The following is a 139804-nucleotide window of genomic DNA, read 5'->3' as shown; positions in this document are numbered from 1 at the left end:
TTAATAGGACCAGGCTGATAACTGTAGTCACAATAGGATCTGCATTGCATCTTTCTGAAAGCCAGTATATTTTCCCTGATATTTGGTGCTCAGAACTAGGCACAGTGCAGCAGATAGGACTGTGATAGGGTTAGGGTTACTGAAAATTATCATCCTTCACTTTGAATAAAGGACAATATTTAATAGCACTATCATCCAACTTTTTTGTACTTGTTTACTTCCTATCTCAGATCTTAAAAGAATGGAGTGACATTTAAATCCAACCAATTTCTTTATTCATTCATGGGGTATGAACGTGGACTAGCAGTTGTTTCTCATTCCTAGCTGTCCTTGAGAAGGTTGTGGTGATCCTTCTAGAAAGTTCTGATAACCCATGTTGTGAAGTTGGGTAGAGTAATTGTAGATTGGAGGGCAGAAAGTTAGAATTTGGTATTTGTAAAATTGTACAATTGTAAAATGTTGGGGGGGAGGGGGGTGCGCAGAAGCATCATGTGTCCCCTTTAAAAGATGGTGTTTTCTGTGCTTAGAGATTTAAAATGCAAGTACATCGAGAGCCCAAATTGAAACATTTGTATTGAAAGGCCATACAGTTAGCAGGCCAAGCAGCTGTTTGTACCACGTCAACAGGCTTCTGAATTCAGCCAATCAATGTGAACTGGGCACTTTGATGCCAAAAACCTAATAAATTTAAATCTGATGATTTTGACAACATAGGACCAATCCTGTTCACTGGTGGAGTTAGATAAATAAGTTGTTACTTTTGATCTTAAAGTGAGTGTCAGGGATTTATTTTATTTTATTTAACCACTTGAAATTGCAGAAAAACAGGTTGCACCACTTTTCAGACTCTTTTTACAGATTATAAGGTGAGGTGCTTGTCTTTGGGTATTTCACTTTTAGTTCTCAAAGTTTTGAATAAATGAAGTCACCCAACCTCTAGTGTTCTCTGAGGGATGGAATTTTGAAAATTGATAACTTTCAGACAGAGGAAATTTCTCCTTATCTCGTTTTATATGGGAGACCTCTTAATCTGAAAATTTTGACCCCTGGTTTTCGAATCCCTCGCAAGGGGAAACATATCTCTTTGCATTAACTCTGTCAATTCCCTGAAAATGTTACATGTTTCAATAAGATCACCAGTTCTTGTTTTAAACATCTTGATGAAGGGCTTTTGCCTAGTAAAACTGAAATCAATGAGTATCGGGGGCAAACTTTCCACTGGTTGGAGTCACCCTTCAGGCTCTCTGTCCCTCAGGCACACTTCTCTCCACCCTTCAGGTTCTCTGCCTGTATTCCTGATGAAGGGCTTTTGCCTGAAACATTGATTTTAATGCTCCTCGGATACTGCCTGAACTGCTGTGCTTTTTTCCAGCACCACTCTGATCTAGACTCTTAAACTACAATCACTTAGTCCCAAAATGGCTAACTCTTTCTTCATAAGACAATCCCTTCATCTCAGTAATTAACCTAGTGCATCTTCTCTGAACTACTTCCACAGCAAGTATGTCCCAACTTATAAAAATAAATCAAATAAAAACTGAAAGAACTGTGGATTCTGTAAATCAGAAACAAAAATAGAAGTTGCTGGAAAAGCTCAGCAGGCATGGCAGCTTCTGTAGAGAGAAAGGTTCTGAGGAAAGATCTTTCGACCTGAAATGTTAACTCTGATTTCTTTCCACAGATGCTGCCAGACCTGCTGAGCATCTCCAGAAATTTCTATTTTTGTCAAAGAAATCAAAACTGTGTGCAGTATTCTACAATTGGTCTCACAAGCACTTTGGGTAGATAAAACAAAATGTTCCTACTTTTATACTCCATTCCCTTTGAAATAAACAACATTCCATTTGCCCTGCTAAGTACTTTTTGTACCTACACATTAACTCCATATGATTCATGTACAAGGATGCACAGATTCCTTTGTATTGCAGCATTCCATAGTCTTGCTTTATTTAAATAATATTTTGCTTTTCTATTTTTGCAACAAAAATAGGAGGTAACCTCAAATTTATCTATGGTAATTAAACCTACTGGCCAAATCATCTACACAATTAACCTATCTGTAAAAACATTGGGAGCCTTACTTTTGCCAAGTTCAAACTTTCTAATAAATTCAGCTGATACAGCTTTCAACTTCTTTCTCCATATCCAAATATGAACACTGTCTTCCAAACATAATGTAAGCTGACCTCTGGGTGTGGACAATACCAGATTCTTTTAAGGTTTAAACAGAACAGCTCTAGGGTTGATGGAGACAATAAATGCTCTTTGCACTTTGTATTTAAGAGCTGGTTTCTTATAGGTTCAAGCAGTAGGCGATGAAGGAGATCATAATTTCCAACTGTTTGCCTCTATTCTGTGGCTACATTCAGTGGAGAGAGAGCACAAGGTGTCCAATACTTTCACTGCTTTTTGGGGGCACTGCAGGGGGCAGAGTGCCTTATTTCCCCTTCTAACTCTATTTTGATTTAGTCCCTTGCCTCTCTATATACCTCTCCCACATCCTTGGTGATATTGCATTTCCCTTTCTGCACTTTGTACGTAAATTGATTAATTGGCAGCGTGGGTGATTTAGTGGTGGTGGATAATAGATTAAAAGTACCTTGGGTGATTCGGTAGTGGGAAAAAAAGACATCCAGTTGTGTATAATAACACTTCTGGATATGAGAACAAGAGAAGAGTTGAGTTCTTATTGTCAGTGTCTGTATGCCTTTGGAGAGGGAGAATGTGGTGTCAACTGGTACCCTTGAAGCTTTTCAGGACAAATGGGCACTGCAGGGGCTGTGGTGCATTACCCCTCCACAATTTTGCTTTAGTTTCTCTTGGTTTTCCCCTTTTGGCTTTTGGTTATCATTACAGCACCCCTGTTGGGCAGTTTTTGTTTTTCTTATGTTGATTTATTTTTACAAAAATGAGCTGAGACCTTTCTTTGTGGAGGGGAAAAGTTGGCTTCAGGACGAGGATAGGATCCAAAAGGAAATTGCAAACATTAAGGTGTATATTAAAGTATAGGCTTACAATAAAGCCTTTGTAAATCTCGGGAGGTCTTTTGCTGCTTCATTCAACATATGGACATTAAGATTTAAAACAAGCAAGCATTGGAGTGGAGAAGGGATTGATAGTTATTTTGCCATTGTACTTTTTTTAAAATCCACACGTGGTTCATGGGTGACACTGGCTGACCCACATTCACTGCTGCCCCTAGTTGCCATTGAGAAGATGGTGGTGAGCTGCCTTTTTGAACTGCTGACATCCACGTGCTGTAGCTAGACCCACAATGCCCTTTGGAAGGGAATTCCATGATTTTGACCAAGCGCCACTGAAGGTATGGTTCTATATTTCCCAGACAGGGATGGTGAGTGGCTTGGAGAGGAATTGAAGGTGGTGGTAATCCCATATATCTGCTGCGCTTGTCCTTCAAGATGGGAGGGGTCATGGGTTTGGAAGGTGCTGTCTAAAGAGACTTGGTGAATTTCTGCTGTGCATCTTATAGATGCTACACACAGTTACTACTGACTGTCGGTGGTGGAGGAAGTGGAATTTTGTGGATATGATACCCACAGACTGCTTTGTTCTGGATAGTGTCAAGCTTCTTGAGTGTTGTTGGAGTTGCACTCATCCAGGCAAGTGTGAATAATTCCATCACAGTCCTGATTTATGCCTTGTAGATGGTGGACAGAGTTTGAGGAAGCAGGAGGTGTAATACTCACCACTGTATTCCTAGCCTCTGACCTGTTTTTGTAGCCATTGTGTTTATGTAGCGAAGCCAGTTGAGTTTCTGATCAATGGTAACCCTCAGAATGTTAACAATAATGGTAACACCATTGAAAGTCAAGGAGCGGTGATTAGATTGTCTCTTATTGCCTTGCATTTGTGTGATGCAGATGTTACTTGCCAATTGTCAACCCAAACCTGGATACTGTTGCATTTGAACACGGGCTGCTTCAGTATCTGAGGAGTTGCGAATGGTGCTGAACATTTTACGATATTTCATCATCAGTGAAAATCCCCCTTTTGAATATTAAGATGAAGGGAACATCATTGATGAAGCAATTGAAAATGGGTAGGACTAAGATGTTACCCTGAGGAACTCCTGCAGAGATGTCCTGGAGCTGAGATGATTAACCTCCAACAACCACAACCATCTGCCTACGTGACAGGTATGGTTCCAACCAGTGAACAATTTACCCCTAATTCCAATTTTGGAGTGCTTTTTGATGTCACACTTGGTCAAATGCAACCTGGATGCCAAGGGCTGTCACTCTGACCTCATGGAATTCACCTCTTTTGTCCATGTTTGAACATAGATTGTAATGAGGTCAGGAGCTGAGTGGCAGAACTAAAACTGTGAGTGAGCAGGTTTTATTGCTGAGTAGGTGCTTCTGGATTGCACTGTTTGCACTTTCCATTGCTTTACTGATGTTCAAGAGTAAATTGATTGGATGGTAATTGGCTGGATTGGATTTGTCCTGCTTTTTGTGTACACAACATACCTGGGCAATTTTCCACATTGTCAGGTAGATGCCAGTGTTTTAACAGTACTGAAACGGCTTGGTCAGGGGAGTGGCAAGTTCTGGAGCACAAAAGATCAGTACTATTGCTGGAATACTGTCAGGTCCTTTAGCCTTTGAAGTATTCGCTGCCTCTAACTTTTTCTTGACATCACATGGAGTGAATCAAATTGGTTGAAGACTGGTATCTGTGATGCTGGGCAGAAATGGAGGAGCCTGAGATGGATCATTTACTAGGCACTTCTGTTTTAAGATTGCTGTGAATGCTTCAGCCTTATCTTTTGTACTGATGAGCTGGGCTCTTTCTTCATTGAGGATGGGGATATGCGTCGAATCTCCTCCTGTGTGTTGTTAAATTGTCCGCCAGCATTCAAGACTGAATGGGACAGGACTGCAGAGTTCAGGTTTGGTCTGTTAGTTGTGGGATTGCTTAGCTCTGTCTGTCATTTGCTGCTTATACTGTTTGGCATGCAGGTTATCCTGTTTGGAAGCTTCACCAGGTTGACCCTTCATTTTTACGTCTGTCTGATGCTGCTCCTGGCATGCCCTCCTGCACTCTCCATTGACCCAGTGGGATTCATCCCCAGGTTGAATGGTAATGGTTGAGTGTGGGATATGCCAGGCCATGAGGTTACATATTGTGCTGGATTACAATTCTGCTGCTCTTGATGGCCAACATGCTTTATGGATGCAGAGTTTTGAGTTGTTAGCTCTGTTTGAATCTGTCCTATTTAGCACGGTGATAGTGCCACACAACACGATGGAGGGTATTCTCAGTATGAGGTCAAGTGTGTTTTTCTCTTTTATTGGTTCCCTCACCAACTGCTGCAGATCCAGTCTAGCAGCTATTTCCTTTAGGACCCGACCAGTTCGATCAGTAGTGCTGCTGTTGAGCCACTCTTGGTGGTGAATATTGAAATCCCACATTCAGAGTACATTTTGTGTCCGTGCCAACCTCAATGCTTCCTCCAAGTGTTTTTCATCATGGAGGAGTACTGATTCATCAGCCAAGGGAGGATAGTGCGTGGTAATCAGCAGGAGGTTTTCTTGTCCATATTTAACCAGAAGACATGAGACTTCCTGGGGTCAGGCATCAATGTTGAGGAATCTTAAGACAACTCCCTCCTGGTTGTATACCACTGTCCTGCCTCTTCTGCTGGGTCTGTCCTGCCAGTGGGACAGGACATATCCAGAGATGGTGATGATGGTATATGGGACATTGTCTGTCAAGTATGACTTCATAAGTATCACTATGTCATGTTGTTGTTTGACTGTTTCAGATGATTGCCTGTGTGGAGTTTCAAATTCTCCCCATTTCTGTGTTGGTTTTCTAGGACTGCTCCGGTTTCCTCACAAAGTGAGGATGTGCAGGTTAGGCGAATTGGCCATGCTAAATTGCCCGTAGTGTTCAGGGTGCTAGGTGCATTAGTCAAGGGAAATGTAGAGTAATAGCATAGGGGAATGGGTGTAGGTGGAATACTCTTCGGAGAGTCGCTGTGGACTTGTTGGGTCTAACTGCTTGTTTTTACCATGTAGGGATTCTATGATATTGGTTCCAGGACATCTCTGAAGGAGTTCCTCAGGGTAGGCCAACCATCTTCAGCTGCTTCATCAATGATCTTTCCAACATCATAAGGTCAGAAGTGGGGATGTTCATCAACGATTTCATGATTTTCAGTACCATTCGCAACTTCTCAAATACTGAAGCATCAAATGCAACTAAATCAGGACATTATCTAGGCTTGGGCTGACAAGTGGCAAGTAACATTCGCACCACAGGCATGCCATACTATGACCATCACCGATAAGAGATACTCAATGGTGTTACCATCATTAATTCCCCCATTATTAACATCCTGGGAGTTATCATTGACCGGAAGCTCAACTGGACTCACCGCATAAACACAATGGCTACAAGAGCAGGCCAGAGGTTAGGAATACCGTGGTGAGTAACTCACCTCCCAAAGCCTGTCCACCATCTACAAGGTACACGTCAGGAATGTGTTGGAATACACCCCATTTACCTAGATGGGTGCAGCTCTAACAGCACTCAAGAAATTTGACACCATCCAGGACAATGATTTTCATTACATCCACAGGCATCCAGTCCCTCCACCACCTACACTCAATAGCAGCAGTGTAAAGCATCTACAAAAAATTCACCAAAGATCCTCACACAGCACCTTCCAAACCCATGACCACTCTCCATCTCAGAAAAGGGAAGCAGACACATGGGGACACCACTACCATTAACTTCACCTCCAAGCCACTCACCATCCTGATTTGGAAATATAATGCCATTTCTTCACTGTTGCTGGGTCAAAATTCTAGAATTCCCTCCATAAGGGCATTGTGGGTCAACCCAAAGCAGGTGGATTGGAGCGGTTCAAGAAGGCAGCTCACCACCACCTTCTGAAGGGCAAGTAGGGACAAGAAATAAATGTTGGGCAGAAGATGGAACCTTTATCCCTCAATGAATATTTTTTTAAAAACTACACCCCTGGTATAGTCGAACCAAAATCTTATATAATTGCATCAAAGTGTCCGCAGTCCTGTATTCTAAGGCAGTCATGTAATTTGCCTTCCTGGGCCTCTTACGTTTCCTGTTGCAAGTCTTGACACTAAGATTTGAGCACAAAGTTCCAAGCTGACACTCCGTTGCAGAAACGAGGGAGCACTGCAGTGTTGGATGTGGTTTATTTCAGTTGTGATGTTAATCTGTTTGCTTGGGTGGACAAGATCCCACGAGCCTATTTTGATGAAAAGGAAAGGAGTTAACCCCATTCTTATGGCCACTGTGTACTCCCATCAACATCACCATAAAGGAGATTATCTGGTCTTTACCACATTGCTGTTTGTAGGGGTTTGCTGATCATATGTTCACTGCCATGTTTCTGACACATGACAACAATGACTACTTCAAAACGGGACATGGCTGGCTGTAAAGCCCTTTGAGATTTCCAGTGCTTTTGAAAAATGCAGTATAAATACAGACCTTTTTCATTTTAATGGCTTGTTGTCCTACACGAATATCCAAGTACTCCTGAATGCCAGCGTTCCTCAACAAAATGTTCTGCCTGAGTAGCAAACCTTGAAATATTACCCGTTGGTCCCTCATCTGACCCATTGAAATCATTGAAGATAGTTCCTCCAAAGGTGCAGTGCTCCTTTAGCCCTGCATGATTGTATCAGCTAAATCTTTATATTCAGCACAATGTGTTGTGCCAGTTCCCTATTTGATGTATGTGTGTGTGTGTGTGTGTGGACAGAACACATTGACCAGATGTGGCAGAAGTTGCAGCAGGAAAGGGGCCAGGTTGGGCTTGATGAAAGTGATATTGAGCTTGATTTGCACTGATGGTGCTATCCTTGTCGTACAAGATTGCTTGCAGATGGTTTTGCAACACATCAGCAACTGCAAGGTTTGTGAAGGTTTGTAGCTCAGGTTGAGGTTTAGGGTGTAGGTTTGCTCATTGAGCTGTAGGTTTGATATCCAGGCGTTTCATTACCTGGCTAGGTAACATCATCAGTGGTGACCTCCAAGTGAAGCGAAGCTGTTGTCTCCTGCTTTCTATTTATATCTTTCTCCTGGATGGGGTTCCTGGGGTTTGTGGTGATGTCATTTCCTGTTCGTTTTCTGAGGGGTTGATAGATGGTATCTAGATCTATGTGCTTGTTTATGGCGTTGTGGTTGGATGCCAGGCCTCTAGGAATTCTCTGGCATGTCTTTGCTTAGCCTGTCCCAGGATAGATGTGTTGTCCCAGTTGAAATGGTGGTTTTTTCATCCGTGTGTAGGGCTATGAGGGAGAGGGGATCGTGTCTTTTTGTGGCTAGCTGGTGTTCATGTATCCTGGTGGCTAACTTTCTTCTTGTTTGTCCTACGTAGTGTTTGTGGCAGTCCTTGCATGGAATTTTGTAGATGACGTTGGTTTTTATCCATGGGTTGTACTGGGTCTTTTAAGTTTGTTAGTTTTTGTTTGAGAGTGTTGGTGAGTTTGTGTGCTACTAGGATTCCGAGGGGTCTTAGTAGTCTGGCTGTCATTTCTGAAACTTCTTTGATGTATGGTAAGGTGGTTAGGGTTTCTGGCTGTGTTTGGTTTGCTTGTTGTGATTTGTTCTTGAGGAATCTGCGGACTGTATTTTTTGAGTATCTGTTCTTCTTGAATACGTTGTATAGGTGGTTCTCCTCTGTTTTCTGAAGTTAGTCTGTGCTGCAGTGTGTGGTGGCTCGTTGGAATAGTGTTCTGATACAACTTAACAAGGAGGAAGAAACTGACAACGAACTCGCATTTTTGGATGTCACAGTCGAAAGAAAGGACAAGGGAGAATTACAAACCTGCGTATACAGAAAACCGACAAACACTGACCAAATACTCAACTACACCAGCAATCATCCCAACACATACAAATGAAGCTGTATCAGAACACTATTCCAATGAGCCACCACACACTGCAGCACAGGCTAACTTCGGAAAACAGAGGAGAACCACCTATATGGCACATTCAAGAAGAACAGATACTCAAAAAACACAGTGCACAGATTCCTCAAGAACAAACCACGACAAGCAGACCAAACACAGCCAGAAACCCTAACCACCTTACCATATATCAAAGAAGTTTCAGAAATGACAGGCAGACTACTGAGACTCCTCAGAATCCTAGTAGCACACAAACCCCCCAACACTCTCAAACAAAAACTAACAAACTTAAAAGACCCAGTACAACCAATGGACAAAACCAACGTCATCTATAAAACTCCATGCAAGGACTGCCACAAACACTACGTAGGACAAACAGGAAGAAAGTTAGCCACCAGGATACATGAACACCAGCTAGCCACAAAAAGACACGATCCCCTCTCCCTCATAGCCCTACACACGGATGAAAAAAACCACCATTTTGACTGGGACAACACAACACGACAGGCTAAGCAAAGACATGCCAGAGAATTCCTAGAGGCCTGGCACTCCAACCACAACGCCATAAACAAACACAGATCTAGATGCCATCTATCAACCCCTCAGAAAACGAACAGGAAATGACATCACCACAAACCCCAGGAACCCCATCCAGGAGAAAGCAGGAGACAACAGCTTCGCTTCACTTGGAGGTTGCCACTGATGATGTTACCTAGCCAGGTAATGAAACGTCTGGATATCAAACCTACAGCTCAGCGAGCAAATCTACACCGTAAACATCAGCAACTCTTCTGACCCAGAGCTTGTGGTACCCCTTTCCCATGGTTATTTTTGGGCCAAGGCTGATGGATATGGTAATGGCAGAAGGTGAGGGAGACATCAATAAAAGAGAAGACAGTTCAGCTCTTGCAGGTTGTTCCATCATTTAGTTTGGTTGTGGTATATCTGTTCCATTGTTCTAAATAACAATCTATGTAGAGACCATGTCTTTTTATTTCCTTTATTTTTGTACAATGGACTAAAGAAGGAATATCCTACTTTAAACCAAGGAGACTGTATAAAGAAGAATCAAGTTCACTAATGTACATTGTGAGTAATGTACAATGTTGCCTTTTCCTGAGACATTGAGAATAGAAACAGACAGAACGGAACCGACGGGTGCTACATTAATGGAAATTGCTTGACAATATTTTGATAAGCTCCTGATCAGGTAACCATGGCTTGTATAGGGCCAATGCAGCTGAAGCATCTAGACTAGAAAGAGAAGGCATCAAAAACCTCTTGTGTGTCTCTTCCTCTGCAGTGTCTTCAGTAACAGCTAGCTGTCTTCCTCTCACATTTCTCTGCAAATGCCCCATTGAAGGAGGAATAAAATGCCTTCAGAAACTCTAAAAATTCTCAACCAGTGAACAAAAGACTAAACATCAGCGTTCAAATAATCTTGTGTCAACATCAAAGAAACATCAGGAAGTGTAAGAAAAAGAACAAATTGAATCCCGTGATCCAGCACGGTGCTATCAAACTGTGATTTTTCATTTGTCCCACCCTTAATATTTATGTCTTGTCATTCTTTGTATGTTTGTCTGTTTGTGAAGGATGTAATTTAAAATGAGTTTAAATTGTAGAGGTGTAAGTTACAAATTTTATGTCATTGGTTAAAAACAATCTGTAATAAATAGATGCTTGTTTGATCAGTATGGAACCCCTGGTGTGCATTATCTTTGACCATGTATTGGAGCAAATTGGAGACTTTGTAAAGTTTGACAATTTTTTTTTTACAAACATTTGAACAAAAAGTCTATGGGGTGCAGGTTTATAGTTCCTTGAGAGTTTATAGTTTCAGCTAGGCAGGATAGTGAAGAAGGCATTTGGTACACTTACCTTTCATGGTCAGTGCGAAGTGTATAGGATTTGGGAGGTCATGTTGTGGCTGTACAGAACAATGGTTAGGCCACTTTTGGATTACTGAATTCAATTCTGGTCTTCCTAGCTATAGGAAAGATGTTGTGAAACTTGAAAGGGTTCAGAAAAGATTTACAAGGATGTTGCCAGGGCTGGAGGGTTTGAACCATAGGCAGAGGCTGTTTTCCTTGGGGCATCAGAGACTGATGGGTGACCTTATAGAGGTTATAAAATCATGAAGGGTATGGATTGGATGAATAGTCAAGGTCTTTTCCCCAGGGTTGGGGAGTCCAAAACTAGGGGGCATAAGTTTACGTTGAGAGGGGAAAGATTTAAAAGGGTCCTAAGGGGCAACTTTTTTTATGCAGAGGGTGATCTGTGTATGGAATGAGCTGTCAGAGGAGGTGGTAGAGGCTGGTACAATTACAACGTTTAAAAGGCATCTGGATGGGTACATGAATAGGAAGGGTTTAGAGGGATATGGGCCAAGTGTTGGCAAATGAGACTAGATTAGTTTAGGATATTTAGTCAGCATGGATGAGTTGGACCAAGGAGTCTGTTTCTGTGCTGTACATCTCTATGACTATGATATTATTTGCAACTATCCACGTGTTTGAGCTAGGCTGTTAGAATCTCATTTCTCTCTGATGTAGGACTGGCTCTCTTCCTTGAAGGTGGGTCTTGCAGTTCAGAGTGGATCTCCTCCTGAATCTTCTTGGGTTGCTGCACATTCTTCTGTCATGATTCTTGCTGCAAATCTTCACTGAGCAGGTGGCTTCCAGGTCTGTATTTTTATCCTCCCGACATGGGCCTTTCTGAATGTTCTCTGGCCTTTAGCCAATGGGGTCATGAGCTGGATTTAAAGTGGCTATGGGGGTCACATCAAAACACTTTACTGTTGTCATGCCAGCAAGGTTTAAAGTGCATGTCCTCAGGAACTGCCTGGAAGTCAAGCTGCCTGGAAGATCGAAACTTCTCCAATATACAACCCTCAGGCTGGTTGCAACTGGTTTCCCTGAACTTTTATGACCTCTTTTACTTTTGTTTCTGCGATTCTCTGTAGCTGATAGCTGTTGGCTGCTGTTTAATTTAGTTTGGCCAGTTTTCTGTCAGGCTTGATTTCTTCCATTTGGGTCAATTTAGAAAGTTCAACTTTGGGCCTGTCATCACCTGAACACAAGTAGTTAAGGACAAACTGAAATATTTAGATTTCAGAATGCTTTAAATAATGTCCCACACAAGAGGTTTGTTTACAAAAGTGAAGGACATAGGATTGGGATTAATGTACTATTGGTTTATAGAGCAGTACGACAATGTGGGTTCAATTCCCATCACCAGTTTGTGGTTACTATGAAGGACTCTCCTTCTCAATCTTTTCCTTCGTATGAGGTCTGGTGGCCCTCAGGTTAAATCTCCACCAGTCGCTTCTCTCTCTAATGAGAGAGTACCACTCTGGTAAGGCTGTGGCAACACAACAAAAAAAAAGTGTGGTATCACAAGGATCAGCATATGGGTCTCAGTTCTTCATAAACTATATAAATTATTTGGATGTGGGAACTACACGTAACATTTCTAAATTTGCAGACTGGACAATACTAGTTGGAAGTAGGAGTTTTGAGAAGGCTTTCAAAGGGATTTTCAGAGGTTAAGCAAGCAAGTCAGGGCAGGACTTATACACTTAATGGTAAGGTCCTCGGGAGTGTTGCTGAACAACGAGACTTTCAAAGTGGAGTCACAGCTAGATTGGATAGTGAGAAGGTGTTTGGTACGCTTGCCTTTATTGGTCGGTGCATTGAGTATAGGACTTGGGAGGTGGTGTTGCGTCTGTACAGGACATTGATTAGGCCAATATTGGAACACCGTGTGAAATTCTGGTTTCCCTGCTGCAGAAGTATGTTGTGAAACTTGAAAGGGTTCAGAAAAGATTTAGAAGTATGTTGCCAGGCTTCGCAATTTTGAGCAATAGGGAGTGGCTAAATAGACTGGGGCTGTTTTCCCTGGAGCGTCAGAGGCTGATGGGTGACTTTATAGAGGTTAATAAAATTGTGAGGGGCATAGAGAGGGTAAATAGGTAAGCTGTTTTCCCTAGGATGGGGAATCTCTAACTAGAGGGTGTAGGTTTAAGGTGAGAGGGGAAAGATATAAAAAGAACCTAAGGGGCAACCCTTACATGTGATGCGTGTATGGAATGAGCTGCCAGAGGAAGTGGTGGAGGCTAGTACAATTACATTTAAAAGCCACCTGGATGGGTAAATGAATAGGAAGAGGAATTTGGGTCAAATGCTGGGAAATAGGATGAGACTTATTTCGGATTTCTGGTCGGCATGGAGAGTTGGACTGAAGGATCTGTTTCTGTGCTGTAAAGCTCCATGGCTCTGTGACTCTAAGTGGGCAAAAAAATTGTCAGATGGAATACAATGTGGATAAATGTGAAATTATACTCTTTGCTCAGAGAAACATAAATATAAGAGTGTTTCTTAGATTGTTTTTAGAGGTCTACAGCATGGAGACAGGCCCTTTTGCCTAAATTGCTTATGACACCAGTGAGAAACGGTGAGAGGCTGGGTGTCATTAAATTTGAAAGGGACTTAGGTGTCCTAGTTCATAAGCCACTTGACATGTAACATGCAGGTACAGCAAGCAATTAAGAAGACAAGTGGTTTGTTGATTTTTACTATAAGAGGAGCTGAACTTAAAGCAAAGATATCCTGCTGCAGTTGTATAGAGCCTTAATGAGACCATGCTTGGAATATTTGTGTGCAGTCTTGGTCTCTTAAGATGTGCTTGGCATTGAGGGATTGCAACTAATACATTGATTAAATAAATTCCTGGGATGGATGGATTATCCTATGAATGGAAAGGATTTAGAAGTATATGGGCTCGATTCTGGCAAATGGAACTAGATTAATTTAGGATTTCTGGTTGGCATGGACTGGTTTGACTGAGTGGTCTGTTTTCATGCTGGACAGCTCTATTACTCTATAAGAAAGATTGAATAGACTGGGTTATTTTCTAGAGTTTACAAGAATGATAGGTGACCTCATTCAAACAGACAAAATCTTTATAGGGATCGACTGGGCAGACGTGCGAAGGATGCTTCCCTTGGCTTAGGGGAGTCCAGAACCAGGAGACATCATCTCAGAATAAGGGACAGGCCATTGAGGACTGAAATGAGGAGGTACTTCTTCACTCAGAGATTAGTGAATCTTTAGAATATTTTGCCCCAGAGGTCTGTGGAGGCTTAGTCATTGAATATGTTGAAGAGTGGATTTGATAGCTTTCTAAGTATTAAGATATCAAAGGGTATGAAACATTTGGGGCGGCACAGTGGCACAGTGGTTAGCACTGCTGCTTCACAGCGCCAGAGACCTGGGTTCAATTCCCGCCTTGGGCAACTATCTGTGTGGAGTTTGCACATTCTCCCCATGTCTACGTGGGTTTCCTCCGGGTGCTCCGGTTTCCTCCCACAGTCCAAAAATGCGCAGATTATGTGAATTGGCCATGCTAAATTGCCTGTAGCGTTAGGTGTAGGGGAATGGGTCTGGGTGGGTTGCTCTTCGGAGGGTCGATGTGGACTTGTTGGGCCAAAGGGCCTGTTTCCACACTGTAAGTAATCTAAATTGCAGCAAGAAAATGGTGTGAATGTAGAAGATTAGCCATGGTCTCGCTGAGTGGGTTCAAAGCACCAAATAACCTACTCCTGCTCTTGTTCCTATGTTCTGCTGTGTTGAAATTTTTACTCAAATACTCACCTGGGCCTATGGATTGCTAGTCCAGCAACATTATATTTTTTGTCCTAACCAATTTTACTCTTCCATTACAACTAATAAAGAAACATGAAGGCAATGCTAATATAAAATTGGATAGTTAAATTTTATGATGCATTGGATTTGAAACATCAGCTCTTTTTCTCTCCCCGGATGCTGCCAGACCTGATGAGTTTCTCAAGGAACATCATTTCTTTTTCAGTTTTATGAGGTAGTCTAAGTCTTCCAGCTAACTAAACAAAATACTTGGATTACATAAAATGGCTTAAACTGCACTTTACATCTCGTAACTATTTTAAAATGAAGTGCCTGTCAATTTGTCTCGTTTTCAACTTTCACAATTGCAAACATCAGTTGTCATTTAAGTTGCCATTGTTTTGGGGCATGTGTCAGGTTTTCTTAAAAGGAAAGTATTGCAGATGCTGGAGTTCCAAATGGAAGACTAAAAATGCTGAAGGAATGTCTGTCAGCACCTATGGAAAGAAAAATAGATATAATGTTTCCAGTCTAATATGACTCTTCCCTCAAGAGTCTGTGGGTTTGTGCTGAGATATCTTTGAATGCAGATCTCATGAGATAGGGAATTTGTAAAGGATAAGATAACAGATAACCTATATCAGGTTTCAAACTATAAAATAAGATTGCATTGGAAGCAGCTAACATATCTTGAGATTGAGGAAATAGACCCGAATGTTTTACAAGACTTAACAAAGCCTATAGAATTGGCAAAGGGGTTAAAGGTGGCATTACGTCTCATTGAGGTAGTGAGCTGGAAGTCAAACTTCACCATTCCCAAAGTTGTCACAAAAGTTAAAGATTTTATATAAGTATGCAATTTACCAATTTACCTTTACTGACTCAGGTTACAGAAAGGCATGGACCAGATTTCTATACCTAACAAGACTGGCTACTTATCACAAGTAATCAGACTTTAGCTATCGGTGAACAATTATGAACCATTGCATATGTTTGTATATTGCAAATTACATTGTTACACTGTAACTAACCTTGTTACTGAAGAAATTGTATGAAGGTACCTTACTACCTAAGATGGTGCTGTTAGTGGCAACTTATTACTTTTCACTGTATTCATTTGAATACATGTGACAATAAAACTAATTCAATCCAATTCAATATATAATTTTACAAGTTAATACTGTAACTCCTCTTATAAACCCACCCCCCTTACACACAAACACTGATAGGAAAAGTTACATGGGTGTTACGGATGGAAGGAAAACCAGAAAGCAATTCAGTAATCTCTAAGCACAGGATCTGCTGAGCTTATTCTTGTGCTGATTAGAATGCTACCTCTCAGTCATCCTTCTCTGGGTATTTTCACTGGGTTGCAGGGTGAAGCAAGGACTGTTTTATATTTCTAAAAGTTATCTAACTTATTAATTAAAAGTTTGGGCTGAAGAAAACAATAAGCTGAATTTCTTCAGGTTTAAAGTAGCCTTAATTACCAAGATCAGACAGTTCCTAAGCTGGTGGAAACCTGAAGGCTTCTCTGTATCTTGTTCACAGCACTAAGTTGTTCAGCTACCTGAGAACCAATCATATAGTTGTTGGCAGGCAGTTCTTTTTCTTCAATAACTGGGCATTAGTTCACAGTCCAATCAACTACTTGTTGCCAACCAAAGCTCAATTTTTACAGAACCCTTCAGCTCCAGCCCATCTGCAAACCACATGTCAATGACTGTTGGAACCAGCAGCTGTATAAACAGTATTCATAATGAGTTTCAGATTGCTTGCTTTAAAAATGTGCAACAATCCTGCATAAATTCTGGGCTTTTAAACAGTACTTTTCTCATTGGACTCCACTATTGAAAATATAGAAAAAGCAGCTTTTATCCCTGGACCTTTGGAGACTGAGGGGTGACCTAAAAGAGGTTTATAAAATCATGAGAGGCATAGATAGTAAGATGAATAGCCAAGGTCTTTTTCCCAGGATGGGGAGTGCAAAACTAGAGTTCATTAGTTTAAGGTGAGAAAGGAAAAAATTAAAAAGAACCTGAGGGGTACTTTTTCATGCAGAGAGTGGTGTGTGTGTGGAATGAGCTGCCCAAAGAAGTGATGGAGGTGGTTACAATTACAACATTAAAAAGGCATCTGGATAGGCAGATGAAGAGGAAGGCCAAACACTGACAAATGGGCTTGAGTTCTGAGGAAGGGTCATTGGATCCAAAATGTTAACTCTGATTTCTCTCCACAGATGCTACCAGACCTGCTGAGCTTTTCCAGCAATTTCTGTTTTTGTTTACTGGCAAATGGGACTAGGTCAGATTGGGATGTCTGGTCAACCCTTTGAGTTGACCATAGGGTCATTTCCCATGCTACATTACTCTATGACTCTACAGTCTTTGCAATGGAATTTTCTGCTCAGTCTAGAAAGGCAGAGATAATTAAACTATTAGCATAGTATTTGGGATTGGTGCATAAAAAAGGCCAGGCACTTCAAACAGTTGTGATTGAGTTACGGTTAAAACTAGCATCTTGAAATAGAAATGGAAAGAGTATTGGAATTGAGAAAAGATGAAGATGGAGGTGAAAAGACTTGAGATTTAAGAGAATGATAAAGTGACAATTTGAATTGCAAAGCGTGTATTGTTCAATTATCCTGCAGAATGAGTCCCCAACTCTGATCTGAAGAAGAATCATATTGAACTCAAAACATTAATTGTTTCTCTCTCCACAGATGCTACCAGAGCTCCTGAGTTTCTCCAGCACTTACTATTTTTATTATTTCATAAAAACATAGAATTTTAGAAAATTGGAAAAGGAGTAAAGCTATTTGGCCCTGCAAGCCTGCTCCATCATTTGTACCCCTTTAATGTAGTTACCATGGGGTCCTACCAGATCATAGGGCTATTCTCTCATTACAGAGAGATGACTGATGGTGTTTTAACTTGATGGTCACCACACCCCAAGTGAGGGGAGAAGTTGAGAAGGAGAGTCCTTCTTGTAATTTTAGCTGATGTGGAAATTGAACTCATGCTGTTGGTATCACAAACCATTTGCACTAACTGGCCTTCTTTGCCATCCAATATGATTATGGCTGATCATCCAACTCAGTACCATTTTTCTGCTATTTCCCTGTACTCTTTGATCCCTTTAACCTGAAGAACTATATCTAACTCATTCTTGAAAACATTCAATGTTTAGACCTTAAGCACTTTCTGTGGCAGAGAATTCCATTGACTCAGCACTCTCTAGGTGAAGCCATTTCTGCTCATCTCATTTGTAAATGACCTATCCCATTATGAAAGCATAAAATTACAAAGGAATATTCAACTAGAAGAAGTTGAAACTACTGTAGTAGAATAATGCAGAAGTTATACTGAAGTTATATCAAAACCCTGGTTTGACCACACTTGGAAAGCTGTGAATAGATATAGGCACCACACCTTAGGATGGTTTTATTAACCTTGGAGGAAGTACAGGTTGTTCTGCTATAACACGCATTTCGTTAATGTGAATTTGCCGTAATGCGATTGACAAATTAGGGACACAGTTTCTAAAGTGCAAACTCTATAAAGTGTGTTGACTGTAATGCGATTACATTGCCAACACTTTAAGAGCTGTTTCTAAAGCATGATTCTTCTATAATGCAAGGTTGCACAAGAACACAACCATCACGTCATAGAAGAACTACTTGTACAACATAGATTTCTAAGCATATCTGTCTTTCAGTAGTTATGATGAGAGATTACACTAATTAGACATGTTTTTTCTAGAATTTAGAAGGTCAAGGGATGATCTGATTGAAGTCTTCAAGATATTTACAGGAAAAGACACGGTAGATCAAGATAAACTATTTCAAATGGTTGGGGATTCTCAAGGGGCATTGTCTGAGAATTAGGGCCAGACCATTCAGAAGAGATGTTAGGAAGCACTTCTACACGCAAAGGGTGGTAGATGTGAAACTGTCTTCCACAACAGTAGTAGATACTGGATCAGTCGTTAATTTTAAATCTGAGGTAAATTCTTTTTGTGAAGCGAAGGTATTAAGGAATATGGGCCAATGGCAGGAATAGAGCTAAGCTCCAGATCAGCCATAATCTCAATGAATAGTGGAACAAACTCGAGGGGCTGAATGGCCCACTCCTGTTCCTTTGTTCCCATGTCCTTGGAGTATGACCCTTTATTCTGGACTCCCCAGTTATTGGAAATATATTATTAAGTTTACCCTGTCTATTCCTATCAGCATTTTCTAGGTTTCTATGAGATGTTCCCTCATTCTTCTAAACTCCAGTCAATATAGTCTTATCTGATCCAATTCTCTTCATACATCAGTGGTCCCATCTGAGGAATCATTCTGGAACATCTTTGTCACACTCCCTCCATAACCAAAACATTCTTCTATAGATAAGGAGATGAAAACTGTACACAATACTTCAGGTATGATCTCACCAAGGCCTCTACAATTGCAGCAAACCACCTTGGCTCCTGTACTTGAATCTTCTCACATTTGTCTGCATTGTTCTTTATCTGCCATTTGTCTCTTCACTGCCTGCCGCCCCTGCATGCTTACTCTGAGCAACTGGTGTACAAAGATACCTAGGTCTCATTGCACCTTCTCTCTCCAAATTTATTGCCATTCAGATAAGAAACTGCCTTCTTGCTTTTCTACCAAGTGGATAGCCTCACATTTATCCACATTATACTTCATCTATGATACATTTTCCCGTTCACACAACTTGTTCAAATCACACTGAAGCATCTCTGCACCTTCCTCACATCTCCCAACCAGCGTTATGTGGTCTGCAAAGTTAGAGATAATATGTATTATTCCATCATCTAAATCAGTTATATTGCTTATTGCTGGGGTCCAAGCATTGACCCCTGCAGTACCCCACTGGTCAGTGGCCATTCATAAAAAGACTTGTTTATTCCAACACTTTGTTTTCTATCTGACAATCAGTTCTCTATTCATATTAGTTCGCTACCCCAAACTCATATGCTCAGCTCTTTGTGGGACTTTATCAAAAGCCTCCTGAAAGTCCAAGTAAGTTATATTCACTGGTTTATTCTTATCTATTTTACTTGAAATACTTTGGTAAAATGATTTTCCATTTGCAGATGTATGCTTTTGTCTGATCCTGTCACTGTTTGCCAAGTACTCTGCTATTAAATCTTTCATAACAAACTTGCACTTGGAAAACAGTAACAGGATCAGACTGTTTTTATTGTCTAAGGATCTTAATGAATTTATACAGTGCATCTCGTAGATGGCACACACTGTTGCTGCTGAGCATTGATGGTGGAGGGAGTGGATATTTGTGGATGTGGTGCTAATCAAGCCAACTGCTTTGTATATTTATGTTGTAATATTTAAATTACTTGCTTAAAAATCACACAACACAAGGTTATAGTCCAACAGGTTTATTTGGAAGCACTGGCTTTCGGAGTGCTGCTCCTTTGTCAGGTGGTTGTGGAGTACAAGATCGTAAGACACAGAATTTATAGCAAAGGTTTACAGTGCGATGTAACTGAAATTATATATTGAAAAAGATCTGGATTGTTTGTTAAGTCTCTCATCTTTTAGAATGGGCATGTTGGTTTCAGTTCTTTCATATGTAAATCTCAACTTTTTAAAAAGTTACATTCTGTCGGCCCAGATAATGTACTGAAGGTGTGAGCTTCCCTGTCAGAGACTGTCTGTGCCACAATGGATTTACAGAATCTTACATGGTTTCATGCAGTGTTTGAGCAAAGTAAGATGTAATTCTGCAAGTACAAATTCACCCCACAAACTTATATGTATATGTGTGTGTGTGTGTGTTGGGGGGGGGGGGGTTTGAGTGCCTGTGAGACTTACAAAGGGTATAAGTCTGTGAGAGTGTTCCAACGCAGACTTTGGGGTGGGAACAATGGAAAGTGGCTGAGCAGAGGCTGACAGCCAAGTTTGGTAGCCATGAGAATGGCCTCAACCAGGACCTTGGATACATGTCATACTACAGTTGACCCCATTGCACTATATACACACACACACACACAGCCACACACACAGACACTCCTACACATACACACTCCTACAGACACACACTCACACAGACCCTCAATCATATATATGCTCACAGATACACTCCCACACTCGACTACTCGCAGACAACCACCTGATGAAGGAGCAGCGCTCCAAAGGCTAGTGCTTCCAAATAAACATGTTGGACTATAACCTGGTGTTGTGTGATTTTTAACTTTGTCCACCCCAGTCCAACATCGGCATCTCCACATCATAAGTTACTTAACTGTTAATGGAGGTGCAACACCTAGGCAAGTAGTGAGCATGCACTCCTGCCTTGCAGATGGTAGCAGGGTCATTAATGAGAACCCGGGGTCCGGAGCTGCTTACAATTGACGGAGTATGGGTCACGCATTCTCACTTCTGATTGGTCAGATTAAACCTCGGCCTGGTGACATTGTGGAGGCTGATTGGCTAACTTCGACTCTCTAATACGGGATGCAGTGGCTGATTGGTTGCGGTATAATGGAACGATGTCCGAGGAGCCGGAGCCTGGCTGGACTTTAGGCCCGGGGTTCGGCTCGCTGACCCGGGGTAGGGGAGAGAGGCGGTACCGGGTACCGGGCACCGGGTACCGGGCACCAGGCACGGAACCCGGCCGGGAGACCCTGTACCGTCTCCAAGGGAACAGCCAGGCAACGTCACCCAGACGGATAGCCAATCAAGGACTGGTGCTGTGTCGAGCGGGCTGTGATTGGCGAAGGGAAATTCAAAATTCAACCGTTAAACGGCGAAGGTTCTGAGCGAGGGAGCGGGAAAGGCTGAGAGAGACGGACAAGTGTGTGTAGAGAAAGAAAGAAAGAAAGAAAACAAACCGGATAGATACAGACAGACAGACAGACAGACAGACGAGAAGAGAGAGAAAAGGAAGGAAAGAAAGAAAGAAAGAGGTGGATAAGTTTATGAGAAATAGACAGGTACAGAGATAGACACAGATCCGGAGCCATGGCGGACTCGCCGGTGACCTGGAGTTACGATGCACCAACTCACATCGATTTCAACAACTTTCAGGAGCAGGATGATCCGGCCGCGGACCGCTGGTTCGGTAGGAACCGGGGCAGGGGGGAACGGGGACGGGACGGTGAATCCCCTCGCCGATCCCGATTACTCTTCATCCCTACCCGCGGCCTGATCGCTGTGCCCCCTTCCCCCATCCCCAATCCAGTCACCCATTTTTACCCGATCACTGCCCCTCCCTCCCGGGAATCTTTACACCCCTCTCCCACCACCCCCCCCCCCCCCAAACTGGGGAATCTCCTCCATCCCCCCCCCCCAAAAAAAAACTGGGAATCTCTTCCTTTCTCTCCCCTCTCCTTTTGATTGCTTCCCTCTCTCTCTTCCCCCCCGCCCCCCGTTGATTTGAGGGGTGCAGGCAACACTCGCCCATATCCTTTGTCCACCCGGCCCAATTTAAATTCCCTTCCCGCCTCTTCTTTCTTCACCCCCCCCCCCACCATCCCAAACACTACCCCCCCCCCCACCATCCCAAACACTCCCCCCCCCCCCCCCCACCATCCCAAACACCCCCCATCCCAAACACTCCCCCCCCCCCCCACCATCCCAAACACTCCCCCCCCCCCCCACCATACCAAACACTCCCCCCCCACCATACCAAACACTCCCCCCCCCCCCACCATCCCAAACACTCCCCCCCCCCCCCCCCCACCATCCCAAACACTCCCCCCCCCCCCCCCCCACCCCAAACACTCCCCCCCCCCCCACCCCAAACACTCCCCCCCCCCCCCACCATCCCAAACACTCCCCTCCCCCCCCACCCCAAACACTCCCCCCCCCCCCCCACCATCCCAAACACTCCCCCCATCCCAAACACTCCCCCCCCCCCCCATCCCAAACACTCCCCCCCACCACCATCCCAAACACACTCCCCCCCCCCCCACCACCACCATCCCAAACACTCCCCCCCACCACCATCCCAAACACACTCCCCCCCCCCCCACCACCACCATCCCAAACACTCCCCCCCCATCCCAAACACTCCCCCCCCATCCCAAACACTCCCCCCCATCCCAAACACTCCCCCCCATCCCAAACACTCCCCCCCCCATCCCAAACACTCCCCCCCCATCCCAAACACTCCCCCCCCATCCCAAACACTCCCCCCCATCCCAAACACTCCCCCCCACCACCATCCCAAACACTCCCCCCCACCACCATCCCAAACACACTCTCCCCCCCCACCACCACCATCCCAAACACTCCCCCCCCATCCCAAACACTCCCCCCCCATCCCAAACACTCCCCCCCATCCCAAACACACCCCCCATCCCAAACACCCCCCTCCCCCCCCATCCCAAACACCCCCCTCCCCCCCATCCCAAACACCCCCCTCCCCCCCATCCCAAACACTCCCCTCCCCCCCACCATCCCAAACACTCCCCCCCCCATCCCAAACACTCCCCCCCCCCCATCCCAAACACTCCCCCCCCCCCATCCCAAACACTCCCCCCCCCCATCCCAAACACTCCCCCCCCCATCCCAAACACTCCCCCCCCCCATCCCAAACACTCCCCCCCCCCCCATCCCAAACACTCCCCCCCCCCCATCCCAAACACTCCCCCCCACCACCATCCCAAACACACCCCCCCCACCATCCCAAACACACTCCCCCCCCCCCCACCACCATCCCAAACACTCCCCCCCCATCCCAAACACACTCCCCCCCCATCCCAAACACTCCCCCCCATCCCAAACACTCCCCCCCCATCCCAAACACTCCCCCCCCCATCCCAAACACTCCCCCCCCATCCCAAACACTCCCCCCCCCCATCCCAAACACTCCCCCCCCCCATCCCAAACACTCCCCTCCCCCCCATCCCAAACACTCCCCTCCCCCCCATCCCAAACACTCCCCTCCCCCCCCATCCCAAACACTCCCCCCCATCCCCCATCCCAAACACTCCCCCCCATCCCCCATCCCAAACACTCCCCCCTCCCCCCCATCCCAAACACTCCCCCCTCCCCCCCATCCCAAACACTCCCCCCTCCCCCCCATCCCAAACACTCCCCCCTCCCCCCCATCCCAAACACTCCCCCCTCCCCCCCATCCCAAACACTCCCCCCTCCCCCCCATCCCAAACACTCCCCCCTCCCCCCATCCCAAACACTCCCCTCCCCCCATCCCAAACACCCCCCCATCCCAAACACCCCCCCCCCCCCCCATCCCAAACACCCCCCCCCCCCCCCATCCCAAACACTCCCCCCCCCCCCACCATCCCAAACACACTCACCCCCCCAACCATCCCACACACTCACCCCCCCCACCATCCCACACACTCACCCCCCCCCCCCGCCACCACCATCCCACACACTCTTTTCCCCCCCTCCCCACCATCACACTCACCCCCCCACCCCCCCAGGCATTAACCACTCAAAGATTAACCCTCAAACCCGCTGCTCTTTTTCTGTTCTCCCGTCTCCCCCTTCAGACCCGAATATCTCCTCCACCAGCCTCCCAGACACACACATGCAAACAGTCACCCTCCGCCCTTGGAGCCACTCAGTGCTGTTCCCGGGGTGATTCTCGACGTGTCAGTGCTGCCTCTGCAAGGTTACCGATGGAAATATTCAGAGGATACGGGTCTCTTTGGCACAAGTTTTGTTCTTCACTGAAATCATCTGCCTCCATGGCATTTCCTTTTTATTTTGCTTGAAGGATCTCTATCTGTGACAATTTGTTGACCAAGAGCCTATCGTATTTTTAAGAGATTTTTAAGTCTCGGTATTTTTGTTCCGTTTTAAAAAAAAAACTTTTTTCTCTCTTTGCTCCAAGTGATTATTGTTGGTTATGGTCAGTTCTGGATACTCTTCCGTCCCTACCCCACCCTCTCCTTCGAATCCTTTCAACAAGTGGCGACGTAACCATCTTCATGACTTGATCGAAAAATCGCTCTATATCTAAGTGCAATACTCCAGATAGACTTTTCCAGCTATAGAGGTTTGAATAGTTTCCGTTGGACAAGGAATCACAATTACTATGAACGATCTTCCTTTTAACTGTGCAGACTTGACACACCCCTCCTCAGCCTCTTTTATTTTGAAGAATGTCCCCATTTCTGTATTCAAATTCTTTAGGTAATAGTTAAGGTTCTGTTAATCTCTAAACTTTTTTTGATTTTAAATTTTGAGGTCCATTCAATGTTGATCTGGCTCTTTGTGTACGTTGTGTTCCTCGTTGAGTATTTCCCTCATGTACTCTGTATAACATGCTTTGCGTGCTGGACAAGCAGATCAAAACCTTTTACTATACTTAGACCCATGTGACATTAACAAAATTTTTTTTAAAGGGCATAACTTCAGATTCATTTTGGCTGCGTATTTTTTCAGTTGAGCTATTAGTATCTGCGACTGCTGCCCAAATCTTGGCTGCTGCTTCTGTTTTTGGTAGGGTAGTTCTTGATGTGGTTTCCAGCCTCTCGAGTTTTCAGCTGTGTCTATCCGTTATTTTTTTTCTTCTCGGGATTTGGCGTTCTCTTGGTCCTAAAGGATGTTGAGAATTTGTTTACATTGTCGTACAAGATTTACACTCGAGGTATTTTCAGGGCACACAGAGACACTGCCTGCTGCCCTTATTTGTTTTGAGCATTGACTTGAAAGGACTTGTTCAATGCAGGAATTGCAGAAAAGATGGACTCCTTTAAAAAAAAAGTTATTGTATTTTCTCCTCTTTATATTAGATCAGCAAATTGAGCAAGTTGGGATGACAAAGAGCCCTGTCCCTTTGGGAGTTCCTGTCATCCATAATCAGGCTTCAACGAAAACTTCAAATGAGCTTTCTTCTGAAACAACAAATGAATCAAGCTCTGTATTGGATGAACACAATGAAGGTAATGCATCTGCATGTAAGAATTTAATTTTCTTTTAGTAACACAAGTTTATGCAAAATTAACTATCCTTGTGGCAAATCTGCTTGCACTGACTTGTACCTTGCATGAGAGGTGAGATGTTTTGCACACATGAGGTGATTAAAATAGTTAAGGAGGTGATATTGGATGTGCTCTGCACCTGAAGTTGATGGGCGCCATGACTGCATGAAGTTGAGCTCTGAAGTCATCTAGACTCGAAATGTTAGCTTGCTTTCTCTCCATGGATGCTGCCTGGCCTGATGTGCTCTCTAGCACTCTGTTCTTGACTCAATCTATGAACAACAAGAAAATTATGGTGGTGCAGAGAATTGGAGAATTGCAATTATTATACTGTTCATAAAAGCTGTGGAGATGAGCACATGATCAGGTCCTGGCCACTTTGAAGGTGTAGTGGGAATGGTTCACAAACTTTTAGAAGCTATCATAATAACAAGATGATTGAGTGTGGGCGCAGTTGTTGAAGCACAGGATGTTAGTATTCTGAGAGCAGTTTCAAGGCCAGATTGGCAGAGATGAATTGTAATCCATAGTGAAATATAATGAAGTATGTCTTTAACATCTGGGGAAGATTTGCTGAGAAATCAATAAGATTGCTCTTGATTGTGTTTGCTATCGTGGGTGTGCTGTTTGTCTGTTTACTGTATAATATGAGAGAAATAAGCTTTTGTTTTATAATTGATTGTATAGTAGAATCAGTTGTTTGTTCAAATCCTGTAGCTTTATTCTGTTAAATCCCCATGATTTCTGCTTAAAGTTTGATTTTTACAGCATGGAGAAAGGTCTTCAGCTCATCGTGTCCTTGCAAGTAATCAAGTATTTGGTTAGGCCATTTTTGGAATTTTTGTGTGCAATTCTGGTCTCCCTCCAATAGAAGGGATGTTGTGAAACTTGAAAGGGTTCAGAAAAAAATTTATATGAATGTTGCCAGAGTTGGAGGGTTTGAGCTATAGGGAGAGGCTGAATAGGCTGGTGATCATTTCCCTAGAGTATTGGAGGCTGATGGGTGACCTATTATAGAGGTTTATAAAAATAATGATGGGCATGGATAGGGTACATTGATAAGGTCTTTTTCCTGGAATGGGGTAGCTCAAAACTACCCCATCCCAGGAAAGAGGGCATAGGTTTAAGGTGAGAGCGGAAAGATTTAAGGGGAACACTTTACGCAGAGGGTGGTTCATGTATAAAATGAATTGCCAGAGGAAGTGGTTGACGCTGGTGCAATTACAATACTTAGAAGGCACCTGGATGGATATACGAATAGGAAGGGGGATTTGGGCCAAATTCTGGGAAATAGCCTAAATAAATCTAGTTCGCATGGATGAATTGGATTGAAGGGTGTGTTTCTGTCTTGTACATCTCTTTGACTATATCTTTAATAGCAATGATATATCCTCAAGTGTCAATCAGTGCCCTCATCTCATCTGCCTTATTTTCAGAACTCCTTATGGCAAAATAAATGCTATCCAGAGTTTTCAAGCTCCCTTTGTCTTTTCTGCCTGCCAGGCTGACTGTCCTCTGCAGCTGTCCATGCATCACTCACTGCACCTCCGTGGATTACCCCATTATCCTTCTAAGCGACACTTGCTGTCTCAGACGCACCATTGTGGTTCAAGTACAACCTGTCAGACTTGTCCAAGTCTCACCTTCCCTCGGAATTAACCAAATGACCTTGAAACTGCTGCACCAACACTTCAGCCACAGAGTTATCTGGTTTATCTATCATTTCTTATACTCCAAATTCTAGTAGAATCTCTCCCCTCTTTCTGCCTACGTTGTTGATATCGACTTGAGCCATGACCTTTTGACTGTGCACCCTCTCCCTTTAGAATGTACTGTAGCTTTTCAATAACATCCTTGTCTTCGTCTGTCAGCTTCTTCTTTCCTCTTTTCTCTCACCTATCTAAAGTTGACCTCTGACTTGTCCTTTAGAGGAAATCTAAGAGCACATCTTTGGACTGTGGGAGGAAACTGGTGTACCCTGAGGAAACCCACCCAGACATGGGGCGGCACAGTGGTTAGCACTGCTGCCTCGCAGCGCCAGAGACCCGGGTTCAATTCCCGCCTCAGGCGACTGACTGTGTGGAGTTTGCACATTCTCCCTGTGTCTGTGTGGGTTTCCTCCGGGTGCTCCGGTTTCCTCCCACAGTCCAAAGATGTGCGGGACAGGTGAATTGGCCATACTAAATTGCCCGTAGTGTTAGGTAAGGGGTAAATGTAGGGGTATGGGTGTGTTGCGCTTCGGCGGGTCGGTGTGGACTTGTTGGGCCAAAGGGCCTGTTTCCACACTGTAAGTAATCTAATCTAATGTATAAACTGCACGCAGACAGTTGGCCAGGGCTGCAATTGCAGCCAGGTCCCTGATGCTGGAAAGCAGCAGTGCTAACCATTGAGCCACAGTGCCTCACTGGAAGTTGCTTCAGAAGATCTTGGGTGGAGGCAGTGTACAGACAGGAATCTTTCACTTCATCAAATTGACCTGACTAAAAAGAGGGATTGGGTTGGATAAACGGATTTAGGAGAGATTGACAAACCACTCGCAAATAACATCACAAAAAGCAGCCCTCCTTTAGATTGCTCCTTTGCTATATGGTGGGGAGTCCAGGAGTAGGAGAGAGTGCAGCAGGGAGAACCTTGGAATCTGGCGTAAATGTATTGGTTCTGGGTGATCAGTAAGCTATTTGCAGTCACAAAGCACATATCTTTCTCCAGAGCGAGTATTTAGTTTGGGAAATTTTGGAAGCCGTGTTGGAACTCAGTGCAAAGTGGAGAAAATGATTATTGCTATTTTTTTGAATTCGTAGTTCATGAGGGGCATGGATAGGGTAAATAGACAAAGTCTTTTCCCTGGGATCAGGCAGTCTAGAACTAGAGGGCTTAGGTTTAGGGTGAGAGGGGAAAGATAGAAAAGAGACCTAAGGGGCAACTTTTTTCACGCAGAGGGTGGTACGTGTATGGAATGAGCTGCCAGAGGAAATGGTGGAGGCTGGTACAATTGCAACATTTAAGAGGCATTTGGATGGGTATATGAATAGGAAGGGTTTGGAGGGATATGGGCTGGGTGCTGGCAGGTGGGACTAGATTGGGTTGAGATATCTGGTCAGTGTGGATGGGTTGGACTGAAGGGTCTGTTTCCATGCTATACATCTCTTTGACTTTATAACTGGATATTTTGAAGCCCAGGTCAAGGGTCCAGAGAAAAGTGACATCACAAATAAAATGCAATCAAGGCATACCGAGTGTTGTACTTAAATACAGGTAGTATACAAAACCAGGTAAATGAGCTTGTGGTGCCGATTGAAATTGGCAGGTATGATGTTGTAGGTATCACAGATATGGCTGTAATGGAGTCAAAGCTGGGAACTAAATATACAAGGACGTGTTCCAATGAAAGGACGTGCAGAGGGGCAGGGTTGTCTTGTTAGTAAAAAATGAAATTAACTCAATAGCAAGAAGTGATATAGAGTTGAAAGTTGTAGAATCTCTGTGGATGAAGTTGAGGAACTGCAAAACAATAAAGACCCTGACTGCGTGCATGATGGCTCAGTGGTTAACAATGGTGCTTCGCAGCACCAGGGACCAAGGTTCGATTCTAGTCTTTGGTGATTGTGGAATTTGCAGATTCTCCTCTTGTCTTGGGTGGTTCCAGTGGGTTCTCGGTTTTCCTCCTCCAGTCCAAAGATGGGTGGATCACTATGTCCAGTGATGTACAGACTAGGTGGGTTAGCCATGCAAAATGCATCGTTATGGGGATAGATAGGTGAGGTTGGTCTGAGTGGGATGCTCTTCAGACGGTCGATGCAGACTTGATTGGCTGAATGGCCTCTTTGCACATTCTAGGGATTGAGTTATGTACAGACCCCCTAGCAGTAGTCAGGATGTGGGGAGGAAAATAAATCTGGAGAAAGCAAGTGCATTTAAGAAAGGCACTTACAATAATCATGGGAGTTTCAATATCCAGGTCAACTGGGAAAATCAGGTTGATAGTAAATCTCAAGGTATAGAATTCATGGAATAGATGAGAGATCTCTTTTTTTTTTAAGCAGCTTGTGATAGAACTGACGAGGACATAGGCATGTCTGAATTTGGTGGTGTGTAATGGAGCAGACTTGATTCGGGAGCTTAAGGTGAAGGAACACCTAGAGGGCAGTATGAAGCGGAGAAACTGGAATCTGATGTAATGGTATTACAATTTAGTAAAAGTAATTACAATGACATGAGGAAGACCTGTTCAAAGTTGATTGGCAGGGGAGCCTTGCAGGGAAGATGGTCTTAGTGAGTTTTGAGAAGATGGTAGAGGAACAAAGGTAGGAATTTCTGGGGGTGGTTTGGGAGATACAGCAAAGATTCATTCCAAGGAAACTCCACAAACAGGGAAATAACACTTCAAAACGAGCTTGCTAAATTCCTTGTTATTCAGGCTTGTTTATTTCTTCCTGTAGAAGATACCGCTAATAGACCTCCGCATAATCTGGTTACTACCTTGGAAGCATGGAAAGATAACCCCAACAAGAGTGTTCCTAACAAAGTAGTGCCACTGAGGAGGTAAGGAATAGATCTGTCCAAATGTATGACTGCTCCGTATTACAGCCTGTGGCTTGTGGGGGGAGAAAAAATTCCCAGTTTTTGAGTTGGTTACTGATTAGCTGTGCTAATTTATTGTACAAAGTTAAGGCTGGCAATGGACAGCTGTAAGTGCTTTTGTTCAATGAGTGACTAATAGTCATCATTATACAATATGAAACAGAGCCTTTGGTCCAACTCATCCAAACTGATTTTCCTAAAGTGAACTAGTCCCACGTGCCTGCATTTGGCCCATTTTGCTCTCAACCTTTCTTATTCATGTGTTTGTCCAAATTTCTTTTAAATGTTGTAATTGTACTCTCCTCTACCACTTCCTCTGGCTGGTTGTACCATATATGCACCACCCTCTGTGTGGACCCTTTTTTAAAATCTTTTCCCCCTTCATCTTAAACCTGTGCTCTGTAGCTTTGGACGCCCCCCCATCCCCTCCCGTTCACATTTTCCATGCTGCTTATGATTTTAAACCATTTATAAGATTACTGCTCAACCTCCTACACTCCAGGGAAAGCAGTTCTGTGCTCTCCTTCGAACTCAAACACTCCATCTCAGTGACATCCTTGCAGATCTTTTCTACACTGGTTCCAGTTTAATAATATCTTTCCTATAGCAGGATGACCAGAATTGTATGCAGTATTCCAAAAGTGGCCTCAACAATTTGCTATACAGCTACAATGTGATGTCCCAACTCCTATACTCAATATTACGGCCAATGAAGACAAGTGTGCCAAATTCTGTCCTTATCACCCTGTCTACCTGTGATACCACTTTCAAGAAACTATGGACCTGTACGCTTAGTCTCTTTGTTTGACAGCACTCCCCAGGGCTCTACCATTAACTGTAAGCCCTGTCCTTGTTTGTCTTGCCAAAATGCAATACCTCATATTTATCTAAATTAAACTCCATCTGTCACTTCTCAGCCCATTGGCCCAGCTGTTCAAAATCTAATTTGTATTCATGGACTTTACTATCTGTAATGCTGTCAGTTTTTGAATGTCAGTTTTAACTTGCTGTCGACTAAAGTGGTAGACATCAACAATGAACGTCAGTGTACCTTCACACGCTTTCACACTTGGACTCCAGTTGTTCCAGGAGTTGATGTACCGCTTTTGGAGGACTATTATAGGTAGACAATGAATACATGCTTTGCTACTGATGGTCAACAATAAGTCATAGTCATAGAGCAGTACAGTGTGGAAACAGATCAACTTGTCCATGCTGACCAGATATCCCCATCTGCCAGTATTTGGTCCATATTTCTCTCAACCCTTCCTATGCATATATCCATTCAGATAACCTTCTAAATGTAATTGTACCAGCCTCCACCATTTCCTCTGGCAGCTCATTCCATTGTGATAGTGACCACAATTCTGTTATGTTTACTTTAGCAGTAAAAAAGGATCGGTATAAACTGCAGGGCAAGGATTATTGCTGGAGGAAAGGCAATTACGATGCGATTAGGCAAGATTTAGGATGCATTAGAGGGAGAAGGAAACTGCAGACCTGGGCACATTTGAAATGTGGAACTTATTCATGGAACAGCTACTGCGTGACCTTGATAAGTATGTACCTGTCAGACAGAGAGGAAGTGGTTGAGCAAGGGAGCCGTCGTTTACTTAAAAAAGCTAAATCTCTTTTTTTTTTTCAAGAGAAATAAGGTTTATGAGTCGTGAAGGCTCAGTTTAGGCACTTGAGGGTTACAAATTTAGCCAGGAACGATGTAAAGAAGAGCCAGGAGGGGACATGAGGAGAAGTTGTTGGCAGATAGGATCAAAGAAAACCCTAAAGCTTTGTATAGGTATATCAGGAATAAAAGAATGGCCCAAATCTTTCTCTAGTCAATCAAGGACCATAGTGGGAAGTTGTGCATGAAATCAAGGAGATAGGGGAAGAGCTATATGAATTATTTTTTCTTTTTTCCTGTGAATACTGACCATATTGTTGAGGACAATACTGAGATACAGGCTACTAGACTAGATGGGATTGAAGTTCACAAGGAGGAGGTGTTATCTATTTTCACACTTTCTAGAATTGCTAAGTCCCTTGGGCTGGATGGGATTTATCCTAGGATTCCCTGGGAAGCCTGGGATGAGATTGCAGAGCCTTTGGCTTTTATCTTTTTGTCGTTGTCTACAAGAATAGTTCCAGAAGACTGGAGGATAGCAAATGTTGTCTCCTTGTTCAAGAAAAGGAGTAGACACTAGTAATTATAGACTAGTGACCTTGCTTTGGTTGTGGATAAAATGTTGCATAAGGTTAGAAGAGATAGGATTTATAATTATCTAGAGGAATAATTTGATTAGAGATAGTCAACACAATTTTGTGAAGGGTATGTTGTGTCTCACGAACCTTTGTTGAGTTCTTTTGAGATGGTGACCTAAGCAAGTAGATGAGCGTAAAGCGGTTGATGTAGTGTATATAAATTTCATTAAGATATTTGATAAGGTTCCCCATGGTAGGTTATTGCACGAAATATGGAGGCATAGGATTGAGGATGATTTAGCAGTCTGGATTATAAATTGTCTAGCTGAAAGAAGACAGAAGGTGGTAGTTGATGGGAAATGTTCATCCTGGAGTTCAGTTACTAATGGTGTGCCACAAGGATCTGTTTTGTGTCCACTGTTGTTTGTCACTTTTATGAATGGCCTGGATGAGGGCATTGTAGGATGGGTTAGTAAATTTGCAGATGACATTGTTTGGTGCAGTCGTGGACAGTGCTAAGAGAAGTTACAGGTTCCAGAGGGACATATAGTTGTAGAACGGGTCTGAGAGGTGGCAAATGGAGTTTAATCTGGAAATGTGTGAGGTGTTTCACTTTGGAAGGAGTAATAGGAATAAAAAGTACTGGGATAATAAGATTCTTGGTAGTGTGAATGAGCAGAGAGATCTGTGTCTATTACATGGAATCCTGAAATTTGCCACCCAGGTTGATTGGGTTGTTAAGAAGGAATTTGGTGTGTTAGCTTTTATTGGTAGTGGGATTGAATTTTGGAGCCACGAGGTCATGCTGCAGCTATTCAAATTTCTTGTGTGGCTACACTAGTATTGCGTACAGTTCTGATCACCTGCATTTGTAGGAAGGATGTAGAAGCTTTGGAAAGGGTTCAGAAGAGATTAGCTAAGATGTTGCCTGGTATGGAAAGAGTCTTATGAGGAATGGCTGAGGGACTTGAGACTGTTTTCATTAGAGAGAAGAAGGTCGAGAGGAGATTATATTGAGCCATAAAAGATAATCAGAGGGTTAGCTATGGTGGAGAGTGAGAGCCTTTTTTTTTCTCTTGGATGGTGGTGGCTAACACGTGAGGACATAGCTTTAAATTGACATGTCAGAAGTAATTTCTTTACTCAGTAGTAGGGGTGTGGAACGCACTGTCTGCAGCAGTAGTAGACTCACCAACATTAAGGGCATTGAAGTAGTCACTGGATGAACATATGGATGAAATTGGAATAGTGTAGGGTAGATAGGCTTCAGATTGGTTCCACAGGTTGGTACAACATCTGGCCGAAGGGCCTATGCGCTGTAATGTTCTGTTATTCACCCTTTGCATGAAAGTGTTGCCCCTTAGGTGCCTTTTAAATCTTCCCCTCTCACCTTAAATCTGTGGCCTCTAGTTTTGGACTCCTCCCACCATTGGTAAAAGACATTGGCTCCTCATGGTCACCCCTCCGCCTCTGTCTCTCCAGGGAAAACAGCCTTGGCCTTTTTAGACCCACTAGTATCAAACCCTCCAATCCTGGCAACATCCTTTTGTAAATCTTTTCCGTACCCTTTCTGTATCCCAAATTTCACAATATTCTTCCTATCACAGGGAGATGATCCAATAGTGGCCTAACCAATGTCCTATACGGCTGTAACATGACCTCCCAACTCCTATATTCCATGCACTGATCAACAAAGGCAAGCATACCAAATACCACCTTCACTCTTGTCTATCTGGGATTCAACTTTCAAGGAATTATGAACCTGCACTCTAAGGTCTCTTTTTGTTCAGCAACACTTTCAGCATATACGTCCTGCCTTGATTTGCCTTTCCAAAAAGCAACACCTTACGTTTATCTAAATTCAACTCCATCTGATCAAGATCCCATTGTACTTTGAGGTAACCTTCACTGTCTACTACATCTCCAATTTTGGTGTCTAAAATGAAATTTACTTTAATGATAAGTGACTTTCCATGTGGCTTAAATATTACTTTTTGATTCCAAATATGCAATGTGTGGGAATGAATGCAAAGAATTAGAAAGAAACTGAGAAATTACTGCTCACTCAAGCCACAGCAATGTTTTGAAATGTCTAAGTGTTGACATGACTGTGTAATTTTTTTTACTTATAGTATTGTACTATCTTTTAGATCTTAATTTGTTTAAAATTTTAATTTTCACTAGATCAACTCGACGAACATCTGAACAATTGAGAAAGCAGTTGGGCAAAATTAGAGATACAAGGTCTAAGGAGTTGGAATCTTCTGAGCCTCCGGTTAACAAAAAAGCCAAACTGTGAGTTGCTTTATTTAAATTTGTTCCTCTTTGAAGGAATTTGCATGATTGTGAGTTTGATGGGAAGTGCAGGAGGAGAATGAGTGTTTGGCCTCCTAATTGACCACTAAGCTTGTTCTTCTGTTTCCCTGCTTATGTATTCCCTTGCCTGAGAGTGCCATAATGTGAATGTTAGAATGGTTCTAAGTCATTGTTCTTGTACTTTGAGCAGGGTTTGTAAAATGTTGCATGTGTCTCATGAAATCTTAAGTTATTGTTGGCTTCTTGTTCTTTTCTGGCTGCCTGTTTTCACAGTCGTTGTCTTTGTCAAATTTAAGGGTTCCTGGGAAGTTCTCAATGAGGGATGCATAGTTTGCTTGATGTGTTCCTAATTGGCTGGTTTTGCAATCATACTTCCACTGCAACATAGGGTTAGCAATGTTACAAAATTACTCTGCTTTATTGGTTTTCTAAACTGTCATTTTGAAGCACTCACTAAGTAAATTTGCTTGATGGTCACTTAAGCTTCTTGTTCTGAAAAGACAGATGTACCCAGCTGACAGCGATTTTGTTTGAGCTATATTGCTGCAGAGGAATAAAGCAAAAAAAAAACTCTTGTATTAAATCTAGGGCTCTGACTGGGAAGAGCTCTGGGAGTAGAGCAGGGAGCATGTCTAGGACTCGAACTAAATTGACTTTGCCTGGCACGCCAACAGTTCTCAAGTAAGTGTTACTTTTGTTGTAAAGAATGTACTGCCTTCTAAGTTGTCTTGGTTCTTTGTGTTTTTTAAATAGCAAGTTCCGGAGAGATTTGAGTTTAGCTTGTGTTACTTTTTTAATGTGAATTTTAAATGTGTCAAGTTAAGGTTTCAGATTGAAATATAAAAGCACTAAGTGACTGCACCAATTTGTTCTCTTGTTAATGGACCATTTTCTCAATCTATTAGAGCAGCTGGGTGTACTATGTAATATGTTTTTGTTGGAGACTGATTTATGTAGTTGTAATTCCTCCTGACTTCCAAAGCCCGTTGACAATCTTCCCAGCACAAGTCCGAAATGTGATTGAATAGTCCTCACTTGCTTGGATAGGTGTAGCTACAATAACACTCCAGTTTGATACCATCCAGCAACCATTCCACCACCTTCAAGATTCAGTCCATCCTTCATAGATGTATGGTGATAAGTGTGTACCATCAACAAGATGCATAACAGAAACTTGTCAAGCTTGTTTTGGAAGCATTTTCCAGACCCATAACTTTGTCACATTTTTAAAGGACAAGGCCAGCAGATACATGAGAACAGTACCGGCAAGGTGTTTGAGACGTGTAACATGCTGCCTTGGAATTGTAATTGCCCTTCTTTCACTGTCGCTGGGTCAAAATTCTGGAACTCCCTTCCTAACAGTGTTGGGGGTTGAACTCATCATCATAGCCTCCTGTGTTTCAAGAAGTTGACCTTGTGTAGTCGAATTGGGATTTTGCAATAAATTCTCACCGAGCCAGTGATACCCACATCCATGTAAAAGTAAAATTTAAATGGTATGATTTGACAACGTGTTTCCATATTAGTAATAGAGATTTTATATATTGATTCATCAACTTTTATCTGACAGGAGGAAGCAACATATGGGGTCAAAAGGAAAAAGCACAGAAGAGTTGGAAATGGAAAAAATTGCTCTATTTCAGAAAGAAGTAGCAGACCAGAGAAAACTTAATGAGGAATCACTGAAACTGGCCATATCTGGTGCAGGTACACTAACCAAGCTAAGGTTGGAAGGAGAATTATTTTTTCCTTTTTTTTTAAATATATGCAAGCTAGATACAGTGATCTAGCATTACATGAACTGTTAGTGTGATTTTGATAGCAAGCATCAATCTTTCCCACTTACTAACAGAAATTATGTAGTTTAGTATAGTTTATCTTCTAAGTCTGCATAACTCATGATGCCCCATGCCATGAAGTTTTGAGGACCCTTTATCAGCACACTGATTTTACCAACTGATTGACAGGAAAAAGCTAACACTTAAGTTTTATGGCAGTGCAGAAACTGACTGAAGTTAATGCATGTTAAAAGATACACTTTTTTTTCAATTTCAGTTTTGATTTGCAATATGGGAGCTATACTCTGCCTTGTTATTTGTACTTGAATATATCAGATTGAAATAAACATTGCAAGGACATGACACTGAGCACTTTTTTAGCTTTTGGGCTGTTAAAGTTATCATTAGGAGACTTTTTTTTAGAAAGCTGCACAATTTCATTTAGATGTTGCAAGATAATCGCTGAATATGCTGTCTCAAATTGGGCAATTTGAGAACAGATTTGTGCAAACAATTCTTTAAAGCTATTTGTAATTATCAAAGCAAATGTTGTAGCATTGTGAAGGATACACTACTTCTGTATTAACAGAAGTTTCATGTGGCCTTTTTCTGCAGCTGCATCATATTTAATATTGCTTACTTCGTGAAAGTGTGGCTGACACCTTGTTAAATTTGTTTGGCTATATATGCATTTTTTTTTTCAAGGCTGACTTGTGCAAAACCTGAGATAACCTTTTTGGAATGCTATCCAAAGATGCGATTTGGAGAAAATGTGAGATGTAACAATTTATTGTACACCATTGCAGCAGATTAATAAAATGCCCAGTCTCACCAGCCTGAGAGACATGAAGTGCATATTTAATAATTTTTTTCACTTCACCATGAATAACAATGCCTTCCATTAATCCCCTGGAATAACTGCTTAGGTTCTTCTAAACTAAAGGATTAAGATAAACTTTTAAAAATGTATACACTACTAAGAAGATTACTGTTTAATGTATTGCTTCCAGCTTTTTTTTTATTTTTGCTTTTCAGGTCAGAGCAAGAAAAGAACACACATCCCACCTACCAAACCAATGGATATCAAGTTTCACACAGATGAACGCATTAAAACGCACAGTGAAAGCCAAGTGGACAGAGTATACAAGGAAGTAGACTTCACCAGTGAACTACGTAAACATCAGCAATTTTCTGTGAGTAGGTTTGTTATTATCACTAGATCTATGGATTGTACATTGTATTATGATGAGCAGGTAATTAGGTGAGATGTATTGTATAAATTCTGTTCCACTTTTTCCCTGGTAGTTGTGGGGCAAATTTTAAAAATGGAAATATCAGTTGAGCATCAGTTGCAATCATAAGTAGATAAACCATTCCATAAGCAACTTGTGACTTTTTATTTTACTCCAGTTTTTGGGTGTTTGGTGCAATGTTGTCATAATTATTATTTTGGTTTATCTGTCTCTAAAGATTTCTGATAGCAGCCATCCTCCAGAATCTTCTTGGATTTGTCTGGCTTTTGTTATCAATACCAAGCTTGTGTTTATCATTCCTTGTTTGGGACTTTCCTGAGAAGCCATCTTCTCTAACTTGTGATACCCACCAGATACCCACAAACTATTGCAAAAATGGCTTCCTGTTTTTATGTTATGACTGAGGTATTGCACACAAGTTAAATCCTTGTGTTCCTGAAATGGCCACGAAAGTTAAATATCTTATGAAGTTTACAAAGTTCCCTAATTTGCCTAGCTTTCAGACCCAGATCAAAAGAAAACCCAGACAAGGTTTCTGTATTGAACAAGAATCTTCCTCTGTCGCTCTTTAAACTGTTTATGCAATGTTGAACCATAATGCTACTGATCTAATACTACATTTAGAGTTGATGAAGCTCTAATTCCCCTGCAAAGGCACAGACAGGGTAAAATAGATTATGGTCAAATAGGAAATATAGCTCAATAGTCTTGTTCCCAGGTACTGTTGTCAAGGTTTTATTTGACTCTTCAGGCAGGCTTGCACATTGCTTCAGTCGTCATCTGTCTTTCATCAACCAGTGGAAGCAAAGGTGACTGGGTTATTAAAAAGTTTTCATTTTCAGTGAAAAGTCACAGCATAAAGCAACTATTGCAGGAAATAAACTGTAGCTGCACAGTTGTTGGCATGCAAGCAGATCTGTCATTGATAACTGTTCGCTAAATCGTAGATACTTCAATTAACTTCTTGTTGTCAAGTAAAAACATCTGTATGCTCCTTTGTCTCCAAATTGTTTGCAGCCCTAACTTCAATTACTGCTTCTTCACTGTTCTTTTTTGTAATGTCTGGCATGGGTGTCAGAGGACCTCCTTTCAAAACTACAATCACTGTTTTAAGCAAAACTGATTTTTAAAATCGCTGTTTCTTCTTTCAGTCCACAGCTTTTTAAAAACTCTGAATAAAAATACATGGTGCTTGCATGTAAAATATACTTGACCACTCTTATTTTCTTCTAAGTGTGAGAGTAGAATGGCTGTGAAAATTGAAGGGAACACAAAAGTCTTCATCTGACATGTAAATAAAGTAGATAATTTTTTTAAATCAACCTGTTCAGATGTGTTATGACCTGTGGGGAAGGAGGGACTTGATCATAGGCTTTCTGGCCCACAGGTAGGGGCACTAGCACTGCACCACAAGATGTCAAATGGGATCAAAAGTATCTTTCCCCACAGTTGAATGTCAAAGCACGATTGACTATTTCTGTGCAATTTTGAACTGGGGACCCTTTTTTTGTGTTTTCTTGTTTTTAGATGAACGTACTACAAAACCGTTCAGATTTAAGGTTTTGGGTGAGAGTTTCTGGGCAGAAGGGGAGGATGAACTTTTTTGTGACAAGTAGTAATGATCTGTGGTGAAGACAAATTATCTCTGAATTTGAGCAAGGAAATTCAATTGTGACTTGAAGGAAACAAACTTGTAGGGTTATGGATATCGAGTAGGAGGTTGGGACTGACTAGAAGCTCCAAGAAGAGCCATCTTAGGCTTGATGTATAAAATAGGTACCTCCTGAGCAATAAATGACTGACTACCATTTTTCAATTCACTTTATGTTGCGATCATAGAGTTTGTTGGGCTTAGGATCTCGGGAATTTCAGATATACCTCATCATTATTGACTGATTTATGCAGATAATGTTCATTGCCTGTGAGGTTCTGCGTTGTGCTGCTGCTTTTTCAGTGCTTTGATGTGCCCTGGAAGTAGGGAAGCAGTGTTAAGTATAAATAATATCTTTGGGAAGGTTCTAGTTCTTGACTATGTTTGGCTGACTTTCAGATTGGTCTTGGTACATTCTGTTCTATAAGTTGGCATGATCTTGTTGTCAACTGTGGCTCAGTTGGTAGCAATCATAACTGAGTCTGAAGTTTGTGTATAAGTCCCACTCTGGAACTTCCAGTATGAAAACCAAAGTTGACACTCCAGACAGCACAGCATTTACTTTGTACTGTCTTGAAGTGCCATCATTTAGATGAGTTGCATTTAACCAATGCCCTTTCCATTCCCCCAAATAGCAGTGTTTTGAAGAGCAGAGAGTTATCCCCTGTGTCTAGCCAACATTTATCCCTCAGTTGGCATCCCAATGAATGATGTTTTGGTCACTTTTTCACATTGCTGATTGAAGTTGGCTGTGTGCAAATTAGCCATTTCCTATATTACAGACAACACTTAAAAAGTGCTACTTCATTGTAAAATGCACGGGAATGTCCTGTGGCTGTGAATGGTGTTATTTAAATACAATTTTTTTTTCTTTCCGTTTTGACCCATATTTGAACCATTTTGAAGTGTTGACAACCAACCATGTTAATGTATGTTAATTTGCTTTATTTGCAATGTGTATTGTCTGCTTTTGATAATACTGGCTACTTGCTGTACAGACACGTGGACACAAAGGAGCTACAGTACCAAAGCCTTTCAACCTATCATGTGGGAACAAAAGAAAGCATGAGGCTACAAACTCCCAAGAATACGTTTCTCTGGCACAGCAGGTAGAAGCATTTCAGTGTCGTACTCCATCACGCTACCAGCTGAGGAGCAGTCATCAGGTGGAAGAAGGTAATTTGAAGTTCCGCCTGACTTTAAACAGATGACCGAATCCTAAAATCAATCTTTACCCTGCTGTAAAGATTAATGTGCCTATCAGCCATATTTTTTCAGATTCTTTGAAACATGCTTGGTAGATCATCCATCTTAGAATTTAATTCTTTACAAGATCTTTCTGTATTGGGTGACTGCACTAAAAGAGCACATTAGCTTCTATTCGAACAGTTTTCCTTGCACTTCAGATTTAACAACACAGCATCAGTTTTTAAGTAACCTGAGAACAGTAGACAGTGATAAATTACATCCAATGCATTATCTGGATTGTCAATATATTGGTATTCTACCCTGTAATAGACTAATAAATGAGGTCCAGGAATGTGGAGAATGGATTGCTAGCTGCCTTTTGAGATAGAAAACAAAGTGGGAATAAAAGGAAATTGTACAAAGTGGCTGAAGTTAGGCTGCTTGTTTTGCAAGGGTCCATGCTGGAGCCACTGTACTCATAATTGACCATTTAATATCTTGCATTATATTTTTGATCCCAAAATTTGTGGATGGCACAAATGGATGAAGTGGGGCATGATCTTTAAAACTAAGAGGGCAATAGCAAATTATAGCTATTTGTTTATAAAATTGGCAAAATTGCCAATAATTGGCATATGAAGTTGAACACATATGAAATTGTATGTTCTTGTTATGTCAAATTGCATCATTTATTGCTCAGATGCCAGTACAGTGAAGTACAGGAACCAAGATCTTGAAAGGGCATATCCATTAGTAGCTACCAGCTGGGCAAGACCATAACACAGCAAACCAGCACGATGCTTTTATTCCCAGAGAAAGAGATTTGGAAAGAAGGCAAAACGTCAAAAAATCGTATTTTTACCATTGTTTGATCCCACATTTTAATAATGACAACCAGGATGGTATGCAGTATTATCTAAAGGATATTGGCACTGTGTGAGGGTGCAAAGAAAATTTGCATTGATAATGCCAGAAATATATATATCTCGAGGAAAGACCTGCTTCGCTTCCCTGGGGGAAGGGTAGGCGCAGGAGCAAAGCTCCTGCCGAACCGCATGCAATCAATCCCAGGAACCATGATTGGAAGTCGCTGTTGTGACCTTGGATGGCTGTGTGCAGCCAGGAAGAAAATTGGATGGAGTGCTGCTCAAGAGTGATGAACAGGTGTTTTTAAAACAATATAAAGTTTTGGTGGAGTAAATGCAGTCTCATGGGGAAGAATATAATGAGAAGTTATCAGTGTAAATAGTGGCTAACGCATCCAATAGGGAATTTATGAAAAGCTTTTGCACTCTGAAATTGAGTGTGGAACTTCATATCTGAATGAGAGCATGATAGCTGTATTGAAAAGGAGGCTAGAAAACTATCCTGACATTACCACCTGTACCGATCATTCCCAGATCCTGGACAATTTTCCAGACTGGATAACCCCAAACTCTTAATATATCCTGGCTCTGTTTCTTCACCTACTCCTTTTGGGAGCTTAATTTAAAGAATCCGATTTTCTTCCAGACCAAATGGACTTTGGCTCCATTTTTAAAGCACACATAGCCAGGATTTTTGAATTAACAGCACATGTCCACATAATTAGATTAGATTACTTAGTGTGGAAACAGGCCCTTCGGCCCAACAAGTCCACACCGACCTGCCAAAGCGCAACCCACCCATACATTTACCCGTTACCTAATACTACGGGCAATTAGCATGGCCAATTCACCTGATCCGCACATCTTTGGACTGTGGGAGGAAACCGGAGCACCCGGAGGAAACCCATGCAGACCCGGGAAGAACGTGCAAACTCCACACAGTCAGTCACCTGAGTCGGGAATTGAACCCGGGTCTCAGGCGCTGTGAGACAGCAGTGCTAACCACTATGCCACCGTGTCGCCCAATTAGAAATGAGTTATCCCAAAAGTAAAATTAAGTTATGTGAGGAACAGATGTGTGTTGTGGTCATTGTTGGATTGTGCTAGTAGAGTTGATTTTTTTTTGCCAGTTGAAGAGTCGATTTTCAAAATCCTTTGATTAGTAGGCTGACTGGTTTACAATGCTTTAAGAAGTTTCCTTTATTTACGTCTAGAGCAGGGGTTTTTATTGGCTGTTCTCAAGATTTGGTTTCCACCGTGTACTAGACACAGTCCATGGCTTAATGTGTAAACTGGTGTTGAAATTTAAAAAAAAAATCTGTTCTTGTATATTCCTGCAAGTGGAAACTACAAACCTGCCAGTGTCCTTAATGGTTTGCTGTAGTTATTCTGAACTCCGAACGCATCTTAGTGGGCCTTGCATTTATCCCCAAAAGACTTCCCATGTGCTTTTTCTTTTCCCCTCCTGCTTCATCTTGATGTTATTGTTGAAGTTGCAAGTGACATTATCATGCCAGATGTAAAGCTGTTGTGTACATGTGAAATATGTCATTGTCAGAAATTAAAACAGACCTGCAATTTGTGCTGCCATGTTCCTTTTACTTGCTTCATGTTAACCCTTTCTCACTTCAACCCGATTCCTTGTTCTGTCCATCTCAAAATTCCAACTAGTTAAGGATTCAGTTAACAGATCTCTGTCAACCCATCAATGAGAGAAATTCAACTGAATTTTCACTGTAGAATAACTGGTTGACTGAACCCGATCCCTTTTTCATTATTGTTCCCCTTCTGATTGAACCATACAAGTTCCTCAGACAGAGGTTTGAACAGTCTAAGGTTGGCATGGTGGCTCGGTGGTTAGCATTGTTGCCTCACAGTACGAGGGACCCAGGTTCAATTCTGACTTCAGGCGTGTGTCTCTCCCCCATCTTCTCTCTCCCCCCCCCCCCCCCCCACTTCTTTTCTTCCTTCCCCCCCCCCCCCTGGTTTCCTCCCACAATACAAAGATATGCAGGTTAGGTGAATCGGCCATGCTAACATTGCCCATAGTGTTCAGGGATATGTAGGTTATGTGCAGAAGTCAGGGGTAAATGGAAGGGTCTGGGTGGGTGACTGTGCGAAGGGTTGGTGTAGACATTTTGGGTTAAAGGGCCTGTTTCCACACTGTAGGGATTCTAGTCTATGGATGACCACGTTTGTGTGCAGAATGAATCCGTATGGAGCCATTTTAAATTTTATTCATGTTCCAATGAAAAAAGCTAGCAGACAAACCAAACTATTCTGCTTGCTCTTGTTTTCCATATCCCTTTACGTTCAAATTTTATGCAATTTTCTCTTGTGTCCAGTGGACTCTGCCTCAGCTACTCCTTTTGTAAAGCATTCTAAGTTTCCACCAATTGGGTCATGTTAGGTGCATTTGAAATCTAACATATATAACAAATATATTTCCTTTGGCACTGACACACAAGGTCTGCTTTGAATATTTGAAAATTGGATTGTGTGCTGCACATATTCATGACTTACAAAGGTATTACCAGCTTTGGATGGCTTGAGTTACAGGGAGAGACTGGGGCTTTTTTCCTTGGAGAGGTGGAGGCTGAGGGGTGACCTTATAGAATCATAAGGGGCATGGGTAGGGTGAATAGCCAAGATGCCATGCTAGGGTGAGGGAGCCCAAAATTAGAGCACATAGGTTTAAGGTGAGAGGGGAAAGATTTAAAAGGGACCGGAGGGGTCCGAGCCCTTTTTGGGGGGTTTGTATGGAATGAGCTGCTAGAGGAAATGATGGAGATGGCTGGTTAAAAGGCTTCTGATGGGTACATGAAAAGCGGGATATGGGTCAAATGCTGACAAATTTGGCCTCCACCTGAACCTTTTTTTTGAGTCTCTGACAAATAAACAAAGAACAAGAGTCAGCCACTCAGCCCATCGAGCCTACTCTACCATTCAATAAGATCCTGACTGATCTGATTTTCTCAACTGTACATTCCTGCGTGTCTTCCCATTTTAAATTTTTTTTATCTCCTTGGTAATCAAGAATATATATCTTTGCCTTAAAAAAAAAACTTAGATTCTGCATCCACTGCCTTTTGAAGAATTATATAATCAGTTGGAGGCATGAGCAAAAAAAAATGCAGATGGAGTTTTGTTTTTTTGTTCTAATCTTAGAATCCCTAGAGTGTGGAAACAGGCCATTTGGCCCATCGAGTCTGCACCAACCCTTCAAACTATATCCCACCCAAATCTGCCCCTGTACTGTGGCTCTGGATCCTTGTGAACCCCATAGCTAATCCACCTAACCTGAAGGTCCTTGAACACTACGGGGTAATTTAACATGGCCATTCCACCTAACCTGCACACATACTGATTTGTCTTAAATGGTGGCCCTTTTTACTTTTAAAACTATGACCTCTGGTTCTTTGTGTTCCCCTAAGTGGAAGCATCTTTTCTTCATCTACCTGGTCACATTCTCAGGATCTTGTGCTTCAATTAAGTCACCTCTAATTCTTCCAAACTCCCAGACGATGCAGGCCTAGTCTTTCCTCCTAAAGTAACCCGTCCTCCATTGTAGGAGTGAAGGTGCAGGAGGCAGGCATGATTCAGACAAGTGGAAGATCTTTATTTAAGCAGGAACCAGTTAATGGAGGGAGAGGGCCATAGGATCTTCCTCAAAACTGGTCTGTAAATGAGAATGCAATTATTCCCTTTAATTTTTCTATCAGATTGGGAGATAGATCAATGACACAGATTTTCCAGTAAAAAGCAGTAATTTGTACATTGATTTACAATGGTCGCATACAACATGGTCACTATGTCTTTTCCCTCTTACTCTTTCTATCTAGTCCTATGAGAGACCTAATCACTACTGGGCATGCCTATGGCCCCCCCCCCCCCCCGGTTCCCATGATCTTATGGTGTTTAACAGACACTATAATCTCAACCTTTGGATCTTGCTATGTCTCCTATTCATTCACATTCAGAAGTTACTAGCAATACTCCTTTAGATGTGTCTCAGGCTGGCTTATTTATATGTGCTGCATTTATCAGATTGTTATTGTTCTTTATATTTTCCACTTTTCTAATTCTTTATGAAAAATACAAGAGTTATTTTTAACTACTTGGTATAATATTGATTTTTCTTTTATAGTCCTAAAAACTAATTACTGTAAAAGACTTTAGCTGTTGTTCTGGTAGTTGCTTAATGAGTAAATGGGCTTTATCTCCTACCTCATGTCTCTTTATTTAAGAGGAGAAAGTGAGGACTGCAGATGCTGGAGATCAGAGCTGAAAATGTGTTGCTGGAAAAGCGCAGCAGGTCAAGCAGCATCCAAGGAGCAGGTGAATCGATGTTTCGGGCATGAGCCCTTCTTCAGGAATCCGGGCTCATGCCCGAAATGTTGATTCTCCTGCTCCTTGGATGCTGCCTGACCTGATGCGCTTTTCCAGCAGCACATCTTCAGCTGTTTATTTAAGAGGACAATTACCCTTTTATGAAACTAGGATTAATCATTTGTCTGATTTTGTAGGCATGTTCTTATCAAAACTGTCTGGAATAGGCTGTTCGTCATGTTTATCTTTCCAGCCACTTAGTGTTCTGGTGCTGTGACAGGCTGCTCTGTCTTGTTTGTCTATTTGTGTGAGTAGATATGGGCTGTTTTGGTATAAGCGTGTATGGTACAACCCTACAGCCATGTATTAGTTGAGTAAATCTTCTCTGAACTATCTCCAGCCCATCACCATCCTTCTGTAAGTATGTTGTCTAGTACTCCATCTGGAGTGTCCATAATGCCCTATATAACTGGAGAATAACATCTCTATTCTTTCATTCAATTCCACTTGCAGTAAAATATAACATTCTGTTGGAGACAGGAGTGGGCCTTTTGGTCCTTCTGAGGCTGCTCTGCCATTCCATTTAATTTGTGGCTGATTTATCCTACTTAGTACTCTGTTACCCTTTCGTCCCTTTAACTGAAAAACTTGATCTAACTTATTTTTGGACAATTCAGCGTTTGATCTCCACCACTTCCTGGAGCAGAATTCCACAGGTTCTCCAACTCTCTTTGGGTGAAAACATTCCTCCCCTCAGTCCTAAATGATGTATACCATATCCTCAGAAAGTGACCTCTGGTTCTGGACTCCCCCTGTTATTGGAGCATTCTTCCTGCATTTACCTTGTCTGCTTCTGTTATATTATGGACCAGGCTAGACCCCCCTCAAAACATTTCAAGGAAGATGCCAAGACCCTAACTTTTTTTTTAGTTGTTTTAAGTGGACATTCCAGTGGATACCCATTTTGTATTAAACAAAACAGTTAGTTTGTTTACAGAGTACCAAATGAATAGGAAGGGGTTTAGAGGGATATGGGCGAAGTGCTGGCAAATGGGACTAGATTAGATTAGGATGTTTGGTTGGCATGGAAGAGTTGGGCCGAAGGGACTGTTTCTGTGCTGTACACTTTGACACCTTCCACCCCCCCCCCCCCCCCCCCCCCCCCCCAAGTTTTTAAGGTGTGAATATAGTTTTAACCAGTCAGGTCTCATTACTTTTCTGGATCATTTGATTGCTACATGGAGGACCAGAATTAAAACTTACTGATTTAAAATCTAATCAGGGTTGCATAAAATCACTGATTTGAAAGATGTAGACTTACCGTATTCCCTTTCAGGTCCTTGCAAGGTGTCTGAAAAGATCAAGCTAACTAAACCACATACTCCCATGCTAGCAACGAAGACGCGTGCTCGACCAACAACTTGCAAGAGTGCAGCTGAAATAGAAGCTGAAGAACTGGAGAAAATACAGTCGTAAGTGTGAGGTTTCAAAAGCCTAAAATGTTTCCTGACATCTTTGATACTTAAATGCTTATTTTTAGAGTTGGTGCACAAAGTTTCCTCTCGACCAGTATTTTGTCAGTATTACAATTTAGGATTTTCTCTTTCATGGTTGATGGAATATGTGTGAAGATTTAGTTTGTAAGTTGCAACTGTGGAACTGTTAGAGCCTGAAATTGTTTACTTACACACCACTGGCCTGATTTATTTAAATGTAAAGTGGAGTCCATTCTTTCTGTTACTTATTTACAATCTGGTCTGAATGTCCACTTGAATTTTATCAATCTCTGGGTGACTTTCTTTACTTCATGTAAAGCTTACCCTTGTATGCGACTCGTCCTGACTGAAGTTACAAATGGTTCCTCAGGCTTTTGAGCTTTTAGAACTGCACAATCAGCCAGTTAGCTTTCTAAGTCTAAGTATCAGACCTGTTGGAATACAGAATAGTGTCTCTGCAAATTGTGTACTGTTAACAGATATAGTTTTTAAGCACCGTTAAAAGGCGTCAGGGCTAAAATGCTTGAAAAAGGACACATTTAAACAGCATCAAATGAAACTAACAATTGTCAATCTTTGTTCTCTGAGCAAGCAGACTGTTAAGGGTGTTGCTAGCAGAGGTAAACTGTCTCTGACCCTATTGTCACTAAAATTAAATGTTGAAATGTATGTGCAAATCTTTTGCATGCATTAGGATAGGATTCTGTATGTTACTAATATGTTTGCTAAGAATTACACTGAAACCAACTAAAGATTATCAGTAAGGTTCCATTCATGCATGCTAGGAGCTTCATATGTTAAAACAGGATCTTGTGTTATGTAGTCAAAAGGAATAAATATTGAGGGGGGGCAAAGAAGAGTTATGGAGACTGCTAATCTCTGATCATGGAAAAGCAATTTAAGTCAATTTGCCTGACTCTAAGATTTATGGTTAACTAGTCCTGCATAGTGGTAGATCTGGTGATGGTCATGTCAAGGAGGAATGATTTAAAGCCTTACATTGGAGGTAGCCATTGCCTGGCACTTTATACCATTAATCAACCCAAACCAGCTGTTGATCAGGTTTTGTTGCATATGGACATGGTGTATAGTTTCTCTTACCTGAGGAGTCATAAAACATGCTGATTATTGTGTATACCTCAGTCAATTTTAATTCTGAGGTAACTTCGATAAATGTTTGTTCAGTAATTAAGGTACAAGGTATTCCACAGATCAGCCGTGATCTCAATGCAGCTTCAGCTGAATGGTCTACTCCTGCTTCTATCAGTGATCAAGCCCACTTTTGATCTTGTGATTTGAGCCAAGGTCATTGCAGCAGCTCTAGATGTTTGCGTCCAAGGCACCATTGTGCTATGATGTCCTGCATCTAAGACAATTGTTTGTCAACAAGCATAAGTCTCTTCCTTTTTGTCCTCAATTTGCCTCCAACCACTGAATTGTGCCCCCATCTCGACTCCTACTGAATGCAGTTTACTTGATATGATAAATGCTGCTTTGATGTCTACGGCTTTCACTCTCTGAAAAAGACAATTGTACTCTTGGATCAAACATGAAGCCAGGAACTAAGTAGCCCAAATCAGATTCCACCAGGGCATCTATTAGCATGCTGTTACCAAGCAAGTGCAGCTTGATAACACTATTGACCACCTCTCTGAATTACGCTGATAAGGCTTCAGAATTGAGGCTTTGAGTAGATAGAGAGAATAGAGAACACTGGTCTATTCGGACTTTTCTCCATAATACTTGGACAAAGTTAAGTAACAATTACAATTTCATGTTGAGATGTTAGGGACCCAAATTAGTGATGTTGAGAGAGATTGAACTGGACATTAATTCCTGCTTTTACAGGTACAAATTCAAAGCCCAGGAAGTAAATCCCCGACTCCTTGAGGGTGGCCCAATTCTTCCAAAGAAGCCACAGGTTAAGGAACCAACAAAAGCTATAGGTTTTGATCTGGAGATAGAGAAACGCATCCGTGAAAGAGAGGAAAATAAAAAGCCGGAAGAGGCAGAGGATCACGTTTTCCACTCCCGTCCCTGTCCTACTAAGATACTAGAAGATGTAGTGGTAAGCATTCTTTTCTTTCTTTACTCTGAAAGAAAAATGGAGAGTTTCAGGCATTTATTGTAAAATCAGAATTAATTCCTAGATTCAATACAACATGAAATTCTGACTCTGAACTATCTAAGATTGTAAATTTTCCTTGTTTTTATGATTGGTTTGTTGTCTCATTGAAGGAGACACTTTCTTTTCCCCCATTTTCAGGTTGCTGTTAGTTGAACTGAAGCAATATTTGATCAGTTACTAGCTTGTCAATCCATTTTTAGCAAAATAATTTTTCATTGCTTGTGGGTTGTTTCACAACGTATGACTACTTTCTTGCAGGGAGTTCCAGAGAAAAGACTGCTACCTATAACTATGCCTAAATCCCCAGCTTTCACAATGAAGAACCGAGTGAGAATTCCACGCAAGGAGGAGAAGGTAAGAACGTAGATTATAATTAATAATAGATGTCAAATAAAAGCTCAATCTCTATTCTGATCGTTACCAAAACAAATCAATTTATTGCTTCATGCTTCATTTGAAAGTGAAAAAGCAGCCAACCGCCACTATATAATTATAGAGATGTTCAGCATGAAAGAAAGCCATTTGGCCCAATGGCCACGCCAGGCCATAACCACAGCGTAACTTGTTTAAGAATAATTTTTTGTTGTAATGGAACATCCCAAGATCTTTCACAGGAGCATTGTAAAGCAAGAACTGATACTGAGTCTCAAGGAAACTTCAGGTCAGATAATCAAAATTGTAGTTAAAGAGGGAAGGTTTAAAGACTGCCTTGTCTTGTGGGGACAGGAGGAGAATTAGCTGGAGAGCTGTGGAGGGATTCTTTGACCTTGATGGGTAAATGAACTTGAGAAACAGAGCTCAAAATATAATAAATTTCAGCCCGAGTCAAACTCTGAAGTAGCGAATTTTATTGAATTGTTCTTGCAAGACTGGTGTCTAACAAGTAGGCACCCCGATCCAAAAATTACTCCGCAATTTATACAGTTTAATTGAATCTCTCTCAGTACTTCCCCATTTACCTCATTGGCCTTCAAACCTATCAATATTCCGTCTTGTGTTCTGCCCCTGCCCAGTTGCGCTCCGCCTTTGTATACTTCTCCCCTCCTACAAGCTGGGCGACCCTGACTCTTATTTACCCTCTCCCTTATTTGTAACTAGCTTGGCTCGTTTCAGTGCCTACATGTGGGCAATATGCTGAGTTTGGCATAACTGTTCTTTGCACCTTATCTGTTTTTCTGTAACATTGCTTGCAGGCACATTTCAATCTTGTATGCACATTTCAGCTAATGAAAAGCAATTGTGTATTTCCTTCACAGTTTCTGTTATTGGCTGAAATAATTATACACTGGTGTTAGTTGAGTTACCTTACATAAGCAATTATGGTTGCAGAAGTAACATTGCTTTACCTATATCCCACAAATTGAAGGACGCCAACAGTAGAGGATTTACAATTTAGGATGCTTGGGTTTCTTGCAGTGAAGAGGGTAATCCTGCCACGGTTATGTTAGAGCCCGGGTGTCCTTGGAGAAGGAGCACACTGTGTCAACCAACACCCTGGAGTTGTTCAGGGAGAGGTGGGTGCCGCAGGGAGTGGAGTGCATCATTTCCCCCTCCAACTCTATTTTGATTTAGTCCCTGCCTTCCCCTTCACTGTTTGATCCCACAGCATTGCCCTTTGATGTGAAGGGCACTGCTTGTCACAGGCCACTCGGGCGTTTCCTTTCTTCCTGGTGATGGAAATTAAATAAAGATTTTTGCACCTTGTGCTCTCACTGTGTCTCACAACTGCACACACACACAATGGGTGCTGGGGAAAAATAAGCACTACTGCAGTTAGGCGGTAGTGTGGGGGTTAATTTTAAAAAAATAAGAAAAAAATAAACAGCAAGAAAAAAAACAGGTGAGCATTGCCCTTTGCTGTGAAGGGCACTAGAAAAGAGGAAAAAATACAAAAAGAAAGAGGATAATCCTTCAAGTCTGATCCAGCTAATTCTGTTTTGTTATGCAGGTGAATTCAGCAGGATAGATTTGAGAGCTCAAAGGTTCCAGCTTCTGATTCTGTGGGTGTGGTGCTGTTAACTGTCCAGTGTTGCTTTACAGCAAATATAGCTGTTTCAAGATGTCACTTTTTTTTTTCTCTCTGCTTTTACTCTGGAGAGAACTTACTTGGATGGTTTAAAGTCTAGGTAGCATGTCTTTTTATCTTGGTGGGCATGGGAAGATGCCTGGTGTCATAGAAGGGCTAGGAGTAGTTAGCACTGCTCCGTCACAGCGCCAGGAACCTGGGTTCGATTCCAGCCTCTGACTGTGGAGTTTGCCCATTCTCCCCGTGTCTACATGGGTTTCCTCCCTGGGTGCTCCGGTTTCCTCCCAGTCAAAAGATACGTAGGTTTGAGCATGACCAATTCACTCTATCACCCATAGTGTTCAGGGATGTGCAGGTTAGGTGTGTTAGCCATGGGAAATGTAAAGTAATAGGGATAATGGAATGGTCTGCATGGATCTTCTTGAAGGGTCAGTGTGGACTTGTTGGGCCTAATGGCCTGATTCCACCCTGTAGGAATTCTACAGTGCAATTCAAACCTGCTCCATCATTTTAATGATTGTGACTGATCTCCTTTCCACTATCCTGCTGCTCCCCATAACCTTTTTAACCCGTTGCTAATTAAAAATTGAAAAACCTGTTACTAGATGATCTCTATGAAGGAAAAATTAACGTTCTGGAAACAGCCATTTTCCCATCTGTGCTCTTGGGTATTGACTAGGAGAAAGCTAATTCATAGTTACCTTTGTGTTATGTTGTGAACGTACTGAGTATTACTTGGAGGACTGGAGTTCTGAAGGAATGTTGTAAAAGGAATTGAACGTTTGTGCAGATACCTTAAAGAAGCTACTCCAGGTCACTGAAAATTCACTATGCTTGGTAGATCTTATTAAAAATATCACCAGCATCCAAAGATGTGATAATAGTTTGCTTTGGTGCTGACTGTGACAAGGCTGTTTTGCATCGTGACTAGCTTAATGAGGTTGTTCTCTTTATCTGATTCAGTTGGAGGAAAGAACCTACTTTGCCACTCTGCTTCCTGAAAAGTAACACCTCTTGATTCGCGATGAAAACCAGGAAACTGTCTGCAACTGTGTATGATTAGTGACTTTACCACATGCCAGCACATCAGAGTCTTTTACTTGAGAACATCCTCTCTTTTTGTTGTCTTCAAAAACAGCTCACTAGCTGAATTGTTTTTTCTGCAGAAGGCCAATGTCTTTGTTTTCTTTTAACTGAAGAATGTGTTTTTGGGGATATTGGATAACCATATTTGCTACAGTACTGAATCTCTGTTAACTAATTATTCAATAAGTTTTTGTTTTGAGAAACTTGATTGCTAGATCCATGTTTTAAAACTTTATTATAGAATAAACATTTTAATTTGTCACTTTGGTAGCTGGAAAAAGTATGTTTATTTCATGTGTGTAGTGGACCATTGTAGAGACAGTACACTCCTGCAGCCTTGGTTATAATACAGTTTAATTGACAATTATGTCCTGGATAATAGTCTTTCACTCATCTATTTGTATTTGTATTTTTGTGTTGAGTGTGAAGTCCATAGCTGGTAATAGACAAACTATCATGAAACCCCTCACAGTATACCTATTCGCAACTGTGGCTATACCTACACACCATGGACTACAACATTTGAAGGCTGTTCACCACCCTCTTGAGGGCAATGAATGCTGTCTTGCTGAGTGATGCAATGTCCATGAATTGAAATGCCATCAAGATGCATCCCATGGCTTTCTCTACAATAACCCCAAGCCAGTGATACTGGTATTGTGACAGTCTTGCAATCTTGTCAAAGCCCTTTCTTATATAAACAATGCTAATTCTTCACTCTCAAAGATTATAGCCCTGGGGCTTCCTCAGATGATTTGTCATGCAGCACCTTGATTGCTTAAGTCTCGAGCGTTTGATCTGTTACCCTAAGCTTACACTACCCCTGGTTTCTGCACCAAGCAAACACTGCTAATTGGCTTCCTCCCTATTCTCAACTCCACTATTAATGGTTCCCCAGTGTTTATTTTTTGTTTGAGCACTGAAGGGTCTGGATAGCTTTGGGGGTTTTTGTTGAGCTCCAATAACAAGACATGGGTGCATCTTGAATTACTGTGTCAAGTTTCACAACATCTTTCCTGCAGAAAGGTGACCAGAACTGAACAGAGTTCAGAAAAGATTTATAAGTATGCTGTTGCTGTTGCTGCTCCTCAGATGCTGCCTGAACTGCTGTGCTCTTCCAGCACCACTAATCCAAAATCTGGTTTCCAGCATCTGCAGTCATTGTTTGTTTTTTACCTACCTTTTTAGAAGTATGTTGCTAGGGAGGAGGGTTTGAGTTATAGGGAGTGGCTGAATAGGCTGGGGCTATTTTCCCTTCAGCGTCAGAGGCTGCATGGTGAACTTAGAGGTTTATAAAAATGTGGAAGGAATGGATAGGGTGAATAGGCAAGGTCTTTTCCCCGGGGTAGAGGAGTCCCAAACTAGAGGGCATAGGTTTAGGGTGAGAGGGGAAAGATATAAAAGAGACCTATGGGGCAACTTTTTCAGTGAGTATATGGAATGAACTGTCAGTGGAAGTGGTGGAGGCGAGTACAACTGCAATATTTAAAAGGCATCTGGATGGGTATACGAATAGGAAGGGTTTAGAGGGATATGAGCCAAATGGGACTCGGCACAGACGAGTCGGACTGAAGGATCTGTTTTTTTTTTGCTATACATCTGACTCTGACATACTGGCTCCCAGGGCACTTCTGAACCCTAATTGTTTGGATCTTGTTGCAGCTGCATCATTTTACTCAAGTGGAATTTCTTCTCTCAGCAGCCTTGCACTGGTTTATTTGTATGCCCATGGTAAAAACAAGGACTGCAGATACTGGAAACCAGAAACTAGATTAGAGTTGTGCTGAAAATGTGTTACTGGAAAAGCGCAGCAGGTCAGGCAGCATCCAAGGAGCAGGAGAATCGACATTTCGGGCATGAGCCCTTCTTTAGGAATTATCGGACAAAAGCTTATCGGGAATGAGGCAGGGAGCCTGCAGAGTGGAGAGATAAATGAGATGTGGGTGGGGAGAAAGTAGCATAGAATACAATAAGTGAATGGGGATGGAGGTGATATGTCAGAGAGGAGGGTGGAATGGATAGGTGGAAAGGAAGATAGGCAGGTAGGACAGGTCATGAGGGCGGTGCTGAGCTGAAAGACTTGAGGTGGGGAAGGGGAAATGAGGAAACCGGTGAAATCCACATTGATGCCATGGAGTTGAAGTGCTCTGAGGCGGAAAATGAGGTGTTCTTCCTGCAGACCTCAGGTGATGAGGGAGTGGCGGTGGAGGCGGCCCAGGACCTGCATGTCCTCGGCAGAGTGGAAGGGGATGTTGAAATGTTGGGCCACAGGACGGTGGGGCTGACTGGTATGGGTGTCCTGGTGATGTTCTCTAAAGCGCTCTGCTAGGAGGCGTCCCATCTCCCCAGTGTAGAGGAGACCGTATCGGGAGCAATGAATACAACACTCTCCATTCTGCTGGCACCCTGCCTCTATTCCTGATGAAGGGCTTTTGCCTGAAACATCGATTTTTTTTTTTTTTTTCCCCGCTCCTCGGTTACTGCCTGACCTGCTGTGCTTTTCCAGCACCACTCTAATCTATTTGTATGGCTGTGTCAGGTCCTGATATGTCTAGTTTTTGTGCCAGTGCCAGACCTGATCCCAGTCCTGCGATGTTCGTTTTGATCCCACAATCTTGATCCAGATGACTGAGCTCTTTGTACTGGATAAAGCTTGCACAGACAGCTATGCTGCTGGTCTGAGAATGTTCTGGGACTCCTGGGGCCAATTGCTTGTCCTTGCTGGAGCAAATGTATTTCAGGCAATGGGCATCTTCCAAGAGATTGTGTGGTTATTTTTCACTTGAGTGAACAGGCTGCAAGAACAGCTGATGTTTTGTTTAGTGGTACTTGTCTGAGTTTACTATGGTGAATGAAGACTCACTCTAGTTTCTTGCTTGTTCAAACTTTTAGGAGGAGAAACGCATAATAAAAGCAAATCCCATGCCACACTCTGCTATCCCATTCAAGCCAAAATCATTGGAAGACAAGCTTATAGAAGTTCAGCCATTCTCATTTGAAGCACGGGACAAACAGAGGGAAGCATTAAAGGAGAAAAAAATACAAGAATTGCGCAAAGAGTTGACTGAGGTAAAATTCACTTAAGCATTTAATTGATTTGAAAAATGGCCACTCTTCAGAATCCAATTTGAGAGGTTACACAAATCCTTGTATCTTGGAATTTAGCCAGACGAGTTGAGAATATGGTTAGGTGACAGGGCATGTTTAAATCTGAAAATGGCAGCATGATGGCTGAGTGAGTGGTTAGCTGCTTCAGTGTTAGGGACCTGGGTTTGATTCCAACCATGGATGACCATGTCTGTGTGGAGTTTGCACGTTTTCCCCATATCATCTGTTTCTATCAGGTGCTCCAGTTTCCTCCCATTGTCCAAAGATGTGCAGGTAAGATGGATTAGCCATGATAAATGTGGGGTTATGGGGATAGGATGGGGTTGTGGGAGTGAGTGGAATGCTCTTTGGAGGGTCAGTGCAGACTTGATGGACTGAATGGCCTCTTTCTTCACTATGGATTCTTTAGGGATTCTATGAAAACAAGTAAGTCACGGTAATTCTTCACAAACATAAGACGCCATCCAGGGTATTTTGTGAACTTTAGCTGTCCTGCTTTTTCTTGAAAGAAGACTATCAAGTCTCTCGGGAGATGAGAGGATCTTTAATAGAGAGATGAAGCTCAGATACATGGAGAAACAAATTATTTGTTTTCATTTGAGCAGTTATAGTTAAAGATTTTCGAAGTCGGTCAATAACCACAAGTCATTATTTTAAAACCGTTCAGAAAGGGACAAAGGGAGAAATTCACTTTTTTTTTTCGCAGTGGGATTATGGAGATCTGGAAAAAGTAGTCGGTGTGTGGGATTGAATTGGACGAAAAGTTTCTTTCAGACAAGTATAACTTGAACTAAACTTATTTCCAGACTGTTACTTATTAATATCTATATTGTCCCTTGTACAGTTCCCTAGCTTTAAAGCTCAACTGCTCCCTGACTTTAATTCTACTCGGTTACCAGAAAAGATGGTAAAGTCTCCAACTAAAGTGCAGCCATTCCACCTGTGTTTAGAGGAACGTGGTGCTATCCGAGATCAACGTTGGGCACACATGGTAAGCAGTTATGATTTTTTATTTTGGCTACCATTTTTTTATTTTTGCATTTTTGATTTTGTCTTCCTGGTAATCGAATCTCTGTCAATGGATGATTCTTTGGCCCCCTCCCTGACCATGAGTATGGATTTGTACCGTGGAGGGAGAGGATGAAGACCCCACTCTCTCTTTTCCCCTTCCCCCCCCCCCCCCCCCCCCCCCCCCCCCCCCAAGAACCCTGGCCACTCATGCTGAGTTGAATACCTCTGCCCTTAACTGGATTGAACAAAAGACACTGATCAAAGGCACCTTGTCATACTTGGCTTTTACCCAAGAAACCTACACTGGATGTCAGACAACTTAAGGCTTCATAACCCTATTTGGCTATTCTTGCTGGGATTTGGATGTGTGGGAGTGGCAGTGGGTGCTCAAGCAAGATGGGGAAATGGCAGGTGTTACTTTTGAATGGTCCAAGTTCTGCTTGTGAACAGTAAGGTTTAAGAAGATATAATTTTTTTTCTACAGATGAAAGAAGAGCTGAGACAACAAAAAGAAGCAGCATGCTTTAAAGCTAACCCCAATTCTGTCATTTATCGCGAACCATTTCTCCCAAAGAAGGCAGACCGGTCATTAATAGGTAATCTACTAGCTTTTTTTTTGGAAAGGCGATGGTGCGCAGGAAACTCTACAGTGAAATGTTATAAAATGTAGTAAACTGACTACCAGTGGTCACAAGACAGAGGGTCCTATAGTCTGATTATAGGAATTTCCACTTTAGTTAACCCCAAAGTCTTTCCCATCTGAAATCTTTAGTTGCTGAATGCTGACTTTTCTAGAGGTTGCTATGGTTCATGAAAGACTTTTGAAGGGTTATTTTCTTGTAGTAAACCTACCCACAATAGATTGATTAAACATGATTTCCATTTTTCTAGCTTGATTCTGTCTATTTACCTTTAACTTTTAAGTGTCTTGTTAGAAAATCTTTACTAATAAATTCTAACATCTTCCCTAAGACAAATGTTAAGCTAACTGGCCTATTACCTTGTTTTGTCTGCTCCTCTTGAAAAATGGAGTTATGGTTGCTATTTTCTAATCCATGGAACATTTGAGTCAAAGGGATTTTAGAAAATCAAAATTGATGCGTCATCTATCTTGTCAGCCACTTTGAAGACCCGAGGATGGATTCCATCAGGACCTAGTAACTTATCAATCTATAGCTGCTACAAATTGTTCAGTATCATTTTTTTTCCTGAGATCCTCCCTCCTTCCATTTCTTGACTTTTACAGACATTTTCTGGGTTGTTACTTTTCTCTCTTCTGTAGTAAAGACTGGTGTAAATTGTCTGTTCAAATCTTCTGCCATTTTGTTACTTCCTATTATTAGTTTCTATCTATAGGGCTAACACCTAAAGTTTATCAAACACAGGTGTTAACAAAGTATAGAAACCTCTTATAAATTTGTCTTTTTTTTTATTTCTGGCTGACTGTCTGTTGTACTCTAAGTCTCCCTCCCAATTATCATTTTAGTCATTCTTTACGTTTTATATTCTGTCCAACCTATTGAGCCGCTGTTGATCTTTGCATAATTATACACTTTAAAGTTTGACATTAATCTTTAACTTTTAATTAAAAGACCCGACATCTGTGGTTCTCATTAGAATGTCATTTCTGAAATATTTCCTTAAATGTTTGCCACTGCATCTCTCTGCCTCAAGGTGGTCTCCCGGGTCTCTTTAGCTAGCTCAGATTTTATGCCTTCATAGTTGCCTTTTATTCAAGTCTAGTCTTCAGCCTACTTTTTTTTGCCCTCAAACTGACTGCAAAATTCAATTATATTGTGATTGCTATTGCCGAAAGGAGTCTTCTAATGAGGTATTGACATGTTTAATGAGACACTGTAGCACAATAGCAACTCTAGTGCCTGCCTGTTTTCTCTTGTCAGATCTGTTTAGTTTCTTCAGCACTGTTTAGTTAGATCTCTAGCACTTGTCATTTTACTGTTATTATACAAATAAAGGCTATTGCCAAGGTTTGGGTTTCAAATGAGTGGAAATTTGAGGCCCTGGAGAATCATAGAATCCCTACAGTGTGGAAACAGGCCACTTGGCCCAACAAGTCCACGTTGACCCTTCAAAGAGTAACCCACTCAGACCCATTCCCCTACTGTATAACTCTAGATTTCACCTGACTGATGCACTTTAGCGTACACATCCGTGCATACTGTGGGTAATTTAGCCTGGTCAATTCACCCTAACCTACACCTCTTTGGACTGGGAGGAAACCCACTCAGACATGGAAAATGCGCAAACTCCACATACAGTCACCAAAGGCTGGAACCGAACTCTGGTCCCTGGAGCTGTGAGACCACTGAGAAAATTTAAGCAGATGCTGAGTATTGACTTTCATTGTAAAGTGACTTGGTGAGTGTCTTTGAAAGTCAGGAGCAAGATGAGATGAGCATGAGTACTGTCTTGGAGCTTAGACAACTATTGGCAAGTTTCTTTGTTTGGGGTATCATGGCCAAAAACATGGGGTGTTTGAGCATCCCTATATTCGAAAAAAAGCATTTGACATTTGGACAGAGGAAACAATGTTGAAGAACTTGTGCATTGATATGAAACAACAGTGCGAAAACTTCAGAAGCTCCACCAGACTAGAGTCCCTTTTTGAGATATGGTGGAAACAAGAATATTCTGCTCAAATATAAATGGAGTGGGAGAGAAGGGGGCGATTCTTGATTTACAGTTTAATCCAGAGGAACTGTTGGCTTGGTCTAAATTAGATTTGGACAAGGAAGATCTAATTTGCTGTAGGTGGCATGGCAGGGACCTGGGTTTGATTCCAGCCTCTTGTGACTGTCTGTGTGGAGTTTGCATGTTCTTCCTGTGTCTGTGGGATTTCTCAAGTTTCCTTCCATAGTCCAAAGATGTGCAGGTTAGGTGGATTGGCTACAGTAAAGGCTGAGCTACAGATAAGGTGGAGAGAACTAGGTCTGGGTGAGATGCTCTTCAGAGGGTAGGTATGGACCTGATGGTCTCTTTCCACACTGTAAGGATTCTATGATTCTGAACTGTAGAACGAGGTTCTTCTTTTGTTGGCTTGTCTTTTTTTTTGCTTTTCTCTTTTCCCCCTAAAGTGTGTTTTCCTTTTGTAGCAAATGATTAATGTTTTGTTTGAACCCTTGCTTTTCAAACTTAGAAAATGTTGATTCCACAGTTCAGCAGACATTTGAACTGGCTACAGAAAAGCGTGCAAAAGAGCGTGCAGAATTTGAAATGCGTAAAGCCGAAAAAGAAATCATGAGGGAACAGTTTGAAGAGAAAAAACGAAAAGAAAATGAAGAAAGAGAAAGAGAAGAAACTGCTCGACTTCGGCAGGAGCTAGTGAGTAGCTGGTTATTTGGGGTCTGTTTAGCTGAGTTGGTTAAATGGTTGGTTCCAAATGCTCAAATCAATGAGACTCATTAAAGTGTTTCTTCATTCCGATCCACCTGTGGAGCGTACACATCCAATTTACTATCTCCCAGCAGGTCTGTGAACTAACTGCTCAGTGGGGTTAGTGGTTTGGAGTGTCAGTCATGTCTGACATATCTTCCAGCTGCATTCCAATATTCATTTGAACTTTAGTTTGTGTTTTAGGAGAGAGATGAAGAAATGATTCCTGTTGCTATTTGTCTAAACTGATTCTGACTTCCAGTACTGAGAGTAACAGGGCTTTTGTTTGAAATGGCATGGCTTCTGTAACAGGCAGACCCATAGGTGTTAGACATTTCAGTTATCTCATGTGGCCTTCATTTTAACAGCTCCCACCAGTCATTTAATAATACTTAGTCTTCTGGGCCAGCAAGTATCTTGCCAGTATTATTAATGGGTGATAGGTATTTGTTTGAATTTTCAGGTTAATTGCCCATCATTAACAACTATAACAAGAGTATCAGATTTAAAAGTTTTATGCTAGTTATTTCTCATTCTGGGCATTTGCTGCTTAAACATGGATTAATACATTTCATCCTTGAAAACAAGATAAGGTACTTTGATATTGTTAGTGATTTCAAAAAGAAAATGAATTTTACTTTGCTTAGTTCTTTTGTCAAAAGAGCCTCTCTGTACACAGTTCTCTCTGTATAGGGGGGGGAAGAAACAACATTCTTGGTTTGGATTTAAGTGGCGTACTCCTGTGAGGCTTGGTATGGCACCATCTGTTTTGAACAGAGTTACTTCAATGTCCTCATGTTAGTGGAGTTTGCAGGTTTCCGGTCATCTGAACAATTTAAATGGGGAAAAAAGAATTGAGTCTCGACCTTTTTTATTGTTTTGCAGGTACATAAAGCAAATCCTGTTCGACATTACAAGAAAGTGGAAATCAAACCCAGTGAGCAGCAACTTACAGTTCCACATACTCCGCATTTTTCAGATAGATTCAGGCTGTGATGTAACTTTATCTTCAGTATTATGGTCAGAATCACTTTGGAGGGTTTGTAGCTGTTACTAACTTGATTTCAGGATTATTGCCATAGCTGTTGTATTTGGTTCATAATCCGCTAATTTTGTAACTTTGTTTCACTCAATAAAGGTAGGCATTTTAATCACACTTATAAATATTATAAAGTATTTTGAAAGTTGTCCTTTTTTTTTTCTTAGCTTGTTAAACGTCAACATGAAAATTGTGAATTTGGTAACCAGATGAAAGTGGTCTTCTAATATGGCATTTATGTGCTGTATTGCTCCAATGTCTAGATTTAGGAAATAACTAAACCACTGGTAACAATTCTGAGAAATGCTTTTAACAGAGAGCATTATTCTATATGTAGCTATCTTGTCTCACCAGTAAGTCCACTCTAGCATGTTATGAATGTGGACTGAAAGATCAGCTTTGGCACTTTTTATGATTTCCCCTTTTTGAAGGTGATTAAAGCAAATCCCTGCTTGAACCTCCTAGAAAGCAAGAACAATTAGTTATTGTTCACTGTGTATTCATGTACAAGGTCCTGTATTCTGCAGAGAGTACATTACTTGGGCATTGAATCATTTTGAAATAGCATGGAGAACTGTTTCCTATTACAATACTATTAGCAATTGTTCATTTTTGTTTCACGCAGTATAAATTGTTTTCCTTTTGAGTTTTGATGTTTCTTCGTCTTGAGTAAAAGACAAAAAGCTTTTTATTCAGTTGGTACATGGAATACTGATTTAAGACTGCTTTGCTTTGTTGTGGATGGTGTTGACGTGAGTGGTGTTCGTGCTTCACTTATCCAGGCAAGTCAGGAAAGTGCTCAGCATCTAACTTGGTCTTGTAGCCAGATTATTTGTGTAGCTTGTCCAGTTCAGTTTCTGGTCAGCAGTAAGGTTTGAATTCCCTTCAACACTTGAGGCTAAGTTCTGTGCAACTCCAACATTACTTCCCTGCTTTTGGAATCTGTGCTGTTTTGAAAACTGCTAGTGGCGCATTTGGCTTTTTCACCACCCTATTAACATACCCTTCTGCCTTCAGATATCTATGGATGAACACACAAGTCCCTTTGTTCCACAGAACTTTCTAGTGTTGAACCTCACTAGCTTGTCACCTTTTGAGATATACCAGGTGCTGATTTTGGCATATTCTTTGAAGCTAGACCAGCCCCTGGTTTGATGGTAGACTGACCTGATATGATGGCCACAAGACTAGATTATGGTTGAATCCCTGCCCACCCCTTCACTATTTGATCATGCAGCATTGCCCTTTGAGAAGGACACTGCTTGTCACTGGCCACTTGGGGTGGGGGGAGGTATTCAATTTCCATCACCAGGAAGAAAAAAAAAGGATTTGTACACCTGTTGTCTTGCACTGTCTCTTACACCTGCACACACATGGGTGCTGGGGAAAATAATAAACAACTGCTTTTTGGTGGGGTGGGGTATTATAACTAGGAGATTTAGAATCTCCTCGGTTTAGGGAACTGACTGTGTTGGCTAGGCTACAATCGGTGTGTTCCTGCTGTTAAAGAGGAGGAGAGTTTCTTTCTCTTTTTCTTCCCCCTTGTTTAGGGAAGGTATTTGTTTTTTTTTTGTGATCTAATTCTGTATATTTGCCTTTGGCCCATATCTCGCTTAACTTTTTATCTAAGATAGATAAACCTTTAACACTGCCACTTGAGGAAACATCTGCCACCCTTTGTCTGTGGAGGTGCGTCTGAACTGTCTGACCCTCTCTCTTACAGTATGCCCCTTAGTTGTAGTATCCCCAACCAGTGGAAGTAGTTTATCTTGCCCGATCTCTTCCTATTTACACCTTCAAGACTTTGATCAGATCACCCCCTAACCTTTTTACATTCTAGAGAAAACAAGCTTGTGTAGTCTGATCTCAAATGTAATCCTAGAACTCCTGGGCATTGTTCTTGTAAACCTATTTGCTACAAGACTAAAATATCCATCTGATGGTGTGGTGCTTAGAGCTGCTTGCAGTACTCCAAATGGCATCGAAGCTTTGGTTTCGTTTATCTTTGTTTCCGTGCTATACATCTGTATATTTCTATGACTCACACAGACTCTTTGGTCCAACCTGTCCATGCTGACCAGATATCCCAACCCAATCTAGTCCCACCTACCAGCACCCTTCCTATTCATTTGCAATTGTACCAGCCTCCACCACATCCTCTGGCAGCTCATTCTACACACGAACCCCTCTGTGTGAAAAGGTTGCCCCTTAGGTCTCTTTTGTATCTTTCCCCTCTCACCCTAAACCTATGCACTCTAGTTCTGGACTCCCCCAACCCCAGGGAAAAAAACCTTGTCTATTTACCCCATAATTTTATAAACCTCTATCAGGTCACCCCTCAGCCTCCGACACTCCAGGGTAAACAGCCCCAACCTGTTCACTTTCCCTGTAGCTCTGATACTCCAATCTTGGCCACATCGTTAGAAATTTTTTCTGAACCCTTTCAAGTTTCACAACATCTTTCCGAGAGGAAGGAGACCAGAATTGCACGCAATATTCCAGCAGTGGCCTAACCAATCACCTATACAGTTGCAACATGACCTCCCAACTCCTGTACTCAATACAATCACCAATAATGGAAAGCATACCAAATGTCATCTACATTTATCTACCTGTGACTCCACTTTCAAGGAGCTATGAACCTGCACTCCAAGGTCTCTTTAGCAACACTCCCTAGGACTTTACCATTAAGTGTATGAGCCATGCTAAGAATTGCTTTCCCAAAATGCAGCACCTCGCATTTATCTGATTTAAATTCCATCTGCCACTTCTCAGCCCATTGGCCCATCTGGTCCAGATCCTGTTGTAATCTGAGATAGCCCTCTTCGCTGTTCACTACACCTCCAATTTTGGTGTCATCTGCAAACTTACTAACTGTACATCCTTCTGCTCGCTTCCAAATCATTTATGTAAATGACAAAAAGTAGAGGACCCAGCACCAATCCTTGTGGCACTCCACTGGTAACAGGCCTCCAGTCTGAAAAACCACCCTCCACCACCACCCTCCTTTTCTACCTTAGAGCCAGTTCTGTAGCCAAATGGCTAGTTCTCCCTGTATTCTATGAGATCTAACCTTGCTAATCAATCTCCCATGGTGAACCTTGTCGAAAGCCTTACTGAAGTCCACATAGAGCACCCGGAGGAAACCCATGCAGACACTGAGAGAATGTGCAATCTTGAGACAGATGGTTACCTGAGTCAGGGATTGAACCCAGATCTCTAGTGCTGTGAAGCAGCAGTGCCACTGTGCTGCCCATAAAGCCTATTGCAGTTGGTATTCCCAGGCCCCCTCCCATCCAAGTACTAACCAGGCCTGAGTCTGCTTCGCTTTTGAGATCAGACGTTTTCAGACTAGTATGGCCAGGTGGTGAAAGGAAAGATTTAAAAAGGATATGGGTGGCAACTTTCTCATGTAACCTTTTGGTGTGTGTGTTTCTGGAATGAACTGCCAGAGGAAGGTACACTTAACACTATCTAAAAGACATTTAGGCAGTACATGGCTAGGAAAGGTTGAAGTGGGACAAAAGCCAAATATAGGCAAATGCCACTACAGGTAGTTCCTTAATGTGTGTTTAGATTAGATTCCCTACAGTGTGGAAACAGGCCCTTCGACCCAACCAGTCCACACCAACCCTCTGAAGAGTAACCCACCCCCCCGACTAATGTACCGAGCACTATGGGCAATTTAACATGGCCAATCCACCTGACCTGCACATCTTTGGACTGAGGGAGGAAACCGGATCAGCCAGAGGAAACCCACGCAGACATGGGGAGAATGTGCAAACACCACACAGACTGTCACCCAAGGCTGGAATCAAACCTGGGACCTGGTGCTGTGAGGCAGCAGTGCTAACCACTGAGCAACTGCACTGCCCCAATCAGTGTGAGTTGGCTATGAGATTGAATTGTGGCCATTGTTTGCAAACAATGCAAACTTTCTGCTGAATGGCTTTATTAGATGTTCCACAGCATGATCTTCTATAGTGGTTTCCCATAGTGTGATTCTCTTTTGCATGAGGTTGCAGAGGAATACAACTGTCGCATTTATAGTAGAACAACTGTAGTTCAGTACAGCTGAGTTGGGCCAAAGGGTCAGTTCTGTGCTGTATGACTATGAAAGCTAGCATTGCATTACCTTCCTGATTATTAAAGCATAGGTGTTCCTCCTGGTTGTTTCCTGACAAGGCTCACTCCATGCTCTGCATAGTCAGTAGTCATACTGACTTACTCTTGGTGATTTGGCACTGAAGCTAACCCCATCCATATTATATTATCTGCCTTTCATCCCTTCAGCGCAGTGTTGAATTCTCAAGACATCCGTCTCCTGACTAAACCAGACCTAGAGGTGTTTTCCTCTTGAAGCTGAAGGAGTCTGGCTGTGTTTTCTGTATCTTGACCTAGTATCATATGTAGAAAAGCCCAGGTAAGGGATCAGATTAGTTAACAAATGCTTTCCAATGACAAACTGTTCTTTTAATGCTTACTCTTACCATGACATTTTTAAAATCCAAATTCATTAAATATTTAACATGAAATCAATTTGAATCTGGGCAAAATCTTGTCACCAGTTGGATTCCTATTCAAGTGCAATAAAAATAATTGTGGCTGCTGGCCAACAAAGATCTTAGCGTTGAATATTCTGCAGGAGTTCTTCAGGATTGTCTTGGATCAAGTCATTTTCAATTAGATCATTTAAGATCCTTCCACAGGAACATGAGCAAGCCCATGAGTCCCTCAGAGCTGATGTGGCCAAATTCCATCTATTTGCATTTGGCCACTTGAATTAGTGTGAATGGACATTTTGGTCAGTATGGACCAATTTGGGAGAAAGGATCAGTCTCTGCTGAAGCTCTCCATGACTGTTTAAAATAATGATCTACTTAATCTGCTTTTTTTCCATTCCATTTTAGAATTATTCACAATTGAAACATTCCAATCTCTTTGAACCATGTGCTAATCTATTTACATAATTAGCATTTTGCCCAAAAGCTTTTGGATAAATAAGTTTAATTGCACCATTTTTTTAAGCTGTGCTTTGTGGCATTTAACCAGCAGTTCTGATTAGTGTCAGCAGATGGCATGAGACTGTCCTTAAATTTCAAATGGAGTGCTGTACAGAATAGAAACAAACTTGTCCAAGTTGACCAGATATCCTAAATATATCTAGATCCATTTGCCACATATCCCTCTTAAACTCTTCCTGTTCATTTACTCATCCAGATGCTTCTTAAATGCTTGTAATTGTACCAGCCTCTACCAATTCTTCTGGTAGTCATTTCATACACCTACCACCCTCTGCATGAAAACGTTACCCATTGTATTCCTTTTTAAATCTTTCTCTCACTTTTATCCTTTACCCTCTAGTTTTGACTCCCCCTCTCCCAGTGAAAAGACCTTGTCTAATCTCCCTGTTAATGCTCCTCATGATTCAAACAAAAGGGGAGTGATGTGGACAAAATTCTAGAATTTAACCTAGGCAGTAGATGGAGGCCAGAATTACATATGGAGAGAACATGGTTACATCAGAGGCCTTAAAAGACCGAATTGTCAAATATGCGTAGCTTCAAATTACAATAGAATACCATCTGTTCACTTTGGTCAGAAATGCCGAAGTATAGGTCTGCGTAAGTTGATTAGTTTTAACTGGCTTTACAGTGGGTAGAGAAGTGTTACAAAAGACAGGTCCACAGGGCTTTGTACAAAGCAGTTACCTACAAACATATGACTGATGACCACACCTGTCTTCTGCTAAATACGTTATTACTACAAACAACTGGCATTCAAAACACTGCTGAAACTTTCAATGAAGTTTCTTTTAAACTATGAAATGGTTTACTTTTAAATGTAATGGGTAAGTGTTATCTTCTGATGTGCTCCATCCACCCCATTGAATGAATTATTTAAACAGAATCCAAACAGCACAATAATCACTCAAAGTTACTATTAGATTACAAGAAGGGAAGAGAGTTGGAATATCATATTCACTGTGATTTTGATGTCATGTTGGCCAAGTGGCAGCAGTCACAAATGGGATTTCTGTTATCTATGACAGTTATCTACTGACTGTATTAATTAACAGCAGCATTTGATCCCCTAACAGGATTACCTGAACCACCTTTTGCTATGTTCACTTTATAAAAAGTAGACTCAGCTGTTCTTAAATGTTTTTAAAATTTGATTGATTTTCTAACAATGACTGGCAAGAACATTAAAGAAATGATACACTTCATCTTTGTCAAACACTGCCACTTCCACTGAACACTCTGCACAGCGCACTGGATGATACACTTCTTCCTCACTGTTCTGTGGTGAGCCAGGCAAGATGTCTGCCGTTGGGCCTTTTACTTTTTTGTATTTGTTCCTTCGCTTGCGGTTTCTTGCCTCTTTGTATTTGAGAACTTCTCCTCTGTTAATAATACAATTCATCACAAACATAGCTCTATATTGCTCTTTGTACAATTCATGCCTAGAAATATAAAAGGAGAGAACAAAAATTACACTGATGGACTCTGAAGCAAAACAAGTTGCATATCAGATACATGCCAGTTTGGAATAGTGTAGATGGGGTGGTGCCCCCACAGAAATGATTCTTCCATTTTCAAATTTGCACTTGTGTGAGAACTAATTTGCTGACTGTGAGCAGGAAATTAGGAATTAATGTAGCGGCAAATTTATTGTTTATCAAGCAATACAGCCTTCTCCTCACAAATAGGAGTACCTTGTACTTCTGGACACACTTTTGCCATCTTCACTGACAAACTGAATATTGCCAGCATTTCCTTTTTGTTTCTAATGTATTTAAATTGTGAAATATTTTAGGGCATGCTGAGGTCACAGGTCTTCCTCTCTACGTGAAGACTTTTAGGTTTTAGGAAACATAAAAAGAGAAAGGCATGTTACATCTGTTTATCTCCCATCCACAACAGTGAAAGAAACTGGCACGGATGTTGTACATCACATTATCAATACTTGCTTTGTAAATAAATTAAGAACAGAGCCTTTTAACAGATGTTTATCTGCATATTTACAGGATCTAAAATATCCACTCATCTGTCTGAAGGTACCAACTGTTGCTTGGGTAACAGATTCACACATTAATGAAAAGCTGGAGCAGCATTAATGATATGTCGGAGGCTGTGGGTAGATGGGAACATCACTGCCAGCTCAGGCTAATATCTTGTTATCCAAAAACGTGCTGCAGCTTCTGTACACCAATGAAGTGTGATAACTGTGGCTCGTCTTCCCTCCCTAGCCCAGTCCCAGAGTATCCAGACAGTGACCAAACTTATGAACTGGGAATTGAATCTGGAACATTTGACTAGTTTCAAGCTTGGCATCTGCACAGGAACTAATTGCTCATGCTACTTACCGCTGACAGTCCAAACACAGAGTTGTCATACATGATGGGCAGTTTAGAACTGCATCACTGGTTGGAACTGGCATTACTTTGGACTGGTCTGACTGGTTATAAAGCCCACGATACCTGTAAAGGAAGAATATTGGGAGTCAGATTTTATTAAATTCACCAATACATTCTATATTTCAGGAAATTTTAACCTCAGGTTTTCTTCACATGATCCAATTTGCTGCTTTCATTGTACCCAAAGTCATCAATCCAGTTTTTCTTCCTTATCATCTAGCTTCCTCCAAAGTAGCTACTGTTGTTCTTTCAAAAATTAAGTTTGCTAACGCAAGATCCTCAGCCTTTTTCATACATTATGATCAGACCATGGTTTGAGACTAAAGTCAGAGCAGCAGGTTGTTTCAGAATTCACATCAGTCTCATGCTCAGAGAACACCTGCCACCAACTCATCAGTACATCCCTTCCTTCAAAGCACAAGCACACAGCAAAAGGTTTACTTACCCTCTCCTCTGTCTGTCAACCCAGGCCTGATCACGGTCATCTTGATCTGGATCATACAATAGCTCATCATTTGTCAGAACCTTCCGCCTCTTGTGTTTCTTCTTTGAATCACATTCTTCTGCAAGGATCAGGGCATTGTTTAGTGTCGAAGTGTCAGCAAAAGAACTCTTGAATGGAAGGGAAAGTTAGGGGTTTCCCCTCACTCTAATTCTCTGACAAATTTTTGTTCTATTCTGAATCACAAGTTTCAGCTCATATTTCTGCCATCAGACACAGGCTGTGGGTGTCAACATCAAGGCTTGTATTTATTGCCATTTTAGTTACCAGAGAATGCTGTGGTATGTCTTCTTTGTATTGTTTTGACATAACGGAGCTCAGTGGCTCTGGGAGATTCTTCAGATAGGTGTTCAAAATCAACCCTTTGTGTAGCTGTGACTTGTATGAGGTACTGGCCAAATGGGCAAGCGTGACATGTTTTTTTCTTACTTCCTGATTTTTATATCTAATTCAAATTCCCAAACTATTGAGACTTTTTATATTTCATTTTATTATTAGCCAATAACTACCTATATTAACATGTGGATAATGTCTCCCACAGAGAGGTCAACTCTGGTGTATGAGAAATTCCTTTCCCTTCAATCTCCTCATGCTCCATTAGGAAGTCTAAACATGTAACCTGTCAGTGCCTTTGGTTACATGGTTCTTCTTGACCTAATTGTCCAGTTTCTGTTGAATCACTACTGTATGTTCTCTATGAGATGCAACTGAAGCAATGATTGCAAGGATAAGAGGGTGCCTGTCTGACAATTTCTGTTGTCTAACAAAAGTAGATTATCTGAAAGTTTGAAGAAAGGTTACAGTGGCTGGACTGCTTAATCAGTTAGGGACATGGAATTAGTGTCCTCAGGAAAGGCTTGGAATTAACTTCAGGACAATGCAATCCCACCTTTCAACATCCTATACCAGCAGGCACAGTAGCCGCAGTGTCTACCATCTACAAAACATACAGCAGTAAGTCAGCAAGACTCCTTTGACAGGACCTTAGTGCACAGGAATATGTATGTTAGGTGCATTACTTGGGGGTAAATGTAGAGTAAAAGGGTAGGGGGATATCCGTTTGGGTGGGTTACTTTTCGGAGGGTCAGTGTGGACTTGTTGGGCCAAATAGCCTGTTTCCACACTATAGGGGGATTCTATGATCTTCCAAACTGTGACCTCTACTATCGAGAAGGACACCACCACCTTCAAGGATCCTTCTAAACCATACATCATTTTGAAGTCAAATCTTACCATCGCCCTGCTGCTCAGTCAAAATCCTGGACCTCCCTTCCTGATAGCATGGTAGGTGTTGCTACACCAAACGAGCTACAGCCTTTCAAGAAAATGGCTCACCTCACAGGAAATTGGGGTGAGGCAATAAATATTAGCCTTGGCAACAACATACCTCCTAAGCAGAAGTAAATAGAGAACCACTGTTCACATTATGGTGATCAAAAGGGTAGGTAATCTCTCTAATTCCTTGCTACACACCAAATGTTCAGAGCAGCACTGACAGTGCTAACAAAATAGCAGATTGAATCAACTCCCTGATTCAGACTCAATCCTTCAGCATCAACACACTGCATCTTGAAGAGGGATCCTGAGACCTAACCCCACCCCCCGCCGAGAAGTGGGAAACCGACTCTCTCCTCCAGCATTTACAGATAGCCCTATTCAATTCTTAATACTAGAGACAGAATTGAGGTCCTGGTTTTGCAGATAACTGATGCATCTGCAGGTGATCCTATTACTGTACTAGCAATTCAGAGGCCTGGGTGAAGGACCCCAGGACAGTACGGAGTATTATGCTAAGGTGACATTCTCACCTACTAGCATCAACTTTAAAGGGGAGCCTAGCTCAATGTGACCAGCAAGAACTGCAGTGTCAATGCAGTTGCTGGCCTTTAAATTAACTTTCGGGCAAGACTTCCAACCTCATTGGTTGGGATTTGGAATGCACTGTCAGAGTGTGATGGAGACAGATTCAATCAAGATATTTTAAAGGGAATTACATCATTATTTGAACTAGAAGAATGTGCAGTGGTACATGGAGAAGAAAGGTAAATGGCACTGGCTGAAACCACTCCTTCAGAAAGCCATCACAGGCACAGAGCTGGATGGTCTTCTTCTGATCCATAACAATTCTTTGATTTTCCCCTCTCTTTTGGAAAAGGATAACTCAAGGCATCCAAATAACATGCTCAAGTTTGCCTCAAGCTATCTGCATGGACCAGAGGTCTAATTCAGGCATAATATTTGGTCCTGTAACAATGCTCACATTAGAAAGCAAGTAGGAAAGCAGAATGGGTGGAATCTTACTTTGATCATCTTCAGCCTCAGAGTCTGAGTCGAAGTAGACTTCATCATAGTACTGTGGTCCAGGAACAGCTCTGGAGCAACAACTTCCGATGCTTGAGGAAGCACCTAATGGTGAAGAATGAGGATGATCAACTCTTCAATTAAAATTGCTTGTGTGTGAAAATTATACTCATTAAGGCGTTAAGAATGAAACCCTGGCCACCATCAAACACTCTTGGGACAACAACAGCATGGGGTTAGATACAGAGTAATGCTCACTCTCCTCTTTTAAACTGAGAGTAAACCACAAGTAAAAGGTCCCCCAACACTGTCAGCATCAAACACTCTAAGGACAGATTTAGTATAAGGTTAGATACAGAATAAAGCTCCCTCTTTTAAAACAGAAAAGAATTGCCTCAACTACTTTCAAACTGAAGGTAAAGCTTCCTGTACAGTCTCCATCAAACATTCCCAGAACAAAGACATCATAGGGTTAGATTAAAAAGTAATGTTATCTGCATTATCTACATCAAAAACTTCCGGAACAGGTACAGGAAAGGGTTCAGGCATAGAATAAAGTTCACTCTACTATTAAGATGAAGGAAAATTTTCCTCTACTCTTTCAAACTGAGAGTAAAGCCACCTTTACACTCAATCATCCCACAATCATTCCCAGGTCAGTTACAGCATGGGGTCAGATAACAAATAAAACTGTTTTGGCACCACCCCAACAAACACTCCTCAGACAGGACACAAATGCGCATTCCTTTGTTATTCATTCGCAGAATGTGGATTTTGTTGGCAGGGCAAGCATTTATTTCCCATCCCTAAATTGTCACAGTTAAGAGTCAACAACATTGTTCAGAGTCTGGACTCATGTATAGGCCAGACCAGGTGAGGATGGCTGTTTTCTTTCCTAAAGAACATCAGTGCATCACGTGAGTTTTTCCAACAATTGACAATGGTTTCATGGTCATCATTAGGACTCTCAATTCCAGATTTTTATTGAATTCAAATTCCACCATCTCCATGGTGCGATTCAAACTCAGGTCAGGTCTCTGGATTTACAGTCCATCAATAATATCACAAGGCTGTCACCTCACCTTATATGGACAGGAGCAGTAAACAGCATTACAGAACTGCTCCTTCAAAAGGCCAGAAGACATGCTGGGCTGAATGGCCTCCTTCTGATCTGTAACAACCCTGTGATTATCTCATGCCCTTCTGAAGAGGATAACTTACTGGATGTGTTTCTTTGGAGCCAACAGTTTTTCTACATAATTCATAAGCTAGTTACCTTCATTAAATAAAACAAAATGCTGGAGAAACTCAGTAAGTGGCAATATCTATGGACAGAGAAACAGAATTAACATCACGTCTAAAGTGACTCTTTTTCAGAATTACATTAGCTTTACTTTGTAATGAAGCTAACAGTGTGCACTAGCACTAACCTGTGAAGATGAGAAGTTTAATTAAAATTTAATATTTGAATTGTCCAAGTTAATGAATGCAGTTAACTTAGATCGTCAAATCACAGGCAGTTGGGAATTGGCAGCTTTGTTTAATGGATGTGTGTTTAAAAGAAACTGAGCCAGGATATTGTTTTACATTTGCATCCATTAGTATGATCTAGAATTTAAAATTTACTGAATAGTTAAGGAAATCACCAAGTTTAGAGTTAAATTTTCTAAAACAAGACAAAGGAATGATACAAAATACATTTAATTTCAGGAGACACATTGAAAACCCTCTGAACACACCTTCAGCCGATAATTCCCAGCTCTTCTCAATAATTTTCATGGTGGAATCCAGTTCTGCTGCCATCTCTTTTTCAAATTCGTCATCGCTGGACTCACTCTCTCCTGTTAAGTACTCCTTGATCAGTTTACGTTTACGTTCAGGCGTACCATGGAGAAGGATGTCCAACTCATCTTCAGAACTGGGAGGAACAAAATATATTCAAAAAGCTTCCAAATTAAGGCCTATCCATACTCAAAATATACAAAAGGAACAAATACACTGTAGAGAACCCAGAAACATATTCTACCAATTCTGGAAATATCTGATAATTGGCAATCTTAGTCAATAAAATGATTAGAAATAGTAAGACATGTCAATACCAACCAATCTCAGAAATGGTGGTAGCGAGCTGTCTTCTTAAACCACTGGAGTCAACATGCTATAGATACACCTTCTATTAGGAAAGGAGCTCCAGGATTTTGAACCTATGACAAAGCGAAGAAATGATGATCTAGTTTTGTTGGGTTTAGAAGTAAGGGTGCCATCCTGCAGTTATACAAGGCCTTGGTCAGATTGCAACTGGAATAGTGTGTGCAGTTTTGATCTCGCTAATTAAAAAAAAAAGAGGATATACCTGCATTTGAAGGAATACACTAAGTTCACTCAGCTGATATTTATGAGGAATTGGTTCCACAGGGCTTGCATTCATAGAATTTGGTGTGTGACACAATTTTAACATGGCGGTTAGATTAGATGCAGGGATGTTGTATCCCCTGGTTGTGTCAGTCTCAGGATGAAGGCTATGCCACAGAGGCTGGGTTACTGAGTATGTTCAAGAACAAGACTGTATTTTTGAGATATTAAAGGCATCGAGAGGCATGTAGAGAAAGTGAAATGATGTTGAGATAGAGGATCAACTATGATTATATTAATGATGGAAGGGGAAATGGCCCAATCCTACTCTAAATTTTGATCCAAGTTCCAAGTCAGGATGGTGTGTGGTTTGGAAGGGAACTTGCTGGTGGTGTGGAACCCAATCATCTGCTCTCTTTGTCCCTCTACATGGTAGGTCTTGGAACTCAGAAGTTGTCAAAGGAGCTTGGATGAGATGCACTGTATTTTAGTTACAAATGCTTATATTAGTGAATGGAATGCTGATTAAATTGGATTCTTTGTCTGATGGTGTTGGAACTGCACTCGTTGAGGCAAATGGGGAGTTTCCTGACTTGTATCTTGTAGATGGTGGACAGGTTTTCTGGGTGTCAGATGACAATTAATTGCTTTAGACCTGCTTTCGTAGCCACAATATTACATGCTGGTGCAATCCATTTTCTAGTCAACAGAAATGTTGATAGTCATAGAGATGTACAGCATGGAAACAGACCCTTTGGTCCAACTCGTCCATGCCGACCAGATATCCCAACCCAATCTAGTCCTACTTGCCAGCACCCAGCCCATATCCCTCCAAACTCTTCCTATTCATCTAACCATCCAAATGCCTTTTAAATGATGTTATTGTACCAGCCTCCACCACTTCCTCCGGTAGCCTATTCCACACACGCACCACCCTCTGCATGAAAATGTTGCCCCTTAGATCACTTTTATTCTCCCCCCCTCACCGTAAACCTATGTCCTCTAGTTCTGGACTCCCCCACCCAAGAGTCCATGCCCCTCATGATTTTATAAACTCTATAAGGTCACCCCTCAGCCTCCGACGCTCCAGGGAAAACAGCCCCAGCCTGTTCAGCCTCTCCCTGTAGCTCAGATCCTCCAACCCTGGCAACATTCTTGTAAATCTTTTCTGAACCCCCTCAAGTTTCACAACATCCTTCCGATAGGAAGGAGACCAGAATTGCACATAATATTCCAACAGTGGCCTAACCAATGTCCTGTACAGCCGCAACATGACCTCCCAAACCTGTACTCAATACTCTGACCAATAAAGGAAAGCATACCAAACGCCTCCTTCACTATCCTATCTACCTGCGACTCCACTTTCAAGGAGCTATGAACCTGCACTCCAAGGTCTCTTTGTTCAGCAACACTCCCAAGGACCTTACCATTAAGTGTATAAGTCCTGCTAAGATTTGCTTTCCCAAAATGCATTTATCTAAAATAAACTCCATCTGCCACTCCTTAGCCCACTGGCCCATCTGATCAAGATCCCATTGTAATCCAAAGTAACCCTCTTCGCTGTTCACTACACCTATAATTTTGGTGTCATCTGTAAACTTACTAACTGTACCTCTTATGCTCACATCCAAGTCATTTATGTAAGTGGCAAAAAGTAGAGGACATAGCACCGACCCTGGCAGCACTCCACTGGTCACAGGTCTCCAGTCTGAAAAACAACCCTCCACCACCACCCTCTGTCTTCTACCTTTGAGTCAATTCTGTATCCAAATGGCTAGTTCTCCTTGTATTCAGTGAGATCTAACCTTGCTAACCAGTCTCCCACGGGGAATCTTGTTGAACGCCTTACTGAAGTCCATACAGATCACATCTACTGCTCTGCCCTCATCTATCCTCCTTATTACTTCTTCAAAAAACTCAATCAAGTTTGTGAGACATGATTTCCCACGCACAAAGCCATGTTGACTATTCCGAATCAGTCCTTGCCTTTCCAAATACATGTATATCCTGTCCCTCAGGATTCCCTCCAACAACTTGCCCAGCACTGACGTCACTCACTGGTCTATAGTTCTCTGGCTTGTCCTTACTACCTTTCTTAAATAACGTTTTAGATGCTATTGCATTATTCTGGAACCTTCTGGATAGTGGGGATTATGCAATTGTAATGATAGCGAGTGTTAAGAGAGATGGTTATATTCTGTGCTTTTGGAAATGGCCACTGCCTGGTACTTTGTGTGATATGAATGTCATTTATCAGGCCAGGCCTGGATATTATTCAGGTGCCAAGTTCCCAATTTCTTCCCAATTGCATGGACTTTAGAGGTTGATACATAGCAGTGGCTTTGGAACCGTGAAACAATTCATCAGCAAATGGCTTGTGTTTAACTGCCATAACTTAAAAGCAATATTTTGTGGTTCTGTTTGCCGAGCTGGGAATTTGTGTTGATGTTTCGTCCCCTGTCTAGGTGACATCCTCAGTGCTTTGGAGCCTTCTGTGAAGTGCTTCTGTGATGTTTCCTCCAGTATTTATAGTGGTTTGTCACTGCCGCTTCCGGTTGTCAGTTCTAGCTGTCCATTGCAGTGGTTGGTATATTGGGTCCAGGTCGATGTGCTTATTGATTGAATCTGTGGATGAGTGCCATGCCTCTAGGAATTCCCTGGCTGTTCTCTGTTTGGCTTGTCCTATAATAGTAGTGCTGTCCCAGTCGAACTCATGTTGCTTGTCATCTGTGTGTGTGGCTATGAAGGATGGCTGGTTGTGTCATTTTGTGGCTAGTTGGTGTTCATGGATGCTGATCGTTAGCGGTCTTCCTGTTTGTCCTATGTAGTGTTTTGTGCAGTCCTTGCATGGGATTTTGTACACTACATTGGTTTTGCTCATGCTGGGTATCGGGTCCTTCGTTCTGGTGAGTTGTTGTCTGAGAGTGGCTGTTGGTTTGTGTGCTGTTATGAGTCCTAGTGGTCGCAGTAGTCTAGCTGTCAGTTCGGAAATGTTCTTAACGTATGATAGCGTGGCTAGTCCTTTGGGTTGTAGCATGTCCTCGTTCCGTTGTCTTTCCCTTAGGCATCTGTTGATGAAATTGTGCGGGTATCCGTTTTTGGCGAATACATTGTAGAGGTGTTCTCCTTCCTCTTTTTGCAGTTCTGGTGTGCTGCAGTGTGTTGTGGCCCTTTTGAACAGTGTCTTGATGCAACTTCTTTTGTGTGTGTTGGGGTGGTTGCTTTCGCACATACCAACACCTACCAAAAGAGGGAGTTTGACCCCACCCCACAGCTCACCAATAGGATAAACAACATACTAAGGACAAAAAAAAGGACAGATAACCAGGTTTGACCTACAAAGAATGAAACCTGAAAGCAACAACACCCCCTGATTCTATGGACTACCTAAAGTGCATAAACCAGATATCCCACTCAGACCAATAGTATCACTACTAGGGACACCAACACACAAACTGGCTAAAGAACTACAGCAGAAACCGAAACACCTGATCAGCGGATCCAGACACTCTATACAGTCAACACAGGAATTCTTGGACATCATCAGAAATATACACATAGCCAAGGAAAAAACTATGGTCTCATTCGATGTAACGGCACTGTTCACCTTTATCGACAAAACTCTAGCCAGAGAAACAATATCAACCTGCTGGACATACAGAACAGACAATATGACGCTGAACTTATCAACAAAGACGGCATTCTTACACTACTGGACCTGTGCCTCACAGCACACTTCACATTCAACAACCAAATATATGAACAAATCAACAGCACATCCATGGGCTCACCCACCTCTGGACTCATAGCAGAAGCAGTAGCAGTAATGCAAACGTTAGAACAAACGGTCTTACCGCAAATACAACCCAAACCCTGGGTCAGATACGTGGATGACACCTTTGTAATCATTAAAAACATAGAAATAGAGAACACACACCGGATCATCAACACCACACTCACAGGAATCCGATTCACTAGAGAGGAAGAAAAGGACAACCAGCTCCCATTCCTAGACGTGATTGTACAAAGAACACTGAACGGAGAATTCAACACAAAGGTATACAGGAAAGCCACACACACAGACCAAGTCCTGAACTACGAAAGCAACCACCCCAACACACACAAGAAGTTGCATCAAGACACTGTTCAAAAGGGCCACAACACACTGCAGCACACCAGAACTGCAAAAAGAGGAAGAAGAACACCTCTACAATGTATTCGCCAAAAATGGATACCCGCGCAATTTCATCAACAGATGCCTAAGGGAAAGACAATGGAACGAGGACATGCCACAACCCAAAGGACTAGCCACACTACCATACATCAGGAACATTTCCGAACTGACAGCCAGACTACTGCGACCACTAGGACTCATAATAGCACACAAACCAACAGCCACTCTCAGACAACAACTCACCGGAACAAAGGACCCGATACCCAGCATGAGCAAAACCAACGTAGTGAACAAAATGCCATGCAAGGACTGCACAAAACACTACACAGGACAAACAGGAAGACAGCTAACGATCCGCATCCATGAACACCAACTAGCCACAAAATGACACGACCAGCTATCCTTAGTAGCCACACACGCAGATGACAAGCAACGTGAATTCGACTGGGACAACACTATTATTATAGGACAAGCCAAACAGAGAACAGCCAGGGAATTCCTAGAGGCATGACACTCATCCACAGATTCAATCAATAAGCACATCGACCTGGACCCAATATACCAGCCACTGCAACGGACAGCTGGAACTGACAACTGGAAGCGGCAGAGACAAACCACTATAAATGCCGGAGGAAATATCACAGAAGTGCTTCATAGGAGGCTCCCAAGCACTGAGGATGTCACCTAGACAGGGGACGAAACGTCTGCAACACAAATTCCCAGCTCAGCGAACAGAACCACAACAACGAGTGCCTGAGCTACAAATCTTCTCACAAACTTTAAAAGCAATATTTTTCTGATCTTGCTGCAATTTGGCATGGACTGCTTCAGAACCCAAGTAGTTGCAAATGGTGCTGAACATTATTCACTATGGTGACACATCCTCAATTCTGACCTTATGATGAGGCAAGGTCATTGATGAAGCAACTGAAGATGGCTGGGCCAGCAATACTATTCCTGGTGCAGAGCTGACTGACCTCCAACCACCACAACCATTCTCCTTTTGCTAGGTGTGACTCCAACCAATGCACAGCTTCATCCCATTTCTTACCGAGTCCAGTTTTCTTGGGCTTTTTGATGCCAGACTCAGATAAAGGTTGTTTTGATGTCAAAAGCCACCACTTTGTGGAATTTAGCCATTTTGTCAATGTTTGGACCAAGGTTGTGGGCCAGACAAACTTGGGATGTTTGTATACCAATCTTTGAAAGTGGCCAGAAAAGCAGTGTGTGATGTTACAAGCAAATTAGATCCTTGATTATTTTCACAGGAATAAAGAACAAAAGGACGTTATGCTGAAACACCCATTAGGCTACAGGCAGGAAACAGTGTGCACGTTTCGACACCACTCTTCAGGAAGGACGTTAAAACCTTAGAGCAGTGGTGGAGATTTTCAGGAGTAGTTCCAGGGATGAGGGACTTTAGTTACATGGCTGGATTGGGGAACTGTAGATTCTCTCCACAGTGCAATGTTGTTTAAGGGATGTGCTCAAATTCAAGGATTTTGAAAAGTGGAAATACATAGAAGCTATTTTTGGCAGGAAGGTCAACTTTAAAAATGAAGAATCAGAGGTAACAAGTAATTTCCTTCCCCCAAAGCACAGTGTTTGCGTGGAGGCCGCTGGAAGAAGTTTCAGTGGTAATTTTCCAAAAGTGTTAAGTTCTTTTTTCCTACAGTCCTTACACACTTGATGCAACTGCAACACACCACCTTCGGTGAACAAGCAACCCAAAGTTATGAAGCACAGTACAGTACAAGCTTTGTTGGAACTCTGAACAGTCCTTGCCATGCTTGTGAGGAGCGTCCGGGGTCTCTCCCTGAACAAAGGAAACACTCCTTCCTTTATACAAAATCTTTACATCACAGTTAGTAATGCCCACAAGACAACCACAGTCACTCTCTCACAGTCACCTGCCACTCAAGATACAATGCAGTGACCACCTCACCTCCAGAAAAAATGTAATGCAAATCATCCCTTAATGGTCAGATCTGGTGTGAATTGTATTCTTTTTTGTAACTACAGGGAGTAGTCAGCATTCCAACTATAAATGTTCATATTGGTTTCTGAGTAGGGGATGAAAATGTAAATCGTCCCTGAATGGCAAGGGATGGGAATGTAAACCTCCCACATTCCACCTACAAGACAAAGACACACCAGCCTACCCTCGAGGCATTCATTTTGTTGCCGGTCAGCAGAGCAAATTAACTCTTTAATATTGCAAAGGGAACTAGATAACAATTCTAAAAAAATTCCTGTGTATACAGGGTCATACATTTATTATCCTTCCTTATGGAAGAACAGGTGAATGCAATAAACCAGAGAAAAGGAGTATATGACCCTTGAGGCTGCTGACCCATTCAATATGATTATGACTTACTTTCTACTCAAGCTTACTTTCTATCCACTACCCATAACACTGGACTCAGATCAAAATTCAGTCTACCCTAGCCTGAAATACATTCAGTTTCCCAATCTCAACTTCACAGAAGCAAAAATATAGGAGGTAGCCCATTCAGCCTTCAAACTTATTCCACCATTCAATATAATCATCGCCAATCATCTAAGTCAGTACCTTGTTCCCACTTCTTGTATTCTTTAATCCTATGAACTATACCTACATCTGCCTTGAAAGTTTTAAATGTTTTGGTCTTAACTGTTTCCTGAAAAGTCCACAGACTCACCGCTCTCTGGTTAGTTCAGGAACTGTACTGTCTCAGATCGCAAGACCCTACAACGGATAGTGAGGACAGTTGAGATGATCATCGGGTCTCTCTCTTCCCTATATTACAGACAGACATTTACACCACATGTTGCATCTGAAGGGCTAAGAACATTGTGGAAGAACCCACACACCCCTCACTCAAACTCTTCTCTCTCCTGCCATCAGCAGAAGACACTGGAACATATCCCATATCCATCAGGCTCCTTAACACAGTATGATAGGACTCTTTCCCATCTGAAATCCTTTGCATGACTTTGAATTCCTGCTAGAAACATGTCTATTATTTATCATTCTTCCATTACACTGTAACTTGTGTGATTTGCACTTCTGGTGCACTTTATGCAGTGTATGATTGTGTAGCTCGTGCTGTTCATGTAGTACCTTCGGTCCTGGAAGAACTCGGTCTCACTTTTCCTGTATCAGATGAATATGGTAGAAATGACAAATAAAAACGTTACTCTGCTCTCTGGATGAAGGCATTCCTTCTTGTCTGCCCTAATCAACCTACCTGCACCCTTAACCAATGACTCCCCAGTCATCAAGAATACCCTTCCGGCATCTGCCCTGTATAATCCTGTAAGACTTTAATATTCTTCTATGACATACCCCTTATTCTTCTAAATTTCAGTGAACATACTCCTAACTGATCCAGTCTCTCCCTGCCATCAATCCTGCCATCCCAAGAATTAATAAGCCTTCTTTGCACCCCTCAACAGTCAAAACATCCCTTCCTCAGGTAAGGAAACTAAAACTGCATATAATATTCTTGGTGCAGTCTTACCAATGACTTGTACAATTGCAGCAAGACATCCCTGCTCCTATACTTGACTCTACCTGCTATGATGGGGGAGAAAGTGAAGACTCTGCAGATGCTGGAGATCAGAGTCAAAAGGTGTGTGGCTGTGGTTTTCCAGCACGTCAGGCAGCATATGAGGAGCAGGAGAATTGACGTTTTGAACATAAGCCCTTCATCTACTTTTCCTGTTTTTGTTGTCAAAGTGATAATTTATTGATCCACATTCTACTGCATTTGCTTACTTGTCCAAACCATAAAGCTTCTCTGCATGCTCCTCTCCAGTACCCCCATAAACTTAGAGGTTTGACAGTTTCCTCTCTAAATCATTAATATATATTGTAAATAGATTGAATGATCATCCCATAAACAAGTCCTGGTGAACTTTTTGTTGCACACTTTCTATGGCAATAAAATCTTTCCTCAGATAAGGGGTCCAAAACTGCACACAGTGCTCCAGGTTTGGTCTAACCACATTCCTACACAATTAAAACAAGACCTTACTACTCCTGCACTCCCATACATTTCATTAGCCTTGCTAGTATGGTGATGCATCAACATGTTAGCTTTTACTGACTTATCTACACTTTTCAACCTCTTACCATTTAAGAAATACTGTACACATCTGCTACTCCTACTAAAAAATGGAAAACCTCACATTTTTCCACATTATATCCCACCTGCCACGTTGAGCCCATTCACTAAACTTGTGCACATCCTCCTGAAGCCACTTCATACTAAACATTAACTTTGTACCATCCGCAAATTGGAACTATTAACTTTGATCGCCAATTCCACATCATTAATATATATCGTGAACTGGGGTCCAAATATGGATTCTTCTCGACTATTCACACACTGCCAATATGAGAATGACTGATTTACTCATCCTCTATTTTCTGTCTGTTAATCATTAACCTATGCCAGTAGGTTACCTCCTACCCCTGGTGCTTTACCTTTTCTATCCAGCCTAATGTACAACCAGATGCAAGGCTAACAGATCCGTAGTTCACTGTTTTCACTCTTACTCCCTTAAGTACTAGGACAACATCTAGAATCAAAAGTTTGGAAGATTTGGATGCGAGCATAAGAGGTAAGTTTGCAGATGACACCAAAATTGGAGGTGTAGTGGACAGCGAAGAGGGTTACCTCAGATTACAATAGGATCTGGGCCAGATCGGCCAATGGGCTGAGAAGTGGCAGGTGGAGTTTAATTCAGATAAATGCGAGGTGCTGCATTTTGGGAAAGCAAATCATAGCAGGACTTATATGCTTAATGGTAATGTCCTAGGGAGTGTTGCTGAACAAAGAGACCTTGGAGTGCAGGTTCACCCTGGGCCTGTGTTTAGTTTCGAGCCAGTTGTTACATTTCTATGTTTGCTCAGCTCCGGCCGAAAGTTACCTTGACCTGTGCTGACAAGTCTGTTGTTGTTCACGAATGTTACCAGTCCTACCATCTCAGAGGTCCACTGTCTGCAGTAATTTTGCTCGGGATTCGCTCTCGCCCCCCCATCCCCTCCTCCCCCCTCTGCCCTCCCCCCCCACTCCCCCCTCCCTCTCCCCTCCCCCCCCCCCCCCTCCTTCTCCCCTCCCCCCCACTCCCCTCCTCCCCCCTCTCCCCCCTCCCTCTCCGGAAGCAGACTGCCCACGATAGTTGAAAATGTGTTGCTGGTTTTTGCCCATGATAGCCCCTGAAGCCTGTTCGCTCAGGCTCCCTGCGGCCGTCCCCAAAAGCTGCGCCACCCTGGATTCGGGAGACCGCAGCCTTCAGGGCCTCCCCATCACTCACCTGGAACTCAGATCCTCCTGGTCACTCGGCTCCTCCACCAGGTACGGGTCATCCTGCTCCTGAAGGTTCATGTTTGGAGCCGGAGTCTTAGGCTGGGCCTGGGCCTACTCCAATCCGGGTTATTGATACTACCGTTGGACCACCCCCTGGTTACACGTCACTAGTCCGCGACGCTAGAGCTGCTGGTGGCGCCGACATATTACGTAAGAAGGGACGTTCCTGCCCGGATGTTCCACCCTCTGTACCCGTCTTGCCCCGCCCCCCTCCGCCGGTCCGACCACAGGCTCCTGTTGCTGTCCCTGTTCCGCTCCCGCTCTCATCCGGACCCCGTCTAAGGGCTTTTGCCTGAAACGTCACCTCTCCTGCTCCTCGGATGCTGCCTGACCTGCTGTGCTTTTCCAGCAACACTCTCGTCCGGTCCTGACCCCGCCCCTATTCGGAACCCGCACCGTGCCCTGACCCCGCCCCCTCCCCTAACCCACTTCCTCTCCTAACCCCGCCCCCTCCCCTAACCACGCCTCGCCTCCTTACCCCACCTCCTCTCCGAACCCCGCCCTCTGAATTAACCCCGCCTCCTGTCCTAACCGCGCCTCATTCTAACTCCGCCTCCTCACCTAATCCCAACCCCTGAATTAACCTCGCCCCTCCTAACCCCGCCTCCTCCTAACCTCTCCTCCTATTCGAACCCCGCCCCCCGTCTTCACCACGCCCCTGTCCTGGCCCCGCCTCCTGTCCTGACCCGCTTCCTTCCTGGCCCCGCCTCCTGTCCTGACACCGCCCTTGATCCCGCCTCTTCTCCTGACCCCGCCCCTGACCCTGCCTCCTGTCCTGACCCCGCTCCCGGACCTGACCCCGCCTCTTGTCCTGATCCCGCCTCGTGTCCTGACCCCTGCCCCTGTCCTGACCCCGCGTCGTGTCCTGACCCCGCCTCCTGTCCTGACCCTGCTCTCTGTCCTGACCCCGCCCCCTGTCCTGACCCCGCCCCTGTCCCTGCCTCCTGTCCTGACCCCGCCCCTGACCCCGCCTCCTGTCCAGACCCCGCCGCTGTCCAGACCCCGCCCCCTGTCCTGACCCCGCCTCCTGTCCTGACCCCGCCCCATGTCCTGGCCCCGCCCCCGACCTGACCCCGCCCCTGTCCTGACCCCGCCCCTGTCCTGGTCCCCCTCAGCCCCAGCCCACACCTTGTCCAGGTCGTGGATGGAGCCAATGCTGTTGCTCATGGTGCTGTTGTTAAAACTAGCACAGTCATAGGGACCTGTGTCTGTGGTAAATCTTTCAAGAGGACCAGAATGAAATATAAGGGAAACTTTTGACAGTTTAAATATTGAATCTAACTAGTAGGAGACTCACCAACTCCGTAATAGACTCGCCAACGCTAAGGGCATTTAAATGGCCATTGGATAAACATTTGGATGAAAATGGAATAGTGTAGGGTAGATGGGCTTCAAATTGGTTTCACAGGTCGGCGCAACATTGAAGGCAAAAAGGGCCTGGACTGCACTGCAATATTCTATGCAACTAGGAAACTGATTAAAATAGGATAGAAGAGTGAGAGAAAGGTATGGAACCAATAATGGTATAAAAAGAGAAAGCTCTGAACTGTATTGGAGCGTTGGAGGCTGAGGGGTGACCTTATAGAGGTTTATCACATCATGAGGGTCATGGAAAGGGTAAACAGACATGGTCTTTTCCCTGGGGTGGTGGACTGCAGAACTAGAGGGCATGGATTGAGGGTGAGAGGGGAAAGATATAAAAGAGACCGAAGGGGCAACTTTTTCATGCAGAGGGTGGTACATGTATGGAGTGGTCTGCCAGAGGAAGTGGTGGAGGCTGGTACAATTGCAACATTTAAAAGGCATCTGGATGAGTGTATGAATAGGAAGTTTTGGAGGAATATGGGCAAGGTACTTGCAAATGGGACTAGATTAAGTTAGGATATCTGGTCAGCATGGATCAGCAATATTTGAAGTTAGAGAGTTCATTCATCAATCTAATACAGCAGGGAAAATCTGTTCTTCATGTGTCTGTCACTTGAGAAACTTTGCCTCAGAGTGGAGGAGCTGGATTCTAAAATTTGCCTATTGTGATGCACCAGGAGAAGAGGTAAATTATCAGAATATGTTCTTTCAGGAGGCAGTCACATATTTTAGTCTTTGTAATTCAGGTTTAATTTGTGGTGCAGGGACAAATGGGTGTGACTGTAAGAGAAATTGCTCAGATTGCCCTCCTTTAACACTTTCTTGACTGACATTCCATCATTTTATTGTTTTTTGCCCTGGAACGTCACCTGTCACTGTTTTGACATTAGCATTCCGCATTGTCATCTGATTATGCCATTACGTAATCATGCACCTTATGATGCATTCCATGTCATTATGCTCAGTTGTTTTGTTATTTGTCAGGGGAACCAGATTTGAAAGAGTGAAAGAGAAACTCAGAGATAAAAAGACAGAGAAACCCAGAATTGAAAGAAACCAAAATTGAAAAGAAGACAAAGACTCAAAATTGAAAACAAGAAAGAAAGGGAAACCCAGTGTTGAAAGGGAGAAAGAGAGACAGGATACAGACGGAGAGAGAATAAATATGAGCTCCAAACAACCATTGGTATTGAGCCTGGTAGAATAAGAAGGACAGCGCCTCATCTTTTGCTTTGGCTGTATACAACTTTCAGGACTTAACACTCCTCCGTTTTGGTTGCAATGCCACCCCCCCCCCTCCCAACTTCTGTATCTTGATTGTGTTGATTTGCTGTCAGACAGGAAACTTGTTGGTATTTAGGAAACAAAGATTAGGAATGGATAGGTCTTTTTATAAGGAACAGGCAGTGACTGGTGGGGAGCTTGGATCTCAGCTATTCACAGCATATATTAATGATTTAGGTAATGGAACTAAATATAATATTTCCAGGTTTACAAATGACACAAATTTGGATGGGGGAATGAGCTGTGCGGTGGATGCAGAGATGTTTCAGTGTGGTTTGGACAAGTTGAGTGAGTGGGCAGGTGCATGGCAGATAATGTACAATGCAGATAATGAGGTTACCTATTTTGATGGAAAAGTAGGAAGAGAGATCATTCGGGATGGCAGGATTCAAATACAGATACCCAGATCATTACCTGGGTCTCTGGATTAGTAATCTATTGATGAAATCACTAGGCCATCACCTTCCCATAGTGAGATGATTTGAGTATAGGAGCTGAGATACCTTGCTGCAATTGTACAGGGCCTTGGTGAAACTACACCTGGAGTATTAAGTGCAGTTTTAATCTCCTTTTCTGAGGAAGGATGTTCTGGCTGTGGAGGGCGTACCATTAATGTTTACTGGACTGATTCCTGAAATGGCAGGTCTGACTTATGGAGAAAGACTGGACCAATTAAAATTATATTTACTGGAGTTTAAATGAATGGTGGTGGAATAGGAGGTGGGATCTCATAGAAAACTATAAAATTAAAATAAGACTAGACAGAGTAAATGAAGGAAGGGTGTTCCTGATGACTAAAGAATCAGGAAAATTGGATCCCAGTTTAAGGATAAATGGTAGTTCATTTAGAACTGAAATGAGGAAGGATTTGTTCATGCAGATAGTGGTGGGTGGGCCTGTGGAAATTCTCTGCTACAGGAAGCAGCTGAGGCCAAACAACTGAATATTTTCAAGAAGTTGGATACAATTCTTGGGGTTAAAGGGATCTTTTCATATGAAAGATCCTCGCAGTAAAAAGGAAAGAAGACGACCCAGGAAGATCCTCAGCTGGAAGAAGAAAGACACAGAAGAAGACAGTGGCTGTGTGGTTTTGAAATTAAGTTGATGTAATTCTAATAAGTGTCTTATTGGAACACATATTGTTCTAGAATTAGAGGCAGATAAAAAGCACAGTTGTTTAATGTTCACTTTTAAAGATAAAAAAAACCAATATTATTTTCTTTAAATAGTGGAATTTGTGAGTTCTCTGTCACTCATTTTTTAAATAGATTAAGAAGTGAGGTGAGTTTTTCTGGGCAGTTGGTTTAATTAACAGAGGGGTTCACTTCTGTGTCGTAACAGTTTGGGGGCTTGGGTCTGAGATTTGGACAGATTTAACCAGATTTGGGGTACAATAGGTCTCAGCTGAAAATGTGCTGCTGGAGAAGCGCAGCAGGTCAGGCAGCATCCAAGGAACAGGAGATTCGACGTTTCGGGCATAAGCCCTTCTTCAGGAACGCTTATGCCCGAAACGTCGAATTTCCTGCTCCTTGGATGCTGCCTGACCTGCTGCGCTTTTCCAGCAACACATTTTCAGTTCTTATCTCCAGCATCTGCAGACCTCACTTTCTCCTACAATAGGTCTCAACAGATTTAAACACTTGACTATTAGTATCCTAGATCTTAAATAAAATGTAGGTGTTTAATTTCAGTTATATGTGATTGGTTAAATTAAAAGTGAGGGAAATGCCTCTTAACATTGCTGATGAGGTTCTGGAGTTTGAAGATGCATCCCAAATTTGCCAAGAAAGTTTAGAAAGAGAAAGGAAGGATATACTTTTAGAATTAGCAAACAGGTTAGCATTGGGTTTAACCAGGGACAAAAGAAAAGCTGAAATTGTAATGGAGTTGATCAAGCACTTAGGTGTGTCAGAGAAACAACCAAGTGCAGTAGAGTTAGAAAAACCTAAATTGCAATTAAGGTAAGTGGAGTTGGAGGGAAACGAAAGGGAAAGAAGAGCCATGTTAGAGGAAAAAGAAAGGGAGAGAAGGTTCTTAGCTGAGCGAAAAGAGAGAGAAGAAAGAGAAAAGGAGAGAGAATTTGTCCTTCAGAATTTACAAATTAGTCAGGAAAGTCAAGTCAACAGGAGATGAAGAGTGAAGGTAGTGCTATATACAACTATGTTAAAACTCTGCCACATTTTGATGAGAAGGATCTTGAAGTCTTCTTTATATCATTTGAAAAGTTGGCTAGGCAGATGGAGTGGGCAGAGAACTTGTGGGTAATGCTAGTTCAGACCAAGCTGGTAGGCAGACCTAGTGCGATATTTGCAAGTACTGTCAGATGAGAGATCAAGTGATTGTGCAGAAGTCAAAAACACTATTTTGAGTGCTTAACAATTGGTACCAGAAGCGTATTGACAGCAGTTCAGAGACATAAAGAAGGAAACAGATCAGATTTATGTACAGTTCAAAAGAATTAAACATAGTAATTTTGATAGATGGGTACAGACATTAAAAATAGATAAAACCTATGAGGCTCTAAGAAAAATCATTCTGCTGGAAGAGTTTAAAAACTCACTTCCAGAGATGATAGGAATTCATGTGGGTGAACAGAAAGTTCAAGAAGTGCAAAGAGTGGCTGAGACGACAGATCATACGTTGGTGCATAAGGCAAAATTTAGTTTCCAGCAGGAATTTCATCCTGTGAGGGACAGACATTGGGAGACTGGGAGATCCTTCCGTACAAAACAAAGAGTAGATCACGCTGGGAATAGTTTACCACAGGTCGAGGAAGAAGCCCAAGAGGGTGGAAAGGAGGTGAAAGGCCTCAGGTGTTCTCACTGTAATGGAGTGGGACACAGAAAATTACAGTGCCAAGTGCTTTCAGAAGGGTGCTGGGAAAAGCTGGTTTTCAGCAGGGTGCTGGCAAAAGATGTTTTCACTGTCAGAAGTTGGGACACACAAGACCAAAGTGTTGGACATTGAAGAAAGGCATTGTGCGAAAAGATGTGGTAAAAGAAGCTAAGCCTGTGGCATCAGTGAAAGTAGTAAAGAAAACCCCAAGAAAGGTCAAGCTTCAGGAGCGTGCGCAGCATAGGCAAGGGCTGAGTATTGAGTTAGTGCCTGATCTCTATGAAGACTTCACCTCGGTGGGTAAGATTTACTCAGGAAGAACAGAGGAAAAAGGGAAAGCAATTACAATTTTGAGAGATATAGGAGCTAATCAGTCTCTAATAGTAAGAGATGAACATATTTACGCTCTTTCTGACATGTTACTCGAGAGGGTGATAGTTTGTACAGTAGATGGTCAGAAATTTAGCATTCCCCTGTGTAAGATGAGGTTGCAGAGCCAAATCAAGACTGGGGAAGTAACAATGGGAGTGATTGATAGAACGTCAGTTCCAGGAATACAGTTTGTTCTGTATTCAAACGATTTAGCAGGATCCAAGGTGGGAGTGATGCCCCTTGTAGATAAGCCAAAGGAAGACCAGGGAACTGAGGAGTTAAAAGACAAATACCGTGGAATTTTTCCACACTATGTAGTAACAAGATTCCGCTGTCATAAGTCACAGCAAGAAGCAAAAACTAAAGAGAAAGATGAAGGAGTTGAGGTTGAGTTAGCTGTCACCCCTTTTGATGTAATGGTGCAGGAAAAAACTGAACAGGCAGAGGGTCAGACAGAAGGGGTTAGCCCTGAAAGGCTAAACAACAGAACTTGGACTTACAACAGAAAGATGGGCCAATACTCAGAAAAGGAATCAGAATGTATTCCTGAGTGTTATTATCTTCAAAATAGAATCCTAAGCTGAAAATGGAGACCATGGCAGGTTAGTGCAGAGGAGACATGGGCAGAAGTGCACCAGATTGTGTTGCCGGTAGCATACAGACAGGAAGTGTTATGGGTAGAACATGAACTACCAATAGGAGGTCACCTAGGGGCACAAAAGACTCAGGCTAAGGTACAAAAGCACTTCCATTGACCCAGCATGCGCAAGGGTGTAGTTAAATTTGGCCACATATATCATGCGTGCCAAATCTTAGGTCAGCTGTAATAAAACCAGAGCATTTGTTGCCAATTCCTGCACTGGAAGAACCTTTCATGTGATTATAATTGATTGTGTAGGTCCCCTCCTGAAAACTAAAAGTGGGAACCAGTCCTTGCTAACCATAACGGATGTGTCTATCAGATTTCCGGAGGCAATTCCATTATAGTAAATTAAGGCAACAAGGGTAGTAGAGGAGTTGGTAGCTTTCTTTACCTGATATGGGCTACCCAGGGAGATTCAGTCAAACCAAGGGTCTAATTTTACTGCTAGGCCATTAAAGGAAGTCATGGAGAGCTTAGGCATACAGCGCTTTAAATCAGGTGCATACCATCCTGAATCCCAGGGACTTTTGGAAAGGTGGCATCAGACCCTGAAGACCCTGTTAAGAGCATACTGTCTGGATTACCTGAATGGTTGAGATAAAGGTTTCCCATTTGTGCTGTTTGCCATTAGAGATGCCCCACTCAGTTTACTCCCTTTGTGTTAATATTCAGACTTGAGGTCAGAGGGCCTTTTAAATTAGTTAAAGAAAAATTGATAGGACTGAAGTCGGAGAACTCACACTTGGATTATGTGTCTGAGGTGAGAGAGAAATTCAATCAAGCAGGTGAGTTAGCTAAATAGCACCTGAAGAGGACACAGTGTAGAATGATGAAAGTGGCAGATAAAATCTCTAAAATACAGTCATTTTTCAATGGGGATGATGTTTTAGTATTGTTCCCAGTGATAGGAGGTCCCTCCAAAGCCAGTTTTAGTGGTCCCTAGCAAATTGAAAAAAAGTTGAGTGAGGTAAAGATGCCAGATAGAAAAGAAACTATATCGGGAATGTCACGTGAATATGTTGAAACCTTATTATAATAGAGACAGGGAACTGGAGAAACAGGCATTATTTATTGCCCTGTAGAGTGAGGACTCAAATCCAAATGTTGTGGAGTTTGATGTACCTCAAAATATGTTAAATGATGAGGAAATCATTGAGGAGTGGGAGAGGTTAGTGAGCGATTTGTCTCGGGAGCAAAGAACTGAGTTGAAAGGTTTGTTGCAGCAATATGAGGACACATACAGGAATAAGGTGGGGGAGGACTAATACTATTGTGTATAAGGTGGAAGTAGGGAATGCTGTTCCAATAAAACAACACCCCTACAGGCTTAATTCTCTTAAAGCAACACAGATTCAGAAGGAAGTGGTTGTGATGCTCAATGAAGATATCAACAAACTGAATCAGAGCGAGTGGAGTTAACTGATTGTGTTAGTTCCCAAGCCTGATGGGACTCAATGATTTTTTTGTGGACTATTGGAAGGTCAACGCCATAATAAAATCAAACTCCTATCCAAAACCAAGATTGGAAGACTGTATAGAGAATGTTGGACAAGGACTTCCATCACAAAGTTGGACTCACTGTGTGGTTATTATTAGGTACCTTTATTAGAGAAAGCATTTGTAACCCCAAATGGTGATATCATTCAAATTGATGCCCTTTAGAGTCATAGAGATGTACAGCATGGAAATAGACCCTTAGGTCCAACCCGTCCATGCTGACCAGATATCCCAACCCAATCTAGTCCCACCTGCCAGCACCCGACCTATATCCTTCCAAACCCTTCCTATTCATATACCCATCCAAATGCCTTTTAAATGTTGTAATTGTACCAGCCTCCACCACATCCTCTGGCCGCTCATTCCATACACATACTACCCTCTGTGTGAAAAAGTTGCTCTTTAGGCCTCTTTTATATCTTTCCCCTCTCACCCTAAACCTATGCCCTCTAGTTCTGGACTCCCCGCCCCCAGGGAAAATACTTTGTCTATTTATCCTATCCAGGCCCCTCATGATTTTATAAACCTCTATAAGGTCACCCCTCAGCCTCCACCACTCCAGGGAAAACAGCACCAGCCTGTTCAGCCTCTCCCTATAGCTCAAATCCTCCAACCCTGGCAATATTCTTGTAAATCTTTTCTGAACCATTTCAAGTTTTGCAACATCTTTCTGATAGGAAGGAGAACAGAATTGCACACAATATTCCAACAGTGGCCTAACCAATGTCCTGTACAGCCGCAACATGATCTCCCAACTCCTGTACTCAATACTCTGACCAATAAAAGAAAGCATACCAAATGCCTTTTTCACTATCCTATCTACCTGCAACTCCACTTTCAAGGAGCTATGAACCTGCACTCCAAGGTCTCTTTGTTCAGCAACACTCCCGAGGGCATTACCATTAAGTGTATAAGTCCTGCTAAAGTTTGCTTTCCAAAAATGCAACACCTCACATTAATCTAAATTATGCTTCATCTGCCACTTCTCAGCCCATTAGCCTATCTGATCAAGATCTTGTTGTCATCTGAGGTAACCTTCTTTGCTGTCCAATGTCCAGATTACAGAGGAGGAAGTGTTGGAAGTTTTGAAACGGTTAAAGGTGGATAAATCCCCAGGACCTGATCAGGTGTACCCGAGAAGTCTGTGGGAAGCTAGAGAAGTGATTATTGGGCCTTTTGCTGAGATATTTGTATCATCGATAGTCACAGGTGAGGTGCCGGAAAACTGGTGGTTGGCAAACGTGGTGCCACTGTTTAAGAAAGGTGGTAAGACAAGTCAGGGAACTATAGACCAGTGAGCCTGACCTCGGTGGTGGGCAAGTTGTTGGAGGGAATCCTGAGGGACAGGATGTATATGTATTTGGAAAGGCAAGGACTGATTAGGGATAAACAGCATGGCTTTGTGCATGGGAAATCATGTCTCACAAACTTGGTTGAATTTCTTGAAGAAGTAACAAAGAAGATTGATGAGGGCAGAGCAGTAGATGTGATCTATATGGACTTCAGTAAGGCATTCGACAAGGTTCCCCATGGGAGACTGATTAGCAAGGTTAGATCTCATGGAATACAGGGAGAACTAGCCATTTGAATACAGAACTGGCTCAAAGGTAGAAGACAGAGGATGGTGGTGGAGGGTTGTTTATCAGACTGGAGGCCTGTGACCAGTGGAGTACCACAAGGATTGGTGCTGGGTCCTCTACTTTTTTTCATTTACATAAATAATCTGGATGCGAGCATAAGAGGTACAGTTAGTAATTTTGCAGATGACACCAAAATTGGAAGTGTAGTGGGCAGCGAGGAGGGTTACCTCAGATTACAACAGGATCTGGACCAGGTGGGCCAATGGGCTGAGAAGTGGCAGATGGAGTTTAATTCAGATAAATGCGAGGTGCTGCATTTTGGGAAAGCAAATCTTAGCAGGACTTATACACCTAATGGTAAGGTCCGAGAGAGTGTTTCTGAACAAAGAGACCTTGGAGTGCAGGTTCATAGCTCCTTGAAAGTGGAGTCGCAAGTAGATAGGATAGTGAAGAAAATGTTTGGTATGCTTTCCTTTATTGGTCAGAGTATTGAGTACAGGAGTTGGGAGGTCATGGTGGGGCTGTACAGGACATTGGTTAGGCCACTTTGGAATATTGTGTGCAATTCTGGTCTCCTTCCTATCGGGAAGATGCTGTGAAACTTGAAATGGTTCAGAAAAGATTTACAAGGATGTTGCCACGGTTGGAGGATCTGAGCTACAGGGAGAGGCTGAACAGGCTGGTGCTGTTTTCCCTGGAGCATTGGAGGCTGAGGGGTGACCTTATAGAGGTTTACAAAATTATGAGGAGCATGGATAGGATAAATAGGCAAAGTCTTTTCCCTGGGGTTGGTGAGTCCAGAACTAGAGGGCATAGGTTTAGGGTGAGAGGGGAAAGATATAAAAAGAGACCTAAGGGGCAACTTTTTCACGCAGAGGGTGGTGTGTGTATGGAATGAGCTGCCAGAGGATATGGTGGAGGCTGGTACAATTGCAACATTTAAGAGGCATTTGGATGGGTATATGAATAGGAAGGGTTTGGAGGGATATGGGCCGGGTGCTGGCAGGTGGGACTAGATTGGGTTGGTTTATCTGCTCGACCGAAGGGCCGTTTCCATGCTGTACATCTCTATGACTCTACTCCTCCAACTTTGGCATCATCTGCAAACTTACCAACTGGACCGCTTATGCTCACATCTAAATCATTTCTTTAAATGATGAAAAGTAGTGGACCCAGCACTGATTCTTGTGGCACTCCATTGGTCACAGGCCTCCAGTCTGAAAAACAACCCTCCACCATCCCCTCTGTCTTCTACCTTTGAGCCAGTTCTGTATCCAAATGGCTAGTTCTCTCTGTATTCCGTGAGATCTAACCTTGCTAATCAGTCTCCCAAGGGGAACCTTGTCGAACGCCTTACTGAAGTCCATATAGATCACATCTATCGCTCTGCCCTCATCAATCTTCTTTGTTACTTCTTCAAAAAACTCAATCAAGTTTGTCAGACATGATTTCCCACGCACAAAGCCATGTTGACTATCCCGAATCAGTCCTTGCCTTTCCAAATACATGTACATCCTGTCCCTCAGGATTCCCTCCAACAACTTGCCCACCACCGAGGTCAGGCCCACTGGTCTATAGTTCCCTGACTTGTCCTTATGACCTTTCTTAAACAGTGGCACCACGTTAGCCAACCTCCAGTCTTCCGACACCTCACCTGTGACTATCGATGATACAAATACCTCAGCAAGATGCCCAGCAATCACTTCTCTAGCTTCCCACAGAGTTCTCGGGTACACCTGATCAGGTCCTGGGGATTTAACCACTTTTTAACAGTTTCAAGACATCCAGCACTTCCTCCTCTGTAATCTGGACATTTTCGAGATATCACCATGTATTTTCCACATTCTACATCTTCCATGTCCTTCTCCACTGGAATGAAGAATGCTCCAGTTACATTCCAAAGACTCATAGTCAGAGTTGTGGTCAGATGAGGACTCTGGTGAGGCCTCATCTGGAGTATTGTGTGCAGTTTTGGTCGCCATACTATAGGAAGGATGTGGAAGCTTTAGAACGAGTGCAGAGGAGGTTTACCAGGATGTTGCCTGGAATGGTAGGAAAATCTTATGAGGAAAGGCTGAGGCACTTGGGGCTGTTCTCATTGGAGAAGAGAAGGTTTAGGGGAGATCTGATAGAAGTGTATAAGATGATTAGGGGTTTAGATAGGGTAGATACTAAGAACCTTTTACCGCTAATGGAGTCAGGTGTTACTAGGGGACATAGCTTTAAATTAAGGGGTGGTAGGTATAGGACAGATGTTAGGGGTAGATTCTTCACACAGCGGGTTGTGAGTTCATGGAATGCCCTGCCCGTATCAGTGGTGAACTCTCCTTCTTTATGGTCATTTAAGCGGGCATTGGATAGGCATTTGGAAGTTATTGGGCTAGTATAGGTTAGGTAGGATTCGGTCGGCGCAACATCGAGGGCCGAAGGGCCTGTACTGTGCTGTATCCTTCTATGTTCTATTAACAAATTGTGCAGTTTATCTCAATGCCGTTGTGATCTTTAGTGAGTCATGGAAAGATCACATGGTACAGTTGGCAGAGCTCTGTGAACGATTACGAGAAACAAACTGGTAAGAAACTTAAAGAAAACAGAATTCGTGAAGGCAGAGGTAATGTTCCTGGTGCATAACATTGGTCATGGAAAGTTGACCCCAAAGAATGCGAAGATGAAGGCCATCGAAGAATTTCCACGTCCATCCTCGAAGAGGGTGCTTCTATTTTTGGGACTAAGTGGTTTTTATTGGAAGTTTGTTCCAAACTTCAGCAGCATGTTGGCACTGTTAACAGGTTTATTAAAGAAGAACACAAACGTTTGGTGGACCGAACAATGCCAGGAGGCATTTGAGAATTTTAAAGCTGTATTATCTACTGCACCAGTTTTAGCTACACCAAATTTTTTGAAATGCTTCAAAGTTGCATTCGATTCTATTTGGAGCTATACTGACATAGAGGATGATGATGGAATTGAACAGCCAGTTGGCTATTTTACAAAGAAACCCACCAGAGAAAGTACGCTACCGTCAAAAAGGAATTACTGAGTCTGTTACTGGCCTTAAAACATATTAATGTTTACATGATGAACCATGTGTCGGAGATATTTGTGTTCATTGACCACAATCCTCTTACATTTTTGGAAAGACTTAAAGACAAATTTAGAGACTATTTAGTTGGAGTCTTGTGTTGGAGACTTTTAATTTACAAATTGTACATGTTGTGGATCATAAAAATATGACAGTAGATGCCTTATCACATATTTAAAGGAAAAGGTGTAAATGAGATTTGACAGATTCCAATGTTCTATGTGTGTGCAGAAATTAACATGAAAAGTATAATTTAGACTAATAACCTATGTATTTCATCATAGTGGTATTAAGAATTAGAAAAAACCGAAGCCATCTTTTCATTATGATGGCTCATTATTTTTAAGGAGGGAGGTGTTATGAAGTTGAAGGCACGTACTGCATCTTTAAGAGAGAGCAGCTGCCATCAAGATAGAAACGCCTGGAAATATAACATCTTGCTCTTGAAGAAATTAGGAAACACGTTTTATCAAAGGTATATCTTCATATGAAAGATCCTCACAGTAAAAAAGAAAGAAGATGACCCAGGGAGATCCTCAACTGGAAGAAGAAAGACACTGAAGACAACAGCGGCTGTGTGGTTTTGAAATTAAGTTGATGTAATTTTAATAAGTGTTTTATTGGAACAGCATATTGTTCTAGTGTTAGAGGCAGATAAAAAGCAGTTACGAGAAGGGGGGGGGTTTAGATTGTGAATAGTTGTTTAATGTTCACTTTTAGAGTTAAAAAATAAACCAATGTTATTTTCTTTAAATAGTGGAATTTGTAAGTTCTCTGTCACTCATTTGTTTAACAGATTAAGAGGTGATGTGAGTTTTTCTGGGTGTTTGGTTTAACCATGGTGTCATAACAATAACAGAACATTAAGAAACAATGATATGATCAAGCAGAGTCAACGTGGTTTTATGAAAAAGAAATCATGTTTGACAAATTAATGGAGTTCTTTAAGCATGTAGTATGCATGTAAATAAAAGGGAATTAGTAGATGAAGTATATTTGGATTTCCAGAAGGCATACATTAGGTGCCACATACACGGAATAAGATCCAGCAAAAATCCCCAATATTAAAGCATTAGGACAAAATCCTGGATTTTGGGCAGTGCCTTGGACTTTCAAAACTTTTAAAAGAGAAAGGACAGCAGCACTGAGTTCTGTGGAAAATACGCAGCAAAACCAGCAGAATGGAAATTGCGTCTGGGACTATTGTTCAACTGGAATCCCAATTTACCCTATCTCTCGAAAAGAATAATCAACTGAAACCAACAGATCCCAGCCCAAGATAATTTTTACACCTTGGGATACACAGTATGGGATTAGATTACTTACAGTGTGGAAACAGGCCCTTCGGCCCAACAAATCCACACCGACCCTCTGAAGAGTAACCCACCTAGACCCATTCCTCTACATTTACCCCTTCACCTAACACTACAGGCAATTTAACATGGCCAATTCACCTAACCTCACATTTTTTTGGACTGTGGGAGGAACCAGAGTACCTGGAGGAAACCCACGCAAACACAGGGAGAATGTGCAAACTCCACACAGACAGTTGCCCGAGACAGGAATTGAATCCGGGTCTCTGGCCCTGTGAGGCAGCAGTGCTAGCCACTGTGCCATCTATATCTACAGAGCTACTTGATAGTCAAGCTAAATCAAAACCCATTCACACTATTAACCTCAGAAGAAAACATCGAGCAAAAAACAAATATAGATGGCACGGAGATTGTGGGGTGGGAGCTTGGGAGTGCCAAAAACCACCAGCCCCGATCTCACCTGAGGTGTGGCCTTTTTCAACAACAAGCTTCTGCATGAAGAGCTTCTCTACAGGCAGACCCCACCACCTCCAGACAGACCCCACCACCTCCAGACACACCCACCACCTCCAGACACAACCCACCACCAGGGATATATTTCCCTCCCCTCCCCTATCAGCGTTCCGGAGAGACCACTCCCTCCGCAACCCCCTCGTCAGGTCCACACTCCCCACCAACCCAACCTCCACTCCTGGCACCTTCCCCTGCAACTGTAAGAAGTGCAAAACTTGCGCCCACACCTCCTCCCTCACCTCTGTCCAAGGCCCCAATGGATCCTTCCATATCTGTCACAAATTCACCTGCACCTCCACACTCATCATTTACTGTATCCGCTGCACCCGATGTGGCCTCCTCTACATTGGGGAGACAGGCCGCCTACTTGCAGAACGTTTCAGAGAACGCCTCTGGGACACCCGCACCAACCTACCCAACCACCCCGTGGCTGAACACTTTAACTCCCCCTCCCACTCCGCCAAGGACATGCAGGTCCTTGGCCTCCTCCATCGCCAGACCCTGGCCACACGACGCCTGGAGGAAGAGCGCCTCATCATCTGTCTAGGATCCCTCCAGTCATACGGGATGAATGTAGATTTCTCCAGCTTCCTCATTTCCTCTCCCCCCACCTTATCTCAGTCCCAACCCCCGGATTTAGCACCGCCTTCTTGACCTGCAATCTTCTTCCTGACCTCTCCACCCCCACCCCCTCTCCGGCCTATCAGCCTCACCCTCACCTCCTTCCACCTATCGTATTCCCAGCGCCCCTCCCCCAAATTCCTCCCCCCTCCTCACCTTTTATCTCAGCCCTCTTGGCACACCAGCCTCATTCCTGAAGAAGGGCTTATGCCCGAAACGTCGATTCTCCTGCTCTTCAGATGCTGCCTGGCCTGCTGCAGCACCATACTTTTCAACTCCACATTGAATTATCCAATTTCAAATAATCCTCCCACCCATCCCCCGGCACCCTTTCCAGCCCCCCCAACTCTCTTCCATTCCACCTACTGACCCTTCCTACCAGCCACAAACTGGATTCATTCCTGCCATCAACTAACCAGGTTGTACCCATCACCTGTGTTCACCTATCACTACCTCACCATTCCGCCTCTCTACCCACCCAAACCTGCCCCCCACCTTTATTTGAAGCTCCCCCCAACCCTATCTCCATTTCTGAGGAAGGGTTATACCCGAAACATCTCCACCTCCTGATGCTGCCTGGCTTGCTATGTTCTTCCAGCCTCCTGCTTGTCTAATTTGGATTCCAGCATCTGCAGTTTTTTTGTCTTGAACTGAAAATTAAGAACAGGGAAGCCAAGCCAAGGCCTCATCGAAATAAAAGATATCCAAGATGGAGAAGCCAACTGTTGAAATCCGGACATGTTCTTATCCGAACTAAGAACACCGATGGCAAGACCCTCAATGACCAACCCGATCATCTGAATCAGACACCGACAAATCCGATCAATCATCAAGTTTACCAAAGCTGCAAGTCCTCAGTGACAACCTGAGGTGAAAACATGCTCACCAAACACATCATAGTGAAGAAAATTGGTTACTAAACAGGTGTCCAAAATGCACTTCACCACATTAGCAGACTCAACCCAAACCAAAAAACCTATGCAATCTGAAGTCTTTATTCAGGCTCTAGGTACGTTATCCCAGAACAGTCAGGCATACTTCAAAACCACAGGCAGTGTATTCCATGCCGCCACCACTCTCTGGGTAAAGAACCTACCCCTGACATCCCCCCATACCTCCCACCCTTCACCTTAAATTTATGTCCCCTCGTAACACTCTGTTGTACCCAGGGAAAAAGTCTCTGACCGTTTACTCTATCTATTCCCCTGATCATCTTATAAACCTCTCTCAAGTCACCCCTCATCCTTTGCCGTTCCATTGAGAAAAGGCCTAGCACTCTCAACCAATCATCGCACGACCTATTCTCCATTCCAGGCAACATCCTGGTAAATTTCCTCTGCGCCCTCTCCAAAGCTTCCACATCTTTCCTAAAATGAGGCGACCAGAACTGCACACAGTACTCCAAATGTGGCCTTACCAAGGTCCTGTACAGCTGCAACATCACCTAACGACTCTTGAATTCAATCCCTCTGCTAATGAATGCTAATACACCAAGCTCTATCCACCTGAGTGGCAACTTTCAAAGAGCTATGAACATAGACCCCAAGATCCCTCCGCTCCTCCACCTTACTATGAACCCCACCATTGAGCCTGTATTCCGCATTCTTATTTGTCCTTCCAAAATAGACAACCTCACACTTGACAGGGTTGAATTCCATCTGCCACTCCTCAGCCCAACTCTGCATCATATATAAGTCCCTTTGCAGCTGACAACAGCCTTCCTCACTCTCCACAACTCCACCAATCTTCGTATCGTCTGCAAGTTTACTGACCCACCCTTCGATTCCCTCTTCCAAGTCATTAATAAAAATTACAAACAGCAGAGGACCCAGAACTGATCCCTGTGGAACTCCACTTGTAACTGGGCTCCAGGCTGAATATTTATCATCTACCACCACTCTCTGACTTCGACCGGTTAGCCAGTTCTCTATCCAACTGGCCAAATTTCCCATTATCCCATGCCTCCTGACTTTCCGCATAAGCCTACCATGGGGAACCTTATCAAATGCCTTACTAAAATCCATGTACACTACATCCACTGCTCTACCCTCATCCACATGCTTGGTCACCTCCTCAAAGAATTCAATAAGACTTGTAAGGCAAGACCTACCCCTCACAAATTAGTGCTGGCTGTCCCTAATCAAGCAGTATCTTTCCAGATACTTATAAATCCTATCCCTCAGTACCCACCTTCCCCAGAATGCAGTCCAATTGTCCAAATACCTGAAGCCCTCCTTCCTACACCATCCTTGCAGCCACGTGTTCAACTGTTTTTTTTTGTAGATATTTTTATTGAAATTTAACATTTTTGCAAATTTACAAAAAATAAACAAAACTCTCAAATACAAACATTGATATACAATTAAATCATATATACAATAGTCATAATTTAACAAAGAAAAGAGAAAGAAAGAAAACAAAAAAAGAAAAAAAAAGAAATGAAAAAAGAAAGAAAGAAAACCTCAACTTTCTACTAATCTAACCTATAACTAACCAGAGTGTATACCTAAGTCTCTTACATGCTCGGAATGTATAAACATCAAATATAATAAAACCCGTATTCGCGCAGGATTCCTCTCCCAAGGGGCCCCGGAGCAGCCCGGTCTGAAATCTTCACTAAATAAAAGCCCTTGTTAGGATAGCCGAAATATCTGCATTTATATAATTCAAAAAGGGCTGCCATATTTTATAAAATAATTCAGTCTTTCGGTGCACCATATTTGTGAGGAAGTCAAGGGGGATATATTCCATAATTAATCTGTGCCAATTTGAAAGTCCAGGGGGGCCCTCAGCCACCCAGTTCACCAAAATATTTTTCCTTGCACAGAAAGAGAGAATAGAAAATAGTCTCTTCCCATGCATATCCAGAGATGAGAGGTTCGAAAAGCCCAAAAGGAGAGATACAGGGTCCACCCTAATTTCCGTTCCTAAAATTTCCGTCAGGGTATTTGCCACTTTAGTCCAGTATCTGCAGATTTTCTGACAAGTCCACAAACAATGTACAAGAGTACCCACCTCTATTTTGCATTTAGGACACATTGGAGATGCTCCTGCTTTAAATTTTGCCAGTCGAGCCGGAGCTATATGGGCCCTATGAAGTATCTTTAGTTGGATAGCCTGAGTTCTGTTACAGATAGCAATTCTTCTAGCATTTTCCCAAATGTCATTCCACATATCCTCAGAGATTTCTAGCCCCAAGTCCTGCTCCCATGTTTTAAGCAGGTCATCCATGTCTCCTGAGACTCCATCATGTAGCAAATGGTATATAGTACTAACGGAGGATGCCCCCGCTGGTCGTAAGACATTACGTTCTCTGTCTGATTTATAAAGACTATCTATTAATGTAGCTGCAAATGTGTTGCTGGTCAAAGCACAGCAGGCCAGGCAGCATCTCAGGAATAGAGAATTCGACGTTTCGAGCATAAGCCCTTCATCAGGAATTTTTTACTCGGAGATTTTATCTATTAATGTAGTCTTCCTCTGTATATAATCTCGAACTTGGAAGTATCGAAAGAGATCCCCATTAGGTATTCCGAATTTCAGACGCAGCTGCTCAGAGGACATCAGGATCCCATCTTTAAATAGGTCCCCTAAGCATGAGATGCCCCTGGATCTCCAGAGTTTAAAGGTGGCATCTGTAATCCCCGGTTGGAATCCCCATGCGCCTACTATTGGTGCATGGGGGGATGTTTTATGTGAGTTACCCTCATTTTGCCGCATTATATTCCAGGCCTTAATTGTGTTTAATATTATGGGATTTTTACAGTGGTCTGTAATGATTTTCCTCTTATCTGAAAATAAAAGGTTAATAAGTGGGTATTTTACTTGGGAGGCTTCGATATCCAGCCAAGTTGATTGTGGATCAGATGAAATCCAATCAGCTATGTAACTTAGTAGGGAGCTTAACTGATATTTCCTAAAGTCTGGGAAGTCCAGTCCTCCCCTTGCCTGTGGAAGCTGTAGCTTCTTCAGCTTAATAAGGGGCCGTCTATGGTTCCAAATAAAGGAGCCCAACCAGCCATATAATTTACGTAGGGCTAGCCTTGGCAGCATCAGCGGGAGCATTCTCATAGGATATAAGAGACGGGGCAGAACATTCATTTTAATTAACGCTATTCTCCCTAGCCAGGAAATCGGAAGGTCTCTCCATCGCTGGAGGTCCTGCCTTATCCTTTCCATTAATTGTACAAAATTAGCCCTATACAGCTGATCAAATACTGGCGTGATAAAAATACCTAAATATAAGAAGCCCTCCAGGGACCAACGGAAGGGAAAAGGGGATCCGTCCATTAAGTGGGGTATCATAGCCAGACCACCCATTGGCATGGCTTCCGATTTTGAAAAATTAATTTTATAGCCTGAAAATGCACTAAATGTATTAATAACTTGAATTAGACGAGCACTGACATTAAAGGATTACTGAGGAATAAGAGAACGTCATCTGCATAGAGGGTAATTTTGTGTTTACCTGTACCAATCCTCGGGGCCGTTATATTAGGATCAGTCCGGATGGCTTCTGCTAATGGTTCGATTATCAGTGTAAACAACAATGGTGAGAGAGGACATCCTTGACGGCAGCCCCTACCCACACTGAAGCCATCCGATCTTAACCCATTAGTAATAACAGCTGCTTTGGGGTCATTATACAATGTTGAAACCCATTTGGTAAACACCTGTCCAACGCCAAACCTTTCCAATGTGTAAAATAAATATGACCATTCAACCCTATCAAATGCCTTTTCCGCATCCAATGAAATTACTACTCCTGGTATCTTTCCCTGATGACAGGCTTGGATCATATTCAAGACCCTTCTGATATTATTGGATGATCTGCGGCCCTTAATAAATCCCGTCTGGTCCTCCTTTATAATATATGGCAGTACCCTTTCTTGTCTTAGTGCTAACATTTTTGAGAGAATTTTAAAGTCTACATTTAGGAAGGATATTGGTCTGTAAGATGCACAATCTTCTGGGTCTTTTCCTTTTTTGAGGATAAGAGAAATATTTGCTTCTTTCAGCGTGGGCGGGAGACAGACCTGACTATGCGCAAAATTATACATATCCATAAGTGGGTCAACCAATATTCCTGTAAATTCTTTATAGAATTCAGCTTGAAAACCATCCGGGCCCGGTGCTTTTCCGCTCTGAAGTTGCCTAATTGCCTCAAGTATTTCTTGGACTGTTAAAGGGGTATTTAGGGCCGACACCTGTTCTGGAGTCAGGTCCGGGAAGGTCAAATTTTTAAAAAATGACTGCATCCTCCTAATCCTATCTTCACAATCCTGCGATCTATATAGTTCAGAATAAAATTCTTTAAAGGTCGCATTGATCTTTTTATGATCATGAGTCAGGGTACCTGTACTTTCCTTGATGGTCGGAATAGTTTGAGGGGCTTTCTTTTTCTTTGCAAGAAATGCTAAGTATCTACCCGGTTTGTCGCCATATTCATATAATCTTTGTTTCGCAAATAATATTTCCCTTTTAGCCGTTTGAGTAAGCGCGGTGTTTAAAGCTGTCCTAAGAGCTGTAATCCTCTGCAATTTTGTGATAGAAGGTCTATCAGCGTATGCTGTTTCGGCTGCTTTTAGGCGAGCTTCGAGCAGACGCTGTTGCTCTCCCTTCATTTTCCTCTGGGTCGCTGAATAGGAGATGATCAAACCTCGTGCATAAGCTTTGATGGTCTCCCACATCATTGACGGATTGCTAGCCGTACCAGTATTAATTTCTAAAAAGGTTTTAAGTTCTTGGGAGAAGTACTTTAAAAATTTGCTATCTTTTATCAGGAAGGGGTCCATACGCCAATGCCGAGCAGATGTCCCATTGTTCTTTACCTTAGTTTCCATGTATACAGCGGCATGGTCAGAGATTGCTATAGTACCTATTTTACAGGTTGCTATAGAGTTTAGAAAAATCGATGGGGCAAAAAACATATCAATTCTTGTGTGACATTTATGTGGATTAGAGTAGAAAGAAAAATCTCTACCCTGTGGATGGAGACATCTCCATACATCTACCAATCCTAATTCTTTATTCAGGTCCGCCAGTTGTCTAGATCTGGGAGATACTCCAGCGGCACTCTTGGGAATCCTGTCTATTTCCGGATCCATAATACAATTAAAGTCTCCCCCTATAATTGTATGACGGGCACCAAAGGCCATCAGTTTTGAAAAAGCTTCCGTTATGAATTTAAAGGGGTGTGCCGGGGGGCAGTATACATTTAAGATCCCATATTCCTCTCCATTTATGAGGGCTTTAATCAAAATATATCGTCCAGATTCGTCTTTTATCTGATTTAGAATTTTCAAAGGGAAGTTCTTCCGGACAAGGATAACGACTCCCCTGCTTTTTGAATTAAAAGAGGAAAAAAAGGCCTGATCAAATCCGCCCTGTCGTAATTTTAAGTGTTCTTTATCCGACAGGTGTGTCTCCTGTAGGAGAGCTATATCAACTCTCTCCTTCTTAAGATTTGATAATATTTTCTTCCTTTTAACTGGCGAATTACTCCCCCTGACATTCCAGGTGCACCACTTAACCGACTGTTCAGCCATAATCATCTGGACAGATCCGAGACCCCTCGGGAGGGGAAACCCTATCTAGAACATCCCGAGCATGGAGCATACAAGATTTACAAAAGTAAAGATTCTCTGATACACTCAAAACAATATAACAAAAAACTCTTTCTAAGTATAAAAAATATAAAACATTCCGAATTGGAGATTTTCTCCCTTGTTCCCAGGGAGCGTCACTTCCTCTCCCACAGTCCATCTTACCCTCTTCCAACCAGTGCCCCACCCTTGACCCAGGTGTTCCTCAATAAAATGAGGAGAATTCAAATATAATATAAAGCTAGAGTTAACAGTGAACACCCCACCCCCACCCACACCCACATCTAAATATATTTGGGAATATTAATACCATATATAACTATAAGATTACAATCTCAACATGTAATACTTAAATATAATACCACAAAATAACAGGGGAAAGAAAAACAACCCCGCTCCTAAAAACAGAAGTAAAATAGAATAAGGTAACCACCTCTCCCCATCAACATTAACCAAACGCCCCAACATATATATATATATACATACACACATAGGGGGAAAGATAAGAAAAGATGAAGGGATGTAAACCAAAATAATGGGAAAGGCAGACCAGCGTCCACAATCTCTTACAGTTTATTTAAGAGAGTCCAAGAATTCCTTAGCCTTCTCCGGTGATCCGAAGTTATATATGGATCCTTCGTGGCTAAGGCGTAGCGTCGCTGGATATCGTAAGGAGTACTGGATATTTAAGTCCCTTAAACGCTTCTTCGCCTCATCGAATGCCTTCCTCTTTCGGACCAAAGCTGGGGAGAAGTCCTGGAACAGCATGATCCTGGATCCTTTGTGGGTCATAGCTTGGGGATCTTTTCCCAGATTTCTTGAGGCTTCCAGGAGCATCTGCCTCTCCCTATAGCTCTGCAGCTGGAACAGGACCGGGCGTGGGCGCTGGGTTGAGCCGGGCCCACGTACTGTGACCCGGTAGGCCCATTCTACCCTTACCCGGCCTGATCCATTATGCAGATTTAAAAGTTGTGGCAGCCAATGCACTAAGAATGCTGTTAGCTGACCTCCCTCTTCCTGTTCGGGCAGGCCCAACAACCGAATATTTTTTCTACGACATCGATTTTCGAGGTCATCAATGTGGTTTTCTAGGTTCTGGACTCGATTCTCGAGAAAACGGATGTGGTCGGCTGTTGATTTTATCCCAGTCTCTGAGGCTGCGGCCTTCGACTCCACCTCTCTGACTCGGCACTCCAATTCCTGAATGTCTCTGCCCTGCTTCTGCAGCTCGGCTGATAGTGCTTCTCTGCTCTGCCGAGACTCATCGATAAAAGCATCAATCTTCGCCTCCCACCTGGCAAACATCTCCTCAAAGCTCATCTTCATTGGTAAATCTCCTGAAGCAGCTGAAGACACCTTTGTTGCAGATGAAGAGGGAGAGGGTGGGGGAGGGGTCCCTGCTTTCTTAGAGCCGCCTGTTCCCTTCCCTTTACTCATTTTCCAGCTAGTATTAGACTATTTAAATGTACTAATAGGTAACTATTTAAGGTTAACAACTATTATAAATGGTTTAGTGAGTGTGGTGGGGGTGGATAGCCCGCTTTTCCCAAGTTTTGGGTAGAGCACTGTGGACTCAGTCTTGCTGGGTCGCCGCCATCTTGAATCCCCCACGTGTTCAACTGTACTCTCTCCCTATTCCTTGCCTCACTGTCACTGGGGTAATGTCCCTAAACCCAGACTGGGGATGGGGGTGGGGGGTGGGGGTGCTAGGTTCAAGTTTCACACACTCCAAAGGTTTGTAATAACATCTCTGAACAGGTTATTAGAAACATAGGTTAAAAGAAACTAAAAGGGAGGCATGCAGGGTTTTGGGGTCCAGTATGTGAATCACAGAAAATGGCTATGCAGATACAGTCAGGGATTAGGAAGGCAAGTGGAATATTGTTGTCCATTACAAGAGAATGGAACATAAAGTAGGAATTGGTGAGACCGTATTGCTGTACCATTTTGGCTATCTTTCTTAATAAAATATGTAAATATGGTAGAAGAAATTCAGAGAAGGTTTACTCGACTCATTCCTGGGATGAAGATTTAAAATTCATTTGTGGGATGTGGGTGACATTGGCTAGTCAATATTTATTGTCTGTCTCTTGATGTCCGTACCTTAGGAAGAAAAACTAAACATATTTAAGCTTTACCCATTAGATTATAGACTGATGAGAGGTAATCTTATTGAAACATATAAAATTTGGAGGGGATGAGGAGACTGGATACCATGAGAATGTATCCTCTTGTAGGGAAGACTAGAACTTGGAAGCGTAGTTTAAGAATAGAGGTCACCCTTTAAGACAGAGAGGAGGAGACTTTTTTCTCTAAGAGTTGTAAAAAGTGTGCAATTCCCTTTCCCAGAAGGTAGTGGAGGCTGTGTCTTTAATATATCCAAGGTCGAGTTAGGTAGATTATGATTGACAAGGGAATCAAGGACCACAGCAAAGTGCAAATGAGACCAAAACTAGATCGATCATGATCTTATTGAATGATAGAATAGATTCAAAGGGCCAAATGGCCTAAACCTGTTTCTGTAGTCCTCATGCATCAGTGAGCGAGGTTCAGACAGGGAATAGTAGTAAAAATTAAAGGTTCTTTATCTGAATACGGAAAGCATCTGAATAAGATTGATGAACTAGTGGCATAAAAATATTTAATGATTACACAGACATGGTTGCCATAAATGGAACATCAGCTAGGTGGATCTCATAGAATATGGGTTCCCTGATTGGGGCTGTTAATCTGGTCCAATCAGGGAGTCCTAGCTGACAGATATAAATAGGAGTGTCAGGGGTTTTGCTCACTCTAGGAGCCAACTCTGTGCAAATTGGGTCAGTGTCATGTATTATGCATGTGTAAATAAAGGGTGACTTGCTGACGTGGTACCGGCCTTCTTGGAATTATTTCAGTGGTAATGAGAGAAAAACATGCCCTGAAGAGATTCACTCGCAACAGACGTCTTTGATTTGGGGTGACCATTTTGGGCATCATACTGCTATTTGGGAAGGATGACTTGTTTGATCCTGCCATTGAAGACTGGGCCCAATATATGGAAATAATGTGTTATTTCTTCTGGGCAAATGACATTGGGTCAGACAAAGCCATGAATAATTCTTCTGATAGTGCATGGACCCACAGCATGTTTGGTTAGGAGAAGCCTAACTTTCCCAAAAGCACCACATAATAAAACTTCTCAAAAGTAGGCAGATTTAACTAAGGAACATTATGACCCCAATCCTCCGCTAATCCTGCGACATTATCAGTTTTACTCAACAATTCAAGAGCCAGGGGAATCGGTATCAGGATTTATGATGAGGTTAAGTTGACTGGCAGATGAATGTGAATTTGGTTTAATCTAAATAAGATGCTAAGAGACCATTTGGTATGTGACCTTGCAAGGTGAAGCCCAACTGGACTTCAAACAGCCACATGTGTCCAGTGGAGCTTATGATTTACAGGGTGTGCTGATGGAAGAGGACACCTTTGCCAGGCCAACTGAGCTTGATGAAACGCCACTTGAATGAAGGCAATTGTATAGCCTCACACAGGACAAATCCTGAACAGAGGGACTCTAAGTCAGCCTACAGCAAAATCCCAAAACAAAGCCAAATCTGGGCCAAATGGTTAAAATTTTGTTGAGGACCTAGGCCAGCAGGCCATTGTGGTTGCTACTGATATGCAGACTTGAGACAGCAGGAGAGTCCCACTAAGCCCGAATTGAGTAAAAGAACTCATAGGTCGGTATTCAGGAGAGTACACACATTGTAAAGTCCACCTTCAGCTGGTATGGAACAGTTACATTGCTTAGGAACATCCACATCAGAACCAATCAATATAAATGTCTGGTTAAGTGATCACCCAGTTTGAATAGAGGTTGATGTAGGCGCAGCTCTATCAGTGACTGCAGAACCAGTCTTTACTAAAATTCACTCTGGACGTCAACCCTTAAGTTTGCTACATTTTCTAGTGTATGTTTGAAGTCCAGTTGGGCTTCACCTTGCAAGATCACACACCAAATGTCCAAGCTGAGAAGCTATACCAGGGAGCTCCTCCTGATTAAGGGTACAACTTCAGTTCTGGTTTCTTATGAGAAACAGGTGGTTCAATTACCACTGAATGTAGTAGAAGCCTCATGCCTAACCTGATGGGGCAAAATTGATTGAGAAAGATTCAACCTGATTGGGCTCAACAACTTTCGATTAGAAAATGGCTGCCTGAGTGAAGTTCTAACTGAATACCCGGAAGATTTTCAGGGAGGTCCAGGGATTATCAAAAGAGCCATATTACATATTGACCAAGAGGCAATTCCACGATTCTGCAAGGCTTACCGAGTGCCATTTGCCTAATGTGGGAAATCAGGAGGTTGGAAAGCAAGGGAATCATCAAACCCGTCCACATAGCATAACAGTCAGCACCGACTGTACCAATTGTGAAGCCCAACAGGTTGGTTTGCCTTCACGGGGCTTTCAAATAAATGGAGAACTGCTTTTTGCAGCTGGTTAAGTACCCAATCCTTTGTACAGGGGACTTAAAAACAAAACTGGGCGGGGTTTGTCCTTCATGTAGCTGGACATGAGCTATGCATACCTGCAATTGTGATTAAGTGAGGATTCCCAGAGGTATGCTACAATTAATACTTAAAGGTTTGTACCAGTATACAAGACTGTCTTTTGGGTATCGTTAGCCGGTGCCATTTTCCAAGGGAACAATGGAGAACATTTTACAAGGTCTACCCCATGTTGCCATTCATCTAGATGACGTACTAATAACTGGGAAGACCAATAAGAAGTACTTAGAGAACTTGGATATTATGCTTAAATGTTTCTCCGAGGGGAGGATACACCTTAGGAGGGAGAATTGTGAGTCAAAGGCACCTTAAGTCACCTACTTGGGCTCCAGAGTTGACAAGGAGAAAGTGAGGACTGCAGATGCTGGAGATCAGAGCTCCAGAGTTGACAAGGCCAGGTTACACCCATTGGAAGATGAGGGTAATCAAAGATGCCCTGATTCCACTTTAGTATTGGAGCATAGGTCTTTCCTTGGATTGGTGAATTATTACAGTTAATTCATACTTAACCTGGCCTCCAGCCTGGCAACCTTCCATTTCCTAATGAAAAAGGGAAGTGAAGAAGCAGCTATCCTTGTTGAACGTATTAGCATACTGTGATCCCCAGTGAGATGTGGTGCTGACATAGATCGCCTCTCCATATGATATTGGGGTCGTGTTGGCTCATTGGTGGCCCAGTGAGGACGAATGCCTGATAGCGACTGCTTTCCTGATTTTGGCTGATGCTGAGCGAAGATATGCCCAGATAGAGAAGGAAACTTTGACAATCATCTTCATTGTGAAAAAGTTCCACCAATATCTTTACGCATGTATAGCTAGTAACAGACCACAAACCCCTGCTAGGGTTACTTAAAGTGGACAGCAGTGTGCCACCTATAGAATCATAAAGATGTACAGCAAGGAAACAGACCCTTCGGTTCAACTCATCCATGCTGACCAAATATCCTAACCCATTCTAGTCCCAGTTGTGAGCACTTAGCCCATATCTCTCAAAACTCTTCCTATACCCATCCAAATGCCTTTTAAATACATAATTGTACCAGCCTCTAACACTTCATCTGGCAGCTCATTCCATACATGCAAGACGCTCTGTGTGAAAAAGTTCCCCCTTAGGTTCCTTTTATATCTTTCCCCTCTCACCCTAAGCCTATACCCTTTAGTTCTGGACACCCCCTCCCCAAGGAAGAGACTTTGTCTTGTTCTCCTATCCATGCCCCGCATGATTTTATAAACCTCCACATGGTCACCCCTCAGCCTCCGATGCTCCAGGGAAAACAGCCCCAGACTATTCAGCCTCTCCCTATAGCTCCAACCCTCCAACCCTGGCAACATCCTTTTAAATAGTTTCTGAAACCTTTCAAGTTTCACAACATCCTTCCTACAGGAAGAAGACCAGAATTACACACAATATTCCAAAAGTGGTCTAACCAATGTTCTGTACTGCTGCAACATGACCTCTCAACTCCTATACTCAATTCTCTGACCAATAAAGGAAAGCATACCAAACACCTTCTTCACTATCCTATCTACCTGCGACTCTACTTTCAAGGAACTATGAACCTGCACTCCAAGGTCTCTTTGTTCATCAACACTCCCCAGGAAGTTACCATTAAGTCTATAAGTTCTGCTCTGATTTGCTTTTCGAAAATGCAGCATCTCGCATTTATCTAAATTAAACTCCATCTGCCACTCCTCAGCGCATTGGACTGTTATATTCTGAGGTAACCTTCTTCGTTGTCCACTGCACCTCCAATTTTGGTGTCATCTGCAAACTTACTAACCATACCTCCTATATTCACATCCAAATCATTTATGCAAATGACAAAAGATAATGGACCCAGCACCGATCTTTGTGGCGCTCCACTGGTCACATATCTCCAGTCTGAAAAGCAACCGTCCATCAATACCCTCTGTCTTCTACCTTCGGGCCAGTTTTGTATCCAAATGGCTAGTTCTCCCTCTACTCCATGAGATTTAACTTTATAAATCATGTCTGCCACTCTGCCCTCATCAATCTTCTTTGTTACTTCTTCCAAAAACTCAGTCAAGTTTGTGAGACATGATTTCCCACGCACAAAGCCATGTTGACTATCCCTAATCAGTCCTTGCCTTTCCAAATACATGTAAATCCTGTCCCTCAGGATTCCTTCCAACCACTTGCCCACCACTGATGTCAGGCTCACTGGTCTATAGTTCCCTGGCTTTTCCTTACCACCTTTCTTAAATAGTGGCACCACGTTAACCAACCTCCAGTCTTCCGGCACCTCACCTGTGTTAGCACAGTACCAGCCTTTCGCCCCTTGATGTTGCGCCGACCTGTGAAACCAATCTGAAACCTTTCTATCCTACAGATTCCACCTTCATCCATATGTTATCCTTTAACCATTTAAATGCCCTGAAAGTTGGCGAGTCTACTACTGTTCCATGCCCCTACTACTCTCTTAAAATGCCTGTTATGAAGTTTTGAGCTTTCCAGATTCCTGCACAACCTGCTATTGGAATTTCTGGTGCCATTTGCAATATCTCCTGATGGGTTAACAACTGTTACTTTCTAATCTGTAATCTGTGGACATCTCCACCTGCCTGATCAGACTTCCATTTCTAATATAATAAACTTCCAGAATACCTCCAGTCTCAGATTTTTAAAAAGTGTATACTGATTATTATGCTGCACTGTTTCACAAGCTATCTGTGAAGTGTATCATATCCCAATCAGACCACCATAATGACCATTTTGCTTGAATGACCGTGTTGAACGGAGTTGTGTCGTATACTCGTGAAGTGGATGGCAGGAAGCTAGAATTTGTTTGTGAAAATGATAGGGAGGAAAGAGTTGTCCCTTTAGGAGGTAAAATGCCTTTCAAAGCTTAGAGATTAAGAAAAAGTCTGCAAGCAGCTGTAGATGCACAGACAGTTTTAAAACTGAAATATATGTATCGATTGGCTGTTTGGTGGTAACCTAGGGACACAACATGTACCAGGAAATAGAGAAGGCATGTCAGAAAGGCAAGGTCACAGTGATCATGGGCGACTTCAATTTGCAGGTGGACTGGGTAAATAATGTTGCCAGTGGATCCAAAGAAAGGGAATTCATGGAATGCTTACAAGATGGCTTTTTGGAACAGCTTGTCATGGAGCCCACAAGGGAGCAGGCTATTCTGGATCTAGTGCTTTGTAATGATCTTAAAAGATCTTTATAAAAGATCTTAAAGTAAGGGAACCCTTAGGAAGCAGCGATCATAAAATGGTAGAGTTCAGTCTGCAGTTTGAAAGAGAGAAGGCAAAATCGGATGTAATGGTGTTAGAGTTAAATAAAGGTAATTATGAGGGCATGAGAGAGGAACTGACAAAAATAGACTGGAAGCAGAGCCTAGTGGGGAAGACAATAGAGCAAAAATGGCAGGAGTTTGTGGGTATAATTGAGGGCACTATACAGAGGTTCATCCCCAAGAAAAGAAAGATTATCCGGGGAGGGATTAGACAGCCATGGCTGACAAAGGAAGTCAGGAAATGTATCAAAGAAAAAGAGAGATCCTATAAAGTGGCCAAGGGCAGTGGGAAATCAGAAGATTGGGAAGGCTACAAAAACAAACAGAGGATAACAAAGAGAGAAATAAGAAAGGAGAGGATCAAATATGAAGGTAGGCTAGCCAGTAATATTAGAAATGATAGTAAAAGTTTCTTTCAGTACATAAGAAACAAACGACAGGCAAAAGTAGACATTGGGCCACTTCAAACTGATGCTAGGAGCCTAGTGATGGGAGATAAGGAAATAGCAGGAGAACTTAACAAGTATTTTGCATTCAGTTTTCACAGTGGAAGACATGAGTAATTTCCCAACAATTAAAGGAAGTCAGGGGGCTGAGTTGAGTATGGTTGCCATTACAAAAGAGAAAGTGCTAGAAAAGCTAAAAGGTCTTAAAATTGATAAATCTCCTGGCCCCGATGGGATACATCATAGAGTTCTGAGAGAGGTGGCTGAGGAAATAGCGGAGGCATTGGTTGAGATCTTTCAAGAGTCACTGGAGTCAGGGAAAGTCCCGGATGACTGGAAGATCGCTGTTGTAACCCCCTTGTTCAAGAAAGGATCAAGACAAAAGATGGAAAATTATAGGCCAATTAGCCTAACCTCGGTTGTTGGTAAAATTCTAGAATCCATCATTAAGGATGAGGTTTCTAAATTCTTGGAAGAGCAGAGTTCTGATTAGAACAAGTCAACATGGATTTAGTAAGGGTGATGCCTGACAAACCTGTTGGAATTCTTTGAAGAGGTGACAAGTAGGTTAGACCAGGGAAACCCAGTGGATGTGGTCTATCTAGACTTCTAAAAGGCCTTTGATAAGGTGCCACACGGGAGGCTGCTGAACAGGGTGAGGGCCCATGGTGTTCGAGGTGAGCTACTGGGATGGATTGAGGATTGGCTGTCTGACAGAAGGCAGAGAGTTGGGATAAAAGGTTCTTTTTCGGAATGGCAGCCGGTGACAAGTGGTGTCCCGCAGGGTTCAGTGTTGGGGCCACAGCTGTTCGCATTATATATTAATGATCTGGATGAAGAGACTGGGGGCATTCTAGTGAAGTTTGCCGATGATACGAAGTTAGGTGGACAGGCAGGTAGTACTGAGGAAGTGGGGAGGCTACAGAAGGATCTAGACAGTTTGGGAGAGTGGTCCAGCAAATGGCTGATGGAATTCAAAGTGAGCAAATGCGAGGTCTTGCACTTTGGCAAAAAGAATAAAAGCATAGACTACTTTCTAAACGGTGAGAAAATTCGTAAAGCCAAAGTACAAAGGGATCTGGGAGTGCTAGTCGAGGATTCTCTAAAGGTAAACATGCAGGTTGAGTCTGTGATTAAGAAGGCGAATGCAATGTTGTCACTTTTCTCAAGAGGGTTGGAATATAAAAGCACCGTTGTGCTACTGAGACTTTATAAAGCTCTGGTTAGGCTCCATTTGGAGTACTGTGTCCAGTTTTGGTCCCCACACCTCAGGAAGGACATACTGGCACTGGAACGTGTCCAGCTGAGATTCACACGGATGATCCCCGCAATGGTTGGTCTAACATACGAGGAACGGCTGAGGATCCTGGGATTGTATTCATTGGAGTTTAGAAGATTAAGGGGCGACTTAATAGAAACTTACAAGATAATACATGGCTTGGAAAGTGTGGACGCTAGGAAATTTTTTCCATAAGGCGAGGAAACTAGGACCTGTGGATACAGCCTTAAAATTAGAGGGGGTCAATTCAGAACAGAAATGCGGAGACATTTCTTCAGCCAGAGGGTGGTGGACCTGCGGAATTCATTGTCGCAGAGTGCAATGGAGACCGGGACGCTAAATGTCTTCAAGGCAGAGATTGATAGATTCTTGATGTCACAAGGAATTAAGGGCCTTGGGTAAGTGCAGTTGAAATGCCCATCATCCATGATTGAATGGCGGAGTAGACTCAATGGGTCGAATGGCCTTACTTCCACTCCTATATCTTATGGTCTTATGGTTTTATGGTTAAGACAACCAGCTTGAGTATTAGACAATTAATTTAAACCAGGCCCTAGATACCAAAACTCAATTAAATTTAAATCTGATGGTTTTAAGTACCTCAAACTAATCTGACTGGAATGAAATTAATAGGTCATCACGGGTACAAAAAAGGGGAAATTGGACAGAGAGGGGAGAGCCAACAGCCATCTGAGAAAAGTATCTCACTCTCACTGAAATTTCCATGCCACTTCTCAGCCCATTGGCCCATCTGGTCCAGACCATGTTGTAATCTGAGGTAACCCTCTTCGCTGTCCACTACACCTCCAATTTTGGTGTCATCATTAAATGTACTAACTGTACCTCTTATGCTCGCATCCAAATCATTTTTGCAAATGCCATCTATTCATAAACGTACATGGCACTCTTAGATAATATTCCTGACACCAGAGTTCAGTAGAGAGAGGCGTTCAGAACAGAAGAAATGACAGAGGAAGCATCCCTGACAGAAGGATCAGCAGAAGAAAGGCTCGAGAGGGAAAGAAAAAAGCAGAGCATTCCGGAAGACATATACTGCGTGAACTTTGAGAGACTAAGTTTTGCTTTATTGCTTTCTTATTACTTGGATTTATATAGGTGGGACTTGTGTTTATTGAACAGCATACCAGTAGAATTTAGTTCAGTTAGGAAATAGTTAGGAGTTAGGGAGGAATTGTTAGTTTTTAGTAATTTGTTAGTCATTCTAGGGTTAGTCATTCGGTTAACTTGTTCACTGTTTTGGTTAAATAAGTTGTTACTTGTTGCTTATAAACTGAGTATCAGAGATTCCCTTCATTTAACCATTCTTTTAACAGAGTATGAGGGGTAAGGAGAGCTGCTCTGGGTGTCGTGGGTTTAATTATTAGAAGGGAACCTCTACTCCTGCCATAACAGATTGGGGCTGGTGTTTTTGTTTAATTATGACAGAGGTTTGACCTTTTCCCCCTCATAACAATGCTACTCAGGAAAAAAAACTATTAATATTAGGTTTCTTCAGTAACAGAAAACTATGACATTATTAATTGTTATTCACTTTAATAAGTGAAATGAAAGTGAAAGACAGAAATTGCTGATGAAACTCAGCAAGTCTGGTAGCATCAAGGGGAGGCGATGGCCTAGTGGAATTGTTGCTTGACAGTTAATCCAGAGACCCAAGTAATGTTCTAAAGTTCAAATCCCGCCTTGGCAGATGGTGGAATTCAAATTCATTTGAAACTTAGAGTAATAGAGATGTACGGCACGGAAACAAACCCTTCGGTCCAACCCATCCATGCCGACCAGATATCCCAACCCAACCTATGTCCCAACTGCCAGCACCCAGCCCATATCCCTCCAAACCCTTCCTATTCATATACCCATCCAAATGCCTCTTAAATGTTGCAATTGTACCGGACTTCATCACTTCCTCTGGCAGCTCATTCCACACATGTACCACCCTCTACGTGAAAAAGTTGCCCCTTAAGTCTCTTTTATATCTTTCCCCTCTCACCCTAAACCTATGCCCTCTAGTTCTGGACTCCCCGAGCCCAAGGAAAAGACTTTGCCCATTTATCTATCCATGCCCCTCATCATTTTGTAAACCTCTATAAGGTCACCCTTCAGCCTCTGACACTCCAGGGAAAACAGCCCCAGCCTGTTCAGCCTCTCCCTGTAGCTCAGATCCTCCAACCCTGGCAACAACCTTGTAAACATTTTCTGAACCCTTTCAAGTTTCACAACATCTTTCCAATAGGAAGGAGACCAGAATTGCATGCAATATTCCAACAGTGGCCTAACCAATGTCCTGTACAGCCGCAACATGACCTCCCAACTCCTGTACTCAATACTCTGACCAATAAAGGAAAGCATACCAAACGCCACCTTCACTATCCTATCTACCTGCGACTCCACTTTCAAGGAGCTATGAACCTGCACTCCAAGGTCTCTTTGTTCAGCAACACTCCCAAGGACTTTACCATTAAGTGTATAAGTCCTGCTAAGATTTGCTTTCCCAAAATGCAGCAACTCACATTTATCTGAATTAAACTTCACCTGCCACTTCTCAGCCCAATACCCATCTGGTCCAGATCATGTTGTAATCTGAGGTAACCCTCTTTGCTGTCCACTACACCTCCTATTTTGGTGTCATCTGCAAACTTACTAACTGTACCTCTTATGCTCGCATCCAAATCATTTATGTAAATGACAAAAAGTAGAGGACCCAGCACCGATCCTTGTGGCACTCCACTGGTCACAGGCCTCCAGTCTGAAAAACAATCCTCCACCACCACCCTTTATCTTCTACCTTTGAGCCAGTTCTGTATCCAAATGGCTAATTCTCCCTGTATTCCATGAGATCTAACCTTGCTAATCAGTCTCCCATGGGGAACCTTGTCGAATGCCTTACTGAAGTCCATTTAGATCACATCTATTGCTCTGCCCTCATCAATCTTCTTTGTTACTTCTTCAAAAAACTCAATCAAATTTGTGAGACATGATTTCCCACTCACAAAGCCATGTTTACTGTCCCGAGTCAGTCCTTGCCTTTCCAAATACATGTACATCCTGTCCCTCAGGATTCCCTCCAACAACCTGCCCACCACCGAAGTCAGGCTCACTGGTCTATAATTCCCTGGCTTGTCTTTACCGCCCTTCTTAAACAGTGGCACCACATTTGCCAACCACCAGTCTTCCGGCACCTCACCTGTGATGACACAAATATCTCAGCGAGAGGCCCAGCAATCACTTCTCTAGCTTCCCACAGAGTTCTCAGGTACACCTGATCAGGTCCTGGGGATTTATCCACCTTTACCCATTTCAAGACATCTAGCACTTCCTCCTCTGTAATCTGGACCTTTTGCAAAATGTCACTATCTATTTCCCTACAGTCTACATCTTCCATATCCTTTTCCACAGTAAATACTGATGCAAAACATTCATTTAGTATCTCCCCCATTTTCTGTGGCTCCACACAAAGGCTGCCTTGCTGATCTTTGAGGGGCCCTATTCTCTCCCTAGTTACCCTTTTGTCCTTAATATATTTGTAATAACCTTTGGATTCTCCTTAGTTCTATTTGCCAAAGCTATCTCATGACCCCTTTTTGCCCTCCTGATTTCCCTCTTAAGTATACTCCTACTTTCTTTATACTCTTCTAAGGATTCACTCGATCTATCCTGTCTATACCTGACATATGCTTCCTCCTTTTTCTTAACCAAACCCTCAATTTCTTTGGTCATCCAGCATTCCCTATACCTACCAGCCTTCCCTTTCACTCTGACAGGAATATACTTTCTCTGGATTCTTGTTATCTCATTTCTGAAGGCTTCCCATTTTCTGGCTGTCCCTTTACCTGCGAACATCTGCCTCCAATCAGCTTTTGAAAGTTCTTGCCTAATACCTTCAAAATTGGCCTTTCTCCAATTTAGGACTTCAACTTTTAGATCGGTTCTATTCTTTTCCATCACTATTTTAAAACAAATAGAATTATGGTTGCTGGCTCCAAAGTGGTCCCCCACTGACACCTCAGTCACTTGCCCTGCCTTATTTCCCAAGAGTAGGTCAAGTTTTGCACCTTCTCTAGTAGGTACATCCACATACTGAATCAGAAAATTGTCTTGTACTTAGGAAATTCCTCTCCATCTAAACCTTTAACACTATGGCAGTTCCAGTTGATGTTTGGAAAGTTAAAACCCCGACCATAACTACCCTATTATTCTTACAGATAGCTGAGATCTCCTTACAAGTTTGTTTCTCAATTTCCTTCTGACTATTAGGGGGTCTATAATACAATCCCAATATGGTGATCATCCCTTTCTTATTTCTCAGTTCCACCCAAATAACTTCTCTGGATGTATTTCCAGGAATATCCTCCCTCAGCACAGCTGTAATACTATCCCTTATCAAAAATGCCACTTCCCCTCCTTTCTTGCCTCCCTTTCTATCCTTCCTGCAGCATTTGTATCCTGGAACATTAAGCTGCCAGTCCTGCCAATTCCTGAGCCATGTTTGCATAATTGCTACGATAGCCCAGTCCCATGTTCCTAACCATGCCCTGAGTTCATCTGCCCCTTGCATTGAAATAAATGCAGTTTAATTTATTAGTCCTACCTTGTCCCTGCCTGCCCTGACTGTTTGACTCACTTCTGTTCTCAGTTGTACCCGTCTCAGATCGATCTCTTTCCTCACTATCCCCCTGGGGTCCCACCCCCCCCCCACCTTACTAGTTTAAATCCTCCCAAGCAGTTCTAGCAAATTTCCCTGCCAGTATATTAGTCCCCTTCCAATTTAGGTGCAATCTGTCCTTCTTGTACAGGTCACTTCTACCCCAAAAGAGATTCCAATGATCCAAAAATGTGAATCCTTCTCCCATACACCAGCTCCTCAGCCATGCATTCATCTGCTCTATACTCCTATTCCTGCCCTCACTAGCTCGTAGCACCGGGAGTAACCCAAGTATTACTACCCTTGAGGACCTCCTTTTTAAATTCCTGCCTAACTCTCTGTAATCCCCCTTCAGAGTCTCAACCTTTTCCTTTCCAATGTCGTTGGTTCCAATGTGAACAATGACCTCTTGCTGGCCCCTCTCCCTCGTGAGAACATTCTGCACCCTCTCTGAGACATCCTTGATCCTGACATCGGGAAACAACACACCATTCTGATTTTTCTCTGCTGGCCACAGAAACGTCTGTCTGTACCTCGGACTACAGAATCCCCTAACACAATTGATCTCTTGGAAGCCGACATACCCATCATTGCATTAGAGCCAGTCTCAATACCAGAAACTTGGCTGTTAGTGCTACGTTCCCTTGAGAAGCCATCACCCCCTACATTTTCCAAAATAGCATACCTGTTTGAAATGGGTATATACACAAAAGACTCCTGCCCTAGGTGCCAACCTCTCTCACCCTCCTGGAGTTAACCCATCTATGTGACTGTATCTGAGACTTTCCCCCCTTCCTATAACTGCCATCCATCACAAACTGTTGCTGTTGCAAATTCCTCATTGTTTCTATCCGTCTCTCCAACCGATCCACTCGATTTGATAAGATTCGCAACTAGTAGCATTTATGGCAGAAATAATCCGCAGTAACCCTTAAACTCTCTTTAAACTCCCACATCTGACAAGAAGTACATATCATTGCAAAGGCCATTTTTGCTATGGCTTACATTTTAAATTTAATCAAGAGACTTATCTCCAAAAACATAATCAAGAAAGAATCCACTATACTCACTAATACAGCCTTTCTCTTGGGACAGTCTTAAAACAACAATTAACTTATCGGATTCTGTGCTGTGAACGTGGCCCAATAGTTCCTCCAAGATTAGTTGTGAATTTCACTATTTGTTAATATTCCCAGATGCACTCCTATGTCTAGCGATACACGAATTCAAACAGCAAAGATGGTAACTGTGCAGGTTCTCTCTCTCTCTCTCTCCTGCATTGTCCCCACCATGTGCTTCCTTTGTCTGCTGACTTTTTTTTCCCCAAAGTTCCAAAACAATGCAACTGTAATTGCTGCTCCTGGAATTTGAGGAAATCACCTCCAACACTTAAAATACCTCAAACAAAAAGGAGCAGCTCTTACAGCCAGAAATTTTTCCCGTCCTCCATCTTGGATTACCCAGAATCCTTGAATTAAGAATCTAATGATGACTACAAATCTGTTGTTTATTGGTGAAAAACCCATCTAGTTCACTATGTCCTTTAGGGAAGGAAACTGCAATCCTTACCTAGTCTGGCCTACAGACAGGAGTAAGTTATTCAATGGCGTTGCCCAGGATTCACTACCTGGAGCATTGCTTTCCTTGATCTAGACTGATGACCTAAACACAGGCATACAGGGCACAGTTTCAAAATGTACGGAGAGTCTAACATTTTGAGGTATTGTGTCTCACTAACTTGATTGAGTTTTTTGAAGAAGTAACTGAGAGGATTAGTGAGGGGAGAGTGGTGGAAGTGATCTATATGGACTTTAGTAAGGTGTTCGACAAGGCTTCTCATGGTAGACTGGTTAGCGAGGTTAGATCATGTGGAATACAGGGAGAACTAGTCATTTGGATACAGAACTTGCTCAATGGTAGAAGTTAGAGGGTGGTGGTGGAGGGTTGTTTTCCAGATTGGAGGCCTGTGGCCTGTCGTGTGCCATGAGGATTGGTGCTGAGTCCACTGCTTTTTTTCATTTATATTGGATTTGTATGTGAGCATAGGAGATATGGTTAGTAAGTTTTCAGATAACACCAAAGTTGGAGCTGCAGTGGACAGCCAAGAACAAAGAGCATTACAGCACAGGAACAGGCACGTCAGTCCTCCTCTATCTAAACCTGTCACATATTTTCTAAGAATCTGTATCCCTTTGCTCCTTGCCTATTCATGTATCTGTCTAGATACATCTTAAATGATGCTAACATTCCCACTTCTGCTGGTAATACATTCCAGGCACCCACCACTCTCTGCGTATTTAACTTTCCCCGTTTATCTCCACTAAACTTTTCCCTCTCATTTTGAGACCCCAGGTAATTGAGTCCTCCACTCTGGGAAAAAGCTTATTGTTATCCATCCTGTCTATACTTCTCATGATTTGTAGGCCTCAAATCAGGTCCCCTCTCAACTGCCTTCTTTCCAATGAAAATAATCCTAATCTACTCAACTTCTCTTCATAGCTAGCACTCTCTATACCAGGTAACATCCTGGTGAACCCCCTTTGCACCCTCTCCAAAGCATCCATATCCTTCTGGTAATGTGGTGACCATAAATGTATGCAGCATTCCAAATGTGGTTGAACCAAAGTCTCATACAATTGTAACATGACCTGTCAACTCTAGTACTCAATACCCTGTCTGATGAAGGAAAGCATGCTGTATGCAGTTTACCTCAGAGTACAATGGGATCTTGATCAGATGAACCAATGGGCTGAGGACTGGCAGATGGAGCTTAGTTTGGATAAATGTGGAGTGTTGCATTTTGGAAAAGCAAATCAGAGCAGGACATATACAGTTAATGGTAAGGTCCTGGGCAGTGTTACTGAACAAAGGGACCTTGGAATGCAGGTTTATAATTCCTTGAAAGTGGAGTTTCTGGTAAATAGAATAGTGAAGAAGGCATTTGGTATACTTTCCTTTATTTGTCAGAACATTGAGTATTGGAGTTGGGAGGTCATGTTCAGGATGTACAGGACATTGGTTAGGCCACTTTTGGAATATACTGTGCAATTTGGTCCCTCTACTATAGAAAGGATGTTGTTCAACCCAAAAAGGTTTGGAAAAGATTTACAAGAATGTGGCCAGGGTAGGAGGGTTTGAGCTATAGGGAGATAGCTATAGCTGGGGCTATTTTCCCTGAAGCATCAGAGGCTGAGGGGTGACCTAATAGAGGTTTATTAAAACATGAGGGGCATGGATACAATAAACAGACAAGGTCTTTTCCCTGAGGTGGGAGAGTTCAAATCTAGAGGGCGTAGGCTTAAGGTCAGAGGGTAAAGATTTAAAAGGGATCTAACAGGTTTCTTTTTCATATGGATGGTGGTGTGTGTATGGAATGAGCTGTCTCAGGAAATGATGGAGGCTAGGACAATTCCAATATATAAAAGACATCTGGATGGGAAAAGAACAGGAAGGACTTAAAAGGATATGGGCTAAATGCTGGCAAATGGGACTCGAGTTATCTAGGATATCTAGTTGGCATGGATGAGTTGGACTGAAGATTCTGTTGCCATGCTGTACATCTCTTTGACTCTGCAGTGAACTAAAATAAGAATAGTTATAGACTTCAAAACAACACAGTCAGATTGGAGGAATGTTTGGACACATGATGAAATTTAATGCTCTGATAATACTCACCTTCACTTTCCTGCATTTTCCCCAATTCTTAATCTCCACACTGATCTGTCTATCTCAGCCTTTAATATACGTAATGATCCAATCTCTACAGCCCTCTGTAGTAAAGAATTCCGCAGATTCAGTACCCTTTGTCTTAAATAGGTGACTCTTCCTCTAAGATTATGTCCTCTAGTCCTAAGCTCTCCCATGAAGGGTAACAACCTTTCAGCATCTCCCATGTCAATTGCCCTAAGAATCTTGCAAGTTTCATTAAAGTTGCATCTCATCTTTCTAACCCTAACCCCACTAGTTACAGGTTATCATCTTCAGCCCAACTCTCAATCTTTTATTAGTTAACCAAACCTCTGTCCATGCCAAAGCACTATCCCACACCATGGACCATTAACTTTTTAAGTAGCCTTACGTGCGGTACCTTTTTGAATGCCTTTTAGAAATATATTGCATCCCCTTAATCTATACTGATTGTTACCTTCACAAAGATCTCTAATAAATTTGTCAGGCATGGTTTCCCCTTCATGATAAGTCTGATTGATTTTATTATGTATTTCTAAATGCATTGCAACTACATCCTCTGTCATTTTTGCAATGACAGGTATTAAGCTAAATATTCTAATGATACTTGATTTTGTCTTCTCTTTTTGAATAACCTTTTACATTGGCAGTTTTCCAAACCTCTGGGACTCTTTCTGTATCTAAGAATTTTTGGAAGATTAGAGTCATTACGACCAGTGCATTCTCAGTCATGACAGCTACTTCCTTCAAAATTCTCAGAAGTAAGCCATCAGGGACTTATTGGCCTGTAGTCTCATTTGCAACACTAGTACTTTCTCTAGTGACAGTTGAAGTGTTTATTTCCTCCTCTATCCCTTTAGCCTCTTGATTATTTTGCCTTTTGGTGTGCTATTAGTGTTCTGTATCATGATGATTAATGCAAATTAAATCCGTCCCCAACTTCACCATTCCCCATTGTTATTTTCTGAGTCTAATCCTTTGAAGAATTGAGGTTCATTGTGGCCCGCCTCTTTTCATATATTGAAGAAATAATATATATATATTTATATATATATATATATATATACACACTGAGCCATTTGAATCTTACTTTTTTGAGCCATCTTTGATGGCATTAGAGAATTTGCAATCATTTGGTTCACCACTAATCTTTGTCACTTTGTATGTATTTTTCTTTCAATTTGATACTATCCTTTGATTTCCTGGTTGAGCATAGTTGATTTATCCCCTTTCTAGAATATTTCTTCCTCACTCGAATATATCCTTGCTGTGAATAACAAACTACTTTCTTAAACATCTGCCACTGTTCTTCAATGTTCTTTTCTGCTAAACACCCTTACCCAACTTTGCCCTCATTCCTACATATTTACCCATATTTAAGTTTGGAACAGTTGTTTCTGACTCAAGCTTCTCACACTCAAACTGCATGCTAAATTCTATCATGTTATGGTCACTGTTTCCTGGGGGTTCTTTTATTCTTGGGTCATTTTTAATCATGATCAGATCCAAAATATTACCATATCTCTGGTTAGAACCGCAACATATATGTTCTAAAAAAACTATCCCAAATTAGCCTATGCATTTCTTCTTCAAGATATTAACTGGAAGAGACAGGATAGATAAAAATAAACTGGTTGGAGGTTCTAGAACTAGGGAGCATGGTTTGAGAATTAGGACCAGACCTTTCAGGAGAGATATTAAGAAATACATCCACACATAACGGGTCATAGATATTTAGAACTCTTCCACAAATAGTAGTGGAGGATCAGTTATTAATTTTAAATCTGAGATAGATAAATGTTTTTTTAAGCAAAACTATTAAGGGAAATTGGCCAAAGGCAGGTACAGAGGAACCTCAATTCTCCGAAGTGCACAGGTGAGGAGTATCTCAATCAGTTAATCGATTACTGACTGACGCAGTTAGCCAAGCACTGGGACCTTGCGATCTTGTTCAGATAATCTGAAATTTGGTTACTTGAATGCCAGATGATCAAGGTTCCTCTGTACATATAATTCAGCCATAGATCAGCCATGATGGAACTGAATGATGGAACAGGCTTGAGGGGCTGACTATCCTATTCTTGTTCCTACTTCCTCATAGCCGCCTGTGCCAATTTGATTTTCCCAATCTACATGAAGATTAAAGTCACCAATGATTTAATGTACTGGCTTTTGATTTTCTGATTTCCCTATGATTGCTTTAACCAGCATTCTTTCGTTATTTCTTGCCTCCACCCATATTGATTAGATTACCTACAGTATGGAAACAGGCCCTTCGACCCAACAAGTCCACACCAGCCCTCCGAAGAGTAATTCACCCAGACCGATTCCCCTTCCTTATATTTACCCCTGACTAATGCACCTAGCACTATGGGCAATTTAGCATTGCCAATTCACCTGACCTGCACATTTTTTGGATTGTGGGAGGAAACCCACACAGACACGGGGGGTAATATGCAAACTTCACACAGATAGTCACCCAAGGTAGGACTCAAACCCAGGTCCCTGACGCTGTCAGGCAGCAGTGCTAGCCACCACGTGGCTCATATGGATTCTACATTTTCTGATCCAACATCACTTCTTGCTTTTATACCTAATCGAATTTGTCCTAACAAAGCTACCCATCACACTTTCTTTCCTGCCTGTCCTTGTGGAAAGTCACATATTTCAGAATATGGAGTTCTCAGTTTTGATCTCCTTATAACCATGTCTCTGTAATCATATCCATTTTTATTTTTTGTGCCATTAATTCATTTATTTTGTTCTGAACACTATGCCCATTTAAGTAAAGAAAAAATAATACTGCCTTTTTATCTTCTGTAGCCTACCACTGATCCTATTAGGAGAAAGTGAGGTCTGCAGATGCTTGAGATCAGAGCTGAAAATGTGTTGCTGGAAAAGCGCAGCAGGTCAGGTAGCATCCAAGGAACAGGAGATTTGACGTTTTGGGCATAAGCCCTTCTTCAGAAATGAGGAAAGTGTGCCAAGCAGGCTAAGATAAAAGGCTTATGCCCGAAACGTCGAATCTCCTGCTCCTTGGATGCTGCCTGACCTGCTGCGCTTTTCCAGCAACACATTTTCAGCACTGATCCTATTACCCTTGTTGTTTCTTCATATACTTGAACACTTCATCCCTTTCTGTCCCACTCTGGATATGATTATCAAAATCATTGTTCTGCAATATCACCGTATTGAGGAGGGGTCACCAGACCTGAAACATTAACTCTGATTTCTCTTCACAAATGCTGCTGACCTTTTACAGCAATTTCTGTTTTTGTTTCTGATTTACAGCATCTACGGTTCTTTCAGTTTGTTTATTGCCGTATTATTTTGCTTGGTAAGCTCCCTTCCTGAATCCTCCCTGCTCTAATTAGTTTAAAGTCCTCTCTTTGGCCCTAGTTGTTCATTTCACCAGGACACAAGCCTGTAAACACATTCCTCACTACCAATTTTTAAGTCACACATTTAACTCTTTAATTTTAATTACCTTATCCCAGTTTGTTCATGCTTAAGTAATCATTTTAGAGATTCTGCCTTTTAGTTTAGTTTCTAACTATTCAAATCTATCAAAAGAATCTCCCTTCCACTCAATTTAACGTGATTGGTAACAATGTGGATGAAAATACCAGGACCTCTTACTCTTATTCCAAGTTCTTCTCCATTCTGAGAAGATGTCCTTAACTCCGGCACCAGGCAGGCAAAGTAAATCTTCAGACTCACACTCACTGCTGCAGAGAACAACATCTATCCTACTAAATAGACTGTGCCAAAGCACTGTTATATTCCTATTTCCTCCCACAACTTGAATGACTCATTGTCAGTTCACTTCTCCTTCCTGAAGTCCCTACTCTCACCCACACAGTCTGCAAGAACCTTGTAATTGTTGGGTGATTGAAGGGACAGAGGTTCCTCAACAGGTGCATCTTTGGTCCCCATACTTGCCTCACTCACAATCACCTCTCCTGTTCTCGATTACAGACCGAATTTTGATGATATAGTATGAGTGCAGTGATCACGTCAACCCAATAGGCAGATCTAATTCAGTCTGTGTGGAGTTTGCACATTCTCCCTGTATCTGCGTAGGTTTTTACCAGGTGCTCCAGTTTCCTCCCACAGTTCAGAGATGTGCAGGTTAGGTGAATTGGCCATGCTAAATTGCCCCTGGTGTTCAGGGATGTGTAGGGTTCATTAGTCAGAGGTAAATGTAGAGTAATAGAGTAGGGGAATGCTTCTGGGTGGGTTATCCTTTGGAGGGTCAGTGTGGACTTATTCGGCCTGTTTCCACACTGTAGGGAATCTATGATGATTAGCCAACTATCTCACTTGCTGTGAAACAGGTAATCAGAGGGGCTTTTATTGAAACCCTTAAACAGTTTTTAAACTAACTGTGCCCACCCCCACACTTTGTTGTAAAAATGGAAAATTGTGCCCTTAGAGAACAAAATCAAAGCGATCATAATAAATCTTTATAAAATACTGGTCTAGTTTCAACCGAGTACTGAGTTCAATTCAGGACATCACATTTTAGGAACACTCAAAAGCTTTAGAAAAGATTTCCGAGATAGATTTCAGTGAGAGATTTCAGCTATGTGGATAGATTTGAGAATCTGTTCTCATAGAGTCATTGAGGTCAGCAGCACAGGAAAAAGTCCCTTCAGCCCATCAGATCTGCACCAGTCAAAAACAACCACCTGACTATTCTAATCCCATTTTCCAATACTTGGCCCATAGCTGTGCTTGTCTTGGCATCACAAGTATACAGTTAAATGCTACGTAAATGATATGAGAACCTCTGCCTCCACTACCCTTACAGGCAGTGAGTTCCAGTTTACTACCAGCTCTGGGTGAAAAAAAATTCCTCACATCCCCTTTAAACTTCCTGCCCTTATATTAAATCTAAGCTCTTGATCGTTCATCCTTGCACCAAAGAGAAAGGTTCCTTCCTGTCTACCCTGACTATGCCCCTCTCCCAAGGGAGGTTTGAGGGAAGATTTTCTAGAAGTGTTTAAATAGGGAAAATCTGTTCCTGCTGGTGAAGTATTGAGAACCAGCGGTTACTAATTCGAAATGGATGACAAAAGAAGCAGCAGTGAAAGAAGGAAACATTTTGAGCTGGGAATGTGGTGGAATCAGAGTCTATTATGACTTTCAAGACTGCAGGGAAGGTGCAGGAAGTGGGCCTAGCTGATTTATTTTTGCTGAAATCCATGATTGACAGAATGAGTCAAATGTAACCATCCTATGATTCTATTTATAAACTGCAACTCAATATCTGTAATCAGAAATATCCACCTCTATGACTCTGAGAACAGATTCTCAAATTTATCCACAAAGCTGAAATCTCATACTGAAATCAATCTTTGGAAATCTTTCCTAAAGCGTTCGTGTCCTTTCCAAATGTGATGCTCAGAATTGAACTCAGTACTCCAGTTGAAACTATATCAATATATGTCTGTTGCCAATTCTGCATGTATTTTCCTGGTTATTTTAATCACTTGCTATGCCATATACTTGTGTTCACCTAATATCTGAATTTTCTTGGCAGTTCTTAGACAATGTAAGTTCAGTGGAAATGCCATTTCTGTTCTGTATTCAAAGCTTCAAGTGAACTGCACTAGAGATATGTTAGCCAATCAGGTGAACCCATGAGAGATTTCCTGAACTGGTATTCTTTAAAGGTCATGAGCATTTTTAAAGAAAGATTTTGGAAAAGATAGCTCATCTGGTCTGTAGAATTTTCATACATGCCAAGAGATGAGACTTTTAATCTTTGTAGGTTTGGGAATTTGACAAGAATGTAGGAGATACAATGCATTGAGATAGTTCTGAATGTCAACACTTATATCCAGCCACTGACTAATAACAGAGGATACAAGTCTCTGTCCTTTGCTTCTAAGATTTCTATATGAAGTAAGTTTGGACAGTCTCAATTCTCTAAAGTAAAACACAAAATATTCCCTGATTTGACATTAAATCAACAAGCTCATTCAGTAGTGTCAAAGGAATAAATGTTGTACTCATGTAGTGAAATCTTTAATATGTAGTTGTCAAAGTTAGAACCAATAGATACTGAGAATGGTAATGGGAGAGTGTTCTATTCCACAGAACTAGCATCCTTCACTTTAATAAGCATAACATTTATTAAAAATAAACATGCAGGTGGAGTGGTCAGGACCTTGCAGTAAGTTTATTTTTGATTTTATTAATGGTTGTTGCTTGTTTGACCTGTGAGGTAGATACACACAGTATACTGAGGTATGATGTATGTCCATAAGACCATAGTTGCCACGTCTAAACACTGATGGACCTCACGGGATACTTGGGTTCATTGCTGATTTTTGAAGCAAGTTTGTATAGTCTTACAGGAAAGTGTGGTGAACCATAGTTCATCGTGGAATGTTGCACATAGGTCTGTAATGTATGTTGAGGCGTGACACAGTTTCTTATAGGATACTGAGGTGTAAAGTAGGTGCTGAAAGGATATTGAGCTGTGACATAATTCCTAATAGGATAGAGGTTTGTAAAACGGAATACCATAGGATATTGGAAAGAGACTGAGGTGTCTACAGGTTCTGAAACTCTGTCCATATCGAAGTTCTGCTCTGGGGTGCAGTTCTTCACAGGGCTTTGGGATGAGCTTCTGATCTTTGCTGGACTCTGAGTTGGGCTTTTAGATTTCACAGGAGTCTGTGATGAGCTTCTAGCATTTACAGGGCTCTGTGGTAGGCTTCTGGTCTTTCCAGGACTTTGTAATGAACTTCTGGTCTTTGTAGGACTCTGTGGTAGGCTTCTTGCCTTTGCAGATTTTTGTGATGGGCTTCTGGCCTTTGTGGGATATTGTAATGGGCTTCCAGTCTTTGCAGGACTTTGTGATGGGTTTCCGGTCTTTGCAGGACTTTGTGATGGGCTTCCGGTCTTTGCAGGACTTTGTGATGGGCTTCTGGTCTTTGCTGGACTTTGTGATGGGCTTCCGGTCTTTGCTGGACTTTGTGATGGGCTTCCAGTCTTTGCTGGACTTTGTGATGAGCTTATATTATTTGCGAAACTCAGAGGTGAGTTTCTGGTCTTCTCAGGATCCTGGACTGCCACATAGTACCTTGGAGGAACTGGACTTAAAATATAGGTTCTCACGGGATATTGAGGTATAGAATAAACCCTCATAAGGTACTGGCCTGCATCACTGACCATCGCAGGAGACTGGCCTCTATGGTAGACGTCCGCTGTTTGATGAGGTGTCGTTCTGTATGTTCCCATTGGATAGTGTGCTTTCAATTGTACATTCTCCAAATCCTTGTCTGTACTGTTGGTCATTAACATGTCCTGGCCTGAACTCAGTAATTCCTGATCTTTTATGACTTTACTAGGATTCCTGCCATTGACACTCTTAGAATCCTCATCTGTACTATTGTTCCTGTAAAGATCCTGGTCTGTACTTACAATACTTTCAGCATCCTGGTCTGCACTGTCGATCCTGTCAAGATCCTGGTCTGCACTATCGGCCCTTTCAAGATCCTGGTCTGCACTGTCAATCCTGTCAAGATCCTGGTCTGCACTGTCGGTCCTGTCAAGATCCTGGTCTGCACTATCGGCCCTTTCAAGATCCTGGTCTGCACTGTCGATCCTGTCAAGATCCTGGTCAGTACTGTCAGTTGTTTCAAGATCCTGGTCAGTACTGTTAGTACTTGTAAGATCCTGAACTGTATCAACGATTATTTTAGGATACTGATCCATGCTGTTTGTTCTCTGAGAATCATTAGGAGTTTCAGGTGGTGGTGTGGGATCCTGGTCTGTGCTGTAGTTATGTACATAACCAGGAGCTGTGATGTCACTCTTCACAGGGTACTGTCGTATGATGTAGGTCATCAGTGGATAATGATCTGTAATGTATCGTCCTATATGATATGGAGGTATGCTGTAGGTAGTCATGCCATATTGACCAAGGATGTAGGTCCTTATAGAATATGGATTTGCTGCATAATAACTTACAGGAGACTGAGATGTGGCATAGGACCTCATAGGATACTGAGGTGTGGCGTATGTCCCCATGGGATACTGAGATGTGGCCTTGGAATTCACAGGATATTGAGCTGTAGCATAGATTCCCACAGGATACTGAGATGTGGCCTTGGAATTCACAGGATATTGACCTGTAGCATAGGCTCCCACGGGATACTGAGATGTGGCCTTGGAATTCACAGGATATTGATCTGTAGCATAGGCTCCCACAGGATACTGAGATGTGGCGTAAGAACTTACAGGATACGGAGGTGTAACATAGGTTCCTGGGGCATACTGAGATGTGGCACAGATATTCGCAGGATACTGAAATGTGGCATAAGTGCTCACAGGATACTGAGGTGTGGCATATGTCCCCATGGGATACTGAGATGTGGCCTTGGAATTCACAGGATACTGAGTTGCAGCATAAGTGCTTGTAGGATATTGAGACACAGCATAGTTGCTCGGAAGATACTGAGGTTCAGCATAGTTGCTCGGAGGATACTGAGATGTAGCATTCATCTTCACTGAATATGCGGTTTTGCCATAGGTGCTGATGGGGTATTGATATGTAGCATAGGTCCCCACCGGATACTGAGATGTGGCAAAGGTTCCCATAGGATATGATGCTGTTTCATATTCCTGAAGAATTCATCATCTATTATTTAGGTAATAGCTGGTTCTGAAATATGTTACACAATCAGGCTCAGATGATGATATAGACCACAGCTGAAGGCAGTTTACAAAGTCATCTGAACTGTTTTGATTGTGCCACTACCTTGTAAAGCATAATCTAAGTTAGTTGTTACTCAAACCAAATGTAAGACTTGTTTTGCAAGAGAAAGTTAAAATTAATATTTTTGTGCACTTAGACAGTTAGTTTCTCAGATATCTTGAATGTTAGCACTAAGGAATACATTATTATTAATTTTTTTTAGAAATGTAGAACAACTTGCATTTATATTGCACCTTTTAAGTGGTAAACTGCCCTATAGATACAGAATACTACGCTTAGCCATTACAGATATTCTCTAATCAACCTGATCAGAGGTGTTATTAACCCACCTGTGGAACAACTGGGACTTGGACGTGGCCCTCCTGGTCCAAAGGTAAGGAGGCCCAGTCATTCTAACTCTTCCCGCATTGATTAAGCTCACCTGGCCACATTATCCTTTTCTCGAAATAACTGCATCGAATGAACAATTTCCACTTTGATGAGGCAGCTGGTAAAGCTGGTTAACAAATTTAACAACCACCAGTCAAGTCCATGCCAATGGCACTTTTTTTCAGGCAGACATTTTGTGAAACAAAACTGAATAGAAGAAAGCAAATGAAATCTGCTCGTCATAAAGCAGCTGTAATAATGCTGGTTTCATATCTTTAAATAATCACACTATCAGCTACATAAATGGGCAAAGTCTTCATCCTTTCACTGTGGAAAATTACATATTCCAGTAATAGCTTGATATTCAATGTGTAATTCCAGATTTTATAGGAGTTGGCCTACAAATTAAATTGGCCTATAAATTCTCTGGGGAGTTATACTGTTGCTGGGAGAGCATTGGACTCTGCCATTGACACTATTGGCTGTTTACATCATTAAAGATGGGAAGACTGAAATGGTGGCCACCAGACTATGCTTAAGCTTGGAAACCACAGAAAATAAATCAGAGAGTGGTGAGAAATGGTGAGAATATCGTGAATTGGAGAAGGATGGGTTGGGCTGTCAGGGTGTGGCCTTTTAGGGTGGGTGGAGATGGAGTGCAGGATATAAAAGCTGATGCTGTTAAAAGATGCAATAGTCACACTGAAAGAACTCTCACAACAAAGAAGGTAATGGTGGAGAAAACAGTGGCAAAGCTTTCAATCAGATCTGCTGCATGAGATGCACTGCAGTTATATAAGTCTGTTATTGGGGCTTTTGTGACTCAGTGGTAGCATACCTACCTCTGAGGTGAGAGGCCATGTTCAGGTTCCACCTGGTCCAGAACAGGATGGTTAGGAAATATGTAGATGAATCTGTGGTATAGGTGGAAGCAACCCCTTAAGTGGGTGTCGGCAGACAGCTATGGTACTCAGTCTCCCTTCCTGACCCCTAGTTTCCTATCGAGTACTAGTAAATAGACAATTAACTAATCAGGGTACTTCTCCATATTTTTTCTCAATTTTGTTGACATGTGGTAACTTCACTGTGCTCAAGGGCTGGCCCAACAGGCTGGACTGCACCCTAACACATATTCAACCTGTACTTAGATAGAAAACGCTGCCCAACTCATCAAACCCATCCATTCTGATTTTTACCTCCCGTTATTGCCTTCTGTGTCTTACATTTTACACAAAAATATTATGAAGTTTCACTGTTAACACTTATACATAAATCTTCATTTATGACAATATCCAACATTTTCATCTGATGGCACCTGACATACCACCTCTCACCTTCCACAAGGAAGGAGCACAGTAGAAGCGCAGTAAAAGCTATTGGGGAAGCAAAATAGGAGAAACAATGACAGGTGGCACACCTGCTACAGCTTTAGCTTATGGTTCAGGAGCAGCGGTCCTTGGCAATTCTCTCTGCATTTCTGGAAATGCTATACAAGACAGTTCAACTTTCCTGCCAATATGTTAACTCCTCTTCAACCTTTTCTCTGGACAAGCACAAAAAGAAGTCAGCCTGGAAAGGTGAAGAAATAGTCAATGGCCTCTCAAGTTAGACAAGCACATCCTTACTAAAGCCAACATTCATTATCTCACATTCATCAGCTGAAAGATCCATCTAGTGTGAATTAATACGGCTATGAGCATGTGTCACTTAACGAATTGGCAGTAAGAGTGGAATCTGATATTATGGAGTGTACATTTTGGAGATACTAGTTGGATGGTCAGTAGATAACCCCTTAATTTGTCCTGTTTTGAAGAGAAGATTATAGGATACACGTCACAGCTAGGTGGGGGTATTGAAAATGACAAATTCCAATGCCTTTTCTTGGGGAAACATTTATACTGGGGTTTCAATAATGCAATGTAGCTCCAGAAACATCTGCTAGTTTTTGTCTTAAGAGGGCAACCTTGACAATAGTCAATTTTTCCAGCATGAATCAATGTACTCTGACCGTCAGGTATTGGGTGTCCCGGAGAGAGAATTAATGTAAGTCGTTTTTGAAGCAGCATCCTTTTGGATTTGATTTGGAGATGCCTGTGTTGGACTGGGGTGTACAAAGTTAAAAATCACACAACACCAGGTCCAACAGGTTTAATCGGATGTGCCCCAGCTCAACCACCTGATGAAGGAGCAGTGCTCTGAAAGCTAGTGCTTCCAATTAAACCTGTTGGACTATAACCTGGTGTTGCGTGATTTTTATCCATTTAGATTTGTACAAGCTAATTGTCACCAACAGTTCTGCCATCCTTCTGCTGGGTTGGCAGTGGGACTCTGCACATGTGCATGTCAAAAGACCAGCAACATAATTGTGCTCCCATTTTTGAAGGATATCCAGCTGCAGTTCCCTTGGATTTTTCTGCTTAGGTGATTGGAAGAAAGTTGGCCTAGGCTGCCCATGCAGCAGCAATGGAGCTGTAACCTTCATCAGGATGCTCCTGGGAGTGACTGCGCAGAAGGCCGGAGCCATGTAATTTCCAAACATCAATTTTCTCAGAGGATATGACATGTCTTTGATTTTTAAAAAAAACTTGTATCTATAAAAAGAATAAGCAGAGCTGATTATAAAGAAAACAAAAAAACAGTTAATACTTCGGCATTAGTACAAATTAAACTTTTGATGAATAGGGTGGTTTCTTTAAAAAAAAACTATTGCTCATTTGGGGATAGCCGGTGATGGTATAGCAATAGTATTGCTGGAATAGTAATCTAGAGACCCAGGCTAATGCTCTGGGTACATGGGGTCAGCTGGTGGAATTTACATTTAAATAATAAAGATGGAATATAGATCTAGTCTCATTAATGGTGCTATGAAACTACCATTCTTTGTTGTAAGGATCTGTATGGTTCACTAATAATCTTTAGCAAAGGATATCTACTGTCCTTACTTGATCTGGCCTACAACTGGCTCCAGAATTAACAATGTGGTCGATTCTTAAATTGCCCTCTAAGTTGGCCTCGGAAGCTACTCAGTTCAAGGGATATCTTTTTGGGAACAGATGCCAGCAATTCCGACATCCCAGGAAAGAATAAAGATGTGAACAATAAAGTGGAGGTGTTGGGCTTTCTGCTTGAATTGCTCCAATCTGTGAAATGAAAGTGCACCCACGGTGTTGTTAAGTGTGGAGTTCCAGAGTTTTGATCCTCTGACTTGAAGGAACAGTGATTAATCAAAGACATGAGTACCCAAGTCTGGTCACATATGCTGACTCTCCAGGACTTTTGGAACAAGAAGAATGAGCTTGGCATTAAGTAGGATTGTAATACGTTGGTAGCAACTCTGCTGGGCTGGTCACAGGCTTAGGATCTCTGAGTTTTGACTGCCAAAATAAACCTTCTTTGACAAGCTCAAAGAAGGCCTTCAAGTAAGAAGAGGACAAAGGAACATGGAACATAGAACTGTACAGTACAGGAACAAACACTTGAGCCCACTATGTTGTGCTAAACATGACCCCATATTAAACTAATCCCTTCTGTCTGCCGTCCATATCCCCTATTTCTTGCATATTCATATGCTTATCTAAAAGTCCCTTAAGTACCACTATTGCATCTGCATCTACCACCATCCCTCGCAGACCATTCCAGACCCCTACCACTCAGTGTAAAACATTTGCTCCTCACGTGTACTTTCAGGTTCCCCCTCTCACCTTAAATGTATGGCCCCTAGTTTTAGATATTTCAACTAGATTCCCTACAGTGTGGAAACAGGCCATTTGGCCCAACAAGCCCACAGTGACCCTCCGAAGAGTAACCCACCCAGACCCATTTTCCTCTGACTAATGCATCTAACATGATGGGCAATTTAGCATGGCCAATCCACCTGACTGGCACATTTTTGGATTTTGGGAGGAAACCAGAGTACTTGAAGGAAACCCACGCAGACAGAGAGAGAACGTGCAAACTCCACACAAATATTCATCCGAGGCTGGAATCGAACCCAGGTCCCTGGTGCTGTGAGGCAACAATGCTAACTACTGAGCCACCATGACATCCCTAAACTCTGGGAATTCTGACCATCAACCCGATCTATGCAACTCATAATTGAAAGACTTCTATCAAGTCTCCCCTTAGCCTCTGCTGCTGCAGTGAAAACAACAGGAGTTTTCCTAGTCTCTCCTTGTAGCTCATACCCTCTAATCCAGCAGTATCCTGGTTAACCTCTTCTTCCTCCCTCTCCAAAGCCTCCACATCCTTCCTGTAATGTGGTGACCAGAATTGAACGCAATATGCTAAGTGCGGCCTAAGCAAAGTCCTGTAAAGCTGCAACTTGACATCCTGACTCTTGTATTCAATATCCCGACCAATAAAAGGCAAGCATGCCACACGCCTTCTTTACCACCCTATTTACTTGTGTGGCCACTTTCAGGGGGCTATGGACTTGAACCCCAAGATCCCTCTGTACATTAATGCTGTTAACGGTCCTGCAATTAGCTGTATATTTTTCACTATCCACAACTCCACTGATCTTTGTATCATCTGCAAACTGACTAAGCAACCAATCTACATTTTCATTTAAGTCATTTATGTATATCTCAAACAGCAGAGGTCCCAGTATGGTTCCCTGTGACACCACAGCCTGAAAAAGACCCTTCTGCTTTCTAAGGGCAAGCAAATTCTGAATTCATGTGGCCCATGCATCTTAATCTTCTGGATGAAGCTACGATGAGGGATCTTATCGAAAGCCTTACTAAAAGCCTTACTAAAATAACATAAGGAGGTGTTTCAAAGACTCCCTGAGGGCATCCCTTAAGAAATGCAACATAGATGCTAATGTATTGGACACCCTCATTCAGAATAAATCAACTTTGAGGAACCTCCAATTTGAAGGGACACAATTCTTTGAGAACACTTGTCGGCAAGAATAAGCACATTAACGGAATCAGAAAAAGGAAAACCAATGATCTCGAGGCCAAGGGCCAATCCCACCTTCTGGAAACAATTGCCAAATGTGTCGTCAGAAAAGCAGCTCTAGGATTGGACTTATCAGCCACACAAGGACCCACAGAACTCATGACCAGTGATACAGAATTTCCTCAGGAGACAATCATACTCATTAGTCATTACTGACAACAATGATAACGATAATAAGTTGGCCTTATTTTATTCCCAATATTTGAAACTTGAGACAGCGAGTATTTAAAACCCTTGTCCACTGTTTACTGTAAGTGATGGTGTCAATAAAGAAAACTTACAAACAAAAGCTAGATATAAGTCATTATCATTAGTTTCTTTTCATCATTGAAGATGACCATTTCTTGCACGTAATTTGTTTTGCACTCAAAGATGACTGCAGAGATAGACTAAAGACCTGCATGAATTTCCACAGTACAAGGAAGGATGAATAGCCTAATTTTGTTGGGACTGTCCAGTCTTTCTAATTTGCCTTTTATCTTTAGCTGCCTGTGTTCTTTGTTATTTGAACGAAGCAACACCACTACTTCAGCTCATGCCACAGGGAGTATTTTTCTCTCAGTCCATGGTGGTCATGACTCATTTCCTGAAGTTCACTCTCAGGAAGTCTTTAAACATGACCTACCTACAAGTAGGTTCAAATTTGAAATGTGAATATATGGCTGTCTTACGTCCACTCCTTTTGAGCTTAACTCTTATGATAGGTGTTTCAATTCTGGACATTTCTGCTCTTTATTGGACATTTTGTTCTAATATTTGATGCCCATGATGTTCCAAATATATTTGATGCGGAATCTGTCCAAATCTTTAATGTGTCGTCAGTAGATGGTCTATGTTTCACACAGATCTGGGAGAGTAGGTGTTACTACAACATAGCATAAAGCACAAAAACAGTTTTAAAAATTAGTATCAACTAAAATATGACAGCAGGCTGAGTGTTTGGACTGCAACATGTGATAATTTGTGGATATCAAGAATGGCTTGAGTGAACACAGATGCCTCCCGTTTAAAACTTCCTGGCTCAGAGTCATTGAATTTAATGTGATTTGGAAAAACACTGACACATATGGGACATGAAACAATACATGGACAATCTGCTCAAGAAATCAATCAGTTTCTCGACTTTGTAAAGAGTTGAAGGTTCAAAATGGGGTTGATGTGACCAACAGAATACAGAGTAAAGAGAACCTAACTCAATAGAAAACACGGAAACAGATTCAACTTACTAATGCAATGTGTTATCTGTGAGGAGAAGCATAAAGACAATGCGATGCAGACGACAACACTTTAGAGTAGGGGACAGTCCAAAGAGTGAAAGGGAGAAGGAGGGAAGCTTAATATCAAATCACATTCTCTGTACAGGTTGAAGTATAACCATTTCAAATGAATCTGTTCAGAGAATGTGAATTGACATCTATAGGATGGATAAGTATGAACCTGGCCCTCCTGGCTCAGAGGTAGGGATATTACCACTGCACTACAAGATCCCCACCAATGTGGTAGTTGCAAGCAATTTAAGAATGGGGAGAAAGATAATAAGCAACCTCGGCAAGTAGGTTTGAGTAGTTGGTTGCCTATCTGGAGCAAGAATGAGGAGGATTTTGAATGAGCCTGAAGGATAATGGAGAGAGAGAGGCTGATTGAGCATTCATTACTGAGGTACACATTGGATAATAACATATAAAAAAGAAATAAATCCTGTTTGCAGACTACAATGAACCAGATGCTAAATTAAAGAGACAGGTCCGTAAGGATTCTAATTTCTGGTTAATTATCCCCAAAGGGAGGCAAGCACATTTTTGAAGGTATGGTGTAGTGAGGAAGAGTTCCATTACATTGAACATTGGCACTAGCATTAGGAAAAGGAACTACACCACTGGGACATGCTTCACTCGAACTGGAATAGCACTAGCATAGACAATATAGAACACAGAACAGTACAGGTCCTTCAGCCCATGATGTTGTGCCAAGCATTTATCTTAATCTGAGATCAACCTAACCTCCACACCCTAAACTGTGGCTCCTAAACTCAATCTCCCTGTTAATGAAAGCTAAAACACCATACACCTTCTTAACAACCCTATCAACTTGGACGGCAACTTTGAAGGATCTATGTCCATAGACCTCAAGATCCCACTGTTCCTCCATACTGTCAAGAATCCTGTCTTTAATCTTATCTTCAGCATTCAAGTTTGACCTTCCAAAACGAATCACTTTGCTTTAATCAGGTTGAACTCCATCTGTCACTTCTCAGCCCAGCTCTGCATCCTGTCAATGTCTTGTAGCCTGCACAGCCCTCTCCACTATCTACAACACCACCGACCTTTGTGTCATCGGCGAAATCACTAACCCACCCTTCCACTTCCTCATCCAAGTCATTTATAAAAACGATAAAGAGCAGAGGCCCAAGAACAGAGCCATGCGGGACACCACTGGTCACCAACCTCTGGGCAGAATATTTTCCATCCACTATCAATGGCTGTCTTCTTTCAGCTAGCCAATTCTCCTCGCAGACAGCCAAATGTCCCTGTATCCCATACCTTATAACTTTCTGAATGAGCTTACCGTGGGGAACTTTATCAAACACCAGACTGAAATTCATATACACCACATCCACTGCTCGACCTTTGTCAACCTGCCCCTCACAAAGCTATACTATCTTTAATCAAACTATGTTTTTCCAAATAGTCATAAATCCTATCTCTCAGAATCCTTTCCAGTACCTTGCTTACCATAGACATAAGACTGACTGGTCTGTAATTCCCAGGGATTTCCCTATTCCCTTTCTTAAACAGAGGAACAACATTTCCCTCCTTCCAATTATCCCGTACTACTCCTGTGGAGAGTGAGGATGCCGTGGAGAGATCATTGCCAGAGGCACAGCAATCTCATTCCTCACTTTCCGTAGTAACCTTGGATATATCTGGTCTGGCCATGGGGAATTTTTCTATCTTGATGCTTCCCAGAATTTCCAGCACATCCACTTTCTTAATATCAATCTGTTCAAGCCTATGAACCTGGTTCATGGTGGTCTCACTATCAACAAGGTCCCTCTCTCTCATGAATACAGAA

At 42.3% G+C, this 139804-nt stretch overlaps 2 protein-coding genes across 2 annotated transcripts; one reads left to right on the top strand and one right to left on the bottom strand.

Annotated features, from left to right (window-relative positions):
* Positions 1-21360: 21360 nt before the first annotated feature.
* tpx2 (TPX2 microtubule nucleation factor) lies at positions 21361-61069 on the top strand. The gene is made up of 16 exons (XM_060836250.1): positions 21361-21666; positions 25316-25465; positions 29944-30046; positions 34469-34579; positions 35189-35281; positions 36171-36307; positions 37414-37571; positions 40281-40458; positions 47002-47137; positions 49010-49229; positions 49548-49643; positions 55294-55470; positions 56354-56500; positions 57005-57116; positions 59678-59862; positions 60799-61069. Exons 1-16 carry the CDS (start codon positions 21567-21569, stop codon positions 60907-60909), a joined length of 2214 nt encoding a protein of 737 aa, XP_060692233.1. The 5' UTR covers positions 21361-21566; the 3' UTR covers positions 60910-61069.
* eapp (e2f-associated phosphoprotein) lies at positions 60754-83416 on the bottom strand. Its single transcript, XM_060836252.1, has 6 exons — positions 83006-83416; positions 72915-73093; positions 71176-71280; positions 68818-68935; positions 68322-68435; positions 60754-67418 (listed from the first exon to the last, which is right to left on the bottom strand). Exons 1-6 carry the CDS (start codon positions 83074-83076, stop codon positions 67139-67141), a joined length of 867 nt encoding a protein of 288 aa, XP_060692235.1. The 5' UTR covers positions 83077-83416; the 3' UTR covers positions 60754-67138.
* Between the last annotated feature and the right edge of the window lie 56388 nt (positions 83417-139804).

This window comes from Hemiscyllium ocellatum, chromosome 15, assembly GCF_020745735.1.
Source record: "Hemiscyllium ocellatum isolate sHemOce1 chromosome 15, sHemOce1.pat.X.cur, whole genome shotgun sequence".
Lineage (NCBI taxonomy): Eukaryota > Metazoa > Chordata > Chondrichthyes > Orectolobiformes > Hemiscylliidae > Hemiscyllium > Hemiscyllium ocellatum.
This window is presented reverse-complemented; position numbering and strand designations above follow the sequence as displayed.

Bases quoted from the DNA above. Each gene is read 5' to 3' on its own strand.
- eapp (XM_060836252.1), bottom strand. From the start codon at position 83,076: ATGAACCTTCAGGAGCAGGATGACCCGTACCTGGTGGAGGAGCCGAGT. The intron at 73,094-83,005 runs GTGAGTGATGGG...TGTTCCTCCCAG, and splicing joins CAGGAGGATCTGAGTTCCAG to TTCTGAAGATGAGTTGGACA. The intron at 71,281-72,914 runs GTGTGTTCAGAG...CTTCACCATTAG, and splicing joins CTGGGAATTATCGGCTGAAG to GTGCTTCCTCAAGCATCGGA.
- tpx2 (XM_060836250.1), top strand. From the start codon at position 21,567: ATGGCGGACTCGCCGGTGACCTGGAGTTACGATGCACCAACTCACATC. The intron at 21,667-25,315 runs GTAGGAACCGGG...TCTTTATATTAG, and splicing joins GGCCGCGGACCGCTGGTTCG to ATCAGCAAATTGAGCAAGTT. The intron at 59,863-60,798 runs GTGAGTAGCTGG...ATTGTTTTGCAG, and splicing joins CTCGACTTCGGCAGGAGCTA to GTACATAAAGCAAATCCTGT.